This window comes from Oncorhynchus kisutch, linkage group LG30, assembly GCF_002021735.2.
Source record: "Oncorhynchus kisutch isolate 150728-3 linkage group LG30, Okis_V2, whole genome shotgun sequence".
Taxonomy (NCBI): Eukaryota; Metazoa; Chordata; class Actinopteri; order Salmoniformes; family Salmonidae; genus Oncorhynchus; species Oncorhynchus kisutch.
In genome coordinates this window covers 12,908,716-13,047,045 of record NC_034203.2, presented here as the reverse complement: position 1 = coordinate 13,047,045, position 138,330 = coordinate 12,908,716, and the positions used below count along the sequence as shown (strand labels likewise).

General features: G+C 43.0%; 4 protein-coding genes, 1 long non-coding RNA gene and 1 pseudogene across 11 annotated transcripts; 5 read left to right on the top strand and 1 right to left on the bottom strand.

The window, feature by feature from the left end:
- The first annotated feature begins 15,987 nt into the window (after positions 1–15,987).
- LOC116358611 (uncharacterized) lies at positions 15,988–17,932 on the top strand. Its single transcript, XR_004206362.1, has 2 exons — positions 15,988–16,765; positions 17,552–17,932. It is a non-coding gene; the product is annotated as an uncharacterized LOC116358611 (long non-coding RNA).
- Positions 17,933–32,976: 15,044 nt separating this feature from the next.
- LOC109874520 (uncharacterized) lies at positions 32,977–55,227 on the top strand. 2 transcript variants are annotated; one of them, XM_020466452.2, is made up of 10 exons: positions 32,977–33,102; positions 36,307–36,373; positions 38,202–38,253; positions 38,359–38,439; positions 38,701–38,819; positions 39,796–39,910; positions 40,077–40,101; positions 49,198–49,302; positions 49,443–50,753; positions 54,674–55,227. In XM_020466452.2, exons 3-10 carry the CDS (start codon positions 38,209–38,211, stop codon positions 54,712–54,714), a joined length of 1,842 nt encoding a protein of 613 aa, XP_020322041.1. In that variant the 5' UTR covers positions 32,977–33,102; positions 36,307–36,373; positions 38,202–38,208; the 3' UTR covers positions 54,715–55,227. The 2 variants fall into 2 exon arrangements, with proteins under 2 accessions (XP_020322041.1, XP_031666132.1); XM_031810272.1 differs by having other exon boundaries at positions 32,992–33,102; positions 49,443–55,219.
- Positions 55,228–55,635: 408 nt separating this feature from the next.
- On the top strand, positions 55,636–74,601 carry LOC109874587 (uncharacterized). 4 transcript variants are annotated; one of them, XM_031810601.1, is made up of 4 exons: positions 55,636–55,894; positions 69,332–71,330; positions 71,813–71,898; positions 72,243–74,601. In XM_031810601.1, exons 2-4 carry the CDS (start codon positions 69,449–69,451, stop codon positions 72,333–72,335), a joined length of 2,061 nt encoding a protein of 686 aa, XP_031666461.1. In that variant the 5' UTR covers positions 55,636–55,894; positions 69,332–69,448; the 3' UTR covers positions 72,336–74,601. The 4 variants fall into 4 exon arrangements, with proteins under 4 accessions (XP_031666461.1, XP_031666462.1, XP_031666458.1 ...); XM_031810602.1 differs by having other exon boundaries at positions 55,750–55,894; positions 72,216–72,658; XM_031810598.1 differs by lacking the exon at positions 55,636–55,894 and adding an exon at positions 57,347–57,700.
- LOC109875418 (putative ferric-chelate reductase 1) lies at positions 73,128–89,262 on the bottom strand. The gene is made up of 16 exons (XM_020467762.2): positions 89,064–89,262; positions 88,198–88,396; positions 87,727–87,866; positions 87,484–87,578; positions 87,199–87,346; positions 84,315–84,497; positions 84,126–84,224; positions 83,181–83,328; positions 81,809–81,922; positions 81,473–81,588; positions 81,303–81,389; positions 79,518–79,615; positions 79,111–79,169; positions 78,301–78,444; positions 75,267–75,346; positions 73,128–74,853 (listed from the first exon to the last, which is right to left on the bottom strand). Exons 1-16 carry the CDS (start codon positions 89,070–89,072, stop codon positions 74,761–74,763), a joined length of 1,812 nt encoding a protein of 603 aa, XP_020323351.2. The 5' UTR covers positions 89,073–89,262; the 3' UTR covers positions 73,128–74,760.
- Positions 89,263–96,696: 7,434 nt separating this feature from the next.
- On the top strand, positions 96,697–101,478 carry LOC116358544 (uncharacterized; annotated as a pseudogene).
- A 4,309-nt stretch (positions 101,479–105,787) lies between these two features.
- Positions 105,788–137,937, top strand: LOC109875299 (glycogen debranching enzyme). 3 transcript variants are annotated; one of them, XM_020467610.2, is made up of 34 exons: positions 105,788–105,856; positions 108,648–108,806; positions 115,391–115,601; positions 115,737–115,906; positions 116,546–116,749; positions 118,570–118,751; positions 119,041–119,152; positions 119,708–119,834; positions 120,421–120,523; positions 120,646–120,743; positions 121,164–121,303; positions 122,034–122,221; positions 123,319–123,442; positions 123,725–123,888; positions 124,316–124,417; positions 124,993–125,148; positions 126,241–126,391; positions 126,649–126,773; positions 127,880–127,992; positions 128,421–128,555; positions 129,198–129,328; positions 129,690–129,826; positions 130,111–130,244; positions 130,482–130,657; positions 131,019–131,121; positions 131,221–131,446; positions 132,136–132,256; positions 132,447–132,582; positions 132,723–132,835; positions 133,012–133,223; positions 136,353–136,450; positions 136,619–136,706; positions 136,851–136,984; positions 137,063–137,937. In XM_020467610.2, the coding sequence occupies exons 2-34, from the start codon at positions 108,722–108,724 to the stop codon at positions 137,178–137,180; spliced, it is 4,617 nt and encodes a 1,538-aa protein (XP_020323199.1). In that variant the 5' UTR covers positions 105,788–105,856; positions 108,648–108,721; the 3' UTR covers positions 137,181–137,937. The 3 variants fall into 3 exon arrangements, with proteins under 3 accessions (XP_020323199.1, XP_020323197.1, XP_020323196.1); XM_020467608.2 differs by lacking the exon at positions 123,319–123,442 and adding an exon at positions 122,431–122,554 and having other exon boundaries at positions 105,810–105,856; XM_020467607.2 differs by lacking the exons at positions 105,788–105,856; positions 123,319–123,442 and adding exons at positions 105,882–105,975; positions 122,431–122,554.
- Positions 137,938–138,330: the final 393 nt, after the last annotated feature.

Sequence of the window (138,330 nt, the reverse complement as noted above, 5' to 3'; positions counted from 1 at the left end):
AGTCGAGTGGAACCATTGAATCCTGCCGACATGTTGGATGAACAAGAAAGACCATGAATGCAACAAATGAAAGTGTGTGCACTAACCACCGTAAATCGCTCTGGATAAGAGCGTCATGCTAAATGACTCAAATGTAAATGTATAATGTAATAATGTACTTCCTATAAACTCAATCCTGTTCCCGGGCTGCACGTACACAGTACATGGACTAGAGCATTGGCGAGGACTCTTCCACTGCATTGTGTTATCTTCTTTCTCAACTAGGGTCCTATTTAGCCATCACCAGCAGCCTCTGAGAGAAGTACCGCACGTTTGCTGTCTCAGACACGTTGCCACGGCAACCCCGGGAAGGAGAGCGCGAGAGCTCTCCTCCTTTTTTTCTCCAGATAGAGGAGAGGCAGCGTTACCAGTCTGCTTTGTGTCAAAAGATGGGCATGAGTGTGTAGCGTTGTGAAACCCGACTACCACACAGAAAACACATATGCATCCAGAAACAAACCAAATAATCCAAGCGCTCTAATGTGCTCTCTGGCCCGGAGGTGGTAAAACAAAATGAAAACCAAGTCCAATATCCCTTCTGAGGGGGATATGTGTTTTATTCCTGCATTTCTGGTGAGCCGCTGTGAAGCATAATGGTGGAGCCTAGGGAGGTATATAAACAGCAGGATATTGAGGCCTAGATAAGTCATAAAAATGTATAGTGATGATTAGATCAAAGGCAGGGGCATTGATACGACAAACCACTCGAATAAAGTTGTTTCATTCACTGCTTTTAATGTGTCTGGAGCATTCCTTTGAATGCTGAATGGTAGACACGACACTGCAGGTTAATGGTTGACACGACACTCACTCTATTTTCTCTCTCTCTCTTTCTATGTATCTATAGTACCAGTCAAAAGTTTGGACACACCTACTCATTCCAGGGTTTTTCTTCTTTTTTAAAAACTATTTTCTACATTGTCGAATAATAGTGAAGACATCAAAACTATAAAATAACATTTTTATATGTAGTAAATGTAGTAAACAAAAAAGTGTTAAACACATTTTTTTGATTTTAGATTCTTCAAAGTAGCCAACCTTTGCATTGATGACAGCTTTGTACAATCTTGGCATTCTCTCAACCAGATTCACCTGGAATGCTTTTCCAACAATCTTGAAGGAGTTCCCACATATGCTGAGCACTTGTTGTCTCCTTTTCCTTCACTCTGCGGTCCAACTCATCCCAGATCATCTGATGCAGCACTCCATCACTCTCCTTCTTGATAAAATAGCCCTTACACAGCATGGAGGTGTGTCTGCATCTCACAAGGACATGGAGATTGGAACCAAAAATCTCAAATTTGGACTCATCAGAACAAAGGATAGATTTCCACCATTCTAATGTCCATTGCTTGTGTTTCTTGGCCCAAGTCTCTTCTTCTTATTGGTGGCCTTTAGTAGTGGTTTCTTTGCAGCATTTCAACCATGAAAGCCTGATTCATGCAGTCTCCTCTGAACAGTTGATATTGAGATGTGTCTGTTACTTGAACTCTGTGAAGCATTTATCTTTATCTCTAATGAACGTGTCATCTGCAGCAGAGGTAACTCTGGGCCTTCCTTTCCTGTGGCGGTCCTTATGAGAGCCAGTTTCATCATAGCGCTTGATGGTTTTTGCTACTGCACTTGAAGAAACTTGACATTTTCCAGATTGACTGACATTCATGTCTTAAAGTAATGATGGACTGTCGTTTCTCTATGCTTATTTGAGCTGTTCTTGCCATATAATGGACTTGGTATTTTACCAAATAGGGCTATCTTCTGTATACCACCCCTACCTTGTCACAACACAACTGATTGGCTCAAACACATTAAGAAGGAAAGAAATTCCACAAGTTTTAAGAAGGCACACCTGTTAATTTAAATGCATTTCAGGTGACTACTTCATGAAGCTGGTTGAGAGAATGCCAAGAGCTTGTAAAGCTGTCATCAAGGTAAAGAAGAATCTCAAAAATAATATTTATTTTGATTTGTTTAACACTTTTTTGGTTACTACATGATTCCATTTGTGTTTTTCATAGTTTTGATGTTTTCACTATTATTCTACAATGTAGAAAATATTTCAAATAAAGAAAAACCCTGGAATGAGTACAGCAGCTGTTTCCAAACTTTTGACTGCTACTGTATTTATTTATTTCCATGTCTCTCTCTTCTCAGGGCTACGATCTCTGCCTCTGTCTCTCTCCTCTCTCTTTCTCTCTGTCAGTCTCTCTTACTCCATCGCTTCATTTCTTTCAATCCATCTCTCTTCCCTGTCCAATCAAAGCATGTTCTACTCCAGAACTAGGTTTATGAGTCCTGGAAGTCCAAAATGGTCAACATTTTATTTAACATATCAGGATGAAGCACATTATCTTTGTGAATAAGGTATTACAGCTGTATTTAAATGATGCATGTTCTTGTTCGAAATTTTACTGTTGATGTTAAATTATGCTGCAACTTTGATGCACTACTGCATCATCCAGGCTTTTCATAGCTCGGGGTTACACAGATCCTTCCTTCTTCCTTTGTTTCTTATTCCTTTTGAAATACTTGGGAGAGTTTTTTGGCTCCTTAGTTCCTTATTTGGTCATCATCACACTTCTCTTCCTCTCTGTTATTCCTGTCTCAGTGTGAGGTCACCAGACAGACATGACTGAGAATGCGATCCTTCCACTGCCACCTCTCAACCCACAATACAAATCTACGGAAGGCAGTCATTTCCCAGACACCTTGAGCCAGTCCAGCCCCAGAGTCCAGTCCTCTGTTGTTTAGTGCCTCAGACTGAGTCAGTAATGAAGTGGCACACTCTATCGCACATCAATCAAGCTCATCTCTCTCTCTCTCTCTCTCTCTCTCTCTCTCTCTCTCTCTCTCTCTCTCTCTCTCTCTCTCTCTCTCTCTCTCTCTCTCTCTCTGTCTGTCTGTCTGTCTGTCTGTCTGTCTGTCTGTCTGTCTGTCTGTCTGTCTGTCTGTCTGTCTGTCTGTCTGTCTGACAGATAGAAAGAGAGAGAGAGAAGAGTTGTTCTCTGCAGCTGAAGACTGAAGCAGGCGCTGTAGATTATTTCTGCACTGTCAGCTTTGTCCTCAGCAATATGATTTATCACTAAAGAGGTCAAACAGTTACTCTCCAGCTATAATACTGTAAGATGTACTGATATATGCCTACCTATGTGGTATGAATCAGTGATGATATCACTTTGGTCAAAGATAGGAGTGTTATGGGTGATTTAATGTTTGATGGCATCATGTCATCTTCATACATATCATGTTGTGTTACTGTTTACTGACGATTCAGTATCTGTGAAATAAAACAGTAATTGTTTTACAAGCAGTTGTTGTGATAAACAGCATTTGTATTTCCCTGAAGCACCTCCCCCCATAGACTTCAATTCTACCCAAAATGAATGGAAAACTATTCCTATCCCTCCTATAGAGTTATTATCACGTCTTATTCTGTCTGGGATATTCATGGGGTTTTATTCGCTCTAAAACGAAGAAGAGGGTTGGTCTAGAGAATGTAGGTCAGGCCATGAGAGAGAGAGATCCTGTGAATGGGAAGAGAAGAAGAAGAAGAGAATAAAAGTACCGCTTAAGGAAAAATCTGCACGTCCGTTAACTGATCTTCATTTACAAAAGCTACCGCTAATGTAGCTATTACAATAATTGTTCCTAGTCCCTTTGTGGGGTAAAGTGACGGAGTCATTATCTGTTCAGTTTCCAATGGTTATCCACTCTGAGAACAGAGAAAGAATGTCAGCCATTTTGATTTTGAGTACAGTACAATGATACACGCTGCCCAGAAGCTCTTCTGTGGATTTGTAGTTTGCAGTAAGACCATTCTTTATTCCCCTTTCGTAATATATATATTTTAAATCCCCTCCATTACCATGTAACTACTATGTAACAACACTGTTATGACACAGGTATAACAGCAACATAAAGTGTTAGCCTACCTAGCATAATATTGGAATATTGAATATATGACATCACCTGGCAATCCCACGCCATGGAGGGAAGTCACCAGTGACAGCTTGACGAGAGGTTGACACCACAGTGACGACATGACGCTGTCGGGTTCATGTGCGGTTCAGCGGTCTGTCAATTTTAAACCGCAGACAGGAACAGCTCCCACGGCTATGGAATGCCTTCTGCAATGCAATGTGACTTCAGTAGCCCTCTCAACAGCACCTCACAAACAGACACCTCAGGTGAATTTCACCCCACAGGGCATGCGCAAGCTACATTACATACAGTGCCTTTCGGAGAGTATTCATACCCCTTGACTTATTCCACATTTTGTTGCGTGTACATCCTGAATTAAAAATGTATTCAATTGGGGGTAGTGGGGGGGGGGGGGTTCTCACAATTCTTCTTGAAAATGGATTGAAAATGAAATATAGAGATATCTCATTTACATAAATATTCACACTTCTATGTCAATACATGTTATAATCACCTTTAGCAGTGATTACAGATGTAAGCTTTTCTGGGTAAGTTTCCAAGAGCTTTGCAAACCTGGATTGTACAATATTTGCACAATATTCTTTTAAAAATTCTTCAAGCTCTGTCAAGTTGGTTTAAGTTTGATTTAAGTCCATACTGTAACTAGGCCATTCAGGAACATTCAATGTTGTCTTCGTAAGCAACTCCAGTGTAGATTTGGCCTTGTGTTTTAGGTTATTGTCCTGCTGAAATGTGAATTTGTCTCCCAGTGTCTGTTGGAAAGTAGACTGAACCAGGGTTCCCTCTAGTATTTTGCCTGTGCTTAGCGCTATTCCATAAGTCAAGTGGTTTGAATACTTTCTGAAGGCGTTGTATAAAGCTGTCAGACTGTGCTGACAGAGATTCAAACACTACCCTGTGGAGAGCTTGTTCTGGGGATCTGTGGGGAGAAGCTGTGTCGGGACAGTGAAGGTCTGATCCAATGCAGGGGTGCTACACTATAGTGTAAGAGGAGAAAGAGAATGTGAGTGAACAAGATATACAGTATTACACAACATGCTGGGATTGGGGGGAGTAGAGTGAGCAGTAACAACTCCCCAAAGTGTCTGTACAAATAGGCGTAGGTGTTACTACGAACCCTGGCCTCATTCTGGTCCATGCTTCATTTATTGCCAGGTTGGAAGTAGGGAGAGAGTAAAACTAAACATATGGCTTATGGTCTGACTCAGCAGCCAGGTCAGCATTTGTGGTCAACGATCAGTCATCAGGTGTTCTCCACAGGATAAGCTCCATAGCAGGAGTTCCACCGAGGGGGAGGTATATTAGTGGAAGCCCCAGGGAGAGCCGAGGCCAGAGGGGATGGAGATGACAGGGGATTGATTGAACGGGGCAGGGCCTGCTGCTCTACAGAGGGTCCAGGATCTGAGCTCTCACTCACTGCTTCATTCATTATGATCCAGGAGCACAGGAGCAGAACACTGAATAGCTTCACCAGAGTGAGGGTTAGGTGTGTGTGTGTGTGTGTGTGTGTGTGTGTGTGTGTGTGTGTGTGTGTGTGTGTGTGTGTGTGTGTGTGTGTGTGTGTGTGTGTGTGTGTGTGTGTGTGTGTGTGTGTGTGTGTGTGTGTGTGTGTGTGTGTGTGTGTGTGTGTGTGTGTGTGTGTGTGTGAGAGAGACAGTTTGTGTCAGATGAGACATTTTATGGGTAATACAAATGTGTTGTTAAAAGACTCGACTGCAGTATGCAATATATCCCCAATAGTACAGAGGAAAATTGGCTATGCAGCAAACAGCATATTGCTCTGTACTGCTGGGAATATACCATTTGTAGCTAAATGAATGTCTTCAATCATCTCACTCATCTTTCAACAATCAGTACAACACTATCAAGGTCAATAATCGACCCCTTTGATCTGATTTAACGTTTATATGCGATTAATTAAGATCATACACGGATTCCAATGTGCATTTTCAGGGAGATGTTTTCATGAATCACAGTCTCAGTAACTGTGGAACTTTACTGAGAGGAGAAACTGGTCTCAGGAGGGCCAGTGTGTTTCTGTACTCTCCCGACGGCTCAGCAAGGCATTAATACAACATCAGTCACACACACACACACACACACACACACACACACACACACACACACACACACACACACACACACACACACACACACACACACACACACACACACACACAAACACACACACACACACACCCTTTTATTTAATCTCAGGAACACACTAATTAATTTTACAGCCTTTTGGAGGCTGTCAGTGTAAAAGATGTCCTACTGAAACATTGATGTAACTAAACAGGCATTGATGATGCTCGTTTGAATGTACATCGGTCTGCTGCATACCTGCTGGACTGGTGGGTCCTCTCATGTTCAAAGACCAGAGACAACAAGAATAAAATACTTAAAAGGCAGGGTCGCATTCATTAGAACGGGTTTTAAATATAACTTTTTTTACTATAGCAAGCGCCAAATAAGTGCCAATAAAAGAAAAAGGTTTGACGTGAGAGGGTTTAAGTTTATCTTAAATCAGACATAACTCCCCTTGTGCCAAGGGGAATAGGAGCTTGTTGTGAACAACGGGGAGGGGCAATTGAATGAAAGCTTCACTTTTCCATCACAAAACACCAGAAAATGGCCAAAAAAAAAGAGCAGAACCAGCTCAACTGCTTTATACTATCATTTGACTATTAGATGTTCAATGGTTCTTTAGAAAAAATGATCTAAGAAGGAATGATTCAAACGAGAGTTCAGTTCACATAACGTTGACCTTAAAATGAGGGACAAATGTTAATTAACCACATTAAATAAATAATAATCTTCAGAAATGACTTCGTCAAAGAAAAAAAAAGTAACTAGGCTTTATAATGATGGAATAAAAAACGTAGTTCCTAGAAGTTGGAAAAACATGAGGCCTCAAAATTCTGATTTGTGGCACTTTAGCAAGTCTTGATTCATATCAAAAAATTGAATGTTCCATGTGGTATATATCAAAGGGCACTACCTTTAATGTAACAGGCTTTTACAATTCAATAGTGGTGCACAATTTCTACTTCCAATATCAAAGGGATGCACTATACTCGTGGAACAACCCATATGATCTCTGTTAGCGCATTGGAGGCAGTCGTAATGTGTTGCTACTAGATCGGGGTCGTATTCATTAGGCACAAAACAGAAGAAAATAGACTGAAACAGGGAAAGACTACCTGGACAATAAGAAACACCTCTTGAGATGGGAAAACATGTTTTTTTCTGAAGTTTTTTTTTGCAAATTCCAAAAGGCACTGCTGGAATGACCCATATACAGTAGCATCATCTCTCCTGTGTGTTCTCCTCTGACGTAGAGCGAGCCTCCTATTCAACAGCCAAATTATCCTCCATATCAGGATTGAAGGTAAGACCCAGATGCAGACTGTGTCGGAATAACAATGTTTATTACAGCAACAGAGCAGGGAAACGACAGGTCAAGGCAGGCAGGGGTCGACAGGTCAAGGCAGACAGGGGTCGATAACCAGAGTAGTGGGGGAAAGGTACAGGACGGCAGGCAGGCTCAGGGTCGGGTCAGGCAGAGGTCGGTAATCCAGAGGTGGGACAAAGGTACAGGACGGCAGGCAGGCTCAAGGTCAGGGGCAAAGCAGAGTGGTCAGACAGGCGGGCTTGGAGAAAGGACAGGGTCAAAACCAGGAGGGCGAGAGAAAGAGAGACTGGGGAAAAGCAGGAGCTGAGACAAACCGCTGGCTGACTTGACAAACAAGAAAAACTGGCAACAGACAAACAGAGAACACAGGTATAAATACACAGGGGATAATGAGGAAGATGGGCGACATCTGGAGGGGGTGGAGACAATCACAAAGACAGGTGAAACAGATCAGGGTGTGACACCAGAAAAATCTATTCAATGAGGAAATCTCTCCTCTCTAATTTCCCACCCAGCCAACCACCATGTTACACAGCGAAACGAGTGGTCTATTCAGGAGGGTGCAGCATTACAGAGTGTTCAAATACAAATACATTGTGTATATCTTCTCCCACGATTTTGCACTGATTTTCTTCCTTTTAGACTCAAAAGGAGCGTGTTGTTCTGTTACATGCTTCTTTTCCACTTTATATTCCACTGTTATTTTGTATTTTTGTTTCTTTTCCCAGTTTTTGTGTTTTCCAGAATCTTCATAACCCGGAGACAACGATGTCACAATACATATGATCTAGGCATTTGTAGGACAATTTGGAAACTGTAGGATGACTACATTACCTATAATGCGCATTGACTGAACATTACAAATTACCATTGCAATTATACATCACAAAATTATTTATATGGTGAAGGGCCTTCTGTAATATAGAGGAGACCAAGAACTTTTGCAACCTAATGAATTACTGTGCCCGGTAACATATAGTAACATAGACTTTTATGGTCACATAAGGTGGCCACCATGTGGATTCAAAATCAGTAGCCTAACAATTCTTTACATGGCCCCAGTTGCATTTGTAATTTTTCTGTGACGATTCAATATTCACCCATAGCGTGACTTTTTGGATGGGCAATTGACAGTGAAGCTTGATGTAGTCATTGCATGCAAGGAATATGGGACAAAATAGTACACTTTTGTATACCTTAATAGTGACTCTGGCCAAATACTTATAATTTCTTCAAATGGGGGGACTACATACATAAAGTGCTTTAATTTTTCAACTGTAAAAATTGTATTAAAATACCATCAAATTAGGGGCCTCCTGAGTACTGCATCGCAGTGCTATACTGCCCTACAAAGCAAAAAGGCAGTAATTCTTCATTTGGTAAAATGTAATTTTTTGCTACATTAAATACATGCTTAATCATGTGGACAAGTATCCTTCCTCTATTGTATTGTGTTTTGGAGAAAATGGGGGTCATGTTAGCAGTAACTGCATAAAGTTACTGTGAAACCAAGGTAAATTAAAGTACTTTTTCTCAGTTCCACGCTATGTGACCCATGTGTCGTCCGGGTTAGGAGAGGGTTTGGCCGGCCAGGATGTCCTTGTCCCATCGCGCTCGGGACGGGCCGGGCACATGCACGCTGACACGGTCGCCAGTTGTTTCTTCAGACACATTGCTGCGGCTGGCTTCCGGGTTAAGCGAGCAGTGTGTTAAGAAGCAGTGCGACTTAGCAGGGCCGTGTTTCGGAGGACGCATTGCTCTCAACCTTCGCCTCTCTCGAGTCCGCACAGAAGTTGCAGCGTTGGACAAAACTGTAACTACCAATTGGGGAGAAAAGGGGTAGAATGTTTTTTTTATAATAAAAAAAAACATCTAACTAAAAGTAACATTCTGTCCTGTGACCTCATGTTTATTTATTTGTATTTATTTGATTTAACCTTTATTATATCAGGGAGTCATACTGAGACCAAGGTCTCTTTTACAGATTACATACATTACCAGTCAAAAGTTTGGACACACCAACTCATTCAAGGGTTTTTCTTTATTTTTACTATTTTCTACATTGTAGATCCGGCTCTCATGAGGACCGCTACTGGAAAGGAATGCCCAGAGTTACCTCTGCTGCAGAAGATAAGTTCATTGGAGTTACCAAATACAAATGAGTTCAAGCAACAGACACATTTCAACATCAACTGTTCAGAGGAGACTGTGTGAATCAGGCCTTCATGGTCAAATTACTGCAAAGAAACCACTACTAAAGGACACCAATAATAAGAAGAGACTTGCTTGGGTCAAGAAACATGAGCAATGGACATAAGACCGGTGGACATCTGTAATTTGGTCTGATTTTTGGTTCCAATCGTCGTGTCTTTGTGAGACGCAGAGTAGGTGAATGGATGATCTCCGCATGTGTGGTTCCCACTGTGAAGCATGGAGGAGGTGTGATGGCATGGTGGTGCTTTGCTGGTGACACTGTCAGTGATTTATTTAAATTTCAAGGCACACTTAACCAACATGGCTACCACAGCATTCTGTAGCGATACACCATCCCATCCCTTAGTGGGACTATCTTTTATTTTTCAATAGGACAATGACCCAACACATTTCCAGGCTGTGTAAGGGCTATTTGACCAAGAAGGAGAGTGATGGAGTGCTGCATCAGATGACCTGGCCTCCACAATCACCCGACCTCAAACAATTGAGATGGTTTGGGATGACTTGGATCGCAGAGTGAAGGAAAAGAAACCAACAAGTGTTCAGCATATGTGGGAACTCCTTCAAGACTGTTGGAAAAGAGAGAATGCACTGAATGTGCAAAGCTGTCATCAAGGCAAAGGGTGGCTACTTTGAAGAATCTAAAACATAAAATATATTTTGATTTGTGTTAAGGGAATTTTTATCTATAATGACTAATTATGTATACATTTCAATCAGGATGTACTAATCAGAATACAATTATGGTACTGTATATGTACTAATCAAAATACTAAATGTTACTGTATATGTATGCATTTTCTTATCTGATCCCAGTACTGAAGTGAATGTGGCCAAGAGTTTAGTAACAATGACAGTCTGTTCATTGGTACAAATGAATCAGACTGGCTAGAATGCTTATCTACACAAGAAAACCTTGACTCGTAAATTATATTAAATTGGTAGGGAGACGGATGTGGGAAGGCTTGAGACACAGCCTTGGTACTGGAACGGAGGTGTGTGAACGTGGGCAAAAGTTAGAACAATGACGGTCTGTTCCTTTGTACAAATGAATGAACTATCTCCAGATGGCAGGGACGGACTATCTCCAGACTGTCTAGAATGCTTATCTACACTGACTGACCTTGGCTTTAGGCGAGGAGGGAAGGCTTGAACTATAGGGCCTCTCTACCAGTGTCAAGAAGAGATAGAACATTTAGAAAACGCTGACGTCATTTTCAGTTTATAACCTGTGGTAAAATGTGTATGAAGGCAGTACTCTCTTGAATTAAACGCTGTTACCTGACTTTTAAGACCGGGGCTCTGTCCATTCTTATAAAATAAGGGTCTTACAAACCCTTAATGCATTGACAGAGTGTTTAATTTTGATTGGGAATTAAAACAGAGGAATTTAGAATTCCTTCAACAGTTTGTTTAACACTTTTTTTGATATGTGTTTTTTCATAGTTTTTATGTCTTCACTATTATTCTACAATGAAGAAAATAGTCAAAAATAAAGATAAACTGTTGAATGAGGTAGGTGAGTCCAAATATTTGACTGGTACTGTAAATGACAGAAGATACACGCAGCAATAAAATACAAAATGCAAGCCTTCTGAACTGCTCTAGAGGCACCAAAACATCAAATTTAAGAACATTTTGAAGATTCTTGCGCCTTATTTGTTAAATCCAGCTTTTAGTTAACGCAGTAGAGACCAAAGGAATTTCCAGAGTTAACCATCCCTGAGACCAGGTGTGGTAACTCCTGGTCCTGTATGTCTAAAGTTTAGTAAAGATGTTCGGTACAGTGGGACTTTTTACAAAAGGGCTTTCACCTTTATTTAATCAGGTAAGCTAGTTGAGAACAAGTTCTCATTTACAACTGCGATCTGGCCAAGATAAAGCAAAGCAGTGCGACACAAACAACACAGAGTTACACATGAAATAAACAAGGGTAGTCAATAACACAATGGAAAATGTAAAAAAGTCTATATACAATGTGTGCAAATGGCGTGAGGAGGTAAGGCACATCATTTATTATAGGCCATAGTAGTGAAGTAATTACAATTTATCAAATTAACACTGGAGTGATAGATGAGCAGATGGTGATGTGCCAGTAGAGATACTGGTGTGCAAAAGAGCATAAAAGTAAATTAAAACAATATGGGGATGAGGTAGGTAGATTGGGTGGGCTATTTACAGATGGGCTATGTACAGCTGCAGCGATCGGTTAGCTGCTCAGATAGCTGATGTTTGAAGTTAGTGAGGGAAATATTAATCTCCAGCTTCAGCGACTTTTGCAATTCGTTTCAGTCATTGGCAGCAGAGAACTGGAAGGAAAAGTGGCCAAATGAGGTGTTGGCTTTGACCAGTGAGATATATCTGCTGGAGTGCGTGCTACGGGTGGGTGTTGTTATCGTGACCAGTGAGCTGAGATAAGGTGGAGCTTTACCTAGCATAGATAACCTGGAGCCAGTGGTTCTGGCGACGAATATGTAGCGTGGGCCAGCCGACTAGAGCATACAGTTTGCAGTGGTGGGTGGTATAAGGGTTTTGGTAACAAAACGGATGGCACTGTGATAGACTCCATCCAGATTGCTGATTAGAGTATTGGAAGCTATTTTTTAAATGACATCGCCGAAGTCGAGGATCGGTAGGATAGTCCGTTTTATGAGGGTATGTTTGGCGGTGTGAGTGAAGAAGGCTTTGTTGTGAAATAGGAAGCCGATTCTAGATTTAATTTTGGAATGGAGATGTTTAATATGAGTCTGGAAGGAGAGTTTACAGTCTAGCCAGACACCTTGTAGTTGTCCACATATTCTACGTCAGAACCGTCCAGAGTGCTGATGCTAGTCGGGCAGGCAGGTGTGGGCAGCAAACGGTTGAAAAGCATGCATTTGGTTTTACTAACATTTAAGAGCAGTTGGAGGCCACGGAAGGAGTGTTGTATGGCATTGAAGCTCGTAGCAATACATCAACCTGTACATGACATCAAAGAGGGCCAACCAACTTTCTGGTAGAGAATGCAGTGATGAGTAACTAAAACTGTTGCCTGTAATAAAGTGCAGTGCGCTACGACAAACTGCATCTAACGGCTTTAATGAAGTGGCTGCTGGGCTCATATTGATGACGTCGCCATAGTCTAGGACCAATAGGAACGTCGACTGAATAATATGTATTCTAGTTTTTAGCCGAGAGGCAGGAGCTATTTCTATAGATGAAGCCCATTTTTATTCTCAGCTTCTTACCCAACTCATCTTTATTCTTTTCAAAGGACAGCTTTTCATCTATCCAGATGCCCAGATATTTGTAAGCAGCGACCAGATCAATATGGACACCATCCAAGGTACATATGCTTATTAAATCATCAGTTATTTTTATGCACTCTAGAGAACAACATACTGTATACTTATTTTTACCTGCATCCAATACTAATTTCTGGTCAATAAAGTTTTTTTCTGTAGTACAATGAAGGCAGACTGTAGTTCAGATAGAGCCTTATCAATCGTGGGGGCAGTAGCATATACAACAGTATCATCGGCATACAAGTACAGGTGCATTTATTTTACAGACAAGTTAATATTTCTAATGTAAACAGTAAAAAGTACAGGACATTTAATAATATCCAGGAAACCTGGATTTAACACCACCAGTAGATACACATTGCGTTCTATTATATCAAGTCATTTTTAAACCAGTTACAGTACATGCAGCCTGGTCTAGGCCAATAGAGGAAAGCCGCTGAATTAGCAGTGAGTGGTCAACAGTGTCAAAAGCCTTTGACAGGTCCATGAAGACAGCAGCACAATGTCGCCTTTGATCCATACAGTTACCCACATCATTTATAACTAGGGATGCAGCAGGGTTAGTGCTGTGACCTGGTCTAAAAACCCGATTGATGTACAAGAATACATTTAGAAGATAAGAAAGATCTTAGCTGAGAATTATTCATGGATTCTAATATTTTAGCTAGGCAAGAAAGCTTAGAAATAGGTCGATAGTTATTTAGGTCACAAGGGTCACCACCTTTATCATTATTATTATTATTACATGACATTATTATTACATAGTACATATCTGGTACTACCTTGGGGATAGTACCAGATATAATCGTCAGGTTAAACATATGGGTTAATGATTCAGCAATCAGGGGGGCAGAGAGCTGCAGCAAAAATGGATCAAGCATACCAGCCAGAGTGGATATTTTTTCCCCTCATCAATCTTCAGCAAGGCATCTAGCACCTCACAGAGAGTAAATTGTTGAAATGAAAACAAAGATTCACTAAAGGCTGACGGGTTAACCGTCGAGTCAGCTACAGTCGGCTGGCAGAGGGAAGAGCAGTCGATTGACTGACTGTAGGTATACTGTACAGCCAGGCAGGCTGCAGAAAATGACAAGTTAATTAGTGGGTGATTTCAGAACCAATGTGGGGGGACAGAAAACATAGGTTACATATAGGTTACATTGACCCCCTAATCTGATAGTGGTAGTGGGGTGGTAGATGCCTCGTCTCCCTTATGGCTCAGCTCAGGTGCCTAAATAGTACATTCACCGTAGACAAATCTCTTTCCTTTACAGAAGAAAGGCAGGTTGATGGCGGTCAGGGCTATTGTCCATGGCAGAGAGAATACTTTGTCTTACTCGGCCTCCCGAGTGGCGCAGCGGTCTAAGGCAGTGCTATAGGGGTCACTACAGACCCGTGTTTGATCTCTCCTGTACTCCCTGTTCACCCACGACTGCGTGGCCACACACGCCTCCAACTCAATCATCAAGTTTGCGGACAACACAACAGTGGTAGGCTTGATTACCAACAACGACGAGACGGCCTACAGGGAGGAGGTGAGGGCCCTCGGAGTGTGATGTCAGGAAAATAACCTCACACTCAACGTCAACAAAACTAAGGAGATGATTGTGGACTTCAGGAAACAGCAGAGGGAACACCCCCCTATCCACATCGATGGAACAGTAGTGGAGAGGGTAGTAAGTTTTAAGTTCCTCGGCATACACATCACACAGACAGCATCGTGAAGAAGGTGCAGCAGCGCCGCTTCAACCTCAGGAGGCTGAAGAAATTCGGGTTGTCACTAAAAGCACTCACAAACTTCTACAGATGCACAATCGAGAGCATCCTGTCGGGCTGTATCACCGCCTGGTACGGCAACTGCTCCGCGCACAACCGTAAGGCTCTCCAGAGGGTAGTGAGGTCTGCACAACGCTTCACCAGGGGCAAACTACCTGCCCTCCAGGACACCTACACCACCCGATGTCACAGGAAGGCCATAAAGATCATCAAGGACAACAAGCACCCGAGCCACTGCCTGTTCACCCCGCTATCATCCAGAAGGCGAGGTCAGTACAGGTGCATCAAAGCTGGGACCGAGAGACTGAAAAACAGCTTCTATCTCAAGGCCATCAGACTGTTAAACAGCCACCACTAACATTGAGTGGCTGCTGCCAACACACTGACTCAACTCCAGCCACTTTAATAATGGGAATTGATGGGAAATTATGTAAAATATCTCACTAGCCACTTTAAACAATGCTACCTAATATAATGCTTACATACCCTACATTATTCATCTCATATGTATATGTATATACTGTACTCTATATCATCTACTGCATCTTTATGTAATACATGTATCACTAGCCACTTTAACTATGCCACTTTGTTTACATACTCATCTCATATGTATAAACTGCACTCAATACCATCTACTGTATCTTGCCTATGCCGCTCTGTACCATCACTCATTCATATATCTTTATGTACATATTCTTTATCCCCTTACACTTGTGTCTATAAGGTAGTAGTTTTGGAATTGTTAGCTAGATTACTTGTTGGTTATTACTGCATTGTCGGAACTAGAAGCACAAGCATTTCGCTACACTCACATTAACATCTGCTAACCATGTGTATGTGACAAATACATTTGATTTGATTTGGGCTGTATCAGAACGACGAAAGCTACATTTTCTAACACATTCACATGATAATTAATGACCCCTAAGTGACAAGAATCTTCCCACCGCAGTTTGATTCATGTGATTATAAATGTTGGCTGTTGGTGTTTTCCCCTTGACCTCTGTGATAGCCCAGTGGAATTTTCACCATGTTGGTCAAACAAGTCACACCTATGAAATCATTTGAGATCACAAGTGCCGATGGGGCTAGAGGTTGTTTCTTGGCTGGGCTGATATAGCATCAGTGTGGCAGCGAACCCTAGTCAAAGTGCAATGTGCCAAATTCCATGACTTTGCTCAATCATTAACTACCACAAACCACAGTCCTTTGCTTGTGCAGTATTACACAGACGTTGGAAATGGTGGAGTTTCCACTCTTATTAAAACCCCAGCGTGCAAACTCTAACTGTCAATGAAGTATAAAGTGCTTGAAGTGAAATAGGTGCAGTGCCAGCACTTATTTTGGGTGCCAATAGTCTTTATATTTATGTGCCGCAAATTACAATATTTTCATGCCAATATTCTATAACAGGTGCTGGAACTCAAGCAGTGAGTGTTCAGGAACGGCCTAATGTCAACTATTTGTTCCATTCATACCACCAGAGAGTTTCGACGATGGACCTTGGTGATGGAACAAATTATTTCTCTGAGTCTTAACAAAAAGGATAAACACACACGTTTCCTTTTGGCCCCCATTCCCAACAAGAAACAAGAAGGAGCCAGCATTTACCTTTATGAGGGAGGATTAAAAAATGATGAGCATTTCAAGATTCCCACAGCACGTGAGAAGCCCACAGCACTTGAGAAGCCCACAGCACGTGACAGAACTGACAACAGCGATTGTGGGGAAGCTGGAATCAGCAAGTGGAAAAGACGTGGTTGTCACTCACCCAAAGACTAAACGATTGGCTGAAGTTGTAAAAGAGTGAGCTGAAGCACTCTGGGGCTCCATCAGTTTATGAGATGCCCATGGAAACAATAGAGCTGGTGAAGAAAGTAGCCAGCCACAGGTTTGGAGAGCAGATCCCGAAGCCCAAGCAGACGATCCTTCTAGCGGGTGACGAAGAAGAGGTGATGCCCGTCATCAGCACCATGATCAACTACTTCCTGGGAAGATGACTTCTGTTTCAAGCTGCCCCTAAAATGACGAGGCTGTTGTTGTATAGGAAATCAGTTACCACGATGGATTTCAGATCCCCTTCTCTTATAAGGTACGTGGAGGGAGCCTACCAAGAGTTAACGCTATGTGCGCGGTGTGTGAAGCATCTATGTCAACGGATCTAATCTTTAAAGGGAGTAAGAGAGGATCTGAGGATCTTCCGGTATATTTCAAATCCAATCTATCAGCATTGTTTAGAGACAATGAAGCAGCTACTGTCGGAAGTAGTCATGATGATAATCACCAGTTTCAGAAGTTCTGGGATGCAGATTTGTATGAAGGTGTTTTTCCAGACCGTTGTTCAAAATGGAGAGTTTAACTCTGTTCAAAGAAGGATGAAAGTTGTCTTAAAATAAGTTTGATGACTGATTTTGGAAGGGAATATTGAGATATGTAAATAAAGTCAGTTAGTCACCCTTTAGGCCCCTACCATTGCTTTGTTTAAGAATTATATTTAAGTGTGCTTGCTGATAGCAAGAGCAACTTTAGAAATCCGACATACTTCTTGTTATTCTCTTTCCACTGCCACCTGTATAGCGCCAAAAATGTAAAAGCTACCTACAACAAAACAACTTTCAAATGTGCAGGCAGACTGTCTTCAGGTTGCTTATCAAAACATTTTTGATGCTACAGGTGGCAGTGGAAAGAGAATAATAAGAAGTATGTCGGATTTCTAAAGTTGCTCTTGCTTTCACACTCCCACCATACTTGCATGATTCCCAATCCCATTTCAATGGCCATAGCTAAACTTAGTAAAAGTTTGGACCGTAACTAGTCTTCAACTGTTTATGTCACACCCTGATCTGTTTCACCTGTCTTTGTCTCCACCCCCCTCCAGGTGTCGCCCATCTTCCCCATTATCCCCTGTGTATTTATACCGGTGTTCTCTGTTTGTCTCTTGCCAGTTCGTTTTGTTTGTGAAACCTACCAGTGTTTGTTCCCCTGCTCCTACCGGTTTCTTGCACCTGTTTTCTAGTCCTTTCCGGTTTTGACCGTTCTGCCTGCCCTGAACATGACCCTGACCCTGAGCCTGACCCTGCCTGCCATTCTGTACCTTGCCCCACCTAACTGGATTATTGACCCCTGCCTGTCCTGACCCTGAGACTGCCTGCCGTTCTGGACTCTTTGCACCCTCTCTAGATTATTTACCTCTGCCTGCCTTTGACCTGTCGTTTGCCTGCCCCTGTATTAGAAATAAACTTTTGTTTCTTCAACACTGTCTGCATCTGGGTCATACCTGAAACGTGATAGTTTAAGCTTGAAAAGCCATTCATACTTCAAAATATGCAGATCAATCTGGAATAGTGTGCTTTTATACAGCTTTTTGATAACATTATACTGTTTAACTATAACACTTTTAAATATGCATAAACACTTCATAGGTTATAATGGGAGATTTGGGGATTTTCCACAACTCTTGAGTAGAGGTCGACCGATTATGATTTTTCAACGCCGATACCGATACCGATTATTGGAGGACAAAAAAAGCTGATACCGATTAATCAGCCGATTTAAAAAAAAAATGTATTTGTAATAATGACAATTACAACAATACTGAATGAACACTTATTTTAACTTAATATAATACATCAATAAAATCTATTTAACCTCAAATAAATAATGAAACATGTTCAATTTAGTTTAAATAATGCAAAAACAAAGTGTTGGAGAAGAAAGTAAAAGTGCAATATGTGCCATGTAAGAAAGCTAACGTTTTTAAGTTCCTTGCTCAGAACACGAGAACATATGAAAGCTGGTGGTTCCTTTTAACATGAGTCTTCAATATTCCCAGGTAAGAAGATTTAGGTTGTAGTTATTATAGGAATTATAGGACTATTTCTCTATATACCATTTGTATTTCATATACCTTAGGCTATTGGATGTTCTCATAGGCACTTTAGTATTGCCGGTGTAACAGTATAGCTTCCATACCTCTCCTCGGTCCTACCTGGGCTTGAACCAGGAACACATCGACAACAGCCACCCTCTAAGAAGCGTTACCCATGCAGAGCAAGGGGAACAACTACTCCAAGTCTCAGAGCCAGTGACTTTGAAACGCTATTAGCGCGCACGCCGCTAACTAGCTAGCCATTTCACATCACATCATTACACCAGCCTAATCTCGGGAGTTGATAGGCTTGAAGTCATAAACAGCAGAGCTGCTGGCAAAATGCACAAAAGTGCTGTTTGAATGAATGCTTATGAGCCTGCTGGTGCCAACCCAATGTTGAAATGTGCAGACTGATTCAACATACAGTAGATTGCTTGAACACATGCTTTTGCTACCAATCATACTTTATAAACTACAGATGTTGGATCTTAATTTGATCAAATCAAATCAAATCACATTTATTTATATAGCCCTTCGTACATCAGCTGATATCTCAAAGTGCTGTACAGAAACCCAGCCTAAAACCCCAAACAGCAAGCAATGCAGGTGTAGAAGCACGGTGGCTAGGAAAAACTCCCTAGAAAGGCCAAAACCTAGGAAGAAACCTAGAGAGGAACCAGGCTATGTGGGGTGGCCAGTCCTCTTCTGGCTGTGCCGGGTGGAGATTATAGCAGAACATGGCCAAGATGTTCAAATGTTCATAAATGACCAGCATGGTCGAATAATAATAAGGCAGAACAGTTGAAACTGGAGCAGCAGCACAGTCAGGTGGAAGTTGAAACTGGAGCAGCAGCATGGCCAGGTGGACTGGGGACAGCAAGGAGTCATCATGTCAGGTAGTCCTGGGGCATGGTCCTAGGGCTCAGGTCCTCCGAGAGAGAGAAAGAAAGAGAGAAGGAGAGAATTAGAGAACGCACACTTAGATTCACACAGGACACCGAATAGGACAGGAGAAGTACTCCAGATATAACAAACTGACCCCAGCCCCCCGACACATAAACTACTGCAGCATAAATACTGGAGGCTGAGACAGGAGGGGTCAGGAGACACTGTGGCCCCATCCGAGGACACCCCCGGACAGGGCCAAACAGGAAGGATATAACCCCACCCACTTTGCCAAAGCACAGCCCCCACACCACTAGAGGGATATCTTCAACCACCAACTTACCATCCTGAGACAAGGCTGAGTATAGCCCACAAAGATCTCCGCCACGGCACAACCCAAGGGGGGGGCGCCAACCCAGACAGGATGACCACAACAGTGAATCAACCCACTCAGGTGACGCACCCCCTCCAGGGACGGCATGAGAGAGCCCCAGCAAGCCAGTGACTCAGCCCCCGTAATAGGGTTAGAGGCAGAGAATCCCAGTGGAAAGAGGGGAACCGGCCAGGCAGAGACAGCAAGGGTGGTTTGTTGCTCCAGAGCCTTTCCGTTTACCTTCCCACTCCTGGGCCAGACTACACTCAATCATATGACCCACTGAAGAGATGAGTCTTCAGTAAAGACTTAAAGGTTGAGACCGAGTTTGCGTCTCTGACATGGGTAGGCAGACCGTTCCATAAAAATGGAGCTCTATAGGAGAAAGCCCTGCCTCCAGCTGTTTGCTTAGAAATTCTAGGGACAATTAGGAGGCCTGCGTCTTGTGACCGTAGCGTACGTGTAGGTATGTACGGCAGGACCAAATCAGAGAGATAGGTAGGAGCAAGCCCATGTAATGCTTTGTAGGTTAGCAGTAAAACCTTGAAATCAGCCCTTGCTTTGACAGGAAGCCAGTGTAGAGAGGCTAGCACTGGAGTAATATGATCAAATTTTTTGGTTCTAGTCAGGATTCTAGCAGCCGTATTTAGCACTAACTGAAGTTTATTTAGTGCTTTATCCGGGTAGCCGGAAAATAGAGCATTGCAGTAGTCTAACCTAGAAGTGACAAAAGCATGGATTAATTTTTCTGCATCATTTTTGGACAGAAAGTTTCTGATTTTTGCAATGTTACGTAGATGGAAAAAAGCTGTCCTCGAAATGGTCTTGATATGTTCTTCAAAAGAGAGATCAGGGTCCAGAGTAACGCCGAGGTCCTTCACAGTTTTATTTGAGACGACTGTACAACCATTAAGATTAATTGTCAGATTCAACAGAAGATCTCTTTGTTTCTTGGGACCTAGAACAAGCATATCTGTTTTGTCCGAGTTTAATAGTAGAAAGTTTGCAGCCATCCACTTCCTTATGTCTGAAACACATGCTTCTAGCGAGGGCAATTTTGGGGCTTCACCATGTTTCATTGAAATGTACAGCTGTGTGTGTGAAAGTTTACATTATGTTTTCGAATAACATCCCCAAGAGGTAAAATATATAGTGAAAACAATAGTGGTCCTAAAACGGAACCTTGAGGAACACCGAAATTTACAGTTGATTTGTCAGAGGACAAACCATTCACAGAGACAAACTGATATCTTTCCGACAGATAAGATCTAAACCAGGCCAGAACATGTCCGTGTAGACCAATTTGGGTTTCCAATCTCTCCAAAAGAATGTGGTGATCGATGGTATCAAAAGCAGCACTAAGGTCTAGGAGCACGAGGACAGATGCAGAGCCTCGGTCCGATGCCATTAAAATGTAATTTACCACCTTCACAAGTGCCGTCTCAGTGCTATGATGGGGTCTAAAACCAGACTGAAGCATTTCGTATACATTGTTTGTCTTCAGGAAGGCAGTGAGTTGCTGAGTTGTTGTTCAAATAGATCACTATTTTCTTGCTGAGAATTTTCCTGCAAAGCATGAAATTAAAACTTATAGTATATTTGTGTTTAAAAAGACTTCTAAAGTTTGTAATTTTAACCCCTACAAAAATCCTGGGGGCTTTACTTGGCTGGTTGGCTCGTTGTGTTCTAGCGTCTCCTTGTGGTAGGCCGGGTGCCTGCAGGCTGACCCAGGTCATCAGTTGAATAGTGTTTCCTCTGACACATTGGTGTGTCTGGCTTCTGAATTTTGCTGGCGAGTGTCAAGGAGCGCGGTTAGTTGGGTCATGTTTCGGAGGACGCTTGACTCCACCTTTGCCTCTCCTGAGCCCGTTGGGGAGTTGCAACCATGAGACAAGATTGAAAAAGGGAGTTACATTTTTGGGGATTAATTAGAGTCCACATTTCTTGTTGCGGCAGGATTATTTTCCTGTTTTAGCAAATTTGCACCAATTAAGATCTGACATCTGTATAAACTTGTTGTATCCCTATTAATTTAAACTCAGGCTTCAACATTCAAAACTGAAATCACTTCACAGAATGTTCAAACGTAAACATTTTGAGAGCTTAAAACACATTACATGGTTTATAATGCTATAGTACTGCCTTTAGCCTACTATACTAGCCCATTATAACACACTATAATAACTCCTCACTTACAAACCACTGCAAAATCAAATCAAATCAAATGTATTTATATAGCCCTTCGTACATCAGCTGATATCTCAAAGTGCTGTACAGAAACCCAGCCTTAAAACCCCAAACAGCAAGCAATGCAGGTGTAGAAGCACGGTGGCTAGGAAAAACTCCCTAGAAAGGCCAAAACCTAGGAAGAAACCTAGCGAGGAACCATGCTATGAGGGGTGGCCAGTCCTCTTCTGGCTGTGCCGGGTGGAGATTATAACAGAACATGGCCAAGATGTTCAAATGTTCATAAATGACCAGCATGGTCAAATAATAATCAACTGTTGGTAATGATAAAATTATACAAGCGACATTATGGACATGTCCAGACTTGTAAACTAATATATGTCAGCGTAGGCAACACAAACAACAATGGTTTAATGTCACTATTTGGACATATTGTAACATGTTGGTGTCCAACGAGTCAGAAAGCTGACAATCAGGCTGTGGTGTCACAGTTGGATGTTTCCAATAACACTGCATCTGTAGGGAAGAGGCTGACTGCTGTTTTTTAACATTTCTAATAAAGGCCTCTCCTGATTTTCTCTTCCTGTGGGTCTCTCCACAGTAAGCTGCTTGACACAGTGGAGGGCACTGCAGAACATGCAATCCTTGATTGCCCGTGTAGAAATTCACCATGGCAACCATGGCATGTAGACAGTGTGAGCTCAGCAAGCTGGAGCAGTCAACTCAAAAAGCTCACACACACTTACAAACACACGCACTGACACACAGTACATATGAACACACACAAGTGTGTGCATGGATGCACGGGCACAAGCTAGCACATGCACACACACAAACACCCACATCTGGACCAATCAGAAACTCAGATATCAAGGCTGAAATGCATGCATGTATGTGTGGGGGTGTGTGTTTGCATGTGTGTGTGCGTGTGTGTGTGCGTGTTTGCGTGGATAAGCATGTACGTGCATGCTTGCCTTCCTGCATATGTCTGTGTGCGAGTGTGCAGAGACCAAGACAGTTGAGAGAGTGAGAGTGCATGACTATTCAATACAGTACAGTATGCATATACATGCGTGAGTAAGTAGTTCTGAGTTGATTAGATGTCAGATTAAGGTTCTCCACTGCAGAGAACACAGTATGAACCCGATCTCTGTATCGAGTCTGTGGTTGCCTAGTGGTTAATATTCAACCTCCAGGCAATCCCAAATGAACCCCGCTCCCCCCTGTAGCCAGAGGCTGTAATCCACAGGAGGTTGGTGGCACCTTAATTGGGGAGGACGGGCTTGCGGTAATGGCTGGAGCGGAATAAGTGGAATGGTATCAAATACATCAAATACATCTATTTGTTTGAGCCATCCTCCCCTCAGCAGCCTCCACTGCTCTAATCCCAGGGGTTAATCCCATTTGATATCAGCTCGGCTGAACCCAGAACAGTCAACAACAAGGGTGAGACATTCTCATCAGAAGGTGTCAGAATTGACAGGCTGATTCACAGACAGAGAGGGAGGATGTAGCTGTAGCTACCAGGCTGCCAACAATCTGTTTCCCCTGATAGATTATGTTGTCCCATTTCAAATCAGTGTCACAAAGTTAGAGTGTTATGCTGTACACCTTTACAAAAAAAGGTTATTTGTTTGTTCCCATAGGAGAACTCTTTTTGGTTCCAGGTAGAAGCTTTGGTGGTGAAAAGGGTTCTACATAGAACATTTTAGTGGTGAAAGGGTTCCACTATTTTGCAGAGGGTTCTCCTATGGACACAATTGAAGCCTTCTTTTCTAGTCCAGGCTTTTGATTTGATTTTCTTTTTTTCTTTCATGTCACTGATTGGCCACCGAGTTTTCTTGCCTAGTGTCCCAGGTCTGAATCAGCTCCTTATTAGAAACAGAGAAATAAACAGGATTGTTTCGGCCCTCTGCAGAACGGGAGTTGACTATCCCTGCTCTATTCATTCACCCATGCTGAGTGGATTGGTGACAAAAATTTTAAGAGGTCTTCTGCCTCTGTTTCGTCTCTTCCTCTCTGGTGTCACTTAAAAGAAAGACTGGTTGTGATTTGCCATCCATACCCATTGGATCAGTGTTCATTTCCAGTGTTAGATGAGTTGTATCATACTGCCACCTGCTGGTCAATATGATAATAAAGCACCTAAAGTATCACTAGTATCGGATCAGCTCTTTTTATAGTCATAAGGGTATAACACAACCACAGACTCGATACAGAGATCTGGTTTGAACGGTCTGCCTACCCATGTCAGAGACGCAAACTCGGTCTCAACCTTTAAGTCTTTACTGAAGACTCATCTCTTCAGTGGGTCATATGATTGAGTGTAGTCTGGCCCAGGAGTGGGAAGGTGAACGGAAAGGCTCTGGAGCAACGAACCGCCCTTGCTGTCTCTGCCTGGCCGGTTCCCCTCTTTCCACTGGGATTCTCTGCCTCTAACCCTATTACAGGGGCTGAGTCACTGGCTTGCTGGGGCTCTCTCATGCCGTCCCTGGAGGGGGTGCGTCACCTGAGTGGGTTGATTCACTGTTGTGGTCATCCTGTCTGGGTTGGCGCCCCCCCCTTGGGTTGTGCCATGGCGGAGATCTTTGTGGGCTATACTCAGCCTTGTCTCAGGATGGTAAGTTAGTGGTTGAAGATATCCCTCTAGTGGTGTGGGGGCTGTGCTTTGGCAAAGTGGGTGGGGTTATATCCTTCCTGTTTGGCCCTGTCCGGGGGTGTCCTCGGATGGGGCCACAGTGTCTCCTGACCCCTCCTGTCTCAGCCTCCAGTATTTATGCTGCAGTAGTTTATGTGTCGGGGGGCTGAGGTCAGTTTGTTATATCTGGAGTACTTCTCCTGTCCTATTCGGTGTCCTGTGTGAATCTAAGTGTGCATTCTCTAATTCTCTCCTTCTCTCTTTCTTTCCCTCTCTCGGAGGACCTGAGCCCTAGGACCATGCCCCAGGACTACCTGACATGATGACTCCTTGCTGTCCCCAGTCCACCTGGCCATGCTGCTGTTCCAGTTTCAACTGACCTGAGCCCTAGGACCATGCCCCAGGACTACCTGACATGATGACTCCTTGCTGTCCCCAGTCCACCTGGCCATGCTGCTGCTCCAGTTTCAACTTCCACCTGACTGTGCTGCTGCTCCAGTTTCAACTGTTCTGCCGTATTATTATTCGACCATGCTGGTCATTTATGAACATTTGAACATCTTGGCCATGTTCTGTTATAATCTCCACCCGGCACAGCCAGAAGAGGACTGGCCACCCCACATAGCCTGGTTCCTCTCTAGGTTTCTTCCTAGGTATTGGCCTTTCTAGGGAGTTTTTCCTAGCCACCGTGCTTCTACACCTGCATTGCTTGCTGTTTGGGGTTTTAGGCTGGGTTTCTGTACAGCACTTTGAGATATCAGCTGATGTACGAAGGGCTATATAAATACATTTGATTTGATTTGATTTGATTTGAATTTGATAGAACTGGAGAAATGGCGCTGCTGCACCTTTTTCACCAGGGTTGAGGTGTTGAGGGTCCAGTAGAGGTCATCAGAGATGTAGACACCCAGCAATTTGAAGCTGGGCACACGCTCCACCTCAGTGCCATCAATGAGAACTGGGGCGTGGCTGCAGCTTTTAGACCTCCTGTAATCCACAATGAGCTCCTTGATTTTCTTTGCATTGAGGGCCAGGTTGTTGTCAGAGCACCATGCAGCCAGGTGCTTGACCTCCTCCCTGTAGGCATTGTCACTGATCGGGCCTAACACGTGGTGTCGTCTGCTAACTTGTCGATGGTGTTTGAACCGTGTACAGGAACGCAGTCGTAGGTGAAGAGGGAATACAGGAGGAGGCTCGGCATACAGCCCTGTGGCACACCGTTGTTCAGGTTCAGGGTTGAGGAAGTGAAGTTGTCTAACCTGACAGACTGGGGTCTGTTGGTTAGGAAGTCCAAAGTCCAGTTACAGAGAGAGGGGCTGATCCCTAGGTCCTGGAGTTTGGTGACCAGCCTAGGGGGAATGATCGTATTGAATGCTGAGCTAAAGTCTATGAACAACATTCTCACATAGGTGTTGGTTTTGTCCAGGTGGTTCAGGGCAGAGTGTAAAGCTGTGGAGATGGCGTCCTCTGTAGACCTGTTCGGTTGCTAGGCAAACTGGTGGGGATCCAGTGTTGGAGGGAAGCAGTTAAGGTAGGCTCAAATCAGGACCACCAGCCACTCACGTGGCGTGAGTAGCAAACAATCTCCAGTCTGTGCGTTGAAACTGGTGCTGTAGTAATGAGTCTGACCCCTCTGGACACACTTTGACCGTCCTAACTGATGGTTTCACGCGTTTAATGAGGGGTAAATACTTGGGGAGTAGGAACAGTGAAAGGTGATCAGATTGTCCCAGATGGGGGAGGGGAATGGCTTTGTAAGCCTCCGGAATGTTTGTATACACGTGGTCTAGTGTATTCTCTCCTCTAGTGGGGCAGGAAACATTCTGGTGGAATTTGGGAAAAACAGTTTTCAGATTTGAGTGGTTAAAATCCCCTGCAAGTTTGCTGTTTGCTAATAGCAACCTGCAGTTCTTTCATTGCTAGTTTAGCATTAGCATCCGGAGGTATATAGGCTGCAGTAACAACAATGGATGTAAGCTCCCGAGGCAAGTAGAAAGGCCTGCACCTAATCACTCATGAATAATTCTCCAGTCTGCACTTTCACATAAACGTCAACGCAGCAGAGCGTTCTCATCTGTCTATCCCGTAAACATATCATTGGCGTATCCATGCTCTGAGTGTTGAGGTATACTGAGCTCATGTCAAAATATAACTTGAAGAATATCTCAATGTTTTGACAGTGTTGAAAGCCAGGTAGGTGAGAAGTTTGTTTTTGCTGACAGCAGCTAAAACTTGTAATAGGTACAAGGTGCTAGGTCATAGGCTATACATAGTTGTAATGAAACAACTCTCAGAAGTCACAAGGACCTGTGTCTGTTATGTGGTTTCAGGGCAATTTGTATTATTCTGTATGTAAATCTGACCCTCCGTTTTATATAGTTCGTTACGTTAGGTTACATTATGAACGGAATAGCGGCTGTAAAATATCATACGAATTATAGAACATATCATACGTCTTACCCAGACATCCAATAGCATACAAATTGGATGATTTACATTATAATATGATTTGGTTGACGTATAGTATTATACGCCTTCCGCTGAGACCAAATTGCTTGTTGCGCTGTGACAACAAAGGAAAATTATGAGGAGAATTTACATTGGTGATAATGGGAACTAACGACAAAGGTTAGGATAATTTACGTAGCAGGTTAGGTGACATGGGTTAAGCTTAGAACAAGGGTTAAGGGAAGAGTTAGCTGATATAAAACAGTTGTCCCTGACAAGACTTGAACATGCAACCTTTGGATTGCTAGAAGGTTGTGTATTAATCCCACCCATCCTCTGGGACACTCATCTGCAAACAATCAATTAATGACAAGTTTGCCTTGGCTGCGTCTACCCAGTTAATGGCAAGTCGCTAGAATTCAGTATCTATGACAACAGCCACAACAGAGCCTGCACTTGACCTTGAGGTCGAAAGACAGCAATAGACAGCATATAAAATGATCTGATCTATACAGTAGACTACACTCTTAGAAAAAAAGGGGCTATATAGAACTTAAAACAGTTCTTCGGCTGTCCCCATAACAAAACCCTTTGAAGAACCCTTTTGGTTCCAGGTAGAACCCTTTTTGGATCCATGTAAAACCTTTTCTACAGAGGGTTTTACATGGAAACCAAAATAGTTCTACTTGGAACCAAAAGGGGTTCTACCTGGAACCAAAAAGGCTTCTCCTATGGGGACCCCCGAAGAACCCTTTTGGAACCCTTTTTTCTAAGAGCGTACAGATTGTAGAATGTGTCTATTAACTCAACATTTTACTATTGCATTTTCATATGATGTGCGATTTCATAATGTTCCCATTTGGATTTACTTCTGCTCCTAGCCATGTATTCACATCATACTTTTGATTGCGGGATGACCTGATTTTGCATGTAAACAGGGAGTCTACAAATCATATTTTTCTGGTTCGAAGTAATATTCCCAAGTGTTTTGTCAGACAACTCTTTCTTTGAGTCCAAAATGTTGCTGCATTTTCATCAACAGTACAGTGGGTGTCACAGTTCTTATGCAACCGTCATTGACTGCAAAGTTAGTAACAGTCGAGAAAAATAGCGGCTCCTTGATGCTTGATGTTTTTATGGGAATGACCACGCCATGTGGTTGTTTCCCACTGACCTGACACATACCTCTCTCGTATGGTCAGTATGACACAAGGATGTATGGTCAGAGTTCTAAGATATCATTGAGACATAAAAGATAGAAGAGCCACGCATCTAGAAATAGTGGTTCTCAATGTTCAGCCAATTGTGACTGCTTTGAACAATGAGTAAAACCATTTTTCTAAATATTTCAAAAACTCTTCCAGCAGATATTCAAGACAAATGAAAACATATTAGCGTCAGTGGATCAGTGGATCCATAATTCACAACGGCTCCAGTTCAAAAACCTCATTAGCTTTTCTTCTATGGCAGACCTCTGTAGATTGATGAAGAGGAGAAGTGATCAAACCACAATGGGCCGTCTGGACAGGAGAAGGGTCATAGGAGACAAACAAGGTAACAGAGGCAATAAGAGGAAAAAGATGGTTAGGCAGACACACGGAGATAGTTAGAGAGGAGGTTGAGAGAGGGAGAGAAATGGAAGAGAACTGGAAAAGCAGAAGAGACCGTGAAGAGTAGCAGAAACAGAGGAGACGGTGTAGGAAAGGTTGATCGAGAGAAAGCGATTGACTGGAAGAGGATGAGAGGAGAGCAGCAGGGACAAGGAGAAAGAGGGCGAGGGTCTTGGAAGAGGTCGGACTCCCTGAGGGCACTCTTGAATAGTGTCTGAGAACTATGGCTTATGGTATTTCTACGGGATCAATACTGCTTCCCATTGGAGAGAGAGGAGAGAGAGGCCCTGATTGAATTAGGGCTGTAAGTAAGTTAAGTGGCCACACGTCTGAATGCAACCATACAAACATGATGGCTCTACCCTGAACACAGGACTGCAACTTCCATTGTATCTCCCACTGTACTAAAGCACAAGAGAGAGAGAGACCAATTGCAGGACGCTAATGAGACAAAATGAACTCGGAATCCACTGAGCGAATGAACTGCTTTAGAACTGAGAGAGCACTTACCAATTTATAAACAGGCTGGAGAGAGAGAGAGAGAGTGAGCGAGAGAATAATAGCAGGGGAAGAGGATGTACTGTGTAATGTGATGTTGTGTTGCATGCCCTGTTCATGACAATAGCCAACCCCACTGGCCACCACCACTTAGCAAAAAAGCAGAATGGGCGTTGTTGACACATACGTATAATCCCCAGACATTGAGTTTTAGACAGGGTGCGACAGTCTGATAGTTCTTATGGTCAGCGTCGCTGTCCACCAACACCAAAACAAGGCAGCCAAACAAGCACACACACCACACACTCCCTCGCGGTCTATATAGTTTCTCTCTACGAGGCCTGAACTTGCGAACTGTGTAATCCTAGCCATGACCTCCTTGCCCTGGGTTGTAATTCTATAGCGGAACCTTCATGATGGTCAGGGGAATGTCCACTCCATGTAATCTATAGCTATGCCATATGTAGGCACAGGAGTTTTATCCTGACTATTTTCTCTATACAGACTATACTGTAAGGCCTGGAGTTTTTCCTGGTCAGATCACATGGACAGGAAAACTCCTGGCCCTAGCTATGTGTCCCTTCCTTGTGCCATCGCCTCACTGATGAGACAGGAGGGGTGCGTCACCTGAGTGGGTTGAGTCACTGATGTGATCATCCTGTCTGGGTTGGCGCCCCCCCCCCCCCTCCCCCCTTGGGTTGTGCTGTGGCGGAGATCTTTGTGGGCTATACTCAGCCTTGTCTCAGGATGGTAAGTTGGTGGTTGAAGATATCCTTCTAGTGGTGTGGGGGCTGTGCTTTGGCAAAGTGGGTGGGGTTATATCCTTCCTGTTTGGCCCTGTCCGGGGTGTCCTCGGATGGGGCCACAGTGTCTCCTGACCCCTCCTGTCTCAGCCTCCAGTATTTATGCTGCAGTAGTTTATGTGTCGGGGGGCTGGGGTCAGTTTGTTATATCTGGAGTACTTCTCCTGCCTATTCGGTGTCCTGTGTGAATTTAAGTGTGCTCTCTCTAATTCTTTCTCTCTTTCTTTCTCTCTCTTGGAGGACCTGACCTTCTGTTATAATCTCCACCCGGCACAGCCAGAAGAGGACTGGCCAACCCACATAGCCTGGTTCCTCTCTAGGTTTCTTCCTAGGTTTTGGCCTTTCTAGGGAGTTTTTCCTAGCCACCGTGCTTCTACACCTGCATTGCTTGCTGTTTGAGGTTTTAGGCTGGGTTTCTGTACAGCACTTTGAGATATCAGCTGATGTACAAAGGGCTATATAAATACATTTGATTTGATTTGACAGGACAGGGTAGGGTGGGTGACAGATGCTCTCTCTAGGTGGGCTGACTGCAGCCGTCATTGAAGGGGACAATACACCTGCTGCCCATCAAAAACATTTAGATGTCACTGGAGTATATTTACAGAACGCTGTAAAGCAGGGGTGTCAAACTCCTTCCATGGAGTGGTCTAGTGTCTGCAGGTTTTTGTTTTTTGTTTTTTCCTTTCAATGAAGAACCTAGACAACCAGGTGTGGGGAGTTCCATACTTATTGGGGACCTTAATTCATCAATCAAGTACAATGGAGGAGCGAAAACCTGCAGACACTCGACCCTCTGTAGAATGACTGACACCTGTGCTGTACTGTGCTGACGGCTGTACTTGGATGACCTCTGTTAAGAGCGGTACCTTTAGAAATTGAGAATAAACTGTTGTGTGTGTTGTGTGTCTTTATGAAGCATAGACCTGTATGACTACATGCAATTTGCCCTTTCTGTATAACAATCATCGAGATATTTGATCGTTTCGAGGAATAGGAACACTGTTATATGAATCCAAGAGAACCAAGGGATCTTCATTAGAGTCTGCACTGAGAATGCCCCATGCCCCAAAGGTTGACATCTTCTTCTTTATTTTTAAAGGGAGCGCAAAACAAACGCAACACCACGTGGGAACGTCTCCCACCTAGGTGTGCTCTGGGAGCTGTCCCACGCTGAGGTGATTGGTGGACGTGTTGTTGTTTGACCAGCAGGGATATTCTGTACCCATGAGCTCACTGTTGAACGTTCCACTGACATGAGAGAAAGACGAGCACATGGACATGGATATTGCATCGACTACTGTACAGCACCATTGAACATCTATGGGTTGGATCAAGAGTGACTAGGAAGATGTTCCACACCGCCCATACAAGTGAATGCGTTCGATGTATAATTTTTTTATTTTTTTTAAACATCAATGATTGAAGATTTATTGAGTTCTTCAGCAGTTAATCTGACCAAATAGACCACCAACCCAAAGCAAGGTATCACACAATTCAAAACAATTTGGATTGACATAGCCGAAAAATGCATTCCTGGAAATGGGCAGACAGAAATAAATACACTGAGCACCGAGGAGAAAACAGGCAGAGAGAGAGAAGCCGCAAGTGGAAAATGTTATCGTATCACACACAGAAAAGACAAGGGTTAGATATTCCTGCACTGTCAGAACTAGAAGCACAAGCATTTGGCCACACTCGCAATAACATCTGCTAAACACGTGTACTGTATGTGACCAATAAAATAGAAATATAGAAATATCATGACTCTCTGTCACGTTATGCCTTGGATTCTATTCAATCGGAAACAGATTTTCATGCCAATATTCGAGAATCCACATTAAGAAAATTTGTATTTTCACACTAGCAGTGGTGTTTCAACCAAACCACGGAGATAGATAGAGGACTTCATCTTTATATCTGTGCCATTATAGCGCCCGTGGCAGCGCCATTGAGGCTGCAACCCATAGGAATCCCGACCCAGTTCACTACTTTGACTACTTTAAAATGTCAGAAACATCGTGGAAGCCCTCTATGGTGCTGCCCACACTAAAACGGCCTTTTGGACACGAGGTGTCCATCATTCCCTATACCCCAAAAAGGACTCGTTGCTGATAGAAATCGGTGTGTGATGACATAGTGCACACAATAAATGTACTTTTTCGCTTGATTGAAAGTTCAATGTGTTTTCCATCGCATTTTCAAGTCCACTGTAGTTTTGTCACACAAACTGTTGCATTAAATAGCAAACGTGCCTACTCTCTTGCCAGTGCCAGTACACTGTGAGTAGGCTGTGCGGGTAGACTAGTCTTCATCCATTAGATTACTATGGATAAGAGCGAGGATATTTGCATTTATCAAATGAGAGTCAAGCATTGATCATCATGTCACCAGAATAAGGACCCCGATATTTATTGGAAAGAAGCATCAAGATCACCGTGTACTTTCACCACCCTGTGAAGTTCCTCATTATTCATTTAATCTGTAACCTAATAAACTGCATAGTTTCCTGAGTCACAGTGGGAGGAATTCACATCATATCATCGCGTGACTGACAAGTTTACTTCCGTATGATGGTTATTATATTAATATTATATAAATATTTGCGCATAATGGCATTACCACACCATTTCTCGCATAGTTCATTTTCTAGGTGTCTGTTCACTTCTGTCAAGGTCAAGGAGGAGCAAAGCAAAGATATTTTTTTTTACTTTACAAAGAAAACAAAGAGAAGCTTTGTTTCACAGTGAGATGAAGAGAGAGAGAGAGAGAGAGAGAGAGAGAGAGAGAGAGAGAGAAAGAGAGAGAGAGAGAGAGAGAGAGAGAGAGAGAGAGAGAGAGAGAGAGAGAGAGAGCATATGGCTTTCTCGACGTTTCAATTAAGCCCACCAGTCATTGAGAAGTGTTACTTATGACACTTGCACTGTTGCTATTGGTGTAAAGGCAAGCTGACAATCATGCCTAACCCTGGCTCCGGTCAATCCCCACACACTGTACCTGACTGTCGCGTTGTGCGGGACAGAGCGCTGTCCACTTGAGAAGTATAGTGAATTTGAGAATTTGAGCCACCAAGGCATTTATAATCCATATCCTGCCTTTGTTCACTTATATAACTGGTGAGTGTTATTGCTATTTTCTCAAACCGCTACTTTTTGTTTGGCAATGTTGTAGAATTTGGCCATGAGCGCACTGATACCTGACATGGAGAATAGTTTAACTTATAAGTTATATTATACGATATATTATACGTTATATTAACTATGCAATACGGTATACCTTTGTATAGGTTTTAACTTTTGAATGGTTGCAACATCATTTCACTGTTATGTTCAATTGCTCTTTTTTTATGCGTGACGATATAAAACAATTGGACAGGGTGACTGCGGGGTCTCCATTAATCCCTTAAAGCTTCACTTAAACCTTTTCAGTTTTCACCATCTGTTGGGTGCATTCAGAACCTGTCATGGCATGCGACGGCATGGGGATTCAATGTCATTTTATAGGTACTTTTACTTGGGACACTTTTTTCATGCTTGCGACAACTGCACACTCACAAGCTATTCTAATACCATAATAGGCGTAGAATACACAGTGCTTCTGTTTCATTGTTTGTCCATGATTTGAGCATTCAGGCTATATTATTGACAAACGCTTTGCTTGAGCCCTTATCAGTCCTCTTTGCTACTGGAAAGAAATATACACCCATCAAATAATAGCATGAAGGAAGACTGCACATTTAATTGTTTGCTACATTTTGAATACTGCTCGACTATCATCCATGTGCCATTTTGAAAGCCATGTGTCCACGCAATTATTGTTGTGCAAGCAGATGCCCTAGCAGATTTGCTGCCTGGATAAGTCACCAATGATCAGCTTAGGGCAGGCAGCTTAGAAGGAACTGACCATCACAGTTTAGAGCTTCCACTCTTCACCATGTGGAGAGATTGAAACACATCCGATTGTTCTGCGCGGGTGCTGGGGATCCGAGTATAAAGAAAAGCAATTAAGAGTCTGCATATTGCTGTGTAGTGTACTTAGCTACCAAGTGTGATCGGGGCCGACTCTGGGGGCCTTGCACGAGATTTGGTTGGGGTGCTGACATGGCTAATTGAGTGACTGTCGGTGACTGACAACAAGAGAAAAATTGAGTTGGGGGCCCCTATCGCCCTGGGGCCCTAAGTGACCACTTATGCCTGGAGTGTGATGTATCAGGTAAAAAAGAAAGCATTGTTGTTTAGGTCTTTCATTAGGTCTCACATTTTCTTAGACTTCTCAGAAGTGCTGACCTAAGAGTCAAAAGGGTGTCCAGCCTAATTAGTCACACGTATATCGCACACTTCACAATGCTGACCAGGGTTGGGGTCAGTGAGTACCATTTCAATTTAGTCTATTCAGGAGATTCATTGAAATGCCACTTCAAGAATTGATAAGAGCCATTCATTTTTAATCAGGATTTTATGCTTTTTTTCCTTTAAATTTTTAATTTAGACTTTTAGTTTTCACCAGGGACGGATTTTCCAATTCTTGAATGTAAATTGTTTATGCTGCAAGCTGATGCACAGAGTTGTGTGATGATGATACGTGTTGTAATCAGCATTGGCATAACTGGCCCTATGCCACATGACATTATTGTGTCACAAAGGCTTCATGTCAATAACCTGTAGTACTGTAGCTACTAAGACCATAACAGCAGCCCAAATGTTTATACATTTGTAAATGAAGGACAATAACTGTACTTCAGTTCTAAATATCACCTGTTTGCTTAGCTCTGTTTTCAAAGAGACAGACACACATTATTTTCAGCAGAATGCAGCACTCGCTATTTTGACCGGCTATTTTTAGACAGCGCTTCACTATACAAGCATGCAATGCAAGAGGCGTGGTTCAGCCAGCTCATTCCTCTATGTACAGTATGTAGATGCCTCACCCCATTTTTCCCCCATGGGAAACATTGAGTGTTGTGTGGTGAAAGGTGGCAACTGGTGCTCCTCTGGCATATTGTGTTGGTGAGGACATAATGATGGGAGCATTCTACCACAGTGCTTCCCACCCCTTGGCTTGATGTCAAGGTATTGTCTGAGTAGCACCGTACCTCACCCAGCCTCAGTAATGTTGGGTGGAGACCGGAGACATTGGATGTGATTATACATACAGATATAGCTCCTCATTGCAATCATTCTCTGATCTGACCGAATGCCATTCCATTTGGACTTCATACAGTTGAGGCTCCTCAGAGGAGGAAGGGTAGAACCATGTGAATTTCATTTTTTTTTAAAATAGTGATGTATTAAAAACGTTATCCTTTTTAGATAAAACTATACTAAATATATTGGGGCAGCAGGTAGCCTAGTGGTTAGAGCGTTGGACTTATAAGCAAAAGGTTGCAAGATCGAATTCCCAAGCTGACAAGGTAAAAATCTGTCGTTCTGCCCCTGAACAGGCAGTTAACCCACTGTTCTTAGGCTGTCATTGAAAATAAGAATTTGTTCTGAACTGACTTGCCTAGTTAAGTAAAAAAATATTCACGTCACCAAATAATTTATTAAAACACACTGTTTTGCAATGAAGGTTTACAGTGGCCTCAGCAGCACTTTGTATGATAGCGCCATGGTGTAGTCGGAGGACAGCTAGCTTCCGTCCTCCTCTGGGTACATTGACTTACAAAACCTAGGAGGCTCATGGTTCTCACCCCCTTCCATAGACTTTCACAGTAATTACGTCCTCCAACCTATCAGAGCTCTTACAGCATGAACTGAAATGTTGTTCACCCAATCAAAGGATCAGAGAAGGATTCTAGTACTAAAAGCATAAGCTACAGCTAGCACTGCAGTGTATAAAATGTGGTGAGTAGTTGACTCAAAGAGAGAGAAAGACAATAGTTGATGAGTTTTTAACAAAATCATTTCTTCAAAATTAAGGAGAAGCAAGAGAAAGAGATAGCTATATTTGGTCGTATTTTTTAAACTTTCACTTAGCTAGCGAATGCAGCTAGCTTGGTTAGCCTACACAAACACCCGGCTCAAACAGAGAGGGATGCTATGTTAGCTAGCTGGCTATGGCTATCCAACACTGGAAATCTTCCAAGTCAAGGTAAGCGTTTGGTTTTAATTAATTTATTGCCACCGGGGCCTACTACCTGTGTAACTGCTAAACTGCTTTCTGACTGTGCACTGTACTGCATGATTGTAGTGGGTTTACTAATGCGTTAGTTCTAGCAGCTATGTTGACTATGATGTGACAAGGATGTAGGCTGTGTGTAGCAGTTAGCGATCATGATATGAAGGTTTGGCTTGGAAAGTTTTTTTTTTGCCTGGTCACAGACAGCTGATGAGTTGTGTGCTGAAGTCCACGAGCGAAGGGAAACGGTGACAGGGACGAAGGGAAAAGGTGAGAGGAGGAGAGCACGTAGATAGTAGCTAGAAGGAATTATACATACAATAGGCAAAGTGATCATGGTGTTTTTATGTGGCCACTGTGAAAGTGAAATGAGTTTGCATGTGATCAGGGGTGTATTCATTCTGCCGATTGTATTGAGAAACATTTCTTAAATGGAAGCAAACGGAATGAAACAGGGATAAGTTTGTCCAATAGAAACTCACATCTGCAACTGTTGGACTAATCATTACACCTTAGATCAGCTAGATGCAGGCAAGTGCGTGCAAGGTGGAATTGAATGTGTCGATGTCATTCACCTTAATTACAAAACATCCTCTCAACCTGTGCAGCTACGTTGTGAACGTTCACTCATAGGCTAGGTTATAAAACCTCATAATGGCTACAGGGAAAATTCAAGTATCGTTTAGTAGCCTAAACCTATCGATGCTACATTGACCAGGGTGAATGGAATACGAATGACAGTCATCCAATATGCTGTAATACAAATAAGGCCATGCTCATTAAAAATATAATTCTCCCTCATCTTAAATGGCACCGACCGCCAGACTTTGGTCTGACTCTCTCATTCTAGTTTACTAGAATTAGATCGTAGCGGGTTTACCAAATACTGTTCTATCCTCATCTGGCCCTAGACCGAGAAGTATGATGTGGTGCATCTGGGTCTGCACAGATTAAAACATATTGAAAATGCCTGGACACAATGCCTGGACACAATTCCTGGACACAATGCCTGGACACAATGCCTGGACACACCTACTACGGGGGTTCAAAGGCACTTCAATCTCTTGTCTTGCCCATTCACCCTCTATTTCTCAATTGTCTCAAGGCTTCAAAGTCCTTCTTTAAATCTGTTTCCTCCCCATTATCTACACTGATTTTCTGAATTCCCTGTTAGAGGACTAGCAGAATCAGAAAGGAATAAGCAGTTATGTACAGACATTTTTTTGACAGTATCTGGAAGACATCTGTTTTATGTTCGTACCTCTATGTGAATAGCAGATGTGGAGGCTGCTGCTGTGTCATCCCATTAAGGGGGCTATCTGTCTGAGGACAAAGCCTGGCTGGAATATCTGTGGGGCATGGTGAGAGACAGGAGACACGTGTCAGGAGATCAGGGAGGTGCTGGCATGCCTTTTCAGGCCCATAGGTCATCCCTGTCACTATCACCACACATAAGCACAACAGAAGCACCCCTGACAGAATGTGACAGAGTCCATAAAGTCCATGCATTTTTGCACCTTGTGATGTTTGTAAGTATGCGTATCATCGCACCAGTTGACTTGGCTTACATTGATATCTATACCACTCCCAATTTATATGGCAAGTTTGGAGACTCTTGCCTTGTAGGCCAGAACATTTCTGGAGTAGGATCTGAGGGGTTTGAATGCCTTGCTCTCTCAGACCAGAAATACAGTTGAGTGTGTTAGTGGCTAGACCAGACTCTTGTTTCAGGTCTGATCAGGTAGGCTAAAACCCAGACCTGGGTTCAAATACTATTTGGGGTATTTAAATAAGTATTTATATATTTAATATATGTCTGTGACATTGTGGAAGTCAAACCCTTTTGTTCCTGGTCAAATTTGTCAAGTCACTCTTTCAATCACCACTTATCCTGTTTTTAACAGTTGAAGGGATAGTTCACTTTGAAGACAAGTCTAAAATAATCTGAATCGCTTTAACTTTCCCACTCAATCCATAGTGAAGCTCTATACATTGTATATAGGGTTGTACGTGCCAAATCATCACTTTTTAGATACTGTTTATATTCTAGTTTCTCTATTAAATTTCCTCCCCTCACTTTTCAATTTCTTTGGTCCAGGGTCAGTATGGAAGAGGCAGACCTGGTAAAGGACCGACTCCAAGCAATAACGGTAAACTGACCTGGAATCAATCTGGTCCTCTTACAGCAAATCAACTTCTGAACAATACCTGTTTCGAGTACTGTAGTAAGATTCATAACTATATTGTATCTGCAGGATAAGAGAAAAGTCCAAGAAGATATTGTTCATAAAAAGCTGGAAATAGACCAGGAGAGGTTAAAGCTTCAGCACTTAAAGGTACAGTAAGATAATGTGATGACGTGATCAAAATATAGATTCTTACTGTCATATAGTCCACATAATTTCAACAACATTGGATGAATTCGTAAGTCAAACATCTAATGACAGTGAGAATTCCAAGCACCAAGGCTTTCTGACAGTTTGATATTTTATGGTCACTGCAGTTGAGCAGTCCATTAAAATACACATCAGCGTGTAAAAAAAAAAGAATGTCTCAGGACACTTAAGCCGTAGTGTTTCCTCTTCTGCTTTGAACAGAAAAAGTCTCTGAGGGAACAGTGGCTAATGGATGGAACGAGCAACCAAAGCCCACAGCAGAGAGAGACTTTGAGGGGAGATCAACAACAAACTAAACTCCTCCAGACCAGCATCCACAGGTACAGTAAGCCGAGACAACTCATACTCCATTTGTGCATGTATAAACTGATCTATGTTTACATTGCTGGTTTAACATGGCTGCCTGATCGAACATAGGCCGTATTATGTTGAGAAATGCTTTTAGCAACAGTTGGTTAAGAGTTATGTGAAAGTGCTGGTTAGTGTTATAAATCTTACTCATTTAAAACATCTGTTCCGCTTACAGTCAAGTGTTGCTTTTAATTGGGGATGCCTGTTCTATTTATTTGATTTCTATGCTCAAGAAACAGTTACTGCATCAACACACTGAAGACAACATGTATTGGACTGTCTGTGGTGAAGGGCAGTCCATCCATTGTCCAGTTAGACCTAAATCCCTTAGATGTGTACCAATTTGACCAAGTGGCAGTCAGTGCATTCCCTGAAAACCCTAAGGTGCTGGTAATAAGACAACAGCAGAGTGATCTTTAGGACCACCAACTCCAGTAACTGAGACTTTTTTAACCTAACGAAGACCACCTAGGATTGAAACATTTGTCATTATTAAAAGGTGGCATAAGGAGTGATATAGTCTTCTGGACTTTTTTGTTTCTTTAGTAAGAGAGAAGGACATCTCCAAATAGTCTCATTCTGCACTCCTCCCTCCACTCAATGGACACTTGTTAATATTTCACAGAGTAGGTGCCATTCTGTTAGGGTGGTACCACTTTGGGATAGTGTCATTTGGACTGTAGGTGTCAAAGTGTCACGCTTGTGCCAGTTGGCTGGGACGGCACAGCGTTGATGGGGTTGGCAGAGGAGGCATGCCGGGGCCGTTGACCCCAGGTCTGTCTGATGCCAGCCATGATCAGTTTGCCAATTTACACCTTTGACGAGACTCCAGTCAGAGCAGAAAGTCTTCGGAAGATGAGAAAACAGTCAGCTCACCGATCCTTTTCCTCACCCCTACTCTGCGAGGGGATATGACCTTTGAACCCTTTTTGTCTGAGCTTGCAGGATGGAGAAAGAGATTGAGGCTCTGGAGAGGGAAGAGACGATGATTTCGAAAAGTGAGGGCTTCATACTGAAGAGGCTGAAAGCTATCGAGAAAACACCTGAGGAGATAATAAAGGTACTTGGACGGTACGGTACTTATTGACATTGAGCTATTTCTGTCTTAGATGTTTTCGCTTTGGTCACAATGAGAGTACTGTAGATGTATATCTAACACGGTTGTATCTGAACGTTTTATTTGAGGTTGGTGACTTTTAGTCTCTTTGTTTTATGTGATCTTATAGGACGCAAAGGAGAATTTCCAAGAAGGTAAGTCCTTTTTGCTAGCTTGCCGATTACATTTTTGTGACCGTAATTATTGGCACCGTTGACAAAGATGAGTTTTATGAATTATAATTATAATGTTGATGAGAGATGATAAATAAGATGGTAGCTTATTCAGAAGTGCTTTATAGGCAAACAAGAGAGCATGTTGTTCTCGTCTCACGGACAGCGAAGTCCAACCCCCATTTTGATATAAAACACAGTGGTGAGTTCTGTAGCTAGCACCTGTAATAAACCTAAGTGCGCAATGATAAGTAGCATCCAGCGGTTTAAGTGTGGATGCCATAGCATGCATGTAAATAATATCCCCATAATCTATAACAGACATAAAAGTAGCTTGCACAATTTGTCTTCTATTTGTGGAGGACAAACATGTCCTGTTTCTATAGAGGAATCCTAGCTTGATCTTTTGCCATTTACAAAGTTCATCAACATGCATTTTAAAAGACAGTTTATCATCCAGCCATATCCCTAAGTTTTTATATGAAGAGACCTGATTTATTTGAGAGCCATCTAAACTCGTAAGTGCAAGTGTATTTTCATCCAACTTGTTGAATCTATTAAAAATCATAAAATGTGTTTTCTTAGCATTTAAAAAAAGTTTCAACTGTAAAAAAACAACCCTTCTAATATCTTAAAATCTGTGTCCAGCTGCGATAATGCTTGGTCAGCCGTTGAAGCAATAGATTACATGATAGTGTCATCAGCATATAGATGAATTTTACACTTTCTTACCTCATCACCGATATTGTTTATGTAGAGAGTGAACAGTAATGGACCAAGTATAGAACCTTGTGGGACCCCTTTAACCAACTCCAATGGCTCCGATTGGATGCCGTCAACTTTAACAGCCTGACTTCTATCCTTTAGATAGTCATGAAACCAACGACAGGCATCCAATCCCAGTCCTATTGTGACGACAACTTACCCAAAATTATCGCATGGTCTACAGTGTCAAAAGACAAATCTATGAACAAGGCGGCACAGTACTTTCCATTATCTAGGGCATTAGCAATATCATTTACAACATGTACAGTGGCCGTAGTGGTACTGTGTTTATGTCTGACGCCAGATTGATTGCTAGAAAGAGTATTGTTAACAGTTAAAATGATTGTAGTTGCCTATTCACCAATGACTCTATAATTTTTGCCAAACAGGAGAGCTTAGAGATGGGCCGATAATTATCCAATTCACTACCATCACCCCCCTTGAGGAGCGGTAAAACAGAAGCTGTTTTCTTACGACTAATGTTTGATTGAAGATGTGCGTCACTGCACTAGCAATGATAGGTACCACACACTTGAGTAAATATCGATCCAGATTGTCAGCACCTAACGATTTCTTTGAATCTATAGCAGACAAGACCTCATCTTCTGTGACTTTTTGAAAATTAAAAACCGGCTTAATGTTATCCACTTCAGGTTGGGGCCGAGGGGCTGAAACAATGGACTGGTCAGGATCATATTGGCAATTTTTTCTTTAAAAAAGAACACCAGCAGAAATAAAGTGCTTATTAAAAACATCACAAATTTTAGTTGGGTCACTGACGATCCCAGATTCCGATGTAATTTGCTGTGGCAGGGACGTCGAGGAGTTTCCTCATTTAAGTGAGTTAACGGTTTTCCAGAATTTAGAGGGATCACCAGCAGACTCTGTCATAACACCTGGATCTTGCCTTTTTTATTCCTCCAGTCCATTTATTTCTCAATTGCCTAAAAAGCAGCCAATCAGCTGTTTCGCCAGTTTTCCTCGCCATGGCCCATGCTTGATTCTTTTGCTGGAAAAGGATTTTCAAATCAGAGGAGAACCAAGGATTAGTTACATTTTTTACCCTAAGTCGCTTTAACAGGGCGTGTTTAACAGCCATGGAGGTAAAAATGTATGAAAAGAAAGAGAACGCTAAAACTGGGTCCATTATGTAGTTTGCTGATAAAAGCTCTGAGTAATAAAGGTCATGGAGAAAGGCTTGCAATGAGAAGTGTTTATAGTTTATCTTTAGAATTATACAGGGGTCAGGGTTTTTTAGCCTGATACATGCAATAGGGCAGTGGTCACTGATGTCATTTGCAAATAACCCACTAGCTATATATTTGTGAGGTGTATTTGTTAAGATAAGGTCTGGTAATGTAGATGTTTCCGGGTCTTTTGGATTAGGGTGGATAGGTATAGGTATTAGTTGAGTAAGATTTAGTTCGTTACAAATGTCTATTTAATTTAAGCGATGCTGGCATCAACCAGTCCAGATTGAGATCTCTGATAATCCATAATTCAGAGATTGCATAATTAGGCATTAACTCAAACAATTTGCATAGAGCAGATACCGGAGCTGAGGGTGGGCGATAAACTCCCGCTAGCGTTAGCGTTAATAGTGCATTATGAACAAGGACCCATTTAGAACTAAGCATTCATACTGTTTCGGGAACAGAAGTAGAAATTGACACAGTGACATCTAGGTTGCATTTAACATATATAGAAATACCTTCACCTCTGTAGACATTGTACCCAGCTAACAGAACATCTGAGTTTGGAACAGAGAAACAGAGCCAGGATTCAGATGTAATCAATATGTCAGCATGTGATTGTCAGACCAGTATTTCAATGAAATCTAACTTTTGGATCAAGTTTCCAGCATTCAAATGAATAATTCCAAGGCCACTATTTTGAGAGCTCATATCAGATGGAGCATTCAAGGTAATATTAAATGAGCGATGCTTCCTCGTGTAACTACTGACGGGCCTGAGTTGGATGGAGACGAGATTACATCTAACAATACCCCTCTGCCTGTGCGAGGAAGTGGCAACACGGTACATTGACAATAGTGTAACAATAACATAAAGTCCATCAAAAGTTTAATCCATGTTATCAGCACCTGTAGTGCTATTTAAAGCTGGGAGGGGAACAATGAATATAGTCTGATGTGGAATCGACCAATTCCGAGTATCAACCCCCATGGCTGTATATTCTCACATGCTCTGTATGAGACTATAGTGAGAGCCAGGTTTGAGGAGAGAATGCTTGTACCATACCTATTCAGATGTACCATCCCGGATAAATACATTTGGTCGAATTAGGAAAGCTGTAAAATTGTCCATATATTGTATGGTTATTGAACAACAATAAGCTTTAAGCCAGATGTGTAGCTGGCGTATACGATTATTATTATTATCCGTAGAGCGTGGAGATGGGAGTCGACCTGAAATAATGCATTGTTAACCTGATTGAAGTAGAGTATGAATCAGTGATTTAAAGTCCTTTTTAAGTTGCTCAGATTGATATAGTTTAATATCATTTGACCCTACATGGACTGTGATAGCTGTTGCAGTCGGGTGTTCACTAATGAGTAGCGGTAACATACAGTCAATGTCCCGGATCTGGACACCCGGGTAACAGATGGTCTCTGTTTTCCTAATAGAAACATTTTGGATCATGGATGAGCCCACAATAAGGACAGTGGGACTGCTGCTTGGTCATTTTCTTAAGTTGCATTTCTCTTGAGTTATCTTCCTCCTAGAAAGTTGTTTGGGGCTAGTTGTAGAGCTGTGTCGTTGTAAATTGTTTAGATGGTGGGGGTCCACTTGCTTCCGGGCAGAGTTGTTTGTTCCTTTGGGGAAAGTGTCTGAGACCTCTTCCAATACCCGGTATCTGTTTCCCAGTTCCAAGGCATCACTTTGGCGTTTTCCTACCAGGATTTTTTTTGTTTTGTTGTTATTTAGAATTTGACCCCTTTTTCTCCCCAATTTCGTGGTATCCAATTGTTATAGTAGCTACTATCTTGTCTCATCGCTACAACTCCCGTACGGGCTCGGGAGAGACGAAGGTTGAAAGTCCTGCGTCCTCCGAAGCGCACATCCAACCCGGAAGCCAGCCGCAACAATGTGTCGGAGGAAACACCGTGCACCTGGCAACCTTGGTTAGCGAGCACTGCGCCCGGCCTGCCACAGGAGTCGCTGGTGCGCGATGAGACAAGGATATCCCTACCGGCCAAGCCCTCCCTAACCCGGACGACGCTAGGCCAATTGTGCGTCGCCCCACGGACTTCCCGGTCGCAGACGGTTAACACAGAGCCTGGGCGCGAACCCAGGGTCTCTGTTGGCACAGCTGGCGCTGCAGTACAGCGCCCTTAACCACTGCGCCACCCGGGAGGCCCCTGCCAGGATTTTTTGGTTCCGTATAATGATCCATGGCTCCTGAGGCAGAGCAGAGGAAATGGAGCAGACCGGATGCTTGAGTATAGCTCCCTGTCATGGCCAGGGCTCTTCTAACGGGATCAAAGTTTGTCTCACAGCTGCAGGCTGATTGCTACCTTGATGATCTACCTATGATGATCAGGTCCTATGTAGACTTTCAAGCAAGCTAAACTGAAAACAAGCGCTGCATAGTGTGCTAGCCATGTTAGATAAACCCTAGTTCGAACAGCGCTCTATCGCCACACCAAGTTTGAAAAAATAAGTCACTTTCTCTTTGGAAGAGCGCTATAAAGTGCGCCTCGTCTGACTTTCAGCAGCCTCTGCCGCTCTTTCGGCACGGAGAGAGTAAAGCATGCCTCTGTTTAATGCAGGGCGCCAGAATAGTTATTCCACTGTCAAGAGAAATGTCATGCATGTTAATATATGTTAATTGCATGCAAATAAAGATGTCTTCTCTACCACATCAACAACAGAAGCACAATCATGGCCTGTGAGTCACAAGTGGAGGAGTTCTGTGAGAGGTCTCTGTTATGCCTGAATTCAACTCAAAACAAACGAGGAAGTCTGCTGCGGTGTTGAGAGCGTGTCACGACTTCCGTCGAAGTCGGCCCCTCTCCTTGTTCGGGCAGCGTTCGGTGGTCGATGTCACCTGCCTTCTAGCCATCACCAATCCACTTTTAATTTTCCATTTGTTTTGTCTTTGTTTTCTACACACCTGGTTACAATTCCCCCCATTACATGTTTATTATTTAACCCTCTGGTTTCCCCCATGTTTGTGTGCGTGTTTGTTTTATTGTAAGGCTGTATCTGACGGCTGGTATTATTGTTGCTGGGTTTTGTTGTTAAGCCCGTTTATTTCGTGGTACCGGTATTTTTCCAGCACCATAGTATTGTGTTTGTACGGGTGTTTTCTTGAATTAAATACCTTGTCCAGGCATCTCAGCTCTCCTGCGCCTGACTCCTTTCACCAGTTACCCACAGCCTTGACAGAGCGGTTGTATGAAACCAAGTACCTCAAGCAAAGCTCTTAACCGTGCCAGCCGCTCTTAATTTCTACACAGTTCGACTGGCCAAAAAATGTGGCATCTGAACTGTGCGTCACTCGCAGAGGCGAGCTAGCTACTATTTGCTATTTCTGCCTCCCCACTGTGGAGTCTAAATGGACTGTGCTGTAGTCAAAGAGGCTAGCCTGCCTAGCGTAGAATAAAAAGCCTCCCTGCTAACGTCAGCTAGCATGCATAACTTCCAGCTAATGAAACTTATTAGCTTCCCCCGGCATTATGGCAGTTCCTATTTCCAATTCCTGGAGTTGGAGGGAGTGGAGGAAGCAGGGCTTGCGTGCAAGTCCGAGGAGGAAGCAGCCCCCGAGCACTTGGTTCGGGTAAACCCCCGGAGGGAGGGTCTGAGCAACCAGCTATGACAACAGTGCCCCCACATTTGGTTGCAGCCAAACAGGATAATACGTCAGCCATTGCCGGAGCCCCCTGTGCCCGTAAGGGGGCCAGGCTTAATGCAGGCTATACAGTCTCACAGGAACACAACGTATATGTTGGAAGCTTGTCCATGTTTAATGCCCCCTCTGTTACCCCGTGTTCCATGGTGTTCACAGGGTTCAAGGGGCATATTAATCTCCCCAGGGTAAAAGTAATAAGTTGGGCGATTCACTCTCTGCTCACAAGGTGGCACCCCTCCCCCATATGTGTCTCATTACTTGGCTTCAATTCTGATTCCTGCCTGTAGCTCACTAGACCCTATGAGGTATCTAGTGATACAGGTTACAGTCTCTATAGGCGATTGGTTGTTGATAGCGGAGTTGTTGGAACGAGCAGGGTTGAACACAACCATGATATTATTCCACAAAAATTCTCTGTGGATCATATGAACCCCTAAATGAGCTGTCTGTCTCCAGCTCAACACTTTTAATTCCTGGGAATTAGATTAAATTACAAATCACCCCTGTCTGTTACCACAGAATGGGTCAGTTTTTCAGTGCTGTCTGTCCCATCCCCGGCTAGGTTACAAGACGCTTAGTCGCCAGTACCTATGACTGGTTAGTAGGGTATCCTCCATGATAACAGATTCTTCCCTGGGTCTATTTTTAATGCGTGTGGTCCAGCACTGGGTGCCAGCCAGTTACCGGAACACAGCTTACTTTCTAAACCGAGTGAAGCTTGTTGTGACAACAGTACCCCCAAGTGACACTGCCAATTGGGGTACGTCACTGATAGCCAGAGCCCTTGTACCCAGAGTGGGCTGTGCTTTAAGCAAACTGTGGCACATAAAACACTATTTTTTTCAACCCTAGCCTCCACAGGGTTCATGGGTGTTGAAAGTGTTGTGTCTGCCTCATGTAAGTTCAATTAAAAGTGTCTCTTCTCCGTGTTCAGACACACGGATGTCAAGAGTGGCGGAAATGGAAAAATAATAATAACTATTGTCTCCCAGTCCACCAGGTGGTGTCTCGCCCCTTCAGATGGCACTTCACGGGAGGCGCACTGACTGATCTGACCATTGGCATGTGATGTTGGGCTACGAGCTAACATTTGTTGTGTGTGTCCTGCGCTTCTGCAGTATTATCACATGACTGTTCCCGAGATCTCAGTGCCCGCTTTGAGGGAGAAAATATCCTACCTTTTCCAGAAGCAAGCTTCAAAATGGTGTATCGTATACTGTAGTTGTAGGAAACATGGGAAAGTTATGCTGCTTTAAAAGTTTAAAAACCCATTATCACACTTAAAAGACAAGTAGCAGCAAATGTCCTGTGAAAGATTTTGATGAGATTTTCACACTTAGAGAGTTCTTCCTTGTTACCCCAATTCAGCACCATTCACAACCTCTTAAGCCTTAGCCCCACCCCACATGCTTGTAAAGCATGGCATTGTCCTCCAGAAAGAGATTTATCTACTTAAACCCGGCTAAATTCAGGGCAGCAATGCTTTTGAGAGCTACAGCAACACTTTTGCAGTTGTCCATAGCTATATTGTATCTTTCAAAAAATCGGCGATAGCAAATATTAGCTATATACTGACCACGGAAGCGCCCATTCTGTTATAGACAGAAGCCTGTGACAAGACAGACCAATCAGGGCTCATCTCTCGGCATGTCCAACCACTCCATTATCTCAGCCAATCGTGAATAGCCAGGAAGGATCCTGTCTTTCTCCCTGTATAGCTCAGTGCTTTCTCCTTGGCTCAACTAGGCTGATCATTTAAAATGTGTATTAATATTTACAGGTCCCATACAAGTTTGTAATTAAGGCACAAGACAGTTCACATGTTAAAAAAAAACGCTTTTTTAATGGCCCTACTTTGAAATAGGAACCAGTTTCAAACGCCTCAGATTCTGTAACGGGTCACATATAGGAAATGCTCGGCAGGGCCAACATAGATCTTTGCTCATTGCGAGACTGCTAATTGTCATCTGTTTTTCTCGATGAGGCCTCGGACCCTCCTTTATGCATCCCCCCCCCCAAGCCCTGGGGGGCTTGTCATAGATTTTTGCGGCTCCCCTTTAGCCCAAGCATCCTTGGTTTGCAGAGATTGTCCGTATATTGGGCGAGGTCCCATGGCAACTCCCGTTGCGCAGGGATCAATTATCTCAGGTGCACAGGTAGGTTTGGGTCCCCCGGCCAGAGATTTGGGGTCTGTGGCTTGTGCCCTGGTGGTGCGGTTCCTATAGGGGATGCGCCGTCTCAGGCAGGTTTCTTAACCTATTGTGCCCACTTGGGATTTAGCTTTGGTTTTGGATGTTCTTTGTTATGCCCCCTTTTGAGCCACTGGAGTCTGTGAATCTGAAGATCCTCTCCTACAAAACCTCCTTGCTCGTGGCTTTGGCCTCGGCGAAACACTTTGGGAATCTCCATGCCTTCTCCGTACACCGTTTCTGTACTCAGATCGCTGCTGGCAACTAAGGCTACTAAGGTGACATTGCGTCCTAATATGACCTTCGCCCCTAAGGTCATGACTATGTCCTACAGATTCCCAATGATGTGCATGGCCCCAAAAAAATAAATGTCAGAAGTTTTTTAAACGGCATTGGCACTAGGATTGGAACTGGTGCTATGGTCAGATGACATGAAAATAGAGCTCTTTGGCCACGCACACCAGTGATGGGTTTGGCATCGAAAGAAGGATGTGATAAGCAGAAAATAACCCCATACCTAGTGTAAAATATGGTGGTGGCCATTTTGCTTTCACTGGTCCTGCGACTCGTGTTAAGGTCAACGGCATCATGAACTTTACCCAGTACCTGGATACTTTAGTCAAAAACCTAGTTGCCTCTGGCAGTAGGCTGAAACTTGGAAGCAAGTGGATCTTCCAGCAAGACAATAACCCCAAGCACACATCAAATTCCACAAATACATGGTTAATTGACCACATAATCAACATTTTGCAATGGCCATCTCAGTATCCGGACTTGAACCCAATTGAAAGCTTTTGGTTTGAATTAAAGAAGGCAGTCCATAAGAGCACACAAAGGATAACAAGGATCTGGAAAGATTCTGTATGGAGGACTGTTCTAAGCTCCATCCCAATCTGTTCTCCAATCTAAAATATTCCAGAAAAAGGCTCAATGCCATTATTCTTGCAAGGAGAGGGTGCCAGAATATTGAAAACAGGGGTGCCAATAATTTTGATCCCTATCTTTTTGAGAATAAAAATACATATATTTCTCTGAGCAATTGTACCAGTATAGCATAATATGATTTTCCCATTTTGTTGAGCATACAATATAGCTCAGTATTTGTATTATTTATTTTATTGAGTATTTTTTGTTCATCTTTATCAAGGGTGCCAATAATTTCAGGTCATGACTGTATTTGATAAAACATATTACATTATACACATTATCATTGGCAATACAAAAATAAACATTGCTCCTTTTCTTTTTCCAGAGCCAATCCATATCAACCCAGCTACTCCAGATGCCCCAAAGTCCTGCAAACCTCCAATTTCAAAGAAGCAGTCCTTTGAATCTAATAAGGACACACCCAAACAAAGTAAGAAACCTCCTAGTAACATGTATTACAACAATAGCATGTACTGTAGATCTGACAACCCTAATTTTATATAACTTCAACCCATCTCTCTCTCTCCCTTCCTCTTCCACTCTGTCTCTCCTCCCTCTCTCCTCCTCCAGCCATGTTTGCCATGGAGATCAACGTCCAGAAGGATCTCCGTACCGGGGAGACCCGGGTCCTGTCCACATCCACTGTCACCCCCCAGGTGCTCCAGCAGAGAGGGGTCAAAGTCTATGACGACGGCCGCAAGTCTGTCTATGCCCTGCGGTCTGCCGAGTCTCAGCTGGGGGATGGTTCTAACAGAGTGGACGAGCTCAGCGCTATGGAGGTGGAGGTTCTGCTCAGAGCAGCTACAGAGCAGAAGAAGTCTCAAAGCGGCCCACTGGGCCACCAAGGCCATCAGGAATCAGTGTCTGCATTCTCCACCAACTGTGGCCCACAGAGCCACCAGAAGCCAACATTGCCTGCATTCTCCACCCCCCGTGGCTCTCGGGGCCACCATGAGCTCAGCCCTATGGAGGTGGAGGAGCAGCTCCGAAAGGGTACAGCGCAGAAGATGCCTCAAAGCGGTGCTTTCCCAAAAGACCACCGGGGCCACCAGGAATCAGTGCCTGCATTCTCCAACACCTACAGCTGGAGGGCCTCAGTCCCCAACAGACCCCAACAGAGTAATGCTAAAGTCATCCCCGAAACCAATGGGAATGGGTATCAGCAAGAGTCGTATAAGCGTGATGTCCTCTCCAGGAAGGAGCTCCACTATATTGATGGAGTCCACAACTCAGGGCTGGAGATTCTTTCCTCCTCCCCTCACATTCCAGTCCATTATTTCATTGGCAGGCAGGATGAGGAGTACTACCAGCCAAACAATGGGTATAACCAGAATCCTTTCTCTTATGGTGTGGAGAAAGGGTTCCCCACCGATGACTTCTACCATAGCCCTAGAGAGAACCCGCGAGGAGGGATGTTTTACGACTCATCAGTTGAAATGGACCTGAGGCCGTCTCCGATCTACCAGGAAGACTCGCACTTCAGTATCCTGAACACCATGGACACGTCCGAGCCTGTCACCGCCATCTTTATGGGCTACCAGACGGCAGAGGATGAAAGTGGGCGTGGCCTTGGCTATGAAGGATCCCTCCGGGCCGAGCTTGTCGTCATTGGCGACGAGGATGGGGTGGACGAGAGTAACCCTCAGTTTAACACCTACACCGCGGATGGCTATAACAACCGGGGCTACCATCACTGTCAACCTCAACAGAACTTAATCAAATACATGGCAGAGCCCATAGCTAATTTTAACTCAAACAATGCATCACCGTACACAGCATCAAGGAATTTGGTCTATCCTGGTCAACAGGCCAAAGAGTCACACTACCTGTATTCAGACGGACAGTCCGACGAGGACGGGACAGAGAAGCACTCTGCCCCAGGTATCAGAAAGATTAAAAAGATTAAAAAGAGAACAAAGCCCTGCTGCATGCTCATGTAACCAACCTGCAACTGCTGACGCTACTGTAACTAACAAAGTTCACTTTATATGCTTTGACTGACAGCACTTTTGAGGTCTTTCATTGGCTGGCTAGTAAGTTTAACTGTGTGCTGGTTACTTGGCTTCTTCACTGCATCAGTTTCTCTTTGTCGTAGCCATTGCAACACAGAGTCACCTGAAACTCTCATTCTAATCACAATTTGTCACTGTATAAATACATAGTGATGTTATCTATCCATACAAGAGCTTGTGATGATGATTGAAGTCAAACTCTGCCTCTCTCTAGTGGCTGATAGGCATTCTGCCTCCCTCTAATGTCTGAGAGACAGTTGTACTGTATCTTTGGTTCTCTTTTAATTATTTGTTTCAATATCTCACATGAAGGATTCACCAGAATCTCATAAACTCGAAGAACCATTTATAAACGTCTGTCTGAGACAGACAGGTCGAGTGGCAAATGAGGTGAGCCCCTCCCCTCATACTAAAGACCTACTTGCCTGCCCTCTGGTAATTCTCACCTCTCTTCCTCATGTAGAGTACTACTCTAAGCTCTCCTTAGCACAACTTTGTTTTCCTGTTCGTAGGTGTGCTGTGAGGTTACGCCCCCAAAGCACAGCTTTTGTCTGTGTTGGGTGACTCTTTTGTGTAGGAATGAGCTTTTCCGCTTTTTCTTCCCCTTGTCTCCTATGGTGGCTACTGAGATTTGGCTAGCTCGCTGCAAGGCTAGCTATTCTACCGACTGGTTTTTCTACCTGGAAGGGTACAATTACTAGCTCGCTTTCTCATTTAGCTGAACCCACTACCATGCCGCGTTGACTAGACCGACCACCCTAGCTTTCACTGCTTATCGGTCGAGAGCCACACTTTTGTTCATTGCAAGACCAACATAGGCTAATAACCCACAAGGAAAATGCTAGCTACGTTCACATTGCTAAAGAATTTGTTTCTCAGGTTAGCACTGTGCTAACTAGCTAGGCTATTAGCCCACGTGGTGAACGCTAGTTATGTTTCACTTTGTTCTCAGATTAGCTATTTTTGTGGAGCCATGGAGCCAAGCAACGGTCAACGATCCCCAATCATGTGCCCTTGCAGATTAGAAGGTTTATTAGTCGCATGCACAGGACTGCAGCGCACGGGTGGGAGGGGGCGGGGAGGGAGTCTGCCTAATGGCTATTCAGCAGCCTGATAGTCTTGGGGTAGAAGCTATTAGCCAATCTGACCGTTTTTGCCATGATACTCCTATACTGCCCGCATCTGAGTGATGGAAGAGGGTAGAACAGGCCTCGGCTCGGGTGGCTGATGTCGTTGATGATCTTCTTGGCCTTCCTGCAACACCTGGTGTCCAGGTGCTAGAGCTCCTTCTACACGCTCACTGTATAGAAACAAGATAAGATATACTTTATTAGTCCATACGTGATGGAAACTTGTCTTCTGCATTAACACAAATCCTCCGATATACACACAAACACACATTAGGTTGGAAAGGCTGGAGCAGAAGGCATTTAGTGAAGGGGGCCTCCCTGCGAGGTAAGACCCCTCTCTCGACAACGGTTATCATATTGGATTGTGAAAGCTATTACACTGGCATATAATAGCAAAGGGTTACAGCCTCTGGAGGGCCTGAAGGGCTCACTCCACCAGAGGTAGAGATCCAGAATTCTAAATAATATCACGGGTCTGGGTTGGATCTGATGTGATCGTCTCGGGTCTCGAGTATGTGTAATTTTAACTGACTTGTCCGGAAGGGCCCATACAGATCCGAATGTGACTATTGCAGTAGAGAGAGAACGAAAAGTTTATGTTGTTTATGCTGCTGCTCTTGCTTTTCACGAGAGTGAAGCGTGGCGCACGTAGCTTGTTGTTGGCCAATCATAAGTCATCAAAGCGGCAATAGGCTACAGTCATAGAGCCTCGCTCCATGTGTGGCAACAGTTAGGAGATCTCTAATAAATGGAAGATGGAATTAAAATGACTGAATTAAAAGTTCAAGGAGAAGGATAGGCTACAACGACCAAGAGCCAACAGACTACTACTTAATATTCTGAATGGAGTTATTATTTTTAGCAGTAGGATGAGAAAGTGCATGCACTCAGATAGCCTAGCTAGCTAACGTTAGCTAGCTTCACTAGCTTCTCCCGGTTTGATACAGTCTAAGACAGGTACTACGTCATCATATTTGATGATAAATAACCTAGCTATGGCAGCTATTAATCTACTATAGCACGAGTCGGCTTGGTTGGTTTGGTTGGTTGCTGTCCCTCGTCTCTCCCTCGATGCGCCCCATGTCACTCACTAATAGTATGGCCCACCTCTCTCCCTCCTCTTGTGCTTTATCAGCTCCAGTTAATAAAGTAGCTTAAAAAATGACTTTTTCTGCTGCTTCCCCCACTTGAACCGGGTCTGAATCCGACCATGTCTATATGGAACAGGTCTAGTTTTCCTCACGTCCCTTTGGAATGGGTCTCTATATTTTTAAAATGCATGTATGCATAGTGGGTCTGGGTAGGAAAGCCCTAGGTCCATTTCGGAATGGGTTCAACTTTTTGGAGCCGTGAAGACCTTTAACCACAGGTATGGCTACTTTTTGGGCGCTCGTTGGGCATACCTTCATAATTTGACCTGTCTCTCTCCGACAGACATGTTTGATTGGTTCTTAGAGCTAATGAGTTTCCGGGGAATCCCTCGTGATGTATCTCACTCATAATATCAGAGACCCGGGGTTACGCAAGTAGCCTTAAGTTTCCTACGTGAGGCCAAAGGGATCTTGACTGTTTGTATAATATGTAAAATATGATTTGATATTTTTTACGTTTATTGCTTTTGGGGAACAAAGATAAAATTGACTTTTTTACTGACATATTGTAAATCACTAGTGTGAATGTATATTGCAAATCAAATTACGCTCTGACTAAATAATTGTTTTGTACTAATTTAATATTAATTATTTGTACGTGTGTTTTCTAGAATCTCTTTTCTACATTACAATGCTGGTATGCCATGACTGTCCTCTGTATACTTACAGTAGTATGCATGATTGCTTGCCCTGTAACTTAAACAATAATTTATTCATTATTAGCTGGCTTACTTCTCTTGTGTAACAATGAACTGTTTGATTGTGTGTGTGTGTGTGCGTGTGCTGCTGAACTCTTTTTGTGTATTTGTTCAATGTTTGCTTTATTTATCATTAATGCATGTCAGCACACCAACACTACACACACACACACACATACACACACACAACCATGTGTCCAACAACACTCTCACCCCATGTGACAGACAGTGCTAACAACCTCTCTGTCAACTCTCATAATCTTTCTGAGCACACAGACGGACCTTAATGATCTTAACGGTCCAGACATCAATCAGATCATTAGACACGGATAACTCCCGAACTAATATGCTTTTGACACAACTGAGGACATACACCAATCGTAGCTCACCAGTCGTGTGGTTGGTTCAGCCAGTCTTTTTCCTAACAACTGTGTCTGCTTGATGAGTAGGCTATGGGAAGGTGGGTATTACCAAACTTCACGGAAAGAGCTGGGGTGCGTTCGGTTCTCTTCAACGTTTACTACATTGCGTGACCGTGTGGTCAATATGCCAAACCATATGGTAACTGCCCTCTGGGCCACCATAATCACAACCTGTTTTTAACTGGGCTCTTCTACCATTTCCATTGAATTCAATGTTGCACACCGTTCTGTCATACTGAACACAACCCTGTCCCATACTTTTGTCATGAGGTTATTTTCAGGAGTCACATTAATATAAACATAGCACAACTAATCTGAAGTAGTCCTAACTGATGTGATATGAGGTGATATGGTAAATGTGTTTCATTTTCTTTTACATTCCCCACAGCTTCAAGTACAAGTATGGAGAAACCTGAACAGTTTGTGTAAAAATACACCATGCAAGACTCAGCAAACCTACATGTTCCATGACAAGAGAAGAAGAAAACCAACTTTGCACAAAACATTCAACTAACAGCAAAATGCTTCTGAGATGCCATCAATAGCTAAAACCAGAGCCTTGTATTTGGATAATTCTCAATATATTCTCAATGTAAGGATGTGGCTAATACTGTAAAACATATGTTTGCTCCTAACGTTTCCTTACACAGCTGAATATATACCAATGATGTCATTTAGAGAGAAAGAAACCAGCCGAAAAGTAGACTTTTGAAATGAATCTCTGATCTTAAATGTTAAATGTTCCTGAAGATATTAGTGCCTCTGATGTTTACTGTACTCTCTAGCCTTTTATGCTGCTGTCGGCTACTAGTCAGCACTTTGATATAATAATAAACCCTTTATGGAGTGCCTCAATGTAATATGCTGTTGAAACTGTAACCTGGGAGCATATTTGTAAAAGCTAATCATGCTAACAAAACAATTAAAAAGCTAATTGTCAGACAACTGGGTGTTTTACTGTTGTTATACTACAAAGGCAATGAAACTGAGCTTTTCTTACGTCCCTTGATGTAGGCTTTGATTTAAATAAGATGTGATTATGTGACAGTAACTTTAAGCATAAGGGATGATGCTACTAGGTATATGTCGATATCCATTTTAAAATACTGTGCAGAAATCTATAATTACTTTTAGTACCCCACTGTCTCTTACTGAGAAATAGATTTCTCTTCACTGACCTTTTATAGGAAAGATCAAATGTGACACTAGAGAAAATCCATATTCATTAAATTTTGTGACAATTCTACCATTCAAAATCCTTGACAGGAGTAGCTCAGCTAGCTGTGTAGGAGGCTGTGTGGAGGAGTAGCTAACAACTAGCTGTGTAGGAGGCTGTGTGGGGAAGTTTTTGTATTTATCCCAGCTGTTGGTGACATGCCTGTAACACCACATCAAATAGTATGTGTGTGTAACAACTGTCACCAAAACTGCTGTTTTGTGATTGGTTGATTCCCACGTACCCGATTTGTGTCGCTGCCTGCCGCTGTGGCGTATTGTGTTGTGTGTGTGTGTGTTTGTGTGTCAGACATATACAGACAAGCACACTCCACTTCATCACTCCACCACTGGACCAGCCCAAACCTGGATCACCTTGGAAACTCCCTGAGAGGTAAGAGAGCAGCAACACAACACTCACTTTGTATCTATGACGTTTGGTCATGACCTAGTTTTTCAGCATCAGGCTGAGAATCATTACAGGCACTTTAGAGACAGTGACCAAAGTAGGAAGTTCATTAAATTACTTCACAGTTTTGTAGAAATTATTAACCGTTCAGAGTATTGAGTAAATACAAAAAGAGTGATACAGATTGATAGAGACAAAGAAAAACAGGGAAAGAGAGAGAAAAAAATGAAAGATACAAAATGGTAGAGAGGGAGAGAGCTATGCTTAAACATAAATAACTTGTGTTATTGATATTTGGTCGATTCTGATCTTGTTGTTGCTTCAGTGTGTGGGTGAAGTGGATAGAAACAAATCTCTGCTCCAGTGAGCCAGCTGAGTTTAGGAGAAAACACAAGAGGGTGGATTCAACTGTAGAAACACTCACAGCAGCACTGCACTTTCCTGCACACACTGGAGAGGATGCCAAGTGTACCACTGGTTTAAGACTGAGAGGAGTTTATTTTTGAATGATTATTTATTCGCTTTATAGGTTTTTTATTTCTGGGTGGAGGGCTGTGCCAAGTTGTTGTGAGTCGAGGACGAGCTTTTGAAAGCTACTCTGACATACAGTTTCAGGTATTTTGCACAGATGGAATGTCACCTGGAACCCAAAAGGTTCCAGTTTACGGGCACTCACATTACAAAAGATAGGGATATATAAGAGGTATATAATTTTAACCAATTTGGGCAAATAGAACTAACTGTGTGTTGTATAGGTTTTCTGTATTTGTATGTATGTGATAGATACGGTGGTTTTGGGGGGGTTCTCTTCTGTATGTATGTAGATATGGTGGTTCTGGGGGTTATCTTCTGATTTTAATTAACTAACACCTTTAATGCCTCGTTTATGACAAAGTGTCCAAAGTGAACAATTGATCCCAAATATTGGGCACAGAAGAGAATCCATCTTGCTTAAAAATCCATAATTTATCCAGATTTGAATGGCTTTTGAATGTCAGTGAGTCAACTGTGTCTTACCCAAGGCTTCACTGGTGCCCCTCAGCTCTGGTTTATCTTTGAAACCAGGATTTCTCCTGGAAAGGTTTACAGATGTTCTAATTCTCCACCTGTAGCTACATCATATTAACACCACAACCCCTGACAGCCCGAGACATGTTCATAGGAACGAAGTGTATGGACAAAACCAGACAGAGATGGTTCACTCACATGTCAGAGAAAGAGTGCATATAATGTATAACATGTTGTCAGCTAAAGGTAGAAGACGAAGGACCACAATAAATAATCAATCAGTTAAGTAATGATTCGGAGAGCAACAGTGACCTTGGTCATGAACATCGACTAGTGTTTCAAAAAGTGCGTGGGCAAAATCAAACGCTCAATAGCTGGTCCCTGAAAGAGATGGAGCCTGGGGGCGATAGCTAGACGCTGCAGAAGTCGATGCATGCGCACCCAACGTATCTATGTGATTGGGGACTAGGGAGGATGCTATGAGAGAAGAGCCGGGGTCGCGTGTGATTCAATGCATTTCAGTGGCGTTTATGCCAATACTTATCGCGTCTGCTCTAGTTAACTTCAGACAAGTTTGCCATGCAGATCGATGAATCCAACCGAGACCCACCACACACACCCACAGAAACGCAAATATGTTCACTCTCCAAATCAAACCTGAATTACTCGCGACGGGTGGCCGCATGGTTGAGTTCTCCACTTGTCAGTGTAGTTCAAATAATATGTAGGCGCCTGGGTAAATTGGAGATGATATCCTTTTGGTTGCTCTGTTGGAGACTGCTGGTAGGTACCAGAATTCTAATATATCCATATGCTGCATATTTTCGCCATGGACAGATTTTTTTATTGGCAGCATGCGCAAGGGCTGGATGAGTACATCAACCGCATGGATTTTGCTCGGCTAGGGTATGCTACGTGAGATTATCTGTCACGATTCTGGGCATTTGCCTGCATTTACTATCTATCTACATTCCCGTTGCAGAATGGTTGAAACGTCTGTAATTTGCGCAGTGTAACTTTTGGAGCTGACATCCTAACTATTATTGGTACTCAGCCATATAACAGGTGGTTTGCCTTTATGAAGAAGAAAATAGTAACTTTACATTTAGATATTTTACACATTTATTATCAGAAAAGCATTCATTCTGATAAAGATATTTTCTTTCACATCCTATCACTGCAAATTATGGTTCTTTTTCCCGTTGGTTGGGTATCCTAGGAAAATATGGCTTAAGGGAGAGGATGTTGGGGGTTGGGGGGGGGGGGTCTCCTTATTCTTAACAACATAACAGGATAACGGGTAGGTCATTTTGCTGTAACCTGTTGATGTCATCTTTGTTGTGTCTGCAGATAATCAAAGGCTGTGCAGAGAGAAGACTCCATTTTCCTATCAGTTGTGATGTGTAGCCTACAGGTTCATTCCATGGGCCTTGTGGTCATGATATAACAGTACACATGACATGGACACACAAAGATACATGACGGTGAAGGTGAAATGGTTTGCCGGCCCTAGGCCTGTTGTAATTTGACCGACTGCAAAACACCAAAAGAACCATGATTTCCTCCTCATTCCTTTTTTTTTCGACCATACTGTACAACATTCACAATTATTAACGGCTATTCAGTAAAATGTACATTTATTGATGGTGTGTGTATAGTTTAGGCTACGCTACTTTTCAACACCCATCCCTCTTGCTATATCTTTCCAGATAAATCTGGTCCATCTGATAAATCAAGGCATCACAGTTATGGCAGAGAGCTGAACATTTAACACTGCCATATGTACATGTAATTTGACCTAGAGGATGAAAGATTGTACACTGTACAAGCTGTCCCCAGGAGGGCTTGGATTTTCATATCAGCAAGTTTCTAGGCAACCGTTCCAAAGCTATTTTTATATACAGTATGTTGGCTCATGAATATGAGATTCACATCCAGTGGACTTGGATCTCCAACCATAAAGCAGTCAAGAGACACCAGTAGATGTGCTTGACAGCAATTAGGGAGGAACAGCATGTACTGTACTGGTGGTGCACTGGAGATTGGAGAAGCAGAACTATGGCAAGTTAAGAGCTTCCCACTGGAAACTGTACAGGCAAAGTAACCACTCCAACGATCGGCTATAAGATTGATACCGCATTATGGATGAATTACTGTTACAGGTTGAATCCAGGTCTTAGCACAGGGTTGTGGATGGAGGCTGGGCTGGTTGCCCTGAGGGCTCGAATGTACTGATTCCCTGTTCTGCAGTACCAGGACCCGATGTTCAAACGCTATGGGGAACAACCCGAAATGGTGGGGGCGAGGTATTTAGACCATACATAATGCATCCAATTTGTTCTTTCAGATGGGTTTATTCTGTTCTCTGCCAAACACCATTACAGTCACAGTACACAGGTCCACATGTGCACAAACACACACACACACAGCCTTAAATGTATGTATTTTTTTTCCAGATAAAGCAACAGTTGATTCTTAGCATATACAGTGGGGAGAACAAGTATTTGATACACTGCCGATTTAGCAGGTTTGCCTACTTACAAAGCATGTAGAGGTCTGTAATTTTTATCATAGGTTTACTTCAACTGTGAGAGACGGAATCCCCCAAAAAATCCAGAAAATCACATTGTATGATTTTTAAGTAATTAATTTGCATTTTATTGCATGACATAAGTATTTGATACATCAGAAAAGCAGAACTTAATATTTGGTATTTGGTACTTTGTTTGCAATTACAGAGATTATACGTTTCCTGTAGTTCTTGACCAGGTTTGCACACACTGCAGCAGGGATTTTGGCCCACTCCTCCATACAGACCTTTTCCAGATCCTTCAGGTTTGGGGCTGTCGCTGGGCAATACGGACTTTCAGCTCCCTCCAAAGATTTTCTATTGGGTTCAGGTCTGGAGACTGGCTAGGCCACTCCAGGACCTTGAGATGCTTCTTACGGAGCCACTTCTTAGTTGCCCTGGCTGTGTGTTTCGGGTCGTTGTCATGCTGGAAGACCCAGCCACGACCCATCTTCAATGCTCTTACTGAGGGAAGGAAGTTGTTGGCCAAGATCTCGCGATACATGGCCCCATCCAGCCTCCCCTCAATACAGTGCAGTCGTCCTGTCCCCTTTGCAGAAAAGCATCCCCAAATAATGATGTTTCCACCTCCATGCTTCACAGTTGGGATGGTGTTCTTGGGGTTGTACTCGGGGTTGTACTCATCCTTCTTCCTCCAAACACAGCGAGTGGAGTTTAGACCAAAAAGCTCTATTTATGTCTCATCAGACCACATGACCTTCTCCCATTCCTCCTCTGGATCATCCAGATGGTCATTGGCAAACTTCAGACGGGCCTGGACATGCGCTGGCTAGAGCAGGGGGACCTTGCGTGCGCTGCAGGATTTTAATCCATGACTGCGTAGTGTGTTTCTAATGGTTTTCTTTGAGACTGTGGTCCCAGCTCTCTTCAGGTCATTGACCAGGTCCTGCCGTGTAGTTCTGGGCTGATCCCTCACCTTCCTCATGATCATTGATGCCCCACGAGGTGATATCTTGCATGGAGCCCCAGACCGAGGGTGATTGACCATCATCTTGAACTTCTTCCATTTTCTAATAATTGCGCCAACAGTTGTTGCCTTCTCACCAAGCTGCTTGCCTATTGTCCTGTAGCCCATCCCAGCCTTGTGCAGGTCTACAATTTTACCCTGATGTCCTTACACAGCTCTCTGGTCTTGGCCATTGTGGAGAGGTTGGAGTCTGTTTGATTGAGTGTGTGGACAGGTGTCTTTTATACAGGTAACGAGTTCAAACAGGTGCAGTTAATACAGGTAATGAGTGGAGAACAGGAGGGCTTCTTAAAGAAAAACTAACAGGTCTGTGAGAGCCGGAATTCTTACTGGTTGGTAGGTGATCAAATACTTATGTCATGCAATAAAATGCAAATGAATTATTTAAAAATTATACAATGTGATTTTCTGGATTTTTGTTTTAGATTCCGTCTCTCACAGTTGATGTGTACGTATGATAAAAATTACAGACCTCTACATGCTTTGTAAGTAGGAAAACCTGCAAAATCGGCAGTGTATCAAATACTTGTTCTACCCACTGTATGTGGTCTCCAAGCTTTCACATATCTTAGGCAATATACACGCTACGCAGCTTGACTTGAAAAATAATTGCCGTCAACTGGTGGACGGTAGCCCATGCCAAATTCAATGGTGCGAATTGGCAGTATTGGTGTGTGGGTGTATTCACTGTGCAATACATGTTGTCTTGGCGATATATACTGTATGTTGGTTAGGACTATCGTGTGTGTGTGTGTGGGAGGGGGGGGGGGGGGGTTCTGTGTAGGCTGAATTGTGTGTATTTGCTTTCATCCCCACACAGTCAGTTTCAATCACACGTCAACTGAAATTAAGGGTCACAGAAAATGGTCTGGTTACCATATTTCATAGCATGCATGTTTTGCATGAAAACCTCATCCAAATGTCAATCTAAAGACACCTTAAAAAAATGAATTGTCAGCTGCATATTCTTTGACATCCACGTGTTATCCCTGGCAGAATAACATGCTTGGCTGGGAAACTAAGGAAATCATGCTAATTCTAACCCACTTAGAGCGATGCCATGCTCAGTTTGCAGCACTTCTCATCGTGACTTATGCTATCAAAAGATGTCCTCCCACCCTCGGTGAGCATCAGCGTGAAGACAATGCTTTGATGAAATGAAAGTGGCATGGTGAAACTCTGGTGTCATATCACAGAGAACCAAAGTCTTAACCTGTTAACCAATTGTGGGTGTTATACTACCTATGAGGAGATATGGTCTTTGAAGAAAAAGAAAATGAAGAAAAACGCTATATCCACCAATCAGAAGTGTATGTTTATAGGTACCTTTATGTGTGTGTAAAATATTACTACCCACTGGGCACACACTGGTTGAATCAATGTTGTTTCCACGTGGAATAGACGTTGAATTGACATTTGTGCCCAGTGGGTGTCCCCAGTTTTTTTATTCATAGCTTTTAGATGTGCATTACAATTGGTTTTGTAGCAAAACACTATATACACATTGTTTAGCTGGAAGGGAATATTCATATACTGTATATTTAACATATAAATTCAACACATCATAAATCTAGCCTCATGTTTGGTTAGAAGTTAGGGATCCTCCCAAATGGCACCCTATTCCAAATATAGTACACTGTTTGACCAGAATCCAGATCTCATATTATTTATGTCTCAAATGTATCAGTTGTACAGTTTTTTTTTAAATAAAAACTTCAATTATTTGTCACATTTGTGACCGACCGCCTTGATTCGGTCTTATGTAGCAAAATTTGTTTTTTTAATATTGGATAAAAGCAGAGACACAGAGCTACAAAATGGTATATCATACATTGAATTTGAGGAACAATGGGAAAGTAATTCTGCTTTGAAAGTTGATCAACTTGTAACCCCACTTTTGAGAAAATGGCTGTTGAATGTTTTGGTACACCTACTGGAGAGCTCTTTGTCTACACCCATTCAGCATTGTTCACACCCTCTTAAACCAGCCCCACCCATCTCTTTAAGGATTCACATGTGAGGTAGTAAAGGTAGTAAAGCTTAAGACTAAAAGTGGTAAAAGCAGTAGCCCACAATAAGTACAAATTCCAGGTAAACAGAAAGTGTCCAGATAAAAATATTTTATAAATATTAGATGACGCTTACCCAGACACACTTGTCTAAATTCATGGGTCATGTGAAAGAAATTCTATAACCCAGAGCCAGATCTTGCAAAGTGGATAGGTCTCGACTGAAGGTGTAAACGGTGCAGCGAAATGGTTACTTGCATATTAGCAATATCAAAATTAGATAGTGCCAATATAAATTAAAAACATAACACGTGTCAATGCCTGTAGAGAAAGAATAAAATAATATACAGTATGTACAAGAACAATATCAATAACGATATCAGTGATACTGGTAATAGACGAGGTAGTTATGTGCATACAATCAAGGGTAAAGTGGCTGAGCAGCAGGATAACAAAATAAATTGTTGGAGTAACGTATGGCGTGTGTGTTAGGAGAGAGTTATGTGAATAGAGGCACTGCAAATAGTGTTGATGACTGGTCTCGACTGAGTCTGAAAGCTCCTTGGCGACAACACCAGGCACCAGAGCATCAAAGCTGGAAAACAGGAAATAACTAAACAAATTGAGAAGACATTACAACCTTGCATAACATCAGTTCAAGTTTAGATAACAAGAATTACCTCATACAATGCAATGAAAATGATATTCCCCTGGAGTGCTGGTACTGCTTGATCTGTGGCAGCGGCCTGAAGTGCAGAGTCAGCTGTTGTTACCAGCCGTAGCTTTCCACCAGCACCGTACCATCCTCCAGTCCAACCAGCTGTGGGATGTTGACCCCTGTCACAGTGCTGCCCTTCACAATCCCTGTCCTGGGATTAGTGCTTGAGATGTGGAGCAGCAATTTTCGCCACAGATTCCTGAAGGAAGACAGCCCGAGTATGCGTACCTCTGGAAAATACACAAATAATGTGAGATCAATCCAATCATGTTGGTGGTAAATTAAAGAATCAAATGTGTTGTTAATGCTTTTACATACCAAGTGTTTACATACCAAGTGATGACTTCCGGCGCCGACAGAGATGGCCGCCTCGCTTCGCGTTCCTAGGAAACTATGCAGTTTTTTGTTTTTTTACGTGTTATTTCTTACATTAGTACCCCAGGTCATCTTAGGTTTCATTACATACAGTCGTGAAGAACTACTGAATATAAGATCAGCATCAACTCACCATCAGTACGACCAAGAATATGTTTTTCGCGACGCGGATCCTGTGTTCTGCCTTACAAACAGTACAACGGAGCGGATCCTATGCAGCGACCCAAAAAAACGACTTCGAAAGAGAGGGAAACGAGGCGGTCTTCTGGTCAGACTCCGGAGACGGGCACACCGTGCACCACTCCCTAGCATTCTTCTTGCCAATGTCCAGTCTCTTGACAACAAGGTTGATGAAATCCGAGCAAGGGTAGCATTCCAGAGGGACATCAGAGACTGTAATGTTCTTTGCTTCACGGAAACGTGGCTCACCGGAGAGACGCTATCCGAAGTGGTGCAGCCAACGGGTTTCTCCACGCATCGCGCCGACTGAAACAAACATCTTTCTGGTAAGAAGAGGGGTGGGGGCGTATGCCTTATGGCCAACGTGACATGGTGTGATGAAAGAAACATACAGGAACTCAAATCCTTCTGTTCACCTGATTTAGAATTCCTCACAATCAAATGTAGACCGCATTATCTGCCAAGAGAATTCTCTTCGATTATAATCACAGCCGTATATATCCCCCCCCAAGCAGACACATCGATGGCTCTGAACGAACTTTATTTAACTCTCTGCAAACTGGAAACAATTTATCCGGAGGCTGCATTCATTGTAGCTGGGGATTTTAACAAGGCTAATCTGAAAACAAGACTCCCTAAATTTTATCAGCATATCGATTGCACAACCAGGGGTGGAAAGACCTTGGATCATTGTTACTCTAACTTCCGCAACGCCTATAAGGCCCTGCCCCGCCCCCCTTTCGGAAAAGCTGACCACGACTCCATTTTGTTGATCCCTGCCTACAGACAGAAACTAAAGAGGCTCCCACGCTGAGGTCTGTCCAACGCTGGTCCGACCAAGCTGACTCCACACTCCAAGACTGCTTCCATCACGTGGACTGGGAGATGTTTCGTATTGCGTCAGATAACAACATTGACGAATACGCTGATTCGGTGTGCGAGTTCATTAGAACGTGCGTTGAAGATGTCGTTCCCATAGCAACGATTAAAACATTCCCTAACCAGAAACCGTGGATTGATGGCAGCATTCGTGTGAAACTGAAAGCGCGAACCACTGCTTTTAATCAGGGCAAGGTGTCTGGTAACATGACCGAATACAAACAGTGCAGCTATTCCCTCCGCAAGGCTATCAAACAAGCTAAGCGCCAGTACAGAGACAAAGTAGAATCTCAATTCAACGGCTCAGACACAAGAGGCATGTGGCAGGGTCTACAGTCAATCACGGACTACAGGAAGAAATCCAGCCCAGTCACGGACCAGGATGTCTTGCTCCCAGGCAGACTAAATAACTTTTTTGCCCGCTTTGAGGACAATACTGTGCCACTGACACGGCCTGCAACGAAAACATGCGGTCTCTCCTTCACTGCAGCCGAGGTGAGTAAGACATTTAAACGTGTTAACCCTCGCAAGGCTGCAGGCCCAGACGGCATCCCCAGCCGCGCCCTCAGAGCATGCGCAGACCAGCTGGCCGGTGTGTTTACGGACATATTCAATCAATCCCTATACCAGTCTGCTGTTCCCACATGCTTCAAGAGGGCCACCATTGTTCCTGTTCCCAAGAAAGCTAAGGTAACTGAGCTAAACGACTACCGCCCCGTAGCACTCACATCCGTCATCATGAAGTGCTTTGAGAGACTAGTCAAGGACCATATCACCTCCACCCTACCTGACACCCTAGACCCACTCCAATTTGCTTACCGCCCAAATAGGTCCACAGACGATGCAATCTCAACCACACTGCACACTGCCCTAACCCATCTGGACAAGAGGAATACCTATGTGAGAATGCTGTTCATCGACTACAGCTCGGCATTCAACACCATAGTACCCTCCAAGCTCGTCATCAAGCTCGAGACCCTGGGTCTCGACCCCGCCCTGTGCAACTGGGTACTGGACTTCCTGACGGGCCGCCCCCAGGTGGTGAGGGTAGGCAACAACATCTCCACCCCTCTGATCCTCAACACTGGGGCCCCACAAGGGTGCGTTCTGAGCCCTCTCCTGTACTCCCTGTTTACCCACGACTGCGTGGCCACGCACGCCTCCAACTCAATCATCAAGTTTGCGGACGACACAACAGTGGTAGGCTTGATTACCAACAACGACGAGACGGCCTACAGGGAGGAGGTGAGGGCCCTCGGAGTGTGGTGTCAGGAAAATAACCTCACACTCAACGTCAACAAAACTAAGGAGATGATTGTGGACTTCAGGAAACAGCAGAGGGAACACCCCCCTATCCACATCGATGGAACAGTAGTGGAGAGGGTAGCAAGTTTTAAGTTCCTTGGCATACACATCACAGACAAACTGAATTGGTCCACTCACACAGACAGCATCGTGAAGAAGGCACAGCAGCGCCTCTTCAACCTCAGGAGGCTGAAGAAATTCGGCTTGTCACCAAAAGCACTCACAAACTTCTACAGATGCACAATCGAGAGCATCCTGGCGGGGTGTATCACCGCCTGGTATGGCAACTGCACCGCCCTCAACCGTAAGGCTATCCAGAGGGTAGTGAGGTCTGCACAACGCATCACCGGGGGCAAACTACCTGCCCTCCAGGACACCTACACCACCCGATGCTACAGGAAGGCCATAAAGATCATCAAGGACATCAACCACCCGAGCCACTGCCTGTTCACCCCGCTGTCATCCAGAAGGCGAGGTCAGTACAGGTGCATCAAAGCTGGGACCGAGAGACTGAAAAACAGCTTCTATCTCAAGGCCATCAGACTGTTAAACAGCCACCACTAACATTGAGTGGCTGCTGCCAACACACTGTCAATGACACTGACTCAACTCTAGCCACTTTAATAATGGGAATTGATGGGAAATTATGTAAATATATCACTAGCCACTTTAAGCAATGCTACCTTATATAATGTTACTTACCCTACATTATTCATCTCATATGCATATGTATACACTGTACTCTATATCATCGACTGCATCCTTATGTAATACATGTATCACTAGCCACTTTAACTATGCCACTTTGTTTACATACTCATCTCATATGTTATACTGTACTCGATATCATCTACTGTATCTTGCCTATGCTGCTTTGTACCATCACTCATTCATATATCCTTATGTACATATTCCTTATCCCCTTACACTGTGTATAAGACAGTAGTTTTTTTGGAATTGTTAGTTAGATTACTTGTTCGTTATTACTGCATTGTCGGAACTAGAAGCACAAGCATTTCGCTACACTCGCATTAACATCTGCTAACCATGTGTATGTGACAAATAAAATTTGATTTGATTTGATTTGATTCCTTGTAGAGACGTCACACCACTGCTTTTGTCACGAGATGGCAGCAGCTTTCCACCAAAGCCTGGGTGGCGCCCTGGTAATACTATTGCATTATCCTTTGCGTAGTTGTTGAAGTTTACAACTTGCTGCAAGTCTTCATGTTTCAAGTGTAAGCTCTTTTTTTGATGGGAGGCATTAGACCATTCTCCTTGTATGACTGGTGGAGGAGAGTCAGATGTGCTCTACTGAAAGACAAATTCCAGATACAAATATTTTAGCATTATTATACAATAGATGGCCGTAATCACTGTCAGACACACCTGGATAACTTGATGGGTCATGCAATCATCTGGCGAAGTGGAGTCTTTTGTTTAGACATGTAGCTAGCTAAACAATGAACTATAAACCCAACCCATAGAGTACTAGCAATACAAACCGATTGTTATAGCTAGCTAATAGGTTAAATGTTAGCTGGTTCATTGGCTAACATTAGGCTATAAGTAGTAATGTAAATGGCTTTCTGAGATAATATTACTACACAGATACACATAATGTTAGCTAGATAGCCCACCACCTAACGTTACCTAGCTAGCTAGTGAGCTTTAACTTGGAATGAAAACAACTTTGACAAAATTAGAAACGTATAATATCTGAAACTGTAGCTAGACTCTTACCCGTATACATGGATGAACACTTCACGACAGACTGCAACCACTTTTATTAAATAAGAGGTCCTGTGTCCTTTGTTTTGTTTATACAGCTTGCTTGGCTCATTGTGTCAAGTCACTCTGGTTCACACTGACCGTGTGCAATGCCATAAGAATCATCCTCCTGAAAGTAGTCCAACTTTTCCCCACTGACCTTTGTCGATAGCGCCTGATAAATTCAGGGCAGCAATGTTATTGAGCGCACATTTGCAGTTTTCCATGGCTAATGTTATATATTTCAGAAATAAAAACTGCAGTAGAAAGGATTACACATAACGAGCAGCTCATTTTATAGACAGAAGATGCTACACGGTAGACCAATCCGAAACTCATCTCTCAGCATGTCCAGCCCATTCATTATCTCCGCCAATCATGGCTAGCGGGAAGGTCCCTGTCTTTTTCTGTGGCTAAACCAACTAGGCTCGTAATTTAACAACTTTATTCGTATTTACAGATGACATACAACTTTGTAATTAAGGCACATGAAAGTTCAAATGTTCCAGAAGACATTTCTGCCAAAAGAAATGCATTTTGATAAAAATAAAACATTCAAATGCCTCCTGTGAAGTCGTGACTTGCGACATATGCTTAGTTTCCTGAAATGAGTCACATTTCACAGTTATGGTAGAAATAACAAGATTATGTGATACGGCCGTTATTGCATCAAATGGCTGTTTTATGCAACAGAATAAGGGGTAGTTAGAACGCTCATCTGTGGGTGTTCTACTGAGGATGGGCCTCTAGAAGATGTACGATGTCTTTGGATGATACTGCATTCCAGAGCATGAGTTAATGTTTCTGTACTGGGGTACCAGGGGGAGATGGCTGCAGTATGAAGGTGGGGGACCAGACCCTGGTCTCTACACAATGAGAACTGTTTTTACAGCAGATACTGTCTGCTGTGACTTATACCTTTCATACAAATCTTAACCTTGTGACCCATTCCATACATCTGTTTGTCATGTAGACTTAAGGATTGTGGACTTTACTATAAAATGATGTGGCTCGAACCAGCTTGTTGAGTTCGCAGTGATCACCTCCAGGGGTGATTACCGACCAGCTCCATTACTGCAGTAATTAAAAAATAAAGTCGATTGTTTTGAAGAAATCTAAAAGTCTATCCTTTTGATTACAATGATTCCACCACAGTAAAACCTTGCAGTGACACTTCTGTGAGAGTGAGGTGGATACATCTCGTTTTGCAACAAAATGTGATCGTTTGTCTCTCTGAAATGAAACCATCTAGTCATAGGTTTCAAACAAATTCATGTCTGTCATTTAACAACCCCATGTCATCAGACGGGGAAAAACACAATCTATTTAATAAGTTCTTTAAACAAAAAAGGTTAATTGACCAACATTCCAGAAAATTGATATATAGCGTTTTGGAATTAAATTCATACACCGAACCGAGGGTACTGGCTGGTATAGGGGTTCTTATTCTCTTGTTAAATAAAAGGTAAAATAAAAACATTTCTTAAATTTGAGATGTAATATGTAAAGAATTCCACTCACCACCACACTTCAAAAAGAGCCATTGAGGAAAGAAAACTGATAGAAATACCTCATACCAAGACAGGTTCTCCTCTGATAATGTTTTATTTGGCTTCCATAGAGAGCCACAGCTGGAGTGAAGACGATAAAGGGGAATGAAGTGATTGAGGGCTGCAGTGCTATCGACACTCCACAAGAGAAAGAAAAAGAACAAGAATCCCAATCTGGGGTCATAGCCATGGAGACCAGCCAGCTTTCAGAGATGGCGAACCTAACAGACTATAAAATGGATTCTGGGGAAACAGAGGACCAGAGACACCTGCTTAGCGAAAGCGAGGAAGAATGTGACCGAGAACCTTTCGCAGAATACAGAGGAACAAGAGAGAACTTAAAAACATCAGTGGATGAACCGGACGAAGATGATGAAAGTGGTGAGGTGAACAGAGAGGAGGAGACTCACAACTTTGAGACAGGACGAAATGATTTCAGTCTAACACAGTTACTCAACTCCTCAAGTATATTTGGTAGTGAACCCGTTTGCAAGGTGGAAGACCTGCTTGCACAAGGTCACCTGGGCAACTCTTCTCCATCAGAAGTGACGGTGACACAAGAGTCCATCTTGGAGCAGCGCATCCGAGAGGAGGTCTCCTCAGATGTCTCAACAGGGTCCTGTCACGACCCTGACCGAGACGACCTGAGTGACTGTCTCCAGGTAGAAATGGCCATCGTGTCATCAGACAGCGAGGCTGACGACCAGTGGAGGTCCACTTTTGCCTCTACAGTCAACAAGGAGGAAGGCTGTGATGGAAATGCTCAAGATGCCCTCGAGAAGGACAGAGCCGCAGGGGAGGCAGAGAATGGGGCCAAGGGTGAAACTGGAGATAGTCCTCGCGTTCTTGAACAACCCGATTGCCCGACAGAATGCGAGATCCAAGACATGCCCTCTGGCAAGTTCCAGGGCTTATCCAAAATTCCAGAGGATGAAGAAGAGGTCAGCCAAGGCAGGACTCGCAAAGTGAGTCGTTCTACATCTGCAAGCTCTTCTGCAAGCTCTGACCCCGACAAGAAGGTTCCTAAAGACTACTGTGTGATACAAGAAATGAAGAGCAAGAACATTAGTACAGAGCATGTGGACTTCCAGGGGGCTCGGAAGCAGTGGCGTCAAATGGAGGAGCAGACCCAAGGAGAGGTCCAGGTCCACCAGCCCACTGTCAGACAGCAGGGGATGTGCCAGGGAGGTCACAGCGCCATGTACACACCCGTCAGGAACATTGACCGACCCAGGAGGGACCCCGAAATTGACAGCCTTGCCCTTGGTGACTTTCAACACTCTCAGTTCAGCCCATGTTCAGAAGACTCAGGTATGGATGACTTCAGCTACAGGTCCCTTTACGAGGACTCAGACAACCCTGTCGAAAGGGAGATACGGCAGACCATAGAGCGTGAGGAGAACTTCAGGCGTGAGAGAGAGATTGCCAAACAGGGTCAAGCTGGAGAATCATCTGCACATTCGAAAACCCGACCAACTACTCTCTACCCCGGCAAGTACGGCAAAGGCCTTTGCCATGAGGTGGAAGAGAAACGGAAGATGTTTGAGTCTAGTGATCCCGGATGCAGGCCTTTGAGGTCTCCCAAAGCAAAGAACCCAACAGTCTCCATATCCACCTCCCCATCGCCCACACCAAGGGGTGCAACCTACCATGAGATGACCGCCCAAAATGTTATCATCCTGGAGCCGGACTCCTACCCCACCAGCCCGAGGCACCGCACCCGGGGATCCTTGCTATCTCCGGGGCCCAGCAGGTACAGTGAGTGGCCCTTGGAGACGTCAGCCAACGTCATCATTTTGGAGACGTCCAACCTGATCATCCGGAGTGCCTCTGAGTTCTGCCTGAGCTCGGCCTCCTGCCAGGAGACCCAGGAGAGCACATTTCTCAACAACCCCTTCTTCAAGCTGCGCTCACGGAGCTCCATGTCCCTGGTGGACCAGGAGATTAAGATGGTGAAGCAGAGGGAGGAGGAGTGGAGGAGGCAGAAGAGCCAGATGCAGACCAAGGAGAAGTACGACACCGTCCTGGTGTCCCCAAACCTCCTTGATAACCTGAGCTTTGATAAAGCAGGTATGTGCTGATTAATGATGTGCATGTGTAACCGTTGTGAAATGGCTAACTAGTTATCGGGGTGCACACTAGTAGCGTTTAATTCGGTGACAGATCTCGCTCTGAGACCTTGAAGTAGTTGTTTCCCTTGCTCTGCAAGGGCCGCAGGTTTTGTGGAGCGATGGGTAACGGTGCTCCGAGGTTGACTTGTCGATGTGTGCAGAGGGTCCCTGGTTCGAGCCCAGGTAGGGGTGAGGAGAGGGATGGAAGGAACACGTTCACATGGTCATTATGGAAAAGAGTTTGTGGTTTGTAGCGGTGTTGTGTTTTCATTGCATCATTAGTGGTATTTTTCTGACTCAACAGCTGATCTTTTCATCTTACCTGCCTTAGACTTATAGCATACTTAGGATATCCTGAGCGTCTCATTCCCAATTAGTCCAAATTCATGATAGGTCTCTACGCATTTTAATGTATGAGTATTAATGGTTTCTCTTTTTCAGAAGTGCCACTGAAATGTGTGTCTTCCCCTTCATCACCATCAAGGACTCGAAAGCTGGACCGCTCCGCCCTGTCATGTGACCATAGGGTATGTCTCCTATCTCCAATAATAATTCAAAATGAACAGAATGTGTAAAACAGATGCTAGCCTAGTCACCTGAAGACGTGCATGGTCAGTCAATTCCCCTGTGCGGTTCGTTGTCATGTCAAAATGCCAAACATGAGCAGGCTAGAAAAAAAGCTTTTGTCATCAGATTGCCTCACGAAATGTAAATCGGAATGACTCATTTAAATAACATTGCATGTGCTCATGTTTAAGTCTGCTCATTACATTTCCCCGATAATATTTTGCCATTAACCATTTTAATAAATCACCATCCATTTTCACCTTGAAACTGCATGCAGTTTTACAGGTGAAACTCTTTCCTCCAGTTCCCAGAATCACTCTCCCCAGGACCAAGGAAAAAGAATGCCATGGCTCAGAGATGGGAGGCAGGACTATTTGTCAACCATGAAAAAGAGTAACAAACCAGAATAATACCGTGCCATACTACAGATGCCAACTTCCTGAACTTTAGATGTTTTCCAGTTCTATTGATACAGCTTGAATATTTACCGGTACTGTAGCTTTAAAGTTATTGTGAAACAAATGTAAATTAAATTGTAAGAGATGAGAATTTGAAGACAGATGGACTGCCAGATGCTTTTTGATGTGACAAGTATGTGATTATATTGTCTGGTTAAGATTTTTACATTTTTTAAGTAGTGTCTTGTTATACAAAAGATATTGCATTTTTGTATTGTGTTCTAAACACTTTAAATTAAAAGGCTATGAGAAATGTGGTAGACTTACACCAGCGACCGAGTCGTTTTTTTGTCAAATGTATATATTACCTGCATAATTAACTTCATGCCAAGTGTTTAATATGATAGCCACTTATAGTATAGGATATTCAAAGCTTGACCTGACATTGCCATTTTGAGATGCCTTTTCAATGCCTTTTTTTTTTTTTACCTTCAAATGTGATATTTTTTGGGTTGCAGTTGGTTTAGTATTACTTGCTAAACTAGCACAAAACTCCCAAGTGGAATACTTTAATGTTTAAATGGCATTCATCATTTTAAGTGTTGTTTCATGGAGAAAGTGTTTTTGTTCATTCTCAATTGAAAATGCTACACCAAAATAAAGTTGGATTGACATTAAGGACAATAATTGGCTGTGTCCTTCTGTTACCTAGAAATGCATGTGCCTGTCAGTGTGTATTGATTGGGAAGCTAGCTGTAAATCCAATCAAATGTACAGCCATAGGAAGGGAGTTACATTTGGAAAGTTATTTATTTAACAATATTATACTACAGGATCATTTGTTCCGGAAACATAATTCAACAAAGTGAATTTGTAATTATTCATTAACATTGTGGGAATAAATTCTCCCATATATATATATATATATATATATATTCATTCAGCAACACTTTGCAGATGTAAAATGTAATGTAATAAACATGAACTCATGGGACAAGGCTGTATCGAGATATTGAAATGCATTACACACTCAGTGGACAGTTTAGGTACACCCATCTAGTACCGAGTCAGACCCCCTTTTGCATGCAGAACGCCTGAATTCTACAAGGTGTCAAACGTTCCACAGGGATGTTGGTCCATGCGGACATGACGGCATCAGAGTTCATGTAGATTGGATGGCGGTACATTCATGCTGCGAACATCCCGTGCCATCTCATCCCAAAGATGCTCTATTGAGTTTGGTCAGGAACAATGTTCAGATACCAATTGAGCAACAACTGCCACAGCGTATCAAGGGACCTAACACATGGCAGGAAAACATTCCCCACACCAGCCTGTACCGACGACACTAGGCAGGATGGGTCCATGGACTCTGCTACTTATGCCAAATCCTGTCTACCATTAGCATGACACAACAGGAACCGGGATTCTTCAGACCAGGCAATATTTTTTTTTTCCACTCGTCAATTGTCCAGTGTTTGTGATCACGTGCCCAATGAATTGTTTATAGCTGAAAGGAGCGGTTGTCTGCTGCAATAGCCCATCCGTGACAAGGATAGCAGAGTTTTGCGTTCCGAGATTCCATTCTTCACACCACTGTTGTACTGCGCCATTGTTTGTGGCCCACCTGTTAGCTTGCACAATTCTTGCCATTCTCCTTAGACCTTACATCAACGAGCTGTTTCCGCCTACAGGACTGCCACTGACTCGATGTTTGTTTGTCGCCCCCAAACGTGTGTGTGTGTGTGTACAGCCCAGCCATTTCTGAGATACTGGTACCAGTGCGCCGGCACTGACAATCATACCACGCTCAAAGTCGCTTAGGTCACTCGTTTCGCCCATTCAAATGTTCAGTCGAACAGTAACTGAATGCCTCGATGCCACAGGAGGTTGGTGGGACCTTAATTGGAGAGGACAGGTTTGTGGTAATGGCTGGAGGCATTAGTGGAACGGTATCAAATATGTCAAACATGGCTTCCATGCGTTTGATACCATTCCAGTCGCTCGGTTCAGGCCATTACTACGAGCTGTCCTCCCCTCAGCAGCCTCCTGTGCTCAATGCCTGTCTGCTTGCTTTACAGTATATACACTAAGCCACGTGACTGTCTGAAGGAGCAATCTATTTTTGTGAACGGGACGGTATACCTAATAAACTGGCTGCTGAGTGTACAACTGCATTTCTTGAGAAGTTGGGATAAGAACATTGGTGCAAAATCAATAGTGCAGAAATACTTTTGATGTGTGTGTGAAATGGATAATCTATCCAGTATTTTTTTATATATATATTCCCCATCATTCCATTTATAGCTTTAGATCTGGTTCAGTGCTTTGATCTGCCTGTGGCCTGGATCTGAATAAGAATCAGTATCCTCCACCAGACAGTGAGTTGTCATGTACCATGGAATGGCCCTTCTCACAGATTCATCACAATCCACTGATGGTGTGAATGAAGCTGATCAGGAACCCACTATTCCCAATAACAAAGGCAAGAAGGGCAACAATTTTGAACCATGCATCCTGTGGGGGGGGGGGGGGGGGGGGGGGGGGGAAGAGAAAAAAAAAACACATTATATTAAATTGTCAAAAGTGCACAATATTATAGACAAATACAAACTGGCATTTTGCACCAATCTGTCATGACAGCCTTAATATCAAATGAGTAGCTAAAAACCAGCAGTTGATTTGGTTCTGGGTGATAAGATTACTTTGGACCAACAGTTGCTAATAAATCCCATACATTTAATCCTGAACAATCAAATAGCTTCTACAGGGTCTAATCAGACAAAGCTGACTTCATAAAAACATGTCCAAGAAAAGAGTTCATCTTAAAACTACATCTGGCTTCCAAGTTGAATTCTTACTGACCTTCACACTTCAAATTACTTAAAAGCTTCAGAGATAAACCCTTAAATCTGTGCTTACGGCCTTACCCAAGTGCTGTCCTCTGAGTCGTCAGCAAGAATCCGTTGCTGATCAGTGTCACTCGCTTTGGAAACAAAGTCACAAAATCCTAAAAACAGGAGAAAAAAAATGTACCTTGAAGGAATATAGCATATGGGCTATTCACACATGCATTGCAGTTGGAAAGTATTCAGACTCCTTGACTTTCCACATGTTGTTATATTACAACCTTATAAAATAGTTCTCCCCCACAAATCTACACACAAAACCCCATAATGGACAAAGCAAAAACACATTTATACATTCCAAATGTATACAGTATAAAAAACTGAAACAATTACAGTACATATGTTCAGACACTTTACCCAGTACTTTGTTGAAGCACCTTTGGCAGCGATTAGTCTCAAGTCTTCTTGGGTATGACAAATATGCTTTCTTCTGGAAAATGTGAAGTCCAAGATGGACAAAGGGGGTGTTGTTGGGGCTGTGTTTCTGGACCTAAGGAAGGCTTTTGATACTGTTAACCAAGAGATTCTCATTTAAAAAAAAAAAAATAATATTGTCCAACTTCCGAAAGCCTAGAATCCTGTTAATCCAACTGCGGTCAGATTTAAAAAGGATTTACTGCGAAAGAATACGATGCAATTATCTGAGAACAAAGCCCCATAAAAAATTTATTTCAACCAGCACAGGAGTAACAAAAATCACAAATTACAATGAAATAAATCATTTACCTTTAACAATCTTCCTGTTTGCAATCAGAATGCTCATTGTTACACAATGGTCTTTTGTTTGATAAAATCAATTTTTATAGCCTAACATGAAACATTTTGTGAACCGCTTGTGCAAAGAGGGTCATTTGCCATTGAAGATTCATACCAGAAGGAGCCACGCATGTTACGCACAGCATTATTTTGGTAAAGCGCATCTTCAGCTGTTTATACAGTATATCAAATCAGTATGGCGACTAAGTCAGGGAAACCTAAATACAGATGAACACACAATTTCTTCTAAAATTGATCGGGAAAGTGAGACAGATTGTTGGAGGACGATTCATTTAGCGATTCCCAAATGGAGGAATATTTTTTGAACCGAGAGTACATCGTTTTGGACTGGGAAGTTCATGCTAATGCCGTTGTATGAAATGAATTTTAAAAAAGTGATTTAATTTTAGTAGCAATATATAAAATGTGTAAAGTACAATTTAGTGGGACACCTGTCGACAACATCCGGTGAAATTGGAGGGAGCGCAAATCAAATAATCATAATATTAAACATACAAGTATCTTATCATTTAAAAGCTGAACTTCTTGTTAATCTAACTGATTTACAAAAGGCTTTACAGAGAAAGCATACCATGCAATTGTCTGAGGACGGCGCCCCACGTCAACATATTTCTCAACCAGCACAGGCGTCACAAAATCACAAATAGCGATTAAATAAATCACTTTTGATAATCTTCCTGTTTGTAATCCCAAGAATCCCAGCTACAACATGGTCGTTTTGTTAGATAAAATCCTTCTTTATATCACAAAAAGTCAATTTAGCTAGGGCCATCGATTTCAGTAACCCACTCGTTCAACATGCAGTCCAAAAAGCTACTGCTAAACTTTATCCAAACAAGTCAAATGCCGTCTATTTAATCCTCAGGTACCCTAAAATGTAAATAAACTATCATATTTCATACAAAAAGTAATATGTTCAATAGGAAAGTAAAATGAGTAGTTATCCGAAAGACTGATATTGTTCCAGTGCGCTCTTCACTAAAACTCAATTCTTGCTCATTTTAAGAAAGCCTGAAACCTTGAACAAAGACTGTTGACATCTCGTGGAAGCCATAGGAATTGCAAACTGGGAGCTGGAATTACATAGGAACAATAGCTTTCCATAAGAGCCTGGGGCCTCAAATTCTGGTTGTTTTTTTTCTACCTGGCATATCAATTCTGTTACAGTCCCAGAAATTATTTTAACAGTTGTAGAAACATAAGCGTTTCCTATATGAATATCCTGGCTTCTGGGCCTGAGTAACAGGAAGTTTACTTTGGGCACATCAAGAAACTAGACCCTATCCCCTTTGCAAACGCCAAGCGGGCTGTCATGTGCCTTTTACTGAGGAGTGGGTTCTGTCTGGCACTTTACCATAAAGGCTTGATTGGTGGAGTGTTGCAGAGATGGTTGTCCTTCTGTAAGGTTCTCCCACCTCCACAGAAGAAATCTGAAGCTCTGTCAGTGTGACGATTGGGCTCTTGTTCACCTCCCTGACCAAGGCCCTGCCCCCCCCTGATTGCTCAGTTTGGCTGGGCTGCCAGCTCTTGGTGGTTCCAAACTTCTTCCATTTAAGAAGGAGGCCACTGTGTTCTTGGGGACCTTCAATGCTGCAGAAATTGTTTGGTACCCTTCCCCTGATATGTGCCTTCACACAATCCTCTTGGAGCTCTATGGACAATTCCTTCAACCTCATGGCTTGGTTTTTGCTCTGACATACACTGTCAACTGTGGGACCTTTATATAGACAGGTGTGCGCCTTTCCAAATCATGTCCAATCAATTGAATATACCACAGTTGGACTCCAATCAAGTTGTAGAAACATCAAGGATTATCAATGGAACTAAATTGCGCTCCGGTGCATCCTCAAGTCTCATAGCAAAGGGTCTCAAGACTTATATATATATATATATATACACACACACACCACACACACACTTGCAAACTTTTTTTAAAATCAATTTTTGCTTTGTCATTATGGGGTATTGCGTGTAGATTGAGGGAAAAAAAACTATGGAATCCATTTTAGAATAAGGCTGTAACGTAACAAAATATGGAAAAAGTCAAGGGATCTGAATACTTTCCAAATGCATTGTATAACCTGTTATGAAGTAAATGGGAGGATGTGCATCGTCTTAACTAGATACACACACTAATCATGTGTGAATAACTGCTCATTTCAAGAATTCAAAAAGTTGACATATAGAAAGGAAGTAATGCATTTGCACATCAAAGTTGGAAAGATTCAACTTGTCACTTATAAAAAGAACTTCACTGATGTCACAACCGATTCCTTACGTGTTTTAATGTAGCCTTTTTTATGGAGCCCAAGAAGCACCCTCAAGAGAACGACCCATGCCAGGAACCCAGCCAGAACCACAAGGCGCCAGGAGTGAGGCAGGAGCACAGATTGCTGGCCCATCCCCAAAAACATGGCCGCCACTGCATCACAACAGGTAGAGTGTATCACATGATAAAGGATAAGGGTTTTCCTTGACCATGTGACCGGACCAGGAAAAACTCAGGAAAACCCAATGCTGCATTCACATGCTCGTCGGAAGTGGGAAACCTCCCAATAAGGAAGTTGTAAGTCCGATATGATTGTGTTCAAGTGCTTTAGAAGTCGGAACAATTAGCTAAAAAAGTTAGCTAACATTGCTAATACAGTAAGCTAGTGTGACAATACTGTCAAACTATCTTAATTATCCACATGGATAAGCTTGTGAAACTGATTGGTAGTCATGTTTTGGTTGAAAAGGTGAGATGTCAGTGGTGAAATGAAACTCAGCCACTCAGGTAAAAACTAATCTTCACATGACTTGGAGGGTTGTTCAAGTAAAACGTTATATTTCTGTTAACACCGACAGCCCGTGAACGCACCACTAGTTATAGATCGGACCCTGAGCTTTTGCTGGTAAAGTCACATGGTCAGGAAAAATTCCTGGCCCAAAACAGGATTTACTCAATGGGAAGTGATCCTCAGCTAGCTACTCAGTAATAGTGACATTCAATAAGACAAAATTAGGACTTTGTATGTGTTTAGGTTATTTAGCGTGACTATCAAATATGTACTAAAAGAACAGAAGAATTTCCAGAAGGTTGACTAACCAGCCATAATCTCAGCAACAGTGCCAGCTCCCCAATGCAGCCAATTAAACACCCACCTCCTGCAAAGAAAGAACATCTCAGTGGTAGGAATACAGGCTAATAATAGAATAACACTTATTATATCACAGCCATGGAATGGATAGAGAAAACAAGGGCACCAGAGTCAATATACAATCCAGCCATTACTTGTATGGGTAATGGTAGCACTTAAATTTGTCTTTAACCTATGCCATGATCAAAATCATTTGTTAATGTACATATTCTCATTCAATATCACCAAATGTGTGTATTATAAACCGTTTAGCATGAGGTCTACGTAATGTTTACGAGCAGTTTAGCAAAGCATTTCCAGCATTAGAATCTTCCATTGCTGTATAGAGTACAGTTGGTAGTCAATTGGGCTTTACCTGGAGGAGTCAGGGGGAGGTCTGAGAGTGGCCATGATAGGCTGAAGGAGAGCCAGGGCTAGTACAGTACATCCCAGGTAGGGATGGGCCCCAGCATGCTGGAGACAGACAAAACATTATTAAAACACTAAAGCAAACAACTTCTACCCAGACTACCTAACTCTAAGACACACCCACTGGACTCTACCCACACCCCAGTCATATGTCCTTACACACATGCCACAAACGCTTTCCCTGCTGCTACTGTCTATTATCTGGCCTGTTGCCTAGTCATTTTACTCCTACTTATCTGTACATGGCTACCTCAGTTCTCGTACACTTTCACATGGGGCGGCAGGGTAGCCTAGTGGTTAGAGCGTTGGACTAGTAACTGGAAGGTTGAGAGTTCAAACCCCCAAGCTGACAAGGTACAAATCTGTCGTTCTGCCCCTGAACAGGCAGTTAGCCTAGGAACAGTGGGTTGTCAATTGAAAATAAGAATTTGTTCTTAACTGACTTGCCTAGTTAAATAAAGGTAAAATAAATAAAAACAGCGACTCAGTACTGGTACTCCCTGTATAGAGCCATGTTATTTATTTTTTACTCGTTAGTCACCATTTGTGCAACCCCTAGACACAAGGCATATTTTGGGGAATATTCAGAGGTGGAAACTTTCCATGGGAATATATGCAAATTAATACCATTTAAAAATGTAGCTGTTCTTTGCATTGGATACATCTACCATATGGAGACAGAAACAAACCTTTTACCTTATCATAAATAGACAACTGCAAATGATTAAATCCTTCCAATAGAAATAACAATTTAGTTAGGAATTGAACTTTAATTAAATGAGTTGACTCATCACATGAGATGATTTCACTGAACAGAAGAAAGGGATTGAGACTCCTCCCCTCCAGGAGACTGTCAAACATGATACCAACACCACCCCAATGGGTGTTGCTGTGCAGCTTCAGTGTGGTGCTCTTATTCTTCTCACTTTGCTTGGTGAGGTAGATTGCTGCTGTGACTTGATGACCCTTCACATACCTAACCAATTCCTTGGCTCTCTTGTAGAGTGTATCCATTGTTTTCAGTGCCATGGTGTCATTGAGGAGCAGATTCAACTCATGAGCAGCACATCAAAATGGGTGTGATGTGAGGGTAGGACTCCACTTTAGATGAAGCAGCCTTCATGGTCGCAGCATTGTCAGTCACCAGAGCAAATACCTTCTTGGTCCAAGGTCATTGATGACTGCCTTCAGCTCATCTGCAATGTAGTGACTGGTGTGTCTGTTGTCCCTTGTGTCGGGGCCCTTGTAGAATACTGGCTGGAGATAGTTAATTATTCCTTGCCCACGAACATTCGACCACCCATCAGAGATGATTGCAATACAGTCTGCTTTCTTGATGATTTGCTTTCCTTCACTTGAACTCTGCATCCAACAAATGAGTAGATAAAGCATGTCTGGTTGGAGGGGTGTATGCTGGGCAAAGAACATTCAGAAATCTCTTCCAATACACATTGCCTGTGAGCAGCAGAGGTGAAGCAGTTGCATTCACAGCTTGAGCAAGACATGCATCAGGATTTCTCTGACTACGTTCCTCCATCGAGTAAAAATCTAACAAATCGATTTGTTTGAATCGGTCCATGACAGTTACATTATAGTCAGGCACTCAAAATCAAAATATCCTCCTCATCCGACAACAAGATGCAATGCCCTCTGCTGGCTAAACAAGGTTAAGGCAGTGTATAACATCGCAGGTGTGAGGCAGAAGAGCGATTTTGTGTGTGCTAATGCTTACCTTACTCCAACCTCCTCTGTAGATGAAGGGAAGAGTGAAGGCCACACAGGTAAGCAGCACTGTTAATATCATCAACCCTCGATGCACCTGGACAAACACAGGACACGTTGATGCTTATCACCTTTAAGCAGTGACATATGTACAGACAACCTTCAGTTTCTTTCACATACCTGGAACCAAATTCTCTGACCAAACAGTGTTCTCTCTGGCCAATCAGGCTTGAAGTAGCTGGCTAGGAAAGTACCCGTGCTTCCAGCCAACATCCAGGCAATTAACATCAGAACGCCTGATATTACAAAAGAGATAACAGGTATTACAGATGGGAATCAGACCAACACTTTTAGAGGAGCCATAAGCATTCATAAATCAAGTCGTGAAATGCTGCATGTATCAAATTGTGGACACGTCTGACATGACATATTGACTTGGTATCGGGCATAGAGCTGAATGTCGGGTTTTATGTAGTTACAGAATTCGACATCATTTTCACTCTCCAGTCCACTCACTGTGAAATTTCATGAGAAGTGGTGATCGAGAGCCATTGAGAATCTCTGCCGGGCCGTTGATGACCGACTGCTGTGAGGATATGAGGGGTTGGCGGTCATGCCTGTGCACCTCGCCTCAAAACAACGGTTTGAGAGAGAGACAAGTTAGCAGCAAGTCATTTACAGTAGCTGTAGGCTTCTCATATTAGGTAACGTGTCACCATGAGTGACAGAGGTCAGTGAAGGTGACATCCCACTGGGAACACTAAGGTTGAATCAATGTTGTTTCCATGTCATTTCAATGATATTAAGTTAAAACCAACGTGGAATTGACATCTGTGCTCAGTGGGATATAACGGGGAGACTCCATCTATAGAAATATTGCCTACAATTAAAAGGCTGCACACTATTGTGAGACAGCGCAATTTGAAGTCATGTCAGAGCCAGCATTGAACTAGTTGCCTCTCGACCCTCATAACCTTATCTATATTGTCACTTATCATTTGTCATAAACAGGTCATTAAGGTGAAAAGTATTTTATTTTGCATCACAATGCACCTAAAATGATTTAGATACACACAGAATTGATTTGACATTTACTGTCATGGTAGTCAGTTGCGGAAGCGTGGGTGTCATTAAAAATGTGAAATAAATATTTGTGATGAGACTTTGCCGAGGGCAATAACACCAGCCAACCTCATAAACCACAAAATCCTTGACCCGAGTCGACAGAAAACACTGACATGACATTTTTGTGAGCTAGGCAATAACTAGAGTAAAGTCAGGGAGCTTAGATCCTAAAGAACCGGATCTGAAGTTGCATTTATATTTTATGATGTAGTGTAAAAGATATGTAGATGTATGCAAAAGACCATCTGTTAATGGATGTAATAAAGGAAACTATTTGCAATACAGCCCTTCCTTGTACAGTAATTAGAGAGCTATTAAAATGTGTGGAAGACCTTTCCAGTACCCCAACACACTACTACAATAACAACTATCACTATCAAAATTTACAGTTTTTTTTTTTACTGAAGTACTTTGTGTCAGCATCCAGCAGTGATCAACTGGTGGTTGCATAGTAAAGGTGTCACTAGCTCGAATTCTAATTGAGCTGGCACCAGTTGTGAAAATGGGCTGTGCTAGCCCAGGTTTCCACCGAACCAGCGCGAATTTGAAAATTCCATTTGAACAGCTCGAATTTGGCCCCAATTTTAAGTGTCAATGGAAACAGGGCTTAAGAGGTTTACAATAAAACTATATCACAGGTCCAATCTATACCTGTATGCTCAAATCTGATCAATATGATTTTTGCATTCTGCCCTTTGTTGTTGGTACACACATTGGACAGGTACAAAACCATACCATGATTGTATATCATATTGCAACTCACCGTTTTCAGCTTCACCGTATGCCATGAACAGGTAGTACTGTGCGTCCAGACTAAACCGGGTCGGGTCCTGTGGGACAAGAACTTGTCGACGAAACTGACACTGAATGACTCCATCCGCCAATCTCCAGGCCACATCTGTAAGAACATTCTATAGGAAAAGGAAATAATGGCATGTCTATAGCTATCTGCCAGTCCTTAACTTGGAGTCCCATGCAGGAAAAGCTTGACTAGAATAGCTTGCTGAACTTGTGCTTGTTGCATTTCTTATGCTAATAAACTACAAAAGAGGGCCGCAACATCTTGTTTGCTGAATGTTAACAGCAGCCAATAGAAGTCACCGGTAGTTTGAAAGAAGAGCGAACGCACGATGGAGGTAAGCTATAGCAGTCATCTACTCAAACCCATAACCATTCAATCTTCGTGACGAGAAGTGAACGCCTTCTGCATCAAACTCGTCCTATATCATTCAAGGATGTCATTAGAATATTGAATAGAAGGACAAAAGGTATGTCACTTAACTATTGACAGCAAGTAAGGAATGAAGCAACAGAGAAAGAGGGTAGGATCCTATCAGGGGAATGTTTATGAAAAGTATATATGCATCAGCCTACTAAACATACAAATAGGCCCCATTATATTTCATATACGTATTGGACAATCATTTGGTCTTTTTTGGGCTTGGGCTCTTGAAATGTTTTTAATGTAGGGCTCAATGTATGGCTCAAGTAGCGTCAGGCTTGAAAGTTCAAGCAAAGCGCTAATCAAATCCAGACATAGGCCTATTTATAATGCTTTTGAATGGCGCTTCCGGTTTTGGTGGGAAATACCGGGTTACCTGGGACAAAAGGGATTTATTCTCTGGATGGAACATTTGTAAAATATTGAACCCTAACAGGTAGGTCTATAGAAGAGACATAATTCAAGTCATATAGTGTGGGGTTTCACCTCAGAGGCCTCCTGTGGGTAGGACCTTCCTTTGACATAAGCTGCACTCACATCCACCAAGCTGTCATCCCTCACACATAGGTACATGTCATCATCCCCCTATCAACAGAATAAGGAAGGAAAAGCATACTGTTACAGCCAAATGCTACAGTACCTTATCTAGCAAGTTATCAACCAATGCTAACTTACCATCCATGTGTCATGGGAGAGGGCAAAGGCAATGTAGCCATCTGAGGGCCCACTGAGCTCAAACACCACAGTCTGACCCTTGGGGGCGAACGACAGGAAGAAGCACGATGGATCTTTTTCCGGGTCACATCCCACTGGGTCCAACAGGCAGGACTTCTGTTGGCCACAGCCCACTGAGCTGAACTGAGACAGGAGGAGGATTCAAGAAAGGAGACAGTGAGAAACCGACAGAGCATTAATGGGGGGGGGGGGGGGGGTTTCTATACCAAAACATACAGTAATGTACACTGTTTATATTCCATTACACAGTGCTTTCAGAAAGCATTCAGAACCCTTCCTCCACATTTTGTTATGTTACAGCCTTATTATAAAATGGATTAAATAAACATCTACACCATTTAAACATTTACATTATAATTCAGACCATTTGCTATGAGACTTGAAATAGAGTTCAGGTGCATCCTGTTTCCATTGATCATCCTTGAGACTTTTTGGCCGATACCTGATATTTCCATTGCGCCCCCCCCCCACCCCCCCCCCCCCCCAAAAAGATAATGATAACCGAGATTTAAAAAACTCAGCGACCTTTAAGCATTCTATAGTTAACTACAAAGTTGTACAGTGCAATATGAATATCAGTACACAGAATAGGCTGACTGGGGAGGTGATATCACAGTCATGCGATAAGACCTACAACACTAATATTTGCGTAAACTCTTCTGTGTTCTGTGGGTGTCACAGAGTAGACTGATACACCATTTCATTGCTTCACATTCCAACCTTGTCTAAATATGGCATGATTCCACTAACTGTATCCCGCATCACTTTCAAAGAGGTACTTTTATTTTGAAGCAAATTGCAAATTCCACTATTGTGCCTAATCCTTATTGTGGCTAGCTTCACAACAGATAACCCAGTCTGGTCGAGTCTCACTAGCCAGATGAAGCTAGCTTGCTGTTTTAATGTTAGCTTTGGGCAACAGGGTTAAGTAGCTGGCTAGCTATTTATTTTCATGAACTGAAGTTGTTCCGCCTATTGAAATTGAACAAGTAGCTACCTAGCTAATACACAAGCATTTCGCTACACTCGCATTAACATCTGCTAACCATGTGTATGTGACAAATACAATTTGATTTGATTTGACTTACAAGGATTCCTAAATCATTGCTAAGAACAGTGAAAATGACTGCAGTTTCTACTGGTCATTGTTTTCAGGCTGGTTGTATTGGTGCTAGCTAGGTACTAATAATGCTTTCCAACCAACACTATTGTAAACACAATTTGTGGCCGGTGTTTGCAGACTCCTGGACAGCTTTGACAGTGCTACTGATAGAAGTGGTGGCACTTGGCTTGCACGTGCAAATTCCGCACACACACCATTTTATATTAGAACTGTGTTATTTGAAGTGTCAAATTAAAGGCTTATTTAATGCATCAGTGTTATTTGACGTGTATGTTTTTTGACACGAAAAGACCCAAACAGGATTCCATAGTATTTCGTGAAGCTAATAGCAGTGACGCAATTACGGTGTCACTCTGGTAGGCAACGTTAGTGTGTACCGGTGTGCGACTAGTTACGAAAGAGAACGGTTGATTGTGAAGGGCAATGAATTCCATTATCTTTGTGTTAATGGAGTTCGCATTTGAGTTGTCTCGCTGAAATTGTCTTAGTCTTCCAAATGACTGCTTGATCCACATAGCAGACACTGGTTTAGGTTAGGAATGCTGTGTTGCACGTGTAGGGCAACATTTTACGTGGTGTCAGCTTTGATATAGTTTTTTCCCACATCGGCATGAAACTAGATATTGGGTCGATACCGATGTTGCCATTTTTGGCTAATATCGTCCGATTCCGATGTGTTCCATGATAATCGTGCATCCCTAGTTTCTATTGGAGTCCAACTGTGGACAATGTAATTGATTGGACGTGATTTGGAAAGGCACACACACGTCTATACAATGTCCCACATATTGACAGTGCAAACCAAGCCATGAAATCTAAGGAATTAGCCATAGAGCTCCAAGACAGGATTTTGTCAAGGCACAGATCTGAAGGGTCCCAAAACATTTGACAGCCCGCTTGGAGTTTGCCAAATGGCACCTAAAGGACTAAGACCATAAGAAACAAGATTCTGGTCTGATGAGAAGCCAAGATTGAACTCTTTGGCCTGAATGCCAAGCGTCACATCTGGAAGAAACCTGGCACCACCCCTACGGTGAAGCATGGTGGTGGCAGCATCATGGTGGGGGAATGTTTCTCAGTGTCAGGGACTGGGAGACTAGTCAGGTTAAGGGAAAATCAAGGGACCAAAGCAGAGAAATCCTTGATGAAAACCTGCTCCAGAGCGCTCAGAACCACAGACTGGGGAAAAGGGTCGCCTTCCAACAGGACAATGACCCTAAGCACACAACCAAGACAATGCAGGAGTGGCTTCGGGGACAGGTCTCTGAATGTCCTTGAGTGGCTCAGCCAGAGCCTGGACTTGCGCCTGATCTAAAATCTCTGGAGGGACCTGAAAATAGCCGTAAAGTGATGCTCCCCATCCAACCTGACAGAGCTGGTGGGAGAAACTCCCCAAATACAGATGTGCCAAGCTTGTAGCATCATACCCAAGAAGACTTGAGGCTGTAATCACTGGTGCTTTAACAAGGTACTGAGTAAAGCATCTGAACACTTATGTAAATGTGACATTCAGTTTTTTTTTTTTTAAATACATTTTCTAAAATGTCTAAACCTATATCTGCTTTGTCATTATGGGGTACTGTATGTACAGTGATGAGGAAAAAAAACTATTTAATCAATTTTAGAATAAGGCTGTAACGTAACAAAATGTAGATAGTCTCAAGGGGTATGAATACGTTCCGGATGCACTGTATGACTTACTGGTCTGGGCAACACAGAGGGAGTTGACGTCTTTATGGTAGTGGAAGGTGTGGTGGGTTTAGGTGGGATGGGAGTTACCCCACTCTGAGACACAACAGGACCGGGGATTTTCACCCAGAAAGTCTTGTAATGAGCCACTACGGTCACACTTAATTCAGAAACACAAATGCATTGTTAACTGTACACTCAGGATATAATGTTTTTGCTGTAGATTGTAAATGACCATAGCATGTCATGGAAATGCATGTGAGAGACAGGGAATGCAGATGGACTCTAAACACTCACAGAAATTTGACAGCGGCGGGTGAGTTTTGGGGAGCTTTCCAGATTACCACGATTTGTGTCTGTCTGGCATCACTTGTGTGACTGACAGCTGAATCCTAAATAGCAACAAATAAAATAAAAAGTAACTAGTAAATTGCAAGAAATGTAGAGTATTGAGGCCATGTGTAACCTGAGGTCATTGTAAAGGACTCATTCCAAGTCAAATGAAAATAAATGCATTTGCACAAAGGTAAGTAGGCCTACCGGAGTGTGGCCACATTGCAACAGTTGTGTGGTTTTAGGATTGGTCAGGATGAAGGAGCCGACAGCGTCAGAGTCCGGATTGGATGCATTCCGAGCCTCGAGCAGGAATCCCTCGAAGTATGTTGTTCCAGATATGGTAACTAGGGACATTACATGACAGTGTAGGAGTGTGCTTCTGTTGGACCCAGAACAATTCTTTCAATGCCAACTGAATAAAATGCTGATAAAGGGGCGGATGTCTAGTCCTCTGGATTATTCACATACTCTTTTGATCCTAGCATGTTTCTGTTCAGATTATTGTGCACAGGAGCTCTAGAAAAAACAAACTATGTGAAATGTATTGACAAACCTCTACTTCTGTTTGGAAACACCCTGATTACATTGGAGTTAACAATTTAAAAAGCTGTCGATTCCCATCGCCTGAGAATTTCTGAATTTAGTCCTCTTGTATTAACAAACTGTTATCATTACCTTGGATGTAATCTCCAGAACTGAATTCAGTGACATTGACAGACAGAGTGTAGGGAGCGTGGGTGGTATTGGGGGCATGGCCGTGTTTTGGCATCATACTCCCACAGGCTTCAGTCACTTTTCCATTGGAGAAGGCAGCAACTGATGTCAAACAAAGAGTCTGAACTAACAGCTGGATGGTCCATAGCCTCCCACCCATCTAAAAAAGACAAAATAAAACCCTCTAACACCCTAGAAGGCAAGCACATGTTCAATGGCTATATCAATAACCATTATTACCACCTACAAATGTACCACTTGCAGATACACTACATGACCAAAAGTATGTGGACACCTGCTCGTCAAACACCTTATCCCAAAATCATGGGGGTTAATATGGAGTTGGTCCCCCCTTCGCTGCTATAACAGCCTCCATTCTTCTGTGAAGGCTTTCCACTAGATTTTAGAACATTGCTGTGGGGACTTGTGTCCATTCAACAGGCCTAGCCCGAAACATGAAAAACAGCCCCAGACCATTATTACTCATCCACCAAACCTTAGTTGGTACTATGCATTGGGGTAGGTACCGTTCCTGTCAGCAATGGGTGTGGCTGAAATAGCCGAATACACTAATTTGAAGGGGTGTCCGTATACTTTTGCATATATAGTGTATTTCTCAGTTAGGCTCTTGAATGTGCCACATGCTAAGACAGTGAAAGTTAACAGACATAGCATTGAGCAAACCAATGAAAAATACTATTCTAGCAGTAAACTTTAAGTAATCCAAATAAAGCATGTGGTCATTTCAAACCAATGGAAACAGTATGGGAACTGACGAACTAGGACAAAAGACAGTTTAAAGGACATATCTCGGACCATGTACTCACCTCCAGCATACTTTACTGCTTGCGAAAAGGATAGTATGCGTTTTATTGCCTGAGCAAGGCTTTTTAAAGCTCATGCCCTGGGCGGTTCTTCCTCCAATGTGGGCTTGCCTTGTATGGGAAGAGGCATGGCTTACATAGTGTGAGTACCGGTCTCTTTAACTAACATTCCACTTGCCACTCCTTGTCATTGCCAAAGAAAAGGGCTTTTCTGCAATCTCAATGTTCAAGTTATGCGCTGGATTTAGAGCAGAGTTGCTCATTGGCTGTTGGAAATTGTGACGACCCTCCCACTCTGTCTGCTGAATTATTTCTCTTTGCTCTTGTTTTCCTTAATAGGATGTCGGTGGGTGGAGCCGGAAGGGTCGTCAGTGAAATGGAACACACCTGGGCCCGGGTGTGTCCCAGGATAAATACACCTCTTCCCCATTCATTGAGGATAACAGCTTCACCACAGCAGATGAATCGGCTACAGATAGTCCAAAACATGACAATAAAAATGGCTTACAGACTACTAAAATACATCAGCAATCACTACGTTAACAGCATATCTGGGCTGACATCAATCAACAATAGAGAGTCAATCATTGGCCAGAAGTTCATCAACAGAGCCACTCACAGCCCATCAGTGAAGGGAGCTGTGGGACAGACCAAATGGACCACAGATACACATGTCCATAATGCTGAAACTGACCTAGAAGAGAGGAAAGGGGAGAAAGGAGAAAAAAAAATCAGGAAAAATAATAATAATTTTAATAAAATCAATTGTGTGTATATGAAAGTGTGTAGATATATGTGAATGCACTCCTTAGCGCCCCCACCCCTCTCCCCCTGCACAGTTGTGAGCTATAATTTTAATGACGTTTTTTAAAATTTATTATTATTATTATTATTTTTTTAAAGAAAAAAAAAAAAAAGTAAACACCACAAACTCATGTCGGGAAAAGAAAAAGGTGAAACTAATCTACGCCTTAGGGCATCTAGCCTCGGGGGATGCCTTGCTTGACCACACCCTCCTTCCTTGCTCCTGGCCTGCCCTGCCTCTTCCACCAATCCATTTGTTTCTTATGGACAGAAAAGAGCAGAAGCTCTGAGCTGTCCAATCAGGACCGTTGTTTACTGAGCATTGAGGAGACTCTCTCCATGCAGACACAGATATTGGTTGTGGCGTTTTTGTGGCTGTTTTTGGTTGTTTGCGTTGGCACCTTTCAACACCCCTCATTATCACATTTATGCACGCAACCACTCACTTACACTACTGATTACTGACTACACACACACCATTGTTAATTATATTTAGTTTACTTCAGTTAAATAAATATATTTTGTTATTCCCTATCTCCATGTTGTCTCCTTGTTTGTTACGTGCTTTGAGCCAGTTCGTGACAGAAATAATATTAACATTTGTTGAGCCTCAAATAGAATTAGAATGTATAACAAAGTTTAAAAAACTCATATTTAGATGTTAGCTAGGCCCGTTTTGTGGTTGGAATTATTGTTTGAGAATTTAGGCATGAGCTATCAACTTTTGACAGACTGGTTTCACAGAGTTTCTAAACTCATTACTAAACAACTGTACTGTCTTCACTGGTTTCTTCTGGACGAACAAAAAACGTTTTTTTTTAGCAAAAAAAGTTCCCAAATGTGCATAATTGTGATTGGAGGATAGCTGTGAGGGTGATCAAATCCGGAACTAATCCTCTGTTCTCCTCGAGTTTATTAATGATAGAATGTTCATAACTGAAGATTGGCAGTAAAGCCAGTCTCTTAAGCACATGACATGGAGTACAGGGAGTGGATTAGCTAAAGCCTTTACTGCATAGAACGTATTTGCATCATCAATAATCAGATTTAAAACCATGGTTATACCTAAGCGATTAAATATTTGGTTGTTGATTGACTAACTGCAGTATAATCATGGTTTTGGATGACCTCATCTGATGCAGTAATGTGATGCCGTACTGTATCAACCAGGTTCTTGGGTAGGGCAGAGTCAATGGAGACCTGAACTAGGTAATGGATATGGAACACAACACATACAGGATTATCACACAGGATGTATGCTGTCGGGCTTGGATTGCCATTTACCACAAAACGCAGATCTCAAAATAAAATCACACTTACAATTTGAAGAAATGTTGACTCGACATACACTCCCTGGTGCATTTATTTGGACAGTGAAGCGAAAACGTTTAATTTGGCTCTATACTCCAGCGTTTTGGATTTGAGATCAATTTGAGATCAACATGTCTCTGGACCCACTCACTGTCACAGTCATACGCTGGACCTAGTTTTGTCCCATGGAATAAATGTTGTGGATCTTAATGTTTTTCCTCATAATCCTGGACTATCGGACCACCATTTTATTACGTTTGCAATTGCAACAAATAATCTGCTCAGACCCCAACCAAGGAACATCAAAAGTCGTGCTATAAATTCACAGACAACACAAAGATTCCTTGATGTCCTTCCAGATTCCCTCTGTCTACCCAAGGACGCCAGAGGACAAAAATCAGTTAACCACCTAACTGAGGAACTCAATTTAACCTTGCGCAATACCCTAGATGCAGTTGCACCCCTAAAAACTAAAAACATTTCTCATAAGAAACTAGCTCCCTGGTACACAGAAAATACCCGAGCTCTGAAGCAAGCTTCCAGAAAATTAGAACGGAAATGGCGCCACACCAAACTGGAAGTCTTCCGACTAGCTTGGAAAGACAGTACCGTGCATTACCGAAGAGCCCTTACTGCTGCTCGATCATCCTATTTTTCTAACTTAATTGAGGAAAATAAGAACAATCCGAAATTCCTTTTTGATACTGTCGCAAAGCTAACTAAAAAGCAGCATTCCCCAAGAGAGGATGACTTTCACTTTAGCAGTGATAAATTCATGAACTTCTTTGAGGAAAAGATTATGATTATTAGAAAGCAAATTACGGACTCCTCTTTAAATCTGCGTATTCCTTCAAAGCTCAGTTGTCCTGAGTCTGCACAACTCTCCCAGCACCTAGGATCAAGAGAGACACTCAAGTGTTTTAGTACTATATCTATTGACACAATGATGAAAATAATCATGGCCTCTAAACCTTCAAGCTGCATACTGGACCCTATTCCAACTAAACTACTGAAAGAGTTGCTTCCTGTGCTTGGCCCTCCTATGTTGAACATAATAAACGGCTCTCTATCCACCGGATGTGTACCAAACTCACTAAAAGTGGCAGTAATAAAGCCTCTCTTGAAAAAGCCAAACCTTGACACAGAAAATATAAAAAACTATCGGCCTATATCGAATCATCCATTACTCTCAAAAATTTTAGAAAAGGCTGTTGCGCAGCAACTCACTGCCTTCCTGAAGACAAACAATGTATACGAAATGCTTCAGTCTGGTTTTAGACCCCATCATAGCACTGAGACGGCACTTGTGAAGGTGGTAAATTACATTTTAATGGCATCGGACCGAGGCTCTGCATCTGTCCTCGTGCTCCTAGACCTTAGTGCTGCTTTTGATACCATCGATCACCACATTCTTTTGGAGAGATTGGAAACCCAAATTGGTCTACACAGACAAGTTCTGGCCTGGTTTAGATCTTATCTGTCAGAAAGATATCAGTTTGTCTCTGTGAATGGTTTGTCCTCTGACAAATCAACTGTAAATTTCGGTGTTCCTCAAGGTTCCGTTTTAGGACCACTATTGTTTTCACTATATATTTTACCTCTTGGGGATGTTATTCGAAAACATAATGTTAACTTTCACTGCTATGCGGATGACACACAGCTGTACATTTCAATGAAACATGGTGAAGCCCCAAAATTGCCCTTGCTAGAAGCATGTGTTGCAGACATAAGGAAGTGGATGGCTGCAAACGTTCTACTTTTAAACTCGGACAAAACAGAGATGCTTGTTCTAGGTCCCAAGTAACAAAGAGATCTTCTGTTGAATCTGACAATTAATCTTAATGGTTGTACAGTCGTCTCAAATAAAACTGTGAAGGACCTAGGCGTTACTCTGGACCCTGATCTCTCTTTTGAAGAACATATCAAGACCATTTCAAGGACAGCTTTTTTCCATCTACGTAACATTGCAAAAATCTGAAACTTTCTGTCCAAAAATGATGCAGAAAAATTTATCCATGCTTTTGTCACTTCTAGGTTAGACTACTGCAATGCTCTACTTTCTGGCTACCTGGATAAAGCACTAAATAAACTTCAGTTAGTGCTAAATACGGCTGCTATAATCCTGACTAGAACCAAAAAATTTGATCATATTACTCCAGTGCTAGCCTCTCTACACTGGCTTCCTGTCAAAGCAAGGGCTGATTTCAAGGTTTTACTGCTAACCTACAAAGCATTACATGGGCTTGCTCCTACCTATCTCTCTGATTTGGTCCTGCCGTACATACCTACATGTACGCTACGGTCACAAAACGCAGGCCTCCTAATTGTCCCTAGAATTTCTAAGCAAACAGCAGGAGGCAGGGCTTTCTCCTATAGAGCTCCATTTTTATGGAACGGTCTGCCTACCCATGTCAGAGACGCAAACTTGGTCTCAACCTTTAAGTCTTTACTGAAGACTCATCTCTTCAGTGGGTCATATGATTGAGTGTAGTCTGGCCCAGGAGTGGGAAGGTGAACGGAAAGGCTCTGGAGCAACGAACCACCCTTGCTGTCTCTGCCTGGCCGGTTCCCCTCTTTCCATGGGATTCTCTGCCTCTAACCCTATTACAGGGGCTGAGTCACTGGCTTGCTGGGGCTCTTTCATGCCGTCCCTGGAAGGGGTGCGTCACCTGAGTGGGTTGATTCACTGATGTTGTCATCCTGTCTGGGTTGGCGCCCCCCCTTGGGTTGTGCCATGGCGGAGATCTTTGTGGGCTATACTCAGCCTTGTCTCAGGATGGTAAGTTGGTGGTTGAAGATATCCCTCTAGTGGTGTGGGGGCTGTGCTTTGGCAAAGTGGGTGGAGTTATATCCTTCCTGTTTGGCCCTGTCCGGGGGTGTCCTCGGACGGGGCCACATTGTCTCCTGACCCCTCCTGTCTCAGCCTCCAGTATTTATGCTGCAGTAGTTTATGTGTCGGGGGGCTAGGGTCAGTTTGTTATATCTGGAGTACTTCTCCTGTCCTATTCGGTGTCCTGTGTGAATCTAAGTGTGCGTTCTCTAATTCTCTCCTTCTCTCTTTCTTTCTCTCTCTCGGAGGACCTGAGCCCTAGGACCATGCCCCAGGACTACCTGACATGATGACTCCTTGCTGCCCCCAGTCCACCTGCCGTGCTGCTGCTCCAGTTTCAACTGTTCTGCCTTATTATTATTCGACCATGCTGGTCATTTATGAACATTTGAACATCTTGACCTTGTTCTGTTATAATCTCCACCCGGCACAGCCAGAAGAGGACTGGCCACCCCACATAGCCTGGTTCCTCTCTAGGTTTCTTCCTAGGTTTTGGCCTTTCTAGGGAGTTTTTTCTATCCACCCTGCTTCTACACCTGCATTGCTTGCTGTTTGGGGTTTTAGGCTGGGTTTCTGTACAGCACATTGAGATATCAGCTGATGTACGAAGGGCTATATTTTTTTACCTTTATTTAAGGTAAAAAAAATATAGCCCTTCGTACATCAGCTGATATCTCAATGTGCTGTACAGAAACCCAGCCTAAGAAGGTATATAAATACATTTGATTTGATTTGATTTGTATGTGAGGCAACAGTACAGAAAGTCACCTTTTATTTTAGGTTTAGAAATGAAAGCACTTAATGCATCTAGTCCCCCAATTTAAACGAGTTACAGATGCACAAAGACCATGCCCTCAAAACAAAAAGGTTACAACTTTTTTCATGGTAGCACCTACATTCATTTAGAAGTGTTCAGAAACATATGCTATTCTTATTTACAATAAAAGTGACTCCAAATTGACACAATCCATTATTGAACATTCCTTTCTACTGGGCACAATTGAATCTGAAACACAACCAAAACAATGTAGTCATTGTGTGCTAGGAATATGGGATCAAATACTAAGCTTTTTACTAAACGTAATACACTATAAGTGAATTTGTCCAAATACTTATGACACCTTAAAATCAGGGGATTAGATCGTGTACATAAAGTGCTTTCATTTCTAAACGGTAAAAAAAGATATGAACGAAAATACCCTCAAATTAAAGGTGACAGTTGATCTCAAATCCAAAATGCTGGAATATACAGTGCATTTGGAAAGTATTCAGACCTCTTGACTTTTTCCACATTTTGTTACTTTACAGCATTATTCTAAAATGTATTAAATTATATATTTTTCCTCATCAATCTGCACACAATACTCCATAATGACAAACCAAAAACCGATTTTTTGGAAATGTTTGCAAATGTCTTAAAAATAAAAAACAGAAATACCTTATTCACGTAAGTATTCAGACCCTTTGGGATGACACTCGAAATTGAGCTCAGGTGCATCCTGTTTCCATTGACCATCCTTGAGATGTTTCTACAACTTGATTGGAGTTCACCTATTGTCAGACATCCGGATAAGACCCAGATACAGACAGTTCGAAATAACAAAAGTTTATTTACAAAATTCGGGGGCAGGCAGATGTCAGTAATCCAGGGCAGGGTCTGTAAGGTACAGAACGGCAGGCAGGCTCAGGGCAGGCAGGGGTCAGTAATCCAGGGAAGTGTCAAGAGGTACAGAACGGCAGAGGGAAAGAGGAGACAGGACTGTGAGACAGAGGTTTAAGCCTTGTTACATGAAACGTGGGATGTATACGGAGGGTGTCGAGCAACAGAAGATGAACAGCAGAGGGGCTAAGGATCTTGAGGATGGGGAAAGGGCCGATAAAACTGGGGGAAAGTTTGCAGTACTCTACCTGGAGGGGCAGATCCCGAGTGGACAGACATACCCTCTGCCCAAGACGATAGCGGGGCGCCGGGGTCCGGTGGCAGTCTTCCTGTTGACGATACCTGGAGGTGTTCTTGAGAAGAGTGGACCGAGCTCTCTTCCAGGGATGCCAATATCGGTGGACGGACATCTGGTCCGAGGGTATGTTGACCTCTCCCTCCGGGAAGAGCGGGGTTTGATAACGCACGGAGCACTCGAAAGGCGAGAGCCCAGTGGCCGAGCAGGGAAGGGTGTTCCGGGCGTACTCTACCCACATGAGTTGCTGGCTCCAGGTGTTGGGGTTGGCCAAGGCGAGGCACCAAAGAGTCGTCTCCAGGTCCTTATTGGCACGCTCCGACTGGCCGTTGGATTGAGGATATGAAACCCGGGGGACAGGCTGGCCGAAGACCCTATGAGGGTGCAGAATGCCTTCAAGAACTGAGACGGCAACTGAGGACCACGGTCAGAGACCGTGTAAACCGGAAGTCCATGGATCCTGAAGACGTGCTGCACCATGAGCTGGGCTGTCTTCTTGGCAGAAGGTAGCTTGGGGAGAAGAATGAAATGGGCGGCTTTGGAAAACCTGTCCACCACAGTAACGATAGTGGTGTTGCCATCAGACAAAAGGAGACCAGTGACGAAGTCCAGGGATATATGTGACCAGGGAAGGGGAGGGACAGGAAAAGGTTGAAGGAGGCCAGCCAGAGCTTGCCGAGGAGTCTTGTTCTGAGGACAGACAGTGCAGGCGGCGAATGCAGAGACGTCAGGGACCATGGTGGGCCACCAAATGCGCTGTCGCACAAAGGCCAGGGTCCGACAGGAGCCAGGGTGGCAGGCAAGCATGGAGAAATGAGCCCATTCCAGGACCGGGGAGCGGGTAGAATCTGCGACAAACATTTGTTTAGCTGCCCCCCCTGCGCCTCACGGATCTGGTTCTCTATTCCCCAGTCGAGGGTTGCCGCCAGGCATGAGGTGAGTAGGATTGTCTCTGGGAGTTGAGACACTTGGCAGTGCGGAGATATTCCAGGTTCTTGTGGTCCGTCCACACTATGAATGGAAGTTCCGCCCCCTCTAACCAGTGTCTCTACAACACCAATACCTTCTTCACCGCAAGTAATTAGCGATTCCCCACATCATAATTTCTCTCGGTGGCGTTAAGACAATCGGAGAAGAAGGCACAGAGATGCAGCTTAATAAGGTCCAGGGCAGATTGCTGGGACAGGACAGCCCCCACTCCGACATCCGACGAATCTACCTCCACCACAAACTGACGGGACAGGTCCAGATGGATCAATATGGAAGCTGTGGTGAAGCGGTGCTTAAGGTCCAGGAAAGCCCGGTCAGCAGCTGGGGGCCACGTGAACGGAACCTTGGGAGAGGTGAGTGCTGAGGGGGGAAGCCAGGGTGCTGTAACCTCGGATAAAAGGGTGATAGAAATTGGCAAATCCTAGGTAGCGTTGCAGCTGCACTCTGGACTTGGGTTGGGGCCAATCCACCACCGCTCTTACCTTTCCAGGATCCATCTCCATATTCCCAGCAGCGAGGATGTATCCAAGGAAGGAGATGGTGGAGAGATGGAATTCGCATTTTAAAGCTGGTTCTCCAGGAGACGCTGGTGGACCTGTCGGACGTGGAGCACGTGTTCTTGAGCCGAGCGGGGAAAGATAAGGATGTCGTCAAGGTAGACAAGCACGAACCGGTTCAACATGTTCCCAGAGAACGTCATTAACCAGGGCCTGGACACAGCAGGAGCATTGGCCAGACCGAATGGCATCACCAAGTATTCATAGTGTCCGCTAGCAGTGTTGAAGGCTGTCTTCCACTTGTCACTTTCCCGTATACATGGCAGGTGATAGGCATTCCGCAGGTCCAACTTAGAGAAGATAGTGGCCCCTGGAGCGGCTCGAAAGCCGAGGCGATGAGTGGTAGTAGGTGCACGGGTGCCTCAATGTCCTTGAGGCCCCGGTAGTCGATACACGCGTGCAGGGTTTTGTCCTTCTCCACAAAGAAGAACCCTGCGCTGGCAGGAGAGGCAGAAGGATGTATACCCACTGCAGCCAAGGAGTCCTCGATGTCTCCATAGCCTTGGTCTCCAGACCCAACAGTGAATACAGCCCTCCCCGGGGTGGTGTAGTGCCCGGGAGAAGGTCGATCCCATGGTCATACGGTCGATGCGGAGAGAGTGAAGTGGCCTGTGCCTGCGCTGCAAACCTCCCGGAGGTCCTGGTATTCCGCGGTAACGGCGGAGAGCTCTAAGGATTCTTCCGAGCCAACAGGAAGACGTCCCGGGGCAGGCTGCGCTGACTTCAGGCAATGGCCATGGCAGAACGGGCTCCAGCCCATGATAGTACCAGCAGTCCAGTTGATAAGGGGATTATGGCGCTGGAGCCAAGAAGATCCCAATAACCCTGATTGGGACCAGAATAGACCAGAATAGACCTCCTCTCCTTCTTATGTTCCCGTAATCGAGATCGGTAGGCAGCTCCCGTCCTTAACTACCTCCGATAATCCATGAAGGAATGTGTCAAACAGGGATTCCGTGTTCCAAGCACTCCCGTCAGCCACCGAAACCTTTTTTTTTACCTCAGTCACAAACTCCTCCAGGCTGAAACACACGGCAGATTGTTGTTCCCACACTGCCATAGCCCAGGCGAGAACCCTCCTGGACGTTAGCGCTATGAGATATGCTATCTTCGAGCGGTCCGAGGGGAAGGACGAGGGCTGCATCTCGAAGATGAGGGAGCACTGGGAGAGAAACGCCCGACAGGTTCCTGACCCTCCAACGAAGCATTTTGGAGGATGTAAGCAGGGTTCTCGGGAAGCCGAGGTGGCGGGGCTTCTGACTTTGCAACTTGGCCAGATAGTGATGAACACGCACCCAACTGTTCCCGTTACAATACCATAACATCAATTTGTAGTTTGATTTGCTAACTCACATTTCTACCCAAAAATATTGTCCTCTATTACAAATAGTTTTTAGATGTATCATTAGACTGTGAGAATAACTGATAACCATTTTAGTTTAAATATTTTGCATTGTATAGACTACTCTTGCACAGCAGGTGGTGCTATTAATGCCGATGATTAACAGTGATAACGCTGACTAGCATTTTTCCACTCATTAGATTTGTTACAGAACACTCTGAGGACTTTCAAAGTGATTTAGAAATTATATAAGTTAAGGGCTAAAAGATAAAACAACCACTCAATGTAGTGTGACAACTGTGAAACTAATAACAGGAAGGAGGTCTCCCCACCCAGGGAGGGGAGAAACCCTTAGGCTTGTAGTAGATTAGGAAACATGTTGCAGAATATGATAAGCAATGACCATTTGGAGAAGACTTGTACATAGCATTTGTTTATTGAGTTAATGCCAAATAATAGAAGGGGACATTTAACATGTGTGTGTGTGTGTGTGTTTCAAAGTAGATTAGAGAAATATTGACAATTATAGGATGGAACATGTTTGTGTGGATTTTGCAGGAAACAATTTGGTCTATTACTCTGACATTATAGACTAGACTGTGCTCTGAGAAGAAAAGTAAGTCAGGCACTGGGAAACCACAGAGGTGTCCTGTTTTGAGCTCGACTTGTCAGTTCCAGACATGTAGATAGAGGAACCCGGTTAGACAGAAGGAGCTATCGAAGTTGAACATTGTTACAGAGTTAGATGAGAGGAGGGGCATTTATAAAGTGTATGTCATAAACAAATGTGTAAGGTATAAAAGGCTATGTGCATTGTATGATATTCAGATCTCTCGTGAATAAAGAATCTGACTCTTGAAAGCTTGGTCTCCGTCTGCTTCATTTAAACCAGAACCTTACAAACTCTGGGTTGCAGACTGAATAGATTAATTAAAGTTCCATTTAAGAACATTGAGAACATAATTCTCTTAACACATAGTCAACTATTGACTGGACAGCCAGTTATCTAGACAGGCCTACATTTGAGCTGTTGAAGTGAGATAGGTACAATGGAGGACAGAAGCCTTCCTCGTGTTGTGGTCATTACACTGTCTGTGCTGATCTACATTTCTGCTTTGGCAATAAATGCCATGGCAGGTGCTGGAAAGGGTGAGTGAGTTTATCATGTAACTTTGAACTCAGTGTGTAATAAAGTGCTATCATATGCTGCAACTATCTATGTGATGGCTTCTTCTAGTAAATGTTTGGGCAAGAAACCAAAGATGTTGGGCAATGATACCAATGTCATTATTCTGTTAATATGGTAATATTAAGTTATTACTTTGGAAGTAGAGGCACAAATGTAAAAGCAGAAGTCCCCCCAGCATGACATAAACTTGCTTCAGAAAACATAACTTACTGACACAGAAACTTCTACTGTAGTTTCGCATCTGTTACAATGCACTTGTTTTGCTACACTTTCTCTCGTAGGACCATTCCATTGGAGTACAGGGAGCATCTCCAGGAAGTATGAGACTGACATAACTCCGTCCGGATGGACCTTCTCCATCTGGGGGCTTATCTACACCTGGCTGGCCCTCATGGTCATGTATATCATCTCCTTGATCTACAGAGGGTATGGACACACAACTATTGGCCTGCCTATATCAGATAATCCAACCATGCAGCCATCCATCTGCCTACTATTCTATTGTACTGTCATCTACTCTATTACATATTTTAGGCCACCATCCTACTGTAGTGTCAACATGTAGACAATGGAGTGCAGTAATTCATTTATTAGAAATGAACATTGTATTATTATGTAGGTATTGAAACAGTTTTGATGTTGGTAGCTACAGTAGAATGTGTGTTCTTCTGACACTAACATTTTTCTTCTTCTATTCCTCAGGAGGTGGACCCTCTCTGTGCTACTGTGCGGTGTCTACCTGTCCTGGATAGTTGACATGGCCCTCAACATGACCTGGCTGCTCCCTATGGGATCAAGAGTGCATAACAGTCTTTTAACACCTAAACCAATGAGATCCAATGTCTTTATCAGCCATGGGTGAATCATGTACTGTTCCTGTTTCCTGACTAGCCTGATTTAAATGGATGGATGGATGCAAAATGGCAGCATCTCTCCACTAACTGTAACCGTACAACACCGCCCACACATGGGCCTCTGCCAGTCCGTATAGAACATTGAGACAAGTTAAACCACATAGGCCTAGCATTTCCCCCAACTCCTTTGCTTTACAATGTTGTTACTACATTAGGTACAACATAATACCCATTGATATTCATCATATTGCTCTGGTTCTCTATCATGCTATGATAATTACCAGGCATGTAGATTGGCAGCTCAAAACACAGAGGTAACTTGTCGATCAAATAGAGTGGTCTTTTTTTTGTTTTTTACTGTTCCTGACAGGCAGGTGACTGCTGCATTGATTGTAATGGCGACCATTGCTGTCACCAACTACTCCGTGGGCTTCTTCTCCTGCTATGGGCTGAGTGTTTACGGAGCCTGGCTCAGCCAGAACCACCCCAGGGACCTCTGGTGCATTCGGTTGCTGGTGAGTTTAATTTGAGGGTTAATCGAGTTAGTTGTTCGATAATCTCACGCCAGCATCATGATTGTAGCCTGGTCCCAGATCTGCTTAAGCCAACTCCAGTCAGCGTATTGTTTTTCATAGGATTCATGCACGCCATTTAATTGAATGTCAAAATGTATATTGAGAGGAGTTGGCTAAAGCACATTCAGATCTGGAGCCTGGCCATCCTAGTGCTTTTTACTTTACAGTAATTATATTGTGCTGTGGTTTCCCTAGTTACAGTACTCATGTAGACAACTGGTGCACACTTACTTACTTACTGACTTTATTGTCCCCATGGGGAAATTTAGTTGTAGTGTCATATACACGTTTAAAGTGGCATTTAAATACAAAACAAAATTGACAATACAACTTTCATAACAGTTACATACCAATAAAACATTTAAAAGATAAAATAAAATAAAAATAGTAAAGACAAGCCTGCTGGTCTTACTGAGTCGATAGGAACATTAGCCCAAGCTATTTAGGAGGGATATCACACCTGGCACAAATTATTGTCTGGTTCTGTTTTTCCTGCTGAGGGGTGCCCTATACCTGCGCCCAGAGGGGAGTATTTCAAAGTCCGGGAACAGGGGTTGGCTTGGTTCTAAAATGATTTTGTGAGCCTTGCGGAGGGCCCTGACCTTAAAGATCTCATCCATGCCTGTCTGTTTGACTCCAAGTACCTTGCTTGCTGTGGTGATAATCCTTCTCAGCATATTTCTCTGGCTGACAGTGGCATTGCCAAACCAACAAACAATACAAAAAGTTCAAATACTCTCAATGAAAGATTTGTAAAACAGAGTCAGTATAGTACAGTCTACACCCCACTACATCTGTCTTATCACTGAAATGTCAAAGCCCAATTGCCTATAAAATACATAGCACATATCTGCCTATCTTACACCATACACATTCATTATTCAGTTTGGACAAGAAGCAGTGGAAGATATTAATGTAAAAGACCCATGCATCAGCAGGTGTGACCGGTTTCCTGACATTTAATCCTATTATAAATTCCCTGTCTTAGGTCAGTTAGGATCACCACTTTATTTTAAGAATGTGAAACGTCTGAATAATAGTAGAGTGATTTATTTCAGCTTTTATTTCTTTCATCACATTCCCAGTGGGTCAGAAGTTTACATATGTAACGGATGTGAAACGGCTAGCTTAGTTAGCAGTGCGCGCTAAATAGCGTTTCAATCAGTGACGTCACTTGCTCTGAGACCTTGAAGTAGTAGTTCCCCTTGCTCTGCAAGGGCCGCAGCCTTTGTGGAGCGATGGCTAACAATGCTTCGTGGGTGACTGTTGTTGATGTGTGCAGAGGGTCCCTGGTTCATGCCCGGGTATGGGTGAGGGACGGTCTAAAGTTATACCGTTACACATACACTCAATTAGTATTTGGTAGCATTGCCTTTAAATTGTTTAACTTGGGTCAAACGTTTCAGGTAGCCTTCCACAAGTTTCCCACAATAAGTTGGGTGAATTTTGGCCCAATCCTCCTGACAGAGCTGGTGTATCTCAGTCAGGTTTGTAGAACTCCTTGCTCACACACGCTTTTTCAGTTCTGCCCACACATTTTCTATAGGATTGAGGTCAGGCATTTGTGATGGCCAGTCCAATACCTTGATTTTGTTGTCCTTAAGCCATTTTGCCACAACTTTAGAAGTATGGTTGGGGCCATTGTCCATTTGGAAGATCCATTTGCGACCAAGCTTTAACTTCCTGACTGATGTCTTGAGATGTTGCTTCAATATATTCACAATTTTCCTACCTCATGATGCCATCTATTTTGTGAATTGCACCAGTCCCTCCTGCAGCAAAGCACCCCCACAACATGATGCTGCCACCCCCGTGCTTCACGGTTGGGATGGTGTTCTTCGGCTTGCAAGCCTCCCCTTTAACCTCCAAACATAACAATGGTCATTATGGCCAAACAGTTCTATTTCTGTTTCATCAGACCGGAGGACATTTCTCCAAAAAGTACGATCTTTGTCCCCATGTGCAGTTGCAAACCATAGCCTGGCTTTTTAATGGCTGTTTTGGAGCAGTGGCTTCTTCCTTGCTGAGCGGCCTTTCAGGTTATGTCGATGTTTTACTGTGGATATAGATACTTTTGTACCTGTTTCCTCCAGCATCTTCACAAGGTCCCTTTGCTGTTCTGGGATTGATTTGCACTTTTCGCATAAAAGCATGTTCATCTTTAGGGGACAGAACACATCTTCTTCCTGAGCGGTGTGACGGCTGCGTGGTACCTCCAGGTGTTTTGAAATTGCTCCCAAGGATGAACCAGACTTATGGAGGTTACAATTTTTTTTCTGAGCTCTTGGCTGATTTCTTTAGATTTTTCCCATGATGTCAAGCAAAGAGGCACTGAGTTTAAAGGTAGGCCTTGAAAGACATCCACAGGTACACCTCCAATTGATTTGTACATGTAAACTTCTGACCCACTGGAATTGTGATATAGTGAATTATAAGTGAAATAATCTGTGTGTAAACAATTGTTGGCAAAATGACTTGTGCATGACGCACAAAGTAGATGTAGATGTCCTAACCGACTTGCCAAAACTATAGTTTGTTTACAAGAAATTTGTGGATTGGTTGAAAACAAGTTTTACGGACTCCAACCTAAGTGTATGTAAACTTCCGACTTCAACTATATATGTCACTCCCTTTGGTTCCTTCCCCAGGCGTTATTGTTTCTGTGTCATGTCTGTGCGTTCGTATTTTCTTGTTTTGTATTATGTTACGTTTATTTATTAAAGCACTCACTCCCTGAACTTTCTTCCCAACTCTCAGCGCACATCGTTACAGAGGGCCAAATGTAGAATTTAGCCAGGATACCGGGGTTAACACCCCTACTCTTACAATAAGTGCCATGGGATCTTTAGTGACCACAGAGAGTCAGGACACCTGTTTAACATGCCATCTGAAAGACATGCCCTAAACAGGGCAATGTCCCCAGTCACTGCCCTGGGTGTTTGGGATTTTTTATTTTCTTTTGACCAGAGGAAAGAGAGCCTCCTACTGGCCCTCCAACACCACTTCCATCAGCTTCAGGTCTCCCATCCAGAGATTGACCTGGACCAACCCTGCATAACTTCAGGGACAAGTCAGAAGTGGGATGCAGGGTGGCATGCTGCTGGGATGGGTATGAATGGAAATGTGGAATGCTTGTATAGACTTCTCCTGCACTGACGGTGGCGCTAATGCCTATGATTGACAGTGAACATGCAGACAAGCATGCCCTGAAGAAGATTATATTTGCACTCATTACATTGTTACCAAGCAAACAACACAATACTGTGGGGCCTTTTATCAACTATCGACTGGATTAGCCAGTTATCTGCTACATTGTAGCAGATGTAGTTAGATATAATGCACGTGAGAAGCCTTCCTCGTATTGTGGTCATTGCACTGTGTCCTGATCTACAGGTAACTGACAAAATAAGGGAAACACCAACATAAAGTGTCTTAATAGGGCGTTGTGCCACCACGAGCTGCCAGAACAGCTTCAATGCACTTTAACATAGATTCTACAAGTGTCTGGAACCCTATTGGAGAGATGTGACACCATTCTTCCATGATAAATTCCATGTTTATGGTGGTGGAAAATGAGAAATTCCAAATATCTGTATTTATCCAATCCTAACACTCAGCTCAGCTGATATACATAACACTATCAGTGTTTATAATACATATAATATATTATTTATATTTATGCACTGAATGATCGTAAGATCATAATCATACAATCCCAGTGTAAATAATACAAATTTACAAAAAACAAAAAAACACGATAATTTACGTGATTGCAATGATTTTTTTAAATTAAAAAAACATATTTTGCATATAGCCTCATGTTAATTCAGTTGCTGAAAATATATTAGTTTACCCACCGAGTACTGATTAGTTTTAGTAGAAAGGTGGAATGCTACAATAACATGGGATGTTAGTGTTTTATTGTATGGCTTACGTGGGGCAAAAACATTTTGTCCTATGATTACATACATCTTTATCAGATGATGACACAGTCTGTCAAGCAAAGTCAGCTCTAAGTCAAAATGGAAATGATCTTGTAGTATGAAAAGAGCTGCCGAAAATAGTACATATTTACTACATGATTAAATAGACCGCACTATTGCGTAACACATGTCCCGTTCATGTAAAAGCAGCGCAGCTTTGTTCACGATTTTATCGTGTATCACTTCTTAGTTAGTGTTTTGCATTGCAAAATTTGGTGATTAAGACGAATTGTGCTCTGTAGTAACCATATATAATGTTGCCAAACGGATAGAACTCGCACTGCATCTGTCTACAAGAAATTATAATAAAGCAATCTTATATTCGTAAATGTACGGTAGTCGGGGTAAAGGTTCATGCAACATTGATTACGTCCCCCTCAGATGCGAAGCCTCTTTTTGAAACTAGGTACAATTAAGCCTGTAAACTCTTATCTTTACAAGTGACATTCAAGCGACTCTTCACGATGGTTTGAGTATTTGAAGTTGGATGTAACAGATGCATAACGTTTGCTTTTTTGACCGTTTGTAAGCTAACCATAATGCTTCAACACTACTTGGTGTACTGTGTGCGCATCTTGCGGAGCCAGCTTTTTTTCGTCCCAGAACGACACATTGTTTACAAACGAAGCAAGTTGCCTGTTTGGTCCTTATATAGGGACAGACAGACTGCACACGGTAGACCGAGCATTTAAAATAGTTCTGTTGGCTTTTTTAACCGACTAAATTCTCGACCTAATCGAGAATGAGTTATGAGTTAAAGGGCAAGTCCACCACTTGTCAACCTCGTTTTCATTATCCCCACCACAATACCAGTGTCAGTATACGTGACAAAGGCGCATCTAACTTTTTGAGAAACAAATTGATGTTAAAAAGTTATACCTGATGACATGGTAGTTAATCTTTTTTTTTTTTAAACAGTGATTTTTATACACTGAGATTCACAGTGACATAGGGAGCAAGAAAATACCCTTTGAAAATCAGTGTTTTACTTCTAATCCTACCCTGCAATGTCACAGAAAATATGTATTTTATGACCTTATTTTTTTAACCACAGATCATAGAAACGTGCTGGTTTCACACATGTAAACACTGGTTTGGTGCTGGACGTTATGAATATGGATTGCTCTTAAATATGGACACATGCGCTGTGCAACATCAAGTAGGGATATGTTGACAGTGTGCGTTGTATGCGAGAGAAGCCGTTGGATACTTGCAGTGAACTAAAAGGATTTAAAACTTAAATCTTCTCGATTTAGTTGATATGGACCAAATTTAAACTGGATGTGGAAATACAGTAGCAGTCAAAAGTTTGGACACACCTACGTATTCAAGGGTTTTTCTTTGATTTTACTCTATTCTACATTGTAGAATAATAGTGGAAACATTAAAACTATGAAATAATACATATGCAATCATGTAGTAACCGAAAAAAGTGTTAAACAAATCAAAATATATTTTATATTCTTCAAAGTAGCCACCCTTTGCTTTGATGAGAGCTTTGCACACTCTTGGCATTCTCTCAACCAGCTTCACCTGGAATTCCTACAGTCTTGAAGGAGTTCCCACATATGCTGAGCACTTGTTGCCTGATTTTCTTTCACTCTGCAATCCAACTCATCCCAAACTATCAATTGGGTTGAGGTCGGGTGATTGTGGAGGCCAGGTCATCTGATGCAGCACTCCATCACTCTCCTTGGTCAAATCGCTCTTACACAGACTGGAGGTGTGAATCGCTGCAGAATGCTGTGATAGCCTTGTTGGTTAAGTGTGCCAGCCATCTTGTCTCACGGTGGGAACTACATATGCAGAGATCATCCGTTCACCTGCTCTGTGCCTCACAAAAACACGGCGGTTGGAACCAAAAATCTCAAATTTGGACTCATCAGACCAAAGGACAGATTTCCGTCTAATGTCCATTGCTCGTGTTTTTGGTCCAAGCAAGTCTCTTCTTATTATTGGCATCCTTTAGTAGTGGTTTCTTTGCAGCAATTCAACCATGAAGGCCTGATTCACACAGTATCCTCTGAAAAGTTCATGTTGAGATGTGTTTGTTACTTGGAACTCTGTGAAGCATTTATTTGGGCTGCAATTTCTGAGGCTGGTAACTAATGAACTTATCCTCTGCAGCAGAGGTAACTCTGGGTCTTCTTTTCCTGTAGCGGTCCTCATGAGAGACAGTTTCATCATAGCACTTGGTTTTTGCAACTGCACTTGAAGAAACTTTAAAAGTTCTTGAAATTTTCCAGGTTGACTGACCTTCATGTCTTAAAGTAATGATGGACTGTAATTTATCTTTGCTTATTTGAGCTGTTCTTGCCATATAACAGACTTGGTCTTTTACCAAATAGAGCTATCTTCTGTATACCAACCCTACCTTGTCACAACACAACTGATTGGCTCAAACACATTTAAAAGGAAAGAAATTCCACAAATAAACTTTTAACAAGACACAGCTGCTAATTGAAATGCATTACAGGTGACTACCTCATGAGGCTGGTTGAGAGAATGCCAAGAGCTGTCATCAAGGCAAAGGGTGGCTACTTTGAAGAATCTCAAATATAAAATATATTTAGATTTGTTGAACACTTTTTTTTGGTTACTACATGATTCCATATGTGTTATTTCATAGGTTTGATGTATTTGCTATTATTCTACAATGTAGAAAATAGTAAAACAATTTAAGAAACCCTTGAATGAGTAGATATGTCCAAACTTTTGACTGGTACTGTATGTTTTGATTTAGTTTGCACATGTTTTCCACTTTTGGATAAGGCTGACAGCTCCACTTCTAAGCACTTCACCTTTTGTAGTGACTTTTTCAAATTACAAATGCATTGATCTTTAAGAACTTGATCCACTAGTCCAATTTCAACCACACCACGTGAGCTGTCACAATGTGTCAACAATATTGTGTTACATTTTAGAAGCAGCCTATTACAGTTTGTAACTATTTTTAGACAGCTGGAATAGAATTTATGTTAATTGCTTAAATTTTCCACTGGTTGTGATGTAGTAATGCATATTCTGGGGAATAGACTGGCCTCAGACTGTACAACAGAAATTGAAAATGTTGAATGTTCAGAAATATATGTAGCTTATGTGGAGAGAGTAAGATGTGAGTCAAATATCAATATGAATGTATTTGGAAACATGGGCTGATGGCTGGTGACACATGACTCTCTTTTTTTCCCCACAAGGGGGTCTCGAGAACTAAAATTCCAAAGCATCATCCCCTGTACAGTAAAGGGCGTCCTATATAGGGAAAGTCAAAATGTCCCTCCAAGCGAAACAAGTCAGAGTCCTGGTCCTCAGAGATATGGAACAGCTGGGAAGGACACTCTTCCGCCTAGACCAAGGTACCTGAACATTTTTCCCATTTATGCATGGCATAGGCTACCATGATATTGACTTATTGAGAATGAGAATAACGTGATATTTTAAGTGGTATTTAAATATGATACTGGTAGAAATATTTGCCAGTGTTCTATTTCTGTAGCTAGCCCATGGGGATTGGGGAGTGTGGGTGCAGGCGGATATGTACACATGTCCTAGTCTTGTTTGCGTTTCAGTTTTTTTTCAAAATTTTGTTGTTTTTGTGATGTGGGAGTTGTCTTTTAGTTTATTATAGTCCAAATTATGGCATGGATTCAGACACGTTTTAATCCTGTGTGATATCTGGTAACGTGAGACTTTTATGAGATACATCCAACATAGTTTGTTTCTTTAAGACAAGATTCTGGTTTAGAGGATTTGAATAACCGCTTTCATTGTCAATGCTTTTCATAAACCACAGCTACAGATGCACAGCGAAAACCGGATTGAACAAGTAGAGATCCAGTATCATTCAGAATCTTCCAGTTGAGCAACTGTGCAGGCTCAACCACACTTGATAAGGCAGCTGCTGCTGAGCTTATTAGCGGTACCTATTTTCAGAGATCAGAAAGAATTTGTTTAGTTACATGCACACAATAATATGATTATTGTGAATAGTCAGATTAACATACAGTGAATTTCCGAAAGTATTCAGACCCCTTGACTTTTTCTACATTTTTGTTACATTACAACCTTGTTCTAAAATGGATTACATTGTTTTTTTCCCTCATCAATCTACACACAATACACCCTAATGACAAAGCAAAAATGTAAATGTAAATGTAAATGCAAATGTATTAAAAACTGAAATATCACATTTACATAAGTATTCAGACCCTTTACTCAGTATTTTGTTGAAGCATATTTGGCAGAGATTACAACCTCGAGTCTTCTTGGGTGTGACCCTACAAACTTGGCACACCTGTATTTGGGGAGTTTCCCCAGTCCTCTCTGCAGATAATCTCTGTCAGGTTGGATGGGGAGCGTCGCTGCACAGCTATTTTCCGGTCGTTCCAGAGATGTTCGATTGGGTTCAAGTCCAGGCTCTGGCTGGGCCGCTCAAGGACATTCAGAGACTTGTCCCGAAGCCACTCCTGCATTGTCTTGTCTGTGTGCTTAGGGTTGTTGTCCTGTTGGAAGGTGAACCTTTGCCCCAGTCTGATGTCCTGAGCACTCTGGAGCAGGTTTTCATCAAGGATCTCTCTGTTCTTTGCTCCGTTATGGCCAAATTGGTAGAGTGCTGCAGAGATGGTTGGCCTTCTGGAAAGTTCTATCTCCACAGAGGAACTCTGGAGCTCTGTCAGAGTGACAATTGGGTTCTTTGTCACCTCCCTGACCAAGGCCAGCTCTAGGATGAGTCTTGGTGGTTCAAAACTTCTTCAATTTGAGAAGGATGGAGGCCACTGTGTTCTTGGGGACCTAGAATGCTGCAGAATTGTTTTGGTACCCTTCCCCAGATATGTGCCTCGACACAATCCTCTCTTGGAGCTCCATGGACAATTCCTTCGACCTCATGGTTTGGTTTTTGCCCTGACATGCACTGTCAACTGTGGGACCTTATATAGACAGGTGTGTGCCTTTTCTAAATCATGTCCAATCAATTGAATTTAGCACAGGTGGACTCCAATCAAGTTGTAGAAACATCTCAAGGATGATCAATGTAAACATGATGCACCTGAGCTCTCCTATCAAAGAGTCTGAATACTTCTGTAAATAAGGTATTTCTGTTTTTTTATTTTTAATAAATTTGCAAAACATTTTAAAGCTGTTTTCGCTTTGTCATTATGGGTATTGTGTGTAGATTGATGAGGATTTGTAAAAAAAATTATCCATTTTAGAATAAGGCAGTAATGTAACAAAATGTGGAAAAAGTGAAGGGGTCTGAATACTTTCCAAATGCTCTGTAATAGTTTGATTTAAATGTTTACATGCTTTGCAGAAAGAACTATTTTCGTAATAATCCTTTTTTCATGGACACATCTGAAATCAGGCTACCTGTTTTATTTATTTCAACTTTTGGGGGAGGTAGATCAGCTTTAATATTGCAGATTGTGGCTTCCATCAATGTAATTGTCTGCATAATTTCCAATCTCCCATATTTTTTTTGTAAATATATACAGTACCGGTCAAAAGTTTAGACACACCTACTCATTCAAGGTTTTTCTTTATTTGGACTATTTTCTACATTGTAAAATAATAGTGAAGACATCAAAACTATGAAATAACACATATGGAATCATGTAGTAAACAAAAAAGTGTTGAACACGTTTTTATATTTGAGATTCTTCAAAGTAGCCACCCTTTGCCTTGATGACAGCTTTGCACACTCTTGGCATTCTCTCAACCAGCTTCACCTGGAATGTTTTTCCAACAGTCTTATTTTTTTTCCCTTCACTCTGTGGTCCTTCCCATCCCAAACCATCTCAATTGGGTTACGGTCGGGTGATTGTGGAGGCCAGGTTATCTGATGCAGCACTCCATCACTCTCCTTCTTGGTCAAATAGTCCTTGCACAGACTGGAGGTGTGTTGGGTTATTGTCCTGTTGAAAAATAAAAGATAGTCCCACGAAGGACAAACCAGATGGGGATGGTGTATCGTTACAGAATGCTGTGGTAGCCATGCTGGGTAAGTGTGCCTTGAATTCTAAATAAATCACTGACAGTGTCACCAGCAAAGCACCCCCACTCATTACACCTCCTCCTCCATGCTTCACGGTGGGAACCACACACACGCGACTGCACTTGAAGAAACTTTCAAAGTTCTTGAAATGTTCTGGATTGACTGACCTTCATGTCTTAAATGAATGATGGACTGTGGTTTCTCTTTGCTTATTTGAGCTATTCTTGCCATAATATGGACTTGGTCTTTTACCAAATAGGGCTATCTTCTGTATTCTACCCCTACCTTGTCCCAACACATCTGATTGGCTCAAACACATAAAGAAGGAAAGAAATTCCACAAATTAACTTTAACAAGGCACAGCTGTTAATTGAAATGCATGCCAGGTGACTACCTCATGAAGCTGGTTGAGAGAATGCCAAGAGTGTGCAAAGCTGTCATCAAGGCAAAGGGTAGCTACTTTGAAGAATCTCAAAAATAAAATATATTTTAATTTGTTGAACACTTTTTTGTTACTGCATGATTCCATATGGGTTATTTCATAGTTTTGATGTCTTCACTATTATTCTACAATGTAGAATAGAGTAAAAATGATTTTAAAAATCTTGAATGAGTAGGTGTGTCCAAACTTTTGACTGGTATTGTATATAATTTTCTATTTGTTGCAAGAATTTTGATATAATAGTTTAAATGGAAAAACTCTAAGTTTTGAATCCAGAGCTGTTGTGTGTATCAGTTCATAAGCCATGTGCCATGGAATCGAAAATCTCTTCCCAACTGCAATCTAAGCTCAGCAATAAAAGAAACGTCCATTTTTCAGGAGCCTGTCTTTCAAAGATAATGATAAAAAATCCAAATAACTTCACAGATCTTCATTGTATAGGGTTTTAACACTGTTTCCCATGCTTGTTCAATGAACCATAAACAGTGAATGAACATGCACCTGTGGAATGGTCGTTAAGACACTAACAGCTTACAGACGGTAGGCAATTAAGGTCACAATTATGAAAACTTAGGACACTAAAGAGGTCTTTCTACTGACTCTGAAAAACACCAAAAGAATGATGCCCAAGGTCCCTGCTCATCTGCGTGAACGTGCCTTAGGCATGCTGCAAGGAGGCATGAGGACTACAGATGTGGCCAGGGAAATAAATTGCAGTGTCCGTACTATGAGGCGCCTAAGACAGCGCTACAGGGAGACAGGACAGACAGCTGATTGTCCTTGCAGTGGCAGACCACATGTAACAACACCTGCAGGATCGGTACATCCGAACATCACACCTGCGGGACAGGTGTAGGATGGCAACAACAACTGCCTGAGTTACACCAGGAACGTACAATCTCTCCATCAGTGCTCAGACTGTCCCGTAATAGGCTGAGAGAGGCTGGACTGAGGGCTTGTATAGGCCTGTTGTAAGGTAGGTCCTCACCAGACATCACCGACAACAACGTCGCCTATGGGCACAAACCCACCTTCGCTGGACCAGACAGGACTGGCAAAAAGTGCTCTTCACTGACGAGTTTCGGTTTTGTCTCACCAGGGATGATGGTCGGATTCGCGTTTATCGTCGAAGGAAGGAGCGTTACACCGAGGCCTGTACTCTGGAGCGGGATCGATTTGAAGGTGGAGGGTCCGTCATGGTCTGGGGCGGTGTGTGACAGCATCATCAGACTGAGCTTGTTGTCATTGCAGTTAATCTCAACGCTGTGCGTTACAGGGAAGACATCCTCCTACCTCATGTGGTACCCTTCCTGCAGGTTCATCCTGACATGACCTTCCAGCATGACAATGCCACCAGCCATACTGCTCGTTTTGTGTGTGACTTCCTGCAAGACAGGAATGTCAGTGTTTTGCCATGGCCAGCGAAGAGCCTGGATCTCAATCCCATTGAGCACGTCTGGGACTTGTTGGATCGGAGGGTGAGGACAAGGGCCATTCCCCCCAGAAATGTCCGGGAACTTGCAGGTGCCTTGGTGGAAGAGTGGGGTAACATCTCACAGCAAGTACTGGCAAATCTGGTGCAGTCCACGAGGAGGAGATGCACTGCAGTACTTAATGCAGCTGGTGGCCACACCAGATACTGACTGTTACTTTTGACCCCCCTTTGTTCAGGGACACATTATTCCAGTTCTGTTAGTCACATGTCTGTGGAACTTGTTCAGTTGATGTCTCGGTTGTTGATCTTGTTATGTTCATGCAAATATTTACACATGTTAAGTTTGCTGAAAAATAAATGCAGTTGACAGTGAGAGGACATTTTTTTGCTGAGTTTATATGGCACAGTTTTTTTGGTCCTTAAATGAAACGTATATACTTTTTTATTAATCACAATTTTCTTTAGCCAGTTTTGGTCTTTAATGCAGGTCGGACAGACAGGTTCCTTACTTTCTCCCCCTTGGTTGTAATTCTGAGTAAAGCATTTCCATATATTTTCATTAGCTGCATGTGTGATATCACTCCACCAGTCATGATATCATTTACAAAGATCATACCTTTTTTATTTTTTGTTCCCAAAATATCGTTTTTTTTCATCAATTCGTATATTTGAGTTTAATCATAATATTTGTTGTAATATGTGTTCTGACTTTTCTGATGGATTAAACTGAAATTGCAACCAACTTTATATGGCTTATTTAAAAAATAACTGAAAGTGAGAGGTTGTAATCTGAATAAAGGGAAAAAGGCCAAGTATAACTTTTTGTATGCTTTAATATTTAATCATCTCTGCCCTCCAAAGTCGTGTTCATTATATAAATAGGCCCGTTTTATTTTATCTGGCTTGCCCTTCCAATAAAATGACATATTTTACTCATAGAATTGACAAAACAGGCCATTAGGTGTAAGCAAGCCTATAAGCATATAGGTAAACTGGCATATTGACTAAAGATTTAATGTAGTACGTAATATAGTAAGTAAACTTCTCATCATTTGGTTGTAATCCAGAGAGGTTAGAAAAGTATCTAGATCCTCTATGAGGCTGTGGAGGGATTCAAATTGTGGATTTAAAAGAAAACAGGCATCATCCGTGTACAATGACACCTTTGTTTTTAAACCACAGATTTCTAGGCCCTTGATATTGTTGTTGGATCTGATTTGAATGTAATCTGATTTAAGGTGTTGACATGGTCTAATAATTTGAAAGTTTGCTCAGAAAACCATGTGTTTTAATCAACGTATGTTTACTTCCGTTATGCCCGTACACCGATTTAAGATCAAGCAGAGTAAGGTGTTTACATGACTAATGCCGTACTCGGCCTACTGCCATAATCAGTTTAATATAAAATGACCAGTGTGCATGTAAACACACTAATTTGTTATCCCTACATCTAGCTGTTAACTAATAGTCTACATGGTATTTATAAACCCTTTCTAACCCGTTCATAAAGAGTAGCAACATGGCAGGCTACCGTTGAATTCTCGCTAGCGGGCATCGTGTGACTACTAAAGACATTCTTCTATCCCCTTAACAGTGGCAACAGGGTTGGAGTGTCTGGGTTTCAAAACAGGCATGGTGGCAACTAGACTTTAAGGGGTGGTGTCCACAGATTAGGCAAAATACGGGACTAAAAAGTCATCTCATTAGAGAGTCTCCATTGAAGATTTTTTTTTTTTTTGTCCGGGACTAGGCTAAATATGTCTGGGGAAATTGGTCCCAAATTTGTTAGCTGGTTCATTAATAGCGATGTGCAAAATGTCCTGAATTAGTAAACAATTGTAAATTGGAAGGGATTGTATCAGTTAGTGGTGCATTCGAAAGCATGGGGAAAGGGGGACGTAACTTGATCCATGTGCCTTGCGCCATGCTTTTCGCTAGATCTGCCATTACAATCTGGGGATGTTACCTGAGTAATACCTGAGGACATATCTGTCGAGTTGTGTACTTTTATCATATGCTATGGAATGTATTGTATCCTCAGGCCTTGTTTGTACCATATGTTTCTTCTAAGGCTTTGAGCTCCAGTTCCGTCTGGGCCCTACTCTCCAGGGGAAACATGTGCGCGTGCAGACTAACTACCCCGCCCCAGGGGAACACTTTGAGCGTCACACCTTCCGGGCCCTGGACTGGCACAACCCCACGGGAAGAGAGGACGACTCTGACAAGTTCTGCTCCCTAGACCTACAGATCGCTGGATCGTACCAATACAACTTTGGTCACGGGTGAGACGCTATTGTGATACAGACGACATGTAGCATTCATATTCCATTTCTCTATGAGACACGGCATCACTAGGCAACTCATTGGAGCTTCATGTTTTAACTAAATATTCAACCCCCCCACCCCCCCCTCCCAAGCCACGAGGAGAAGTCAGGCGGTGGCTACGTGGTGGTGGACCCAGTGCTGCTTGCCGGAGCTGACAACCACCACGTCCATCTGGATTGTATCACCATCCAGACCTACCTGTCCAAATGCCTCGGGCACCTGGATGACTGGCCAGACAGACTGAGGGTGGCTAAGGAGTCTGGTGAGAGAGCAGGGGACAGGGGACCATCCTTTTGCAAGCCTGCCTTTGCCTGTTGTGTCCTTTTGAAGGCTGTCTAGTCTGTGTAGGGCTTTAATTGTTCCAACCCCGGACTTTAACACCCGATTCAATTGATCAACTAGTCGTCAACTAAATTAGGTGGGTCAGGTGTGTAATGCCTGCACACACGGCAGTCTTCCAGGATCACGAGCAAAGAATACTATTTTAGTGCATTGTCTCACTTGGAATTTTGAATCCCATGTAATCACAATGAACAGGGTTAGTCTAATTTCTTAGGTCACTTATGGACAACAGTGTAGTTCAAGGTCCCAAGCCAATGTTTACACTACATTTCACCTTGTCATTCTGCAATATCCCATTCTTGAAAGAGGGCTAGGTTAATCATTAACATGCTGACGGGTTACAAAATGCCTACATCTAGTAAGTGACAGAAGTAATATAAATGATGCCGTATGATTGACAGTGTTCCCTGTGTCGTTTGTATGAATCTAAACATGTATGTGAATAAAGAACATTCAGCTAATGTCTTCGAATATGTCTCATAATATCTTATAACATGTTATTTCTTATAGTACTCATTTATTACATTGTTGATTTTAAGATATTTTGTTTGTTTCCCAGGCTACAACATGATCCACTTTACGCCTCTGCAGACGCTCGGTAAATCCAGGTCCTGCTACTCCCTAGCTGACCAACTAAGCCTGAACCCAGAGTTTTCGCCACCGGGAAAGAACTACACCTGGACAGATGTGGGAGAGTTGGTGCAGAAACTGAAGAAAGAGTGGAACATGATCTGTATCACTGATGTGGTCTACAATCACACAGGTGTGTGTTTGCGGGAGAGCATGGACGTGTGTGTGTGTGTGGTGGTGGGATGGGGCGTGAACGTGGGTGTGCGTCTCCCTCTCCTTGGTTGAACGACTAGCTGCCCAGTAGATTACAGCAGTCTGTTACAATGAGGCCATACGTAAAGAGCAGTTAGTTCAGAGGAAAATTACCAGGGTTTGTCAGCGAGTCTCACAATTCACAGTTTAGTAGTCACCCCTAAGAGTCCTCTACATGTGTGTGTGGGGGGGGGGGGGGGGGGGTTGTTATCTGTATAGTGTCGTGTGTTGACTAAGTTGCCATAGCAGAACTCCTAATATCACAATATCACAATGCATACTGCATGCCTCTGACTGAATATAGACTAGGGAAAGGCCACTATTGAAAGGCCACAGTCGCAAAAAAAATGGTCCTAGGATCTAGTACAAGCTTTAAAGATGAGTGCCATGTTATAAATACCCTCCCTCGATAATTCTGCCATAACTTAGTTATGGGTGAACTTCAACCTAGCCACTGTGTGCAGCTCTGTAGTCAAGCTGTTGCATAGCAGTTCAGGCAGACACTATGTGGAGTCTTTGTGACTAGCATGCTCAACTAAAAAGGGAGAATGAAATCATTGACTCATTCTCCAATTGATTAGATGTGTTTTGAATAGAACCTGCGTCAAAGGGACTCGTTGCCATTGGTTCAGAATTGGTTTCTTTTGTCCTAGTAGTTGAGTTTTTTTTCTATTGTCTACTTGTTCCTGTTTAGTGCAGTTACCCTTTTTGGTTTGCGCAAGTTTATCTAACGAGGGTCATTTATTATAGTGCAGTGTAGTTAGCCTGCTTAAAAAAAAAAGAGATAAGGCTTGGAGAGTATAAAGGCTTGAAAACAGAATTCTCTGGCCCAGGCCCAGTATTGTAAAAGGTTGGATGGTCAGAGAAACCTTATCTCCATGGCAGCTTAAAGGCCATGTGCTAGCTGACACCCAACCTGGGCTGGCTACTGGTCTGCTCTGTGATCAGTGCAGCTCATGGTGAACCAATGGGTGTGCTCTGCTGTTACTTGATGTAACATTACGAAATAGTTACCTTAGTTAGATTTCCCCTTTTCTGTCGTATGTGCTCATATCATAAGCAGGCACACACTATGGTTAGAATGCTTTTCGTACTCACAACCCTGGCTCGAATCTTATTCAATGTTATTCACAGCTGTGATGGCTTCCAAAGGTGCTTCGAACATACGCAATCAAGACAACTTTTACCATTTCTATACTTTTTTACACTTTGGAAATGTGGAGTAGGTTGTGTACATTTGTAGAAAAAAAATGAAATTAATCCCCTTTTTTGAGGCTCCCGTGTGCCGCAGCGTTCTAAGGCACTGTATCTCAGTGCAAGATGCGCCACTACAGTTCCTGGTTCGAATCCAGGCTGTATTACATCTGGCCGTGATTGGGAGTCCCATAGGGTGGCGCACATTTGGCCCAGCGTCATTCGGGTTTGGCCGCGGTAGGCCATCATTGTAAATAAGAATTTGTTGTTAACTGACTTGCCTAGTTTAATAAAGGTTAAATAATTAAAAATATATATATTTAATTTTAAGGCAGCAAAATGTGAAGACTGCATTTTAGTCATATGCCCAACGATTATCCTACCACTGACAGAAGGTTAGCTTTTACATCATCAGGGAGTGTCTGCGTAGGGAGAGTCCATTAACCTTCATTGACCTCTATATTAACCTCTTTAATATTCCTTGGCAAAAGGTCTCAATGTCCTCCATAACATTTAGGATGTCTGTGTGGTAACTTTTGCATTGTCCCCTTCCCCTTCCATGTGCAGCCACCAACAGCCCATGGATCAAGGAGCACCCTGAGTGTGGCTACAACCTAGTCAACTCCCCCCACCTGAGGCCAGCCTGGGTCCTGGACCGGGCCATATGGCACATGACCTGCAACATGGCTGATGCCAAGTACGCTGCTAACGGCCTTCCCGCCCAGGTCCAGAATGAGGGGCACCTGAATGTGAGTGTCTGAAGGTCACTTTCACAGCTAGGGTTGCAACATTCCCAGAAACCTTCCTAAAATTCATTTTTTCTCCTGAAAATCCTCAAACCGGGAACTTAAGGAAAGTTTATTGAGTTTTGTAACCCTCTGGGTCCAGAGTTTTTCCTGGTCATGCCATGATGTGGTCAGGAAAAACTCAAGGCCTTACACATATCACCTTATTGGCTTTGTCTCGATGAAATTGTGAGCTCCGTTTGTGAAGAGCTGAACCTTGAACTGTTTATATGTATATTTTTCTCTCTCTCAGGCAATCCGCGATGTTCTGTGGGGGCAGGTCTTCCCCAAGATCAAGCTGTGGGAGTTCTTCCAGGTCAGAATCGAAAGCGCTGTGGAGGAGTTCAGGGACCTGCTCGCAGATGGTGAGAGCATTCAACTGAGCGCTGTATGTACTATTGTCTTTCTGTTCATGACATCTGCTGTTCATTATAATAACTGGGATGTATTCAGAAAGAACCAAACAGAAGCAAAGAGGCCGAAACAGGGAGGGACTTGTCCAATAAGAAACTCTCGCTTTCGTTGCAAAAAGTTATCCAGCGTGCACTAATGAATACACCTCTGTGTTATAAACCCCTAACGCCAGAGGGTTGTGCGAAAGAGTAACCGTCTCCCCTTCTCATGAGCTCCACCTGTCCAAACAGTGACCGTGTATGGATTCGCACGAGAAGTAGATCCAAGTTGCAGTCAAACAGGCACCTTACCTCAATGAGAGTTTGTCCATGTCTGATGTGAAACAAGGAGTCAATAAAAAAGAAAAAGCACATAAATTTATCGTTATCCAATTATTATTTTAAGATGAATTTTGGCAGCTACAGTACATGCAACCTAATCCACTACCCTTGTCAATCAGAGAAATTATGTGTGTTGGTATTGATTCATTAATTGAATGGGTTGTGGTATTATGTGGTTGTAATCAGGAGAGAAACCAGACCAGAAGAAGACTGGGGGTAAACAGGGACTGAAGATCATTCAGGACCCCAAGTTCAGACGTTTCGGAAACGAAGTGGATATGGACTCTGCCCTGGAGACCTTTGTGCCTCACAGGTAGGTACATTGAAATTCCAATTTCCTCAATGCTTTAGTTTGCAATTGACCCCAAACCTGGTGCGTGTTTGGTACTTTATAAATGTGTGTGCTGTCTAGTTCAGCAGTGTCAAACCTATTTTACCACCTTGCCCCATTGGACCTCGTCTCCCACGAGGTAAGGAGGGCCGCACAATGTTTTTAAAATATTTCCTTGCCGGCAAAATGTGCAGAAAACAGTCCTCTACCTACAGTTTTGGGAATTTTCAATGCTCCCTGACTGTCTAGCTTTTGTTAGGGTGATTGTTAACAAGCTGGACAGAGTGAAGAGACTGTATAAATGTAGGTCCGTTATCATGTCTACTCAGTTTCCATTTGGTTTTAGTCATTTCAATTGAAAGAAGAAAAACAACAAAAAGGGTTTTACTCAAACCACCGTGTTGATTAGGCTCGCGGGCCTTATGTTTGACACTTCAGACTGTAGTTACTTGGATTGACAACGTTGATGATCCTAACTTTACATCAGTTCATTGAGTGGATTCTGAATCAACCCCCTAATCTAAAACCAAGTCTCATTCTGCACCTGTCAATCCTTTTCCCTGTCCAGCCACAGTACACAAGCCATTCTGGAGGCCTGTAACAGGCTGTGGGGGAGACTTGAGGGGATCAATAAAGAGCAGTACCAACAGATGATACACCACCAGGAGAAGGTAGGTACCAACCCCCCCCCCCCCCCCCCCATCAGTAGCTTTGGTATGCTCCATATGCATGTTTGGATAATGTAGTCCATCCATTTGACAATTCTCTGTTCTGCTTATTTCTTTCAACCCAGGCCGCTAACTGCATTGTGGGAAATGTAGTTTATGAGCGCCTTACTGACCATGGACCCAAACTGGGCCCCGTCACCAGGAAAGACCCTATTGTTCCCAGGTAGGCCAGTGGTCGGTCGGGGGAACTGCCGTCGTAAAAAAAAAATATATATATATATAGCAAAATTCTGGCTAAAAATATGGGGTCCTCGCTGAAAAAGTTTGAATACCACTGAGGTAGGCTGTGTGCTGACTGTATGTAGATGTTAAAATGCTTCATGACCTAGTTTATTTCACTCACATTAATATAAAAAACTGCTTTAGAAACAAGGTCCACAGTATTTTGACTGTAATGTTAGACGCAGATTAACTTTATTGAAATCTCTGCAGTGAATAAAAAAAGTTCCATCCTTGACATAAGAGATTGTATCATGCTAAACTTCTTTCTACAGGAGTTCCCGCCTCAGGGCCGAAGCAGTAATGCACATGCAAATCACGTTTCATTATGGTTCCAAGTCAATAAATGTGTGTGCGTTGACAGATACTTCACCTTTCCGTTCGAGGAGACGAGCCTGGAGGATGACCTGAAGATGACGGACCAGCCAGACAAGGCCTGTCACTTCCTGGCTCACAACGGCTGGGTGATGGGAGACGACCCTCTTAGAAACTTTGCCGAGCCTGGTTTGCACTTTTTATTTGACGTTCATTCACTTCTCCCAAATTGTGCGCGGCTGGCACATAGGACAAAAGTCTTCTCAACTGTGCCCCAGCTCTGCTGATGTTGGTGCTTAGTAAAATGTTCTAAACATTATAATCATTTCAAAAGATGCTCTTATCCAGAGATATCTTATCTTCCGCTAAGGAAGATGATAATACCTTACACTCACTTATTTCATCAGGCCAAAGATCAGTGTCTCTCTATTGGGTCATTGGCACCCAAACAATCTGGAGATGCATGATCCAGTCACTCTCAACTGCTTTCTTACCATGTGTAGCCTAAGTGATATAGAATGCTTAGTTTAGACTTCAGAGAGTCACTCGGGGAGGCGGTCTAAGGCACTGCATCTCAGTTCCTAGAGGCGTCACTACAGACCCTGGTTCGATCCTGGGCTGTATCACAACCGGCCGTGATTGGGTGTCCCACAGGGTCGGCTCACAATTGGCCCAGCGTGGTTAGGGTTTGGCCTGGGTAGGCCATCATTGTAAATAAGAATTTGTTATTAACTGACTTGCCTGGTTTAATAAAGTTAAAAAATTATAATAATTTAAAGCTGGAAATAGCAATGCCATTCCAGTGGTAACCTGATTATTCCACAAGGGGGAGCCAGTGTGATGTAAATATCATTCCCAGTGTTACTAAAGACCCAGTCCCTGAGAACGTCAAGAAACGAATGCCTCTTCTTCTTTCCAGGCTCCAACGTGTACATCAGGAGAGAGCTGATCTGCTGGGGCGACAGCGTCAAGCTTCGCTATGGCGACAAGCCCGACGACTGCCCCTACCTGTGGACCCACATGCAGAAGTACACAGAGATCACAGCCAAGCACTTCGCGGGAGTCCGCCTGGACAACTGTCACTCCACCCCCCTGCACGTGGCTGAGGTACATTCCATTTAGTCTGAGTCATTTTAGTTTGTTATTACAATCCATGTAGCCCATGCCATACCCCTCTCTATGAAATGCATAGCGTTACTGCGTGTAAGTATCTTCCAAGGTAACAATTGATACACTTGATGTATGAATAAAGTTAGTGATCATTTGCTGTAAAGGGACAAAACAATGTCATTACTGAAACCACTCTCCTTCCGTAGCACATGCTGTCAGCAGCCAGGGCGGTCAGGCCCAACCTGTATGTGATCGCGGAGCTCTTTACAGGCAGCGAGCTCATTGATAATGTGTTTGTAAACCGCCTGGGGATAACCAGTCTTGTCAGAGGTACCCGGATGTTAACATGTAGTAGACAAAGCACTGGAGTGGTGGGGGTTAAACCCTAGGTTACACTTTATTTGACATATCTGGTGTTTACTTACTAACATTGAAAATGTGTATTTAAACCACGTCATAATTACGTTTTGTATAATCTGTTACCTGTTTCTTCAATGTAAGTACCAGAAAGTATCGTTGGTTACCACAACATTTTCGAGTAAACGCCAAGTGCCATATTAGGAGTGTAAAATAAAGTGTTACCAAAAATGTTTTGTTTTGGCATGACACTAAATCTCTGTTTTTGTCTCTTTCTGCATGTCTCTCTCACTACATCTCCCACTACATCTCTTACTCCCACTGATACTTCACATACTATTGCTCTGTCTGATTAACATTTTTGCATTAAACATATCACCTGTTGTTTACTTCCTGGTCTAAACACCTCATTGACCTTTTGACCTTTATAATTGGTTGTTTTCCTCACCCCTTTGTCGGTTCTCTTCTCATTTTCTGTCTCTTTGTTTGGTCTTTTGGGGTTTTGGCATGTTTTCTTTTGCACTTTGACCCCCCCATCCATCACTCCTCCATACTAACCTCCTCTCCTGCTTAGCTTTGCCGCCTCCCTGCATTTCTACTTCGTCTTCCCTATCCCTCACCCATCCATTCTCTCCCTCCCTCCCTCAACCTAAACCTATACCCCCTCCTTCCCCTCTTTCCACCCTCTCTCTGTGATTTAACCCCTTGTTGACTGACCTGTGGATATGGACATGTAGTACATGTTGGACGTGGCTCGTGTGTTGAGGCCCAGTCTGTACGTGGTGGCTGAGCTGTTCACAGGCAGCGAGGACCTGGACAATGTCTTTGTAAATAAGCTAGGCGTTACCTCACTCATCAGAGGTAGGACTACACACCACTAGTCTGGTCCCAGATCTGGTTTGGTCAGCCTTGCCAACTCCTTTGGTCATTGTCATGAATGACCATAGGAGTTGGTGAGACACCACAAACAGATCTGAGACCAGGTTAGTGCATCACTGCATCTTTGAAGGAAAAATGGCATCAACGGGCATTCTCGAGTCCTGCATGTTGGCATCGTATGTGGTTGAAAAGACGACAAAGTAATACAGTGGTATAACTGTACATCCCTTCTTCCCTCTCTTTCCCTCTACCTGGTCTGTCCAGAGGCAATGAGTGCAGGGGACAGTCACGAGGAGGGCAGGCTGGTGTACAGGTACGGAGGGGAGCCCGTCGGAGCCTTTGTCCAGCCCAGCCTCCGGCCCTTGGTGCCCAGCATCGCCCACGCCATGTTCCTGGATGTCACCCACGACAACGAGTGCCCCATCCAGGTACCTTATTCTTAAGTGCCCTATTTAGGTAGTCTATTCTTGAGTTTCACTATTCAGGTGCAGCACAGCATTAAAGTGGCCATTGCTAGTTCATTGCTCTAAAACATATCTAGGCAATGTTTCAATATGCAGACTAGCTAGCATACTACTTAGAATGAAGCAAATACACTGGCCATGTATTCTAAGTGATATGCTAGTATGTACATTGAAACATATTGTTAAACGATATAGGGGCTTCACACTGTTTAGAACCTGGTTGATTTCAGTATGAACTTTGGGTTTAAATCCAGTGCTATATGACACTCCAGTGAGTTTGTTCACTAAAATGGGAACATTGCCCCCCCCAGTAAAAAAAAAAAAAAAAAAAAAAAGGAGAGATCCACAAATCTGGTTGTGTCAATTCCTTTCGTTGTTGTCTATGTTCCAGCTCCGCTCTGCGTACGACTCGCTCCCCAGCTCTGCCATCGTCTCAATGGCCTGCTGTTGCTCTGGCAGCACCAGGGGATACGATGAGATGGTGCCTCACCAGGTAACACACAGACACACGCAAACACACATACACACTCACACCGTTTCTCTGTCAGTATAATGTAGTATAATGACTTTTGTCTTGATATTTGCATATGTTAATTGCATATACACCACTATAGCATCACTATATATATATATCTCAAATCACTTTAAAGGGTCATTTAGAAAAATGTTGTCTTCATATTCATCATCTCCAGTATGTGAAAATGGGGTGTTTCTATATTTTGTATGTATTTTGTGTTTCCAATGACATCGTCAACCAATTAGTAGACAATTATTAAGCAATACCTACTCACAATTTGTCGAAATCACACAATGCACACCGATGATGTCGTTGGAAACACTTATCTTCCTCTATCCTTTTTTACTACAAAACATAGAAACCATTTTCACATAATGTTGATGTTGGGGTGGTGCCGGAGATGAAAAATTGTGAAGTTTCCCTTTAAGTATAAATCCAAAGGAATGTTTGGAATTATATTAGGTACTATAGTAGTATTGTACAGTAAATAGCCATGGAGAATGAATGACTAAGCTCTTCAGTAACCATCTCCTCTGCGTGTCTGCCTGTAGATCTCAGTGGTGAAGGAGGAGCGTTTCTACCCCAAGTGGAACCCTGACGCCAAGGCCTCGTCCCCCGGCGAGGTCAACCTGAAGACGGGTATTATCGCCGGCAAGCTGGCCCTCAACAAAATGCACCAGGATCTGGCCTCCAAGGGCTTTAACCAGGTGGGTGTGTAGAGGAGTAAACGAAAACTGAAATGAAAACTAATCATGAAATAACAAATAAGTAAACTGAAATTAAATCGAATGAGGTTTTCAAGCTTTTTTCCCCCCTCTAAGTGGGTTGTCAGGCTTCTGAATCTAGTGTGGTGACTCAGCGAGATGACATTGTCATGAACGGCACCGCAGATGTTGGTCGCGTTCCCCTGCTTAGACGTTGCATGCGTCAATAAATGGTTTCGTGCCACGTCATCGACTGTGCAGTCGGGCACCAAGACTTTGCTACTATGGCTACACTCACAATGGCCACCAGTCTACCCATTATGCCTTCATTGACTTGAATGTATCAGGCTCCCGAGTGGCGCAGCGGTCTAAGGCACTGCATCTCAGTGCTAGAGGCGTCACAACAGACCCTTGTTCGATTCCAGGCTATATCACAACCGGCCGTAATTGGTAGTCCCATAGGGCGGTGCACAATTGGCCCAGCGTCGTTAGGGTTTGGCCCGGGGTAGGCCGTCATTATAAATAAGAATTTGTTCTTAAACTGACTTGCCTAGTTAAATAAAATCAAAATGGGGATGCTCGTTCTATTCATTATATTTCTATGGCAGCACATGCAGTCAGGAGTGAAGGAGAGGATAAAATGTGTGTCTTTTTTGCTATTCGAACGGTTATTATATTGAGCTCGGTCATTTGGCTGGCCAATTACCATCATCCAAAATGCTATGACCGTCACAGCCCTACTTTAAACCTAACCTAACCAATCACATAACTCATCACCTTATGTATTAATGCCCCACAGTAGCTTGAAGTGACATCCCCAAAAACAGAAACTATACAACACATAAATGGCTGTTAGCCTCCCACACACAGGTTACTTTTTGTCCCCAACACTGAAACTAAATAATACAAAAACAAAATAGAAATCCCTCCCAAAAAGCACGTTATTTTATTTCCGTTTACGAAATAGTTTTTTCATTATTATTTTTAGTTTCCGTTTTCTATAATAACCTTGGTGAATGTATACATGTATACATGTATTTGCATGATAAGAGTTATGTGTAACAGTGCTTGTTATTTCCTCTGTTCCCTTCCTAGGTGTACGTGGACCAGGTGGACGAGGACGTTGTGGCGGTGACGCGTCACTGTCCCAGCACACACCAGTCTGTGGTCGCCGTGTGTCGCACTGCCTTCCACAACCCCAAACACCACCAGTATAGGAAGGAGGTTCCCCCCATGTTCATCCCTGGTATGATGCTTCACTGTTACCATAAACAGGACAATGCCCTCAGAATGGGCCATCCATAGAAATACAATAATACTAGAGTGGCCTATGTCATTCATCTTCATAACTTTAGAATGTGCTGATAATGGCAGACATCTTGGTCAGGGATTAGTTCCAAACCAGTATTGTTGGAACAAATGACAATAGAGGCACAGGGAGATGACTTGGATGCAGGGCCTACTATTTTAACACAATCAACTTAATCTCTCTCCGTCTTCCAGGTAAAATTGACGAGGTGGTTCTCGAGGCGCGTGTCATCGACAGGCAAGCCGGCACCTACAAGAAATGTGAGAAGTACATTAACGGCATGCCGGAGTACACTGTGGAGATTAAGGAGCACATCCAGGTAACGTGATGCCGGGGAACGTGGGTAATTACAGTTGTTTAGGCCCCCTGTCACAATGGGCTTGAGATGTAAAGTCTTTCTTCTCAAACAAATCCATTCTCAGACTGGGTCTTGAAAAACCAGCTGCTTCAAGGGGCATCCGGTTACATTTCACAAGCTGCTATTGTGTCTGTATTCTGTCTGGCTTGTTTGTGAGTTTCTGTTGAATTCCATTTAGTTTACATAGCTATTTACTCAGTGTTATCTGCTTCGCTAAATGTACTTTTTGCATTTTAGTTCAAGTAAAACATTTGGTAATGATTAATGCCATGTTTTTGCAATGATTTACGCTAGATGACTAACAGGAGCTGCTTTTTTGAAGACACCCCACCACCATCTTGGTACTACTCCTCCATTGTAAAAAAAACACATATATTTTGGAAGCTATAGAAATAGATTTTTTTATATTTGAACTAGACAAGTGAGTTAAGAACAAATTCTTATTTACAATGACAGCCTACCGGGGAACAATGGGTTAACAGCCTTGTTCAGGGGCAGAACAACAGATTTTTACCTTGACAGCTCGGGGACTCAATCCAGCATCCTTTCGATTACTGGCCCAACGCTCTAACCATCTTTATTTACCTCTACATTTTGTTTTTGCCATGTTTATTCTATTACAGACGCCTTAATGCATATTTGTGTATTAAATTATGTTAGCTAAACATTAACATGTCAAATGAAAAGATATATACAAACATGAACCTTAAAGCATCATTTTTTGTATAAAAAAAGTACAAGTTCTAATTTTACTGTCCCCCACTACTACAACAACAAAATACTTAAATACATGTCATTTTGTCCTAAAAACATTTGATTTCAATAGAATTCCATTCACTCCTATGGAGTTCTGCATCTCCTGGGGAGTGGCAATACCGCCAACCGGTGGCTTCAAAGCGTCTCACTGGTCAATACTTAGCAATCCAGTGTTTATATACATAATTGATATAGACCAGCAAAAGCCAATTCAGAACTGTCTTCAACTCTCCTCTCAATACCCCATTGTGGACCTTGATACTGTTTTGTGTGGCAGTGAAATTATTCACCCATGGTCTTATTCACCCCAGCTGAAGGACAGTGGCGTTGTGAAACATGCAGGGGTGACATCTAAGGGCAGCAGTGAGTTTGTCCAGGAGATCGTCTTCGAGCGCCTCACCCCCGGCAGCGTCATCGCCTTCAGGTTAGAGGTCATGATGAGTAGCCCAATATACCCAGACATTGAATAGAATTTAAAGGTCTACTGTAAAACGCACACATATGTTAGTGAGGGGTGGGGGTGTTCTTTGGCCAGTTTGGCCTCATACTGTCTACTCACAGCTCACAGGTAATACTGTTAACTCTTCAGCCCTTCGATAGCTCAGTTGGTAGAGCGTTGGACTGTAAAATAGCAGTGATCTGTAGGTTGCTGGTTCAAATCCGTCTTGAAGGAAGAAACCTTTTGGCCGAGAAATCTCTTCAGCATTGCAGACTGTATGTCTCCTAGCCTGGTCCAAGATCTGTTTATGATGTCTTGACAACTTCTATGTTCATGTCAGGCCAATGGCACAAACAGATCTGGGACCAGGCGATATGTTTCCCTCTGAGATGTATCTGTGTTTCCCTCATCAGGGTGAGTCTGGACCCCAGGGCCCAAGAGCTGGTGGGAGTCATCAGACATCACTTGATCCAGTTCAGCCCAAAGTACAAGCTTGGCAGTCTGCCCGACCAGCACACACCAACCATACTGGAGACACCCCTGGCACAGTGAGTATACATCGCACAAAGACACACTTGCACATACGCACCCACCCGCGCACACACACACAGACACACACAGACACACACACACACACACACACACACATACATACATACATACATGCACACAAATGTACCGCTACACACACACACACACACGCTGCTTTGCAAACACACCATTTTGCAAGCACACCATGTCTTTTGGAAAAGTGCTGAAAAGGTATAGTACAGATGTCGTATCTTAATTTGATCATCCTGTTGCAGGATAACTTTCCTGCAATGCAGGGAATTAAAAACGTGTATTGTATTTGAAGTTTAAAAAGCCTTCTGAAGTTTGTAATTTCCACTTTATTTTCCCTCACGAAAAATGTATCAACCTGTACAAAAAACGTCCGTTAATTATAATCTGCGTAATAATTGACATGTCCTGTTGCTGCTGGATTATTTTCCTGCTGTAGCAAACTTGCTCAAATTAAAATCCTACATCTGTATGTTTTTTTTAATGATGGTCATATATTTGTATAGTGAGGAATTGATCAACACACTGATCAACATACTGATCAGTGGAACTCTGTAGTCTCCAGTTGTGCCCAGTAAGGTGAGTGTGTGTTGTAATGTAACGTGACCCTATCCTCTATCCCCATGCAGGATCATGTCTAAGCTGACCCTGGCCGACATGAACATGCTGCTGTTCCGCTGTGACTCTGAGGAGCAGGAGGAAGGAGGAGGCTGCTACAACATCCCCTCCTGGACTAGCTTCAAGTACGGTGGCATGCAAGGTACAGTACAGTTCACACAGAGGAGGGGGTCCAGTCAGCACCATGGTTGGGGTCAATTTCCCATTTTAACTCAGTCGATTCAGTGGAAATTGAAATAGAAATTAGAATTTTGCAGTTTACTTCCTGAATTGACTAATTTTGGAAGTGAATTGATCCCAACCCTGGTCAGCGCACATTGTGTTTGTTGCCCCTAACCACTGATACTTTGTCAGATATTTTTCCACCCCTCCATGGTTAAGGTTAGGATTTGGGTTGGTAAGCTGATCCTAGATCTGTGCCTACGAGCATCTGTACACATGAGAATATTGTTGAATGAAACTGGACATAGACATTACAAATCTGATTCATTGTTTTGATACAGGTTTGATGTCAGTGATGGCAGACATTCGTCCTAAGAACGACCTAGGCCACCCGGTGTGTGACAACCTGAGACAGGGTGACTGGATGATTGACTACGTCAGCAACAGGCTGGTGTCCCGTGGTGGCGCTCTAGGAGAGGTGAGCACGGTTTGAGTGACAGTAATTCAAACCGAATGAATCCCTCTTGATTTTCTATAAGGCCAAGTAGACTGCCAAGAAGGTCTGATGAACTTGACAATAATGATGCTAAATAGAAGGGAATCCATCCTACAACTCGGCCCATCTAAGGTCCAAGACCTGAGTTTTAAATCTACCAGTGTGGCAGTAAGATGAGGATTCACTCGCTGTCACCGTTTCCACAGTCGTCATTTTCAAGGTTGGTGTTTTCCATATAGCATGTGTGTTGTCCGAAACGTTTCCAGGTGGGGAAGTGGCTGGAAGGGATGTTCCACTATCTGAAGCACATCCCTCGCTACCTCATCCCCTGCTACTTTGACGCCATCCTCGTGGGAGCCTACACCACAGCTCTGGACATCACCTTCAACAAGATGTCCAGGTATGTCCCCACAGAAACAGCCCTGTAAATGTTTCTCACACACTCAACATACAGTCAGAAAATGATGCAATAGAACAATTGAAGAGACTTCAATTAGATTTTGTATTTGGTGTTAAAAAGGCCCTGCCCCTTTAACTTTAAGGGTGTGCCGAAAATCTTATTTACATTTGATGTGTTTTTCTGCACAGCAGTTTTCATGTAAAACCATGTTTTTCTCTGTGTTTCTCTCTTGTTCAGTTTTGTCCAGAACGGCTCCACCTTCGTCAAACTGCTGGCTCTGGGCTCGGTCCAGATGTGTGGTGTTGGCAGTTTCCCGGCTCTGCCCCCCTTGTCCCTGGCGCTACCCGACGTCCCCTACCGCCTCGACAAGGACACCGGCAAGAAGGAGCAATGCTGCGTCTCCCTGGCTGCAGGTCTGCCTAGCAACAACTCATGTCTATTCTACTACTGTAAACAGTGGTGGGACGCCACCCAAATAACTCATCATATTTTTTCTGTTGATATTCTGGAAACGAATGATAATAATCCTCATGCTGGACGACATTGAGTAGCCAAATAACTGGTGTTTTAGAAGTCTCCTGGTAGTCATCAAAACAACCTATCATTGTCGCTTGGTATTTTACTGAAACGATGCCGTAAGCTTCAGTTCGTGACCAGTTCGGTAGCTGAAAAAGTCCTATTTGTATCTCGGTACCACTTGAGAATTGGTGTTTGAATTTCAGCTGTGTTCGAACATTTGCTTCCTTTATTCATCTCTACCTTCCTGTTTCACAGGTCTGCCTCACTTCTCCTCTGGAATCTTCCGCTGCTGGGGCCGAGACACCTTTATCGCTCTGCGTGGACTCATGCTGGTCACTGGTCGTCACCTGGAGGCTAGGTGACTGTTCCCTGCACTGCACAAGTATCCAAATGGGACTTCTTAGGTATCATTTGATACAATTGTATATGTTAATTCAATGTTTATTTTCATGAACAGAAACATCATCCTGGCGTTTGCAGGCACCCTGAGACACGGTCTTATCCCCAACCTGTTGGGCGAAGGCATCAGTGCACGCTATAACTGCCGTGACGCAGTGTGGTGGTGGCTGCAGTGCATCCAAGACTACTGTACCCTGGTGCCCGAGGGCACTGCCGTCCTCCACTGCCCCGTGGTCAGGATGTATCCCCATGACGACTCCGAGCCCCACGCCCCTGGCACTCCGGTAGGTCACAGCAATGCACATACCGTACACACACATTTTCTTAATCTCTCTCTCTCACACACACACACATGTAGACATCCACACTTCCACACACCCACATGTAGACATCCACACACCCACATGTAGACACCCACACACACACACACGAAGACACCCACACTCACACATGTAGACACCCACTCAAACATGTAGACACCCAATATCAAACACATAAATGCACACACTCTTCATCTTTCTCTCTCTCTCACACACACACTCCCACATGTACACATACAGTATATACACCCACACACATATGTAAAAGCACAATCTACACACACACACGTACATTGTAATATTTTTGTATGCTGGTATTGTACGTTCTGTATTGTAGATATGTAGTGGTGTAATAATGGTATAAGATGTAGTGTTTTATCTTTTGTGTTATGTGTAATGTAAGTACCTTAATGTGTTTGGACCCCAGGAAGAGGGAGAGCTAATGGGGATCCCTAATAAATACATTCACTCACATACTCTCCCATCGCTCTCTCTCTCTCACACACACACTCTCCCATCGCTCTCTCTCTCACACACTCTCACATGCGCACATATTACCCGCACTCATTGTGCATAAATCCACACATGTCCACACAAACACCTACAGGACCTCAAGCAGGGGTAGAGTCTAACGTCATCCTCGTGTGTTTCAGTTCTCGTTCACACAGCCCCTTTGTGATGTCATCCATGAGGCCATGACTCGTCACATGCAGGGCATCGACTTCAGAGAGCGCAACGCCGGGGCAAATATCGACATGCACATGAAGGACGAGGGTGAGTCTGCCACGGTCACACTTTGAGTTAATAAGTAGGACCAGTAGTTTTTCCTGGTTACATTACCTTCTGGGCCCCGGTTATTCCCTAAAGTGGCTCTAAATGGTTATTATGTTTGTTCCTATGGTGAACATTGTCATGGGGTCTTGCTTCAGCAAACAAGGTGTATTGTTGTTCTCCTTGCTCCCAGGCTTCAATGTTGTGGCCAAAGTGAATCGTTATACGGGCTTTGTGTACGGCGGCAACCGTTTCAACTGCGGAACGTGGATGGACAAAATGGGAGAGAGTGACAAAGCTCGCAACAAGGGCATGCCCGCCACACCCAGGTAAGACCTTTGTCATCATAGACCACCAATATACAAAACCATACATTACAACACAATGTTAACCAAACTGTGAGGCAATCGTATTATTCTTCAAATATTAAGCTGTTTTGACTCATGTCCCTGGTGGTGTGTGTCTCCAGAGATGGGTCAGCGGTGGAGATGGTGGGTCTCTGTAAGTCTGCGGTGCGCTGGCTGGTGGAGCTCCATAAGAAGGGCCTTTTCCCCCACAGCTCCATGAAAATACAACGGGACGGTGAGTGCTGCCTGGGCACAAGCACACACACACATACATTCTATTGTATGCAAACACACACACACATACATTCTATTGTATGCAAACACACACACACACACACACGTACCCGACTTCCCTTTCTTTATTAAGACATAATGAAAACATTGTTATTCTATGATTGTTTTTCCTGGCAGGTAAGGAGTTGAAGGTGTCCTATGAGGATTGGAACCATAAGATCCAAGTCAACTTTGAGAAGAACTTCTATGTGTCCCATGACGAGAAGGACCCCGACGAGAAGCACCCCGACCTGGTCCACAAGAGAGGCATTTACAAGGACAGCCACGGAGCCTCCAGCCCCTGGTGTGACTACCAGCTCAGGCCCAACTTTTGCATCGCCATGGTGGTGGTGAGTTGCTACCTGTGGCGTCAGCTCAGGCCCGGTTTCCTGTTTTTTTTCTCATTGTAATTTTAGTTTACTTGCATGATCGACTGATTGAAATGGAATTGGTCCTTAGCCCTTTTCTTGCAATGATCTACAGCAGTGGTTCCCAGACTTTTTATAGTCCCGTACGCCTTCGAACATTCAACCTCCAGCTGTGTACCCCCTCTAGCACCAGGGTCAGGGTGAATTTTTGTCACATCCCGGCTCGTGGGAAGTGACAAAGAGCTCTTATAGGACCAGGGCACAAATAATAATATAATAATAATCAATCATTTTGCTCTTTATTTAGCCATCTTACATATAAAAACGTATTTGTTCGTTGAACATTGTTAATAACTCACCACAGGTTAATGAGAAGGGTGTGAATAACTCACCACAGGTTAATGAGAAGGGTGTGCTTGAAGGGATGCACATAACTCTGCAATGTTGGGTTTCATTGGAGAGAGTCTCAGTCTTTAATCATTTTCCACACACAGTCTGTGCCTGTATTTAGTTTTCATGCTAGTGAGGGCCAAGAATCCGCTCTCACATAGGTAAGTGGTTGCAAAGGGCAGTGTTTTAACAGCGTGATTTGCCAAGGCAGGATACTCTGAGCGCAGCCCAATCCAGAAATATGATTAAATAAAATGTTCACAGAACCGCTTGTTTCAATTTCAATCTGGCTCTCTTGTTCAGATATCGGTAAGTGGACTGGAGGCAGGGCATGAAACTCATAACGAATCCAGTTGTTTGTGTCATCCTTTTGTATCAACTCACTCAGGTGCTTCGCTATATCACATTGGAAAGACCTGTGTGTTGTCCTTTGCAGATAGAGAAGAGCTCCAATTTCTTAATCATAGCCTCAATTTTGTCACACACATTGAATATAGTTGTGGAGACTCCCTATAATCCTAGATTCAGATCATAGAGGCGAGAAAAAACATCACCCAGATAACCAGCGCACTTCTGTATATTGTAAAATCGTTACATGGTCGCTGCCCATATCTTTACATACACGAGTTCAGGGGCCTTGCTTTAACAAAGTGAACTATTTTCACTCTACTGTCCAAAACATCTTTCAACCTGTCAGGCATTCCCTTGGCAGCTAGAGCCTCTCTGTGGATGCTGCAGTGTACCCAAGTGGCGTCGGGAGCAACTGCTTGCACGCGCGTTACCACTCCACTATGTCTCCCTGCCATGGCTTTTGCGCCATCAGTACAGATACCAACACATCTTGATCACCAAAGTCCATTTGATGTCACAAAGCTGTCCAGTACTTTAAAAATATCCTCTCCTGTTGTCCTGGTTTCCAGTGGTTTGCAGAAGAGAATGTCTTCCTTAATTGACGTAACAGAGCTATACCAGGAGCTGTGCCAGGCCGACCACGTCTGTGACTCATCCAGCTGTAGCTCATAGAATTCACTGGCTTGTATGCGAAGCAGTAATTGTTTCAAAACATCTGACATGTCACTGATGCATCGTGAAACAGTGTTGTTTGATGAAGACATTGTCTGTATAGTTTTTTGGGGTCTTTTCCCCCAGAATTGTTCCAGCCATATCTGTGGCAGCAGGAAGAATTAAGTCCTCCACAATAGTATGGGGCTTGCCTGTCCTATCCACTCGGTAGCTCACCATATAAGGCGCTTCTAGCCCCTTCTTATTAATGGTATCTGTTACTTTTATACATGTCTTACTACTCGAAAGTCATCTTAATTCTCGCTCAAAAAACTCCTGAGGCTTATTTTTCAAATTGGCATTTTTTGTATCTAAATGTCTGAATGTTTCATTGAGTTGTGAGAGAGTACTTTTGCACATATAACACACTGTGGCTGAGGAAAGGCACTACTCCCAATATAAGTGAACCCCAAATCAATGTAGTTATCATCATATTTGCGCCTCTTTGATGGTCCAACATCCCTGTCTGTTGTTCGGTGCTTTCCCGGGTAAAAGGGCAGTAGCTCTTCGGCTGCATCAGATTCACAACTGTCAGTGTCCATGCTAGCTGGGCTAACAACAACATGTATAATTACTGATGCTAGCATTGGATGTGCTCGTGGCAGCAGAACAACTTGTGTCGTCAACAGGTGCAGGTGTAGTACTGATGGTAGTAGCAGTACAACCAGTAGAGCTGGTATGTGTCTCTATGGATGCGGGCCTTCATTTTTGGCTACATTCGGACCATTAATGGAATTCCCGCGAGAGAGTAACAGTTAATATGATTGGATGTTAATTATTTGACTAGGCTACCTATATTTGACATTGTGTTGTTATTTTGCTGAACACTAGATGGTTTCATTTTATTTTTGCCAGTAAAATGAGGCTACTCAGGCAAGAAAAAAAACTTACCCAAATGTGTAGCCCCGTTGGAAAATATAAATGGACTGTTTAAAAATTATACATATTTTTTAAAATGTGGATCACATTTTTATTTGGCGTACCCCCGACGACATTGTACCACAGTTTGGGAATACCTGGTTTAGACCGTTTGTAAGTTTTGACAGACTAGGAGTGAGGTTCTCTTCTTCTCCCACTTTGACCGTGCGGGAATCTTAGCTGTATTCTGTTTAATTTTATCCTAAAAAAAACTCCCTAGTCCTTGCCAATGTCAAGCATGCCAATAACATGATGCTGCCATCACCATGCTTGAAAATATGAAGTGGTACTCAAAAATGATATATTTTTATTTAATTTTTAGTTTATGTGAACCACATTTTTATTTGGCCTACCCCCGACAGCATTTCTTACCCCTGGGGTTAAAACTTTTTTTTAAAATCATATTTTAAGGGAAATGTTTTTATATATCTTATATATCTTTAGCTCACATAATATCATTTAAAAGTATTCATTGAGGTGTCTGTAATAGAATATATGTGTCAAAACAAATGTAGACATGAATAAATGCATTTCTATAGCTTCCAATATGTTTTTTACAATGGTGGGGGAGTGCTAAGATGGTGCAGTGGCTTCAATACACAGCGCCCCCTGTAATTTATCTAGTGTATATATAAATCATTGTTTTCTTGACTACCCCTTGGTTGTAAATATATCTAAAGAACTGGGGTGGAGTTTGTGAGGTATTAATGAGTTGAATATTTTCTCTATTTTGTCCCTGAGGCTCCTGAGTTGTTCACGGTGGAGAGAGCCTGGAAGGCCCTGGAGGTCACTGAGAAGAAGCTGCTAGGACCTCTGGGAATGAAGACCTTGGATCCAGAGTAAGATACCTACGGCTATTAGTCATTATTAGTAGTAGGTCCAAGTTTTTCCTATTCAGGTCATATTGTCAGGAAAAGCTCCTGGAACCCTCTTCATTTACTGATTCATTTTCTATATATATTTTCTTGGCTTGTTTACTACTGACATCACGTTTATTTCTCCCCCAGTGATATGGTGTACTGTGGTGTCTATGACAACGCCCTGGATAACGACAACTACAACGTGGCCAGAGGCTTCAACTACCACCAAGGACCGGTGAGTGTGCTCCACTCAGGATTGGAGTTGTAACACACCTTAAATGAGGAGTTATTGTTCACCTTCTTATGGCAATGCTCCTGAGTGGATAAATACAGTTGTATTGAGTTGATCTGTTGGGTTTAATGACTTTTTTTTTTTTAGGAGTGGCTGTGGCCAATTGGGTACTTCCTTCGAGCAAAGCTCTATTTTGCCAAGAAGCTTGGGAAGGAGACCTATGACCAGACAGTGTACCTGGTGAAGAGCATACTCTCTCAGCATTATGTCCACCTGGAGAGGTAAATGCATACAGACACACACACACACATTTACGCACACTATTTGAACACCCATCCATGTCTCTTCTAACCCCCCAGGTCTAGTTGGAAGGGTCTGCCAGAGCTGACCAATGAAAACGGACAGAATTGCCCCTTCAGCTGCGAATCCCAGGCCTGGTCCATCTCCACGGTGCTGGAAGTCCTCCACGACATGTGACAACACCTCAATTCCTGTGGGCGGAGACCCGCCCTATGATCTCACTTCCTGTGGGTGGAAACTCATCCCATGATCTCATGTCCTCTTGTAGTCCGGCATTGTTTAATTTCACCTTCGTAGTGTGGTCTTTGTTGTCTTGTTTTGGACCTCATGTACACCCCATGGACTAACCATACTGGGATCTCAAGTATACAGCAGGCTAATGCCTAGTGAACATGTGAACACCAGCACTTGCAGTTTGCTGTGGAGGGCATTGGGAAATTGTAGTTCACAGCCTCATTTGACACCTGACTTATTGTTGTCAAGGTATCTGTTACAGTAGATATGAGCTAATGTTATCACACTTAAAGATGAAGTGATGTATTCTAAGGTTGGAAGACCGACTGTTTTAAAACCAGATTACCTCCTAGGTAGATAAACTTTCATCTTGTCACCTTAGCTGCTAACCTGTCTCTTTTAAAGACTGTATCAAAGTGTACTGTACTATGAAATTTGTCAATTAGTGATCCATTGTCGTGTGCTACCATGCCTTTTACTGGAGTTTAAATCCCTAAATAGAAGCCTCTGTGGAAACGTGTCACTGTGACTGAAATCTTGTAGAGTTGCTCTTCTATCTATGACCCTCTAAATGTGATGCATCTCTCCTTGTGAATCTGATGCCTCATTTTATTGGTCAACATGCATCTAGCTTATAGTGTGTTTAGTGTGTCTAGTCTACATAGTGTTGTCATGGTATATAAACAGTCTGCAACCTGAACTATTCTGTGTCTTTGTCTTCATGTCTGTGTTGAGGTGAAGAGAAACAATAGTTTGACTGACTGAGTAGCCTGTACACTAGCTCCCAGTTAGCTCTCTGGGTTGTGTTAGACACAGCATACAGTAAAACCTTTATTTATTGAAACACAATTTTCAAGAGAAATCTGGTCAAAGACCACAGTAGATTTGACAATATCTACAATTATTTATAAACCTATGTCATGAAGAACGTTTTTTTACAGTATAATAACTGTCTCTAGTCCTGTTCTTTAGGATCAATTGAAGACAGGGATATCATGGGGATCCCGAACACTGACAAGACACAGGCAGAGAGCACCTGAAAAGAGAAAAAGAAACACTAAAAATGACATGTCTATACAACGCACTCCACATT

Bases quoted from the DNA above. Each gene is read 5' to 3' on its own strand.
- LOC109874520 (XM_031810272.1), top strand. From the start codon at position 38,209: ATGGAAGAGGCAGACCTGGTAAAGGACCGACTCCAAGCAATAACG. The intron at 38,254-38,358 runs GTAAACTGACCT...TTGTATCTGCAG, and splicing joins ACCGACTCCAAGCAATAACG to GATAAGAGAAAAGTCCAAGA. The intron at 38,820-39,795 runs GTACAGTAAGCC...CTGAGCTTGCAG, and splicing joins CTCCAGACCAGCATCCACAG to GATGGAGAAAGAGATTGAGG.
- LOC109874587 (XM_031810598.1), top strand. From the start codon at position 57,497: ATGCAGATCGATGAATCCAACCGAGACCCACCACACACACCCACAGAA. The intron at 71,331-71,812 runs GTATGTGCTGAT...TCTCTTTTTCAG, and splicing joins CCTGAGCTTTGATAAAGCAG to AAGTGCCACTGAAATGTGTG. The intron at 71,899-72,242 runs GTATGTCTCCTA...TCTTTCCTCCAG, and splicing joins CCCTGTCATGTGACCATAGG to TTCCCAGAATCACTCTCCCC.
- LOC109875418 (XM_020467762.2), bottom strand. The intron at 81,923-83,180 runs GTGAGTTGCAAT...CGTTGTTTTGAG, and splicing joins ATACGGTGAAGCTGAAAACG to GCGAGGTGCACAGGCATGAC. The intron at 81,589-81,808 runs GTGAGTGGACTG...TTGTAATATCAG, and splicing joins ACTTCTCATGAAATTTCACA to GCGTTCTGATGTTAATTGCC.
- LOC109875299 (XM_020467610.2), top strand. From the start codon at position 108,722: ATGTCCCTCCAAGCGAAACAAGTCAGAGTCCTGGTCCTCAGAGATATG. The intron at 108,807-115,390 runs GTACCTGAACAT...GTTTCTTCTAAG, and splicing joins ACTCTTCCGCCTAGACCAAG to GCTTTGAGCTCCAGTTCCGT. The intron at 130,245-130,481 runs GTATGTCCCCAC...TCTCTTGTTCAG, and splicing joins ACCTTCAACAAGATGTCCAG to TTTTGTCCAGAACGGCTCCA.